Source organism: Rhea pennata, chromosome 10, assembly GCF_028389875.1.
Source record: "Rhea pennata isolate bPtePen1 chromosome 10, bPtePen1.pri, whole genome shotgun sequence".
NCBI classification, from domain to species: domain Eukaryota; kingdom Metazoa; phylum Chordata; class Aves; order Rheiformes; family Rheidae; genus Rhea; species Rhea pennata.
Genome location: NC_084672.1, coordinates 15,300,871 through 15,401,830, shown reverse-complemented (window position 1 = coordinate 15,401,830; position 100,960 = coordinate 15,300,871). Strand labels below are relative to the sequence as shown.

At 41.8% G+C, this 100,960-nt stretch overlaps 1 protein-coding gene across 1 annotated transcript; it reads left to right on the top strand.

Moving 5' to 3' along the window:
• Window positions 1-8,339: 8,339 nt before the first annotated feature.
• On the top strand, window positions 8,340-87,592 carry PRTG (protogenin). The gene is made up of 20 exons (XM_062584034.1): window positions 8,340-8,394; window positions 8,856-9,158; window positions 41,469-41,613; window positions 42,631-42,764; window positions 43,056-43,193; window positions 44,359-44,517; window positions 45,153-45,312; window positions 46,036-46,283; window positions 50,281-50,445; window positions 51,535-51,840; window positions 53,022-53,210; window positions 75,197-75,292; window positions 75,834-76,020; window positions 77,717-77,844; window positions 78,685-78,855; window positions 82,435-82,617; window positions 83,808-83,928; window positions 84,839-85,004; window positions 86,030-86,134; window positions 87,203-87,592. The coding sequence occupies exons 1-20, from the start codon at window positions 8,340-8,342 to the stop codon at window positions 87,590-87,592; spliced, it is 3,549 nt and encodes a 1,182-aa protein (XP_062440018.1).
• Window positions 87,593-100,960: the final 13,368 nt, after the last annotated feature.

Sequence of the window (100,960 nt, the reverse complement as noted above, 5' to 3'; positions counted from 1 at the left end):
TTGTTGTTGTGAAATGGGACCCATTTAACAGAGTAGGAGCTGCTTTACCATAGACTTACAACCCGGTGAGGAGGACTTTAAATTAGGTTTGTTGAGGGGTGGTGCTAAGGACTGGCAGCTAAGTGAGGAAACAAGTCAGCCATGCAAGTACTGGGGCAAGATGATGGGAGTGAGACAGCCCTTGTGAAGGATGCCACAGGCTGGAGGGGGCCTACCTCAAATGCCAAAACTAGGGAAAAAAGCATAGCTGGCTTGGGAGAAAAAAAGTAACGAGAGCTCTAACTGCAGGCACAAAGAGTAGCTGAGGTGTGGTGGGAGAGCTTGTGTGGCAGGAGCCCGTGGCAGGTCTCTCTGGGTGACTCAGGGAAGAAGAGGAAGAGTCACACCTGATGTGAGGCAGCCACTTGAATGTGCCCAGTTGTGATGAGCAAGTGGACAAAGTTGTCTTTAAGCATCTCAAAGAAGTCTCCAGATGGCAGATTCTGATTCTTGTGGGAGACTAACCTGTGACATCTGCCAGACGGACAACACGAGTGGATGCAAGAGACCAAAGAGGTTTCTGGAGGGTGTCAGAAACAACTTCTAACAAGCATTGGATTGACCAGCGAGAGGTGATGCTCTTCTGGATCTGCTACTCGCAAGCAGGGGAGAACTGGTCAGGTAATGGCACTTTCAGCTACGGTGACTATGAAACAGTTAAACTCACAATTCCAAAGTTTTATGGAATAAACCAAAAGCTGATAACCTTTGTTCCTTTGTGCTGGTATTTTCTGTACATCACACCTCCATGTCCCTTGAAATGCATGTCTTCAGATTTGGGCAGGAGGGGGGCACCTCCAGAGATAACACAGTCACCAATCTTTTCACCAGAAACACGGTTAATAGTGTGGTTTTAACTGTCAGCTGCAGACCATTTACCATGATCTTACAGATTGAAGAAATCCTTCCATAAGGGTTAACTACCATCTCTTAGCTATGCTATAACTTCATTACTCTTAATACCCATTTTTAACACGCAAAATGAAAGGTAAGACAGAAAAATTTGCCAGGTGGATAAGAGCTAAATATACCAATCTATTGATAAAAGAGTTCGTTATTTAGTAAATGATTTTGTGCAAGTTCGGTTAAAGAGGTTAGCTATGTTAAAAAATTATCTTTTAAGGAAAATGCCCAAGAAAAATGTAGGTCCAGCAGCGGCTGGACCACAAAGCAAGAGCCTGACTGCAATAGGAGTAACTTGGCTTTCTCAGTTTTAAATACTGTGCTGAAAATTAGCAGGTGCTTTCTGGTATTTGTTTTCTGGGCTGCTCCAAGCCTGATAGCTATGAGCAAAAGAGTTTACTGCAACTGATTATTTCTTCTGATAATAAGTACTTGATTCAACTGGACTTCAACGGAGCGTGAAACATGTAAGTAAAGATTCTGGCCTGTATTTTATCTGTTTCGTTTTGTTTTTTCTTTTAGAGTGGTAGCACGAGTGACGGTCTGTGCCTCGTGCAGCAGGCACGATCTCAGCAGTCTGGCTGTTTTCTTAGCAACACGAAGAGCTCGGGGGTTGCTGGGCTGATCCAGGGCTCGTAGCTTCTGCTCCGTCAGCGAGTGCTGAAGCTGCCGTGTTGAACGGGAAAGCGGTGTGTGCTGCGTACCGACACCCGCCGGGTGGCACCAGACCCTACGGCTTGGTAGGCGTAAAGCCTGCAGGAGCGCTGAGGCTGGGAGGGTACGTAGTATACAGTATTTTTAATAATGTCCAGTTTATTACAAGATTTTTAGCCTGGCTTTGACTCCTGTTGGGATCAGTAGCAAAGCAAAACCTAATTCTTATCTGAAAGGGAACAGAAGCGAAGTAATTCCTATAACAACCTTCCTCCAACATGTGGTTAGATGCTCCAAGCACAATGTGCAACCTCTTAGGAAGTTTTCAAGGGCATAACTTTTCTCGTGAAGTTAAACTGTTTCATTATTTAATAAGGATGAATGCTCACTTTTCTTGTGCTATTTGAAAGAAATGACCTAAAAGAAAAATATTTTTAGTTGTTCTTAATATGTCACATCTGTAATATACTTAACAATTATTTACAAGAGAGTGTTGAGTACTTCACATATCAAACCTAGGCAAAATATATGAGTATATGCTAATCGTTTTTCTACTTGATTCTCATTTTCCATCTCCTATCCTTAATTGTTTCATATCTGAACTTGCTTTGGAAGCTCCCCTGTGCCTTGGCATTTGATTGGTTCTCTCAATCCATAACTCAGTTTTGGTGCTGTTTCACTAGTTACTTTTTTCTTTACAGAAATCTATGCATCTCTCACTGATACCTACAGAGGCCTCCAGCACACCTTCAGCATGAAATATAACCTGTTTCAGCCCTGATTGCCTTTTTTTCTTTTGTACTTTTTTTCAGTGTAACTTAAATGTTAGTGTTAATTTAGCAAGTGCATCATTTCCACTCTGGAGTCTTTTCAAATCCCCAGAGTAGAAATTACATAATTAAAATGAGAACATGCTAAAATACATATGAAGTAGTTAGTACTGGAGATAAGTATTTTTAAATAGCTTTTTATTCAGTTCTTGTAATCAAAAATAATGTAGCTTGTTGGAAGACTAATCTCTTTTGTCTGTCATTCTTCATGCCGTTTCTTTACTTGTGTTTTCCCTTCTGCTTCTCATTAATCAGCTTGTTGTGGTATGGGATTCTTCACACAGGGTTTTATCAAACGATTTTTTGGGGGATTCTGCTTTCTTAGGGCAGTTTGTTTATTTTAATACCTCCTCTTTCTAATGATCCATTTCTTTTAAGGAATAAATGTACAGTTCTTCTGATGTGAACTGAAAGACACTCATTTACCTGCAGTCAGACCGCCACCTGCAACAAAAGTCCATGCTGCTGGTCCCAAACACGCACCGACCATATTGCAACGTCTGTGTGTTTGAAACGTGTTCAACGCCTCCCTTCCTCCAGTGTCAGGAACGAGAACGAAGCATTTAAAAGCTGCCCTGTTGCTCTATCTTGGTCCCCAACCAGTGTAAGATACAAGTGCTTTCTTGGTACTCCTGTACTAAATTATTTAAAGACTTAATTGCTTTCTCTGTGTGGAACATATACCATTAGCACTCTAATCAGAGTACAAACAACTAGCAAAGGGGATAATTAGGTAGAATGTCCGTGTAATGCTTGGTTTACATTCACATGACTCTGTAGAAAAATGTTTTGTTTTGCTGAGCTGTCCTGAGTTTCTTGCTTAATGAGACTTCAGACAAATTGTGCATTGAAGGTTTCAGGTTTTCATCCCAGAGAGAGGCTTGGGATTAAAAAGAAAATAACAAAGCAGCTTGGAAAACCTGAACAAACATTAAGTCAGCATAGCTGTTAAGGAAAGGTGGATAAAACAGCCTTCCTAAATGTGACAGCATGTAAAAGTTTCTGTTCAAATGCATCACAGCCTAAATGCGTCATAATCGTCGTTTATACCCTCTTGAGCTAATTTTTAATTTAATAGAAAATACTTTAATACTTGTCTGACAGTTTTTCTAATATTTTCTACAGGTCAAAATATTTCTAACTGAGATTTTGTTTTGAGGACCACAAAGTATGGCCTTTGGGAGGCTGTGAATGCACAAGTCCGACTATGCAGTGCTGCTTGGGAGTACGCAAAATGCTGAAGGTTTAAATCAAATTGCCCCGAGGACTGATTACTGACCTTTTGCATGCAAAGCTGTCAAAACCTTAACTAGCCCTCAGCTAGAAGAGAACACTTAGGGCAGCTCAATGTGAGCAGAAAACAATGTGGTTCTGACTTTTGGTAGCTCCTGGTGCCCAGACCGCAGCGACTACGCTGCGAGAGCTCCCGCAGACGAACCCCCGCGGCTAGGAGCCGCTGCGAGGCGCCCACAGTGCTGTGTTGTTCGGGGAGAAGTTTTTATAATCCTGCTTAAGAAATTAAAAGTTTCCATTAATTGCCAGATCCTGATACAGTTATCTGAGCAGGATGCCTCATTGACTTCAAAGGGATTTTTTGTCTGCTTAAGGAATGCAGGGTCAGGCCCTGAACCGGCGATAACTTTCTTCGTTGGGCTGTCAGGTATGACAAACTATGCCGCTTCCGCGGCAGCTGCCCTCGCCGCGCTGTGCCGTCCTTCGTCCCGAGACCAGGCGGCTGCTTTCTTCCTTTGCTCAGGTAATCGCCTTTCCGGGGGCCTGCTGTGGAGAAGTGCTGGGAAGAGACTCTTCACCTGGAGCTGCAGCGTTTTTGCAGATACGATGTATTTTCTTTACTTTGAATAGCTCTAGTGCGTTATTTTCTAGTAATAATGCATTATATGATAAATTCAGATGGGCAGGCGTTTGAAGGAGTTCGGAGTCTCCCTGTCCCGTGAACTGCTGCCCAGGCACTAGCCCGCCCTTGGTGCTGTGATTCCTAGTTATTCACGCGCTGTTGCTTGCTTCAATATCGAGTCCTAGATAAACGCCCTCCTGTCTGTCTAGGCTTGCAGAAACAGGGCCAGAGAGAAAAGGGGCTCAGGAAACTTCCTTCATGCGTTGCGTCCCAGCCCGACAATTTCGGGCGGCCTGTGCAAACGTATTAAGCACCCTCCATATCCTGTGCGGAGGACTTGCGGATTAATTACTTCATAGGTCAGTAAAAATAACTGTCCCTGCTTTCTCAGAAAGTTATAACTGCTCTTCTGTTACTGTAGTTAAAAGTTAGCTACGAGGGGATTGGAGGTGCTGCCTCGTCCAAGGCAAAAATAGTACCGTTGAGCTCTATTAACACGTGGCTGAAAATTATGTCATTTATCAAAATAATTCCTCTTCACTGCCATCCCTCGTTGAGAATTCTGTCATGATTGTAAACCACTCTAAAATCTGATTTTCCCTTACAGAAGCATTTACATTTTTTTGAAGAAAGAAAAAAAGATGAAGTTGAATTTTTTCCTCATGCATAAGTAAATCTGAATTAGGAAAACAACGTGTCACTCATGTAAATGTATTTTTGAATTGGAAAAAATCTCGATTAATTAATCGCTAAGGTGCAGACAGGTCGGCTCCGTTGCTGCCTCGCTGGAAAAGCACACTTATTCTGGTGATCCCATCTGCCGTGAAGCCGGAGCGGCGAGATCGCGGGCCGCACCGGGGGAGCGGGACGGGACGGGACGGGATGGACGGGGCGAGGGAGCAGGACCTGCCGGGCTCACCTCAACCCCATTTTTAAAAATCCCTCATTCTGCGGGCACGCGCGAGCTGCGGCGGCCGGGCTAAGGCGGCGGGCGAAGCGGAGCGGGGTGGCCGGGGGGCAGCGGCCGGGCTGCACGCCGCCGCTGCGGCCAGCACCGCTCCAGGGGAGCGCTTGCTGCTTACGGGGCGTCTGAGGCATCCGCAGGGTGGCAGCTGAGGTGTCGCAAATCATTATTTCTTTGGAAGATACGTAAAACTCATTTACAGACCCAGGAATCCGAGGAAGAAAAAGCATAGAAAAGGAGTCATGTGGATTCAAAAAGAACTGGAGCACCAGGGCCACTTGCAAAGCTTCCCACATGGGCCAAAAGCACAGATCGAGGCAAGTGAAAAAGCCTGTGTGGGTGACGGAAGAAAAAATTGCTGCCCTTGAGTAAAACAGGCTCGATGTGCTTGTTGGCTGGCAAATCTCGTCCTCGTCCTCGTCCTGGCCTGCCCTTCCGTCTTTCTCGAGGCGACGCTGCTCTGAGGCTGTCCGCCGAGCAGGTAACTGCGTTTGGTATCTACTCGCACGGCGGATGGGACGGAGCAGTGGCTGTCGGTGCCTCCGGGCTGTGGCTCAGCGCGTTTATCGGCTTGCAGCCAACTGTGAATTTAGATCCAGTATCACAAGTCTGCACCATCCCCGATTCAATTAATTACTGGAAAGCGTGTTAAAACGGTGACGTCTGACAAGCTGGAGAGCCAGACATTGCGCTGATCTAGTTGGGGCACGGCTTAATTCTAACATGGGGTTTAGCACTTGCTTCGCTCAACAGGAACGAGAAAATGGGGATGTGCGTGTTGCTCGCAGCTGCCCAGCCCCAGGCACGAGGAGCGCGGTGGCGGGAAGCCCTGCCCTGCGTGCGGAGCCCGTGCAGCACAGGGAGCCTGTGCAGCGCGCAGCACGCGCGGAGCCCGTGCAGCACAGGGGGCCCGCGCAGCGCGAGGCCGCCGTCGGCACAGGCAGCCCCGCTGAGGGAGGGGGCTCAGCCCTTGCCGCCGCCCCGGCCCGCGGTGCGTGCAGCGCCGTGCAGCCGCGGGAGCCCCCGCCGGCTCTGCAGCCGCCCAGCCCCGAGCTCCCAACGGCACCGCTCCCGCGAGGAGGGGACGGAGCTGGGAGGCGCTGAACTGCAGCTTGTAATTTTCTCCTAATGAAAATGCTGTGTGACGGTGTATTGAATCACGACAGGTCAGAGCTGTTTCTCGAACTATATCTAGTCATGAGAAATCCATGCAAGAGAGCAAGCCAACCAATAAGGTTTATTTGATGATTATTTATTAAAGATGACTGCACTTCTTAATCACGGCATAAACGTCTGGTACTCTTAGACTTATTTAATTGGTAACAGCCACAGTAACATGCCTGAAGAAGATGCACGTTTCTCTAGTTAGTTAGATTTGCCTTGGTAAGGTGCTGCCGTGAAGCATTTTGCATCTTTCCAAAGAGATTTAGCAAGAGGATGCAGCTCATCCAGACCTTGAGATGTATTTTAAATTGTCATTTTGTATATGGTATTGCTTGAAAGACTCATAAACGTTTTTATATCTTTATTTTTATGCAACCTTAAATGCCTCAAATATAGCATATTCTCAATACTAATTTTTCAGATTAAGAAATGAGAATTGCAGAAATATTAAGTGACACTTGCACGTGCTATTAACATGATTTGGGAGTGTTCTGCCTGACAGCCGCATGGCTTTACACTGTTTCTTATACTTGCACTCTGTGAGGTCCAGTGCATTCCTGGAGTATCATGCTGCATTGAAAAGTCATTAACTTCTGAGGGGGAAAAAAAAACAACAAACCTTTAGATGGAACCCCCAGATAATCTATCTTAAAGATAACACCTATTTTAAGGACCCCTGTTAGTAGGGAAAATTACAGATAAAAACGTATTGAATTATTATTTGTGTTTAACCTAGAGCCCAGTTCTTGGTTTGCCCGGGACACGAGCGGCCCGTTTCACCACGCCAAGCTGGCGGCCGAGAGCGGGACGCGGGGCTGGTGCAGACTGCGGGGCCAAGCGGAGGATCCTCGTACCAGAGATGGTACCGGGTCTCGTCTGGAGACGCTGGAGGAGCGATGCTCCCTGGTGCACCACCTTCCTAGACACGTCGAGGCCTCCTGGGCAATCTCCGACGTGGGTTGCACTGATTAGCCAGGCTGTAACAGGAGAGAGTGCGGGGATGAGCTGCAGAGGCAACTGGTGAGTTTGCTACAAGCAAAAACACGCATTTAATCATAGGCAATTTTGCTTATATTATTTTTGAGTAAGTGATACTTTTTCATAGTTAACAGTTTGTCTTTTGTGACTGAAAAAAACAAGGCATTGAGGAAACTTCACAAATATTGGGCCAAATTGATCCTATTGCTACGTTTGCTCTTACCCGGGCAATGAAGCGGTGGATGTGCAGCTAGCTCTGCAAAGTGAAACCGCCAGGACTGCCCACTTGGTCACAGCGATTTGCACGTAAAGCAAATTACCTTTCCTGAAAAGCCACGCTCCGATCGGAGCAAGCTGAATCTTCTGCTCGTTTATTTGTGGCACATAAGGCAGGTGATTGAGGCCAAACTACGGCTTATGCCACATGCATACAGCCCGCTGCCCTCCCGAAGGCCGCGAACCCCTGCTTCGCGTTTTGCGGGGCCGCTGGGCTCCCTCACGCGCCGCGGCGCCCGGCCGGGGAGCCCCGCGCTGCTGCCGGCGAAGCGGCGCCTGCGGCTCGGCCGCGCCGTCTCGGGGCCGCTCGCGAGCGCCGGGGGGCCGGGACGGAGCGGAACCGCCGTCGGGGGCAGCGGGAGGGCGGGGGCCGCCGCCGCCCCCCGGCCCGGCCCGGCCCGGCCCGGCCCGGCGGGGCATTGTCCGCCGCCCCCCGCCCCGCGGCCCGCCCCGTCCAGCCGCGGCCCTGCCCCCGCCGGCCCTGCCCCTCGCCCCTCGCCTCCCCAAAGGCCAATGGAGGCGAGATGCGGCGAGCGGGGCCGGGACGGGACGGGCGCGCCGCGGCCGCTCCGTCCGCCCCCTGTCCCTCCCCGCCCCTCCGCTCGCCCGCTGACCGCCTCGGCTCGCCCCGCGCCGCGTCCCCGCCGCGGCCGAGCATGCCCGGCGCCTCCCGCTGATGGCGCCGCTTCCCCGCCGGGCGCCGCTCTGGGCGCTGCTCCTCCCCCTGCCAGGTGAGTCCCGCCGGGCCGGGCCGGGCCGGGCCGGGCCAGGCGCCCCGTCCCTGCCCCGCCGTCGCACGTGGTTTCAGCGCGGGGCGCCCGGCTCGGCCCGGCCCGGCCCGGCCCGGCCCCGCGCGGCGCTTTGTTCGCGCGGCGGCCCCGGGGGGAGGGGGCGCGCGGCAGTTAGCCGCCCCCGAGGTGGCGCGGAGCCGCGGGCCGGGCCGGGCCGGGCCGGGCGAGGCGAGGCGGCGTTGCCGCGGGCTCCCCGCGCCTGTTGGCCCTTCCTGGCTCGCCCCGCTCCAGCGCTCTTGACAGGATCGTCAACCCTGCGGGCGGCTCGGGCGCCGCGGCGCCCCCGACGGCGCGGCCCCGGCCCCGGCCCCGGCCCGCGGGCGGGCAGCGGCGGGCTGGGGCCGTGCCGGGGCGAGCCGTGCCTGCTGCGGGGCCGCTCACCCGACCCCTCTCTCCCCCAGGAGTGTGGTGCTTTAGCGAGCTGCTGTTCGTGCGGGAGCCCCGGGACGTGACCGTCTCACGGAAGGAGTCGGTGGTGTTAGACTGCCAGGCCCGCGGCGAAGCTCCGGTAACTGTGACCTGGCTGAAAAACGGGGGCAGAGTCTCTGAAAACGAGCGGATCTACACGTTATCCAACGGCTCTTTGTACATCAGCGAGGTGGGAGGAAAGAAAGGCGAGCCGTCTGACGAAGGATTTTACCAGTGCTTGGCCCTGAACAAGTACGGGGCCATCCTCAGTCAGAAAGGTCACCTTACGCTAGCAAGTAAGTCCCAGCCCCCGAATCCGCGGCAGCGATCTCTGGCCGCCACGCAGCGATCTGCTGGTTTGGCTGCGTGTCCGAACAGACGAATCGCAAAAGCAAAGAGAAAGTCAGCTCTGCTGACGGCAGCGTGTTCGGGCCGCGAGCGGGACCGACGTCGGGGCCGGGTCCCCTGGGTGCAGGGCGGCCGCACGTGGCCGAGCCGGTGCGGCAGATGCCATGTGGGACGTCTCCCACCTTCCCAAGTGCTGTTCTTGCAGCCTTACAAGGGCTATCCCCAAATCTGATCTAAAAAGGGGTCCCCTCACCCTTTTTCAGTAGCTTAGTGTTGCGCTGATTGGGGCTGTCGTTAGCCAGAGCAGTACGATGGTGGAGATGGCTGCCTTTGGGGCAGGGGAAGGAGCGGCTGGTCAGCTGCCAAGTCCCCGATCTTCTGCCTCAGGCACGTGGAAACGGGTGCTGATCCTTTGGGAACCGTTCTGCAGTCCTCTGCACCCGACCTTAGCGGTCTGTTTCTAGGTGCCTCCAGGAAGCGAGAACCAGATTTGTAAGGCAGTGTAGGCAGCTACGGCTGGAGGAACGGTGAGTGAAATAGCTGCTTCGAAGTGCCTTTGAGGCTGTGATGGCCCGACCCCGAGCGCGCCTCGCCGCAGTCCTCCCGGCGTCCTTTAACGCGGGGACGAGGGTGCGCGCAGGAGCCGAGCCGCCTGCCCCGGCTTCGCCCCGGGCCGCTTGCGCGGCGCCGTTCCTTTTTACCTCCAAAAGCCATTGAGTCGTGTCAAAGGAGGAGCGTGACGCAGAACGTGCGCGACTTCTGTGGACCTCTGGTGTTCCCTCTCTAGGGGGACTTAACTCTATCTCACGGGAAAAGGGTTCCTTTGACCTCTTCACCTTGTGGCGAGCTGCACTATGCTGTGGACTTCTGTGGAAACTGGACATGAGCTGCAAACGGCAGGTTTTGCCAAACTCGGTCTGAAACTAGTTAACACGGTTGGCACGTTCACTCTCGTTGAAAACGTCTGAGTGCTAGTACTTTATGTGTGTGTCTGAACAGATTATAGTAACTGTCCTTGAGGTATCACAGGAAGGTGTGAAATAGCTTATTCAGTGAGCCAGAGCTTTGGGCAATCAAAAACCAATCTGAAAGCAGATGGCTCTGAATAAGGGATGAGTTTTCACATGCTGCAGGAAGTGGATTTCTGAATTCTCCTTTTCCAAGCACTGGCTATTTCTTACTTCATACTATGGCATCTTATTCCCGTACAGGATGAACAGACCAGGCAGTTCTTGGGTGTTTCTGATTAAATGCTAAGAAATGGTGTATTAATAATGCTGACACTTAAGTTGTTGTCATTAGGTTTCGGAGTGTCAGCACCATTAATAAACAGACTGAAGAAAGACTTTCTTAAGAGGATTGGAATCTGGGTTTTTAAAAACATAAAGCAAAGCAGTGGAGGATGGATTCTGTGTGTAAAACTCTTTGAGCAGAGGGATATGCTGTATTTGAGGCGCTGTAGGACAAGTTCTGTGTTCTAGTTGTTGGAGAACTTCTGGAACAGCATAGAACGCCAGAGTGGTATAGCACAGTAATAAACTGGTACCATCTGCTTTTATTCAGACACTACTGAACTTTTCTAACGGTTTCTCACATAAACATTATTTCAGTAGAAAGCTGGTGTTGTTCTGCTTTGGGAATTGTTTTCTTTTTTGGGGGGAGGGAAGGGGAAATAAATGCTAATGAAAGATTTTCACAAAAGGAGAGCTGTGACCAGTGGATTGCATGTTGTGGAATGACATTTCTGTTTTGCAGCCTCTGTGGGCTTTTTTTCCCCTACAAGACTTTGACAAAAGGTGTCTTTTTTTTTTTCTTTTTTTTCCTTTGAATACTTAAAAGGTTTCCTATTTCTGTTGGAGAAAACTAGAAGAGATAGTGGATCTATCATGATCACAGTAGGTGTTGCTGACTTAGAGATTAAGTGGTTAAATAGTGACCAAACGTGAAGTTAGCCTGTGCGGCAGCCTCTTCCTTTTGGTCATACTCCAGTCTAATCAGGCTCCATGTCCTGTCTTTTCTGCAAAACTGTGAAATAAGGCAGTGATTGGTACAGTTACGTTTTGAAACCCACAAAACAGAGATGCTGAATCAGTTCTGTATCCTATTTTCTAGAGTTGTTCTCCTTCGTATCATGATGTGTTTGAACTTTGCAGATATCTTAAATGAACGAAATTAAAGTCTTGTGGGGATTTTTTAGGCTTATGATTTTGTTCAGAAGCCGTTTGCTGTTGCTGCAGATGCAAATTACCTTGTGGCCCAGGTACAGAAGGAACTATACGTATTAAACAGGTGGAGAATAGGCATTAAATGGGCATTCTTTCTTTGGAGGGGGAAAAAAAAAAGCAAATGCTCTCTTCAGTCTGTGGTAGCAGCAGGGTGCGAGGATGTGCTTTTACTTTGCCTAGTCAGAGCTTTTGCCAGTAAGCTTATCTTTTGCTTCAGAATTGTGATGTTTAGTGTTGCATTTGGAAACCAAAAACTTTAATCTATCTAAGAGTTTAAGATTTGAGCACACAAGGAGATCAGGTCTTGGTTTCTAAAGTTAGGAACTGGAAGCTGAAGGTTGCACTCTTGGCAAGAATTCCATTATTCATGTGCAAATTAAGAATTCACAGGGTTAAAAGGTTAGAAACTGGCCAGGATGAGGTTTACCCTTGTGATAAAGAGCAGATGACCCTCATTCATTGGCCAAAGCTTTTATGTAGCTCCTCTGCAAAGTTAGTGATTGCCATGAATTGTTCTTGAGGAATGCAGAAATTCAAATGTGAGCAGGCCTTTCCTTAAGTGTCACTATGGAGCCTTATCTCATGAGCACATCAGAGTAGGTCTGCAGGGACAGGGTTCCTCCCCAGAGGCCCCAAGGCTTTGCTTTCCTGTTGTTCATCCATGCACAAAAGAATTTGACTAATTTAGGGCTTTTTCCCCCCTGTAAGATCCCCCTACTTTTTTAAAGGAAACTGTGGAGCTGAGATATTACTTAGGTAAAAATAAATATTAGTTTCAGTACGCGCTTGTAGTTGCTTCCCAAGCTGGCTAATTGACCCGGGGGGGAGGAGGAGGTTCCTGTGCCATTCTTTGTAAGGCACCATGTGGGGCTAAAACGCTGCTAGTAAAGAGAAAATGACTTATTCAAAATCCAACTTATTGCTGCTGCTGCTGCTAAAAGAGGTCTCTCTTACCAGAATATAAAAGGAATGTGGAATATGGAGAAAGTCTGAGCTTTTTTGGTACAACTTTGAGTCAGTCAAAAATGAATGCTCTGAGATACTCTCTTGTACTTCTGCATTTTTGAATTGGGAATGAAAGTTTAGACATAGAGGACTAACTCTGTCTAAAAATAAAGCTGAACTTCCAGCAAACTAGTAGGAAAAAAGGGGAAAGAGGGATGATGTTCTGCAGTGAGTAACACTGGCTTTGGGTAGTGCTTGGGCAGGATGCTCACTGTTTATTTCCTTTTTATGAAAAGTGGAAATTGAAGCCTTGAGATGGATAGATGGGATATATACAGCTGGTAGGAACATTCCTGGATAACCCTTTCTCCTCTCCTGGCTTGGCTGAATTGATCTTAATGTTTGGTTTTCAAAGTACAGGAAACGCAAGCCTGATGTCTCACACGCTGCTCTCTGTGTTGCATGGGAATGAAAGGTTATGCAAGCAGAAGGTTTCTTGGGAAAAGGAGTTGTTAACGTGTTCCTGGGAGAGAAGCTGTTCGCACACTGTATTGCAGTCCCTGAAATGCGGGGATTTTTGCACATAACCGAGTGAAGGGATTGTGCTTTTACTCACCTGCTGCAGCGGTGATGTGATGATACCTTCCTCTGGGTCCCATTACAGTGTCAACGATTGGTAACATTTATATTTTGATACCGTAATAACGTCTTTTGCTCAGGTTTGAAATATTTGATTGCTTAAGAGTGCATCCAGCTGAGCCTTATGCTGTAACGTGACAGCCACTTTTTTTAGCACCAGACCGTGCTTGCTCCAGCTGTTTGCTCACACTTCTGCGCCGTCCCCTTGCTTGGGTGGGCGCAGCTGCATGTGTGGCTAACTGAACAGGGAACTGATCCGGGTTAAAATAATAGAATTAAAACAAAAGGTGGTGTTAACCCAAATGAGTTCCCTGATGCGGCATTGACTGTGGCGGCGTGGCTGAGAGCAGCGCTGGGGGGGGCGGGAAGGCTCGCCGCGGTTTAACCCACTGTAGTTTTCATTTTGCATGAAATCCATCACTTCGGGTATCCTCCAGATGTTTGTAGGGCTCCGTAATCTGTTCCCGTTAAAAAGTAACGGGGTCGTCCTGAGCTGGAAGGGGGCGGGAGGCAGGAGCGTTTCCTCGCGGAGGTGGAAGTGAAGTGGCAAATGGCCGTCAGAGCCGGCGGTCGTGCGTTGGGGCGACGCGCCGCCAGCGAAGCTCTCGTGCCAGGCTTTCGCCGGCGCTGCCTTGCTGCCGCGGCTCCGCGTCCCGGGAGGAGAACCCCTGCCCCGTCGGCGGGCCGGTCCTCCGCGCGCTTGACTCCGGTGTTTGGGGCAGGAGGGCGAGATCAGCTGTCCCAGCTGGCAGTGCTGGTTGATAACGGTAAAGGAGAGCAGTGCCGTTTTTATTATTTCACTGAGGTGCACCGAAGAAATAAGAAAACGGAGATGTTTGCCTTCTTTCCCCCTCTTTTTTATTTTTCTCCTAGAATTTCCTTCTAGAGCCGCCTCGGACGTCCTTTGCCCTGAACCCCTGCATCACATTTGCAGAAGAAATTTTCAGCATCCTGTTCAGATGTAATCGCTTTTTGCACTAGAACGTTCCCCGTTCCTTCAGCAGTGGCTGGTCTGCACTTGTAACGGGTCTTTCACGGGCTGAGGGCTGGGGCTTTTTATCCTTGCCTGGACAAAAAATGTATGAAACTCTACTTAGCGCGCACAAACAGTGTTTTTTTCTACTGCCTACCCACCAGGGAAGTGAGCTTTTTATGAGTTTCCTCAACGCTTCAGTTTCAAATTTGTGTTAACCGTAATGCCAAGCTGAGGTGTTTTATGCCTTTGCTTTTCTCCTTAGCTAGTAAGGCCAAAGCTGTTACCTTTTTTTTTCTTTTTTTTTTATTGCTTTTTATCACCTTGAGTTTATAATGTATAAAGTTTTACCAGCTTCTTTTTTTTTTCTTTTTAAAAGGATTGCTCCATCCTATTGGCAGCATGATCTGTAGCCAATAAAGCTTTCACCTCTCGGAGAAATGTTGAAGGAAAGCGTGGTGCCATGCTGGAAGCTGGGACTAGAGCGACTTTTGTTGCCTTCAGTACGTGTGATTGTTGCACTGAAATCCGAGTGGTTTTTTTTTCTTTTTTTTTTTTCCCTACTTGCAAAGCAATGTACTGCAGCAAAGGATGCTGCTCTGGTTTTGCAATGTGGTGCTCTCGCCTGCCTGTCTCCCCCTCCCTCTCTCCCTGCAGGTCTTAGTGTAGAAATTGTTGAAAGGGCATTCAGTAAGGCCCCCTTTTGTCAGCCAGCTCTGATTATCCTAAAGAAAAGGATCTCACTCTGAGCAGTTGTTTGCCTAGAGACTTGTTGTCACGTCTTCACAATTTAACAGCTGTGGCTATTGATGGTGTGCAGAACAATTTAAGACAATGACAAAAGAGAATCTTGGAGGAAGAATTTAAAAAGTTACTAAGCATTTTCCTACAGAGACATGGTCATTTCCGTTGTTGGACATTTTTATGTGTAGTTTTTGTGTGTTTTCCTCAGCATTTCTTATTTTTCCATATCTTATCTCTAAAATTCGGGATATAATCTTTTGTTTAGTTTTGCATTGTTTTCTTTTTCTTTCTTTTTTCTTTTTTTTCTGTTCCATCAATAGGCCCAGCTGTTAAATTGGGATTGATTACTTCCAGTCTTTATAACTGGTAATCACCACCTAAGTGAAAAAGTAATCAACAATGCCAAATCTCCACATTTTGTTGAGCAAGTGTGGGTTGTATGGTCAACATTAGTTGCTAGGGTCAACCTCTAGGTAGCTTTTAAGCAGCAGAATATCTACATTTTTAAGTTGATTGTCCTAACAAGTGAGTTAAGGAGAAAAAAAAATCAAACAAGATAATCTGTGTTGGGCAGTTTGGGCAGTCTTAAAAATCCTGCATCTGCCCTTTTCTCCCTTGCGTGGTAACATTGTTACTTTTCTATATAGCGAGATAAACAGGGGACACAGGAAGGAGATGGATATGAACCTACCACAGTATGGGAGGGTTTAGCTATGATTTAATTAATGAAATTATCATAGCATCCTTTTAGATTTTGTTTTTTCTATATATAAAAGATTCAGAAGGAGGTGGCCTTCCATGTGTGTTGGAGGAAAACGTAAATAAGCAGTGCTGGACAAAGGGGTTTTCTTTACTGCTTTTGTTATTTCAATGTTTCCTAACTCAAAAGCTAATTCTGGCTGTTTTCGTCAATGAAATAGAATTTGATCTCCTCAGGGGAGAAGTGCCTTTTTCTTTGTGAGGTTTTACCCCTTTTCTTTTTAACAATGCGAACATTCACGAAGGCAAAATAAACGAGGTGACATGTGGATAATACGGCGGCCGCCGCGGTGAGGCCCTGTCCCGAAGTGCCCGTTCCTCGTTCCTCGGCTGCCTGTCTCCGCTGGGCTGCGGTGCCCGACGGGAGCGGGAGCATCCGCGGCGCGAGGGCGGAAAATAAACATGTTACAAAAGACGAGGGAATGGTGAAAATGAGCCTTATATGCAATGCCAAATGTTGCCAGAATTTTATCATGACTTTGAAGCAAAAGTTGTAAAGTACCAGGATGGTACATGACGCTTTTGGGAAGGGTTGTTGGGGATGTGTGACTCAGTACTGGGGAGGGGGAAAACCAGCAAGGAGTGTAGTTATTTAATCTCTTGTAACCTTGGTCCTCAGGTTTGCAGCTGTATAAGCTGATTTCCTCTTCTGACTGCAGCAGTGACAACACTTGCTGCCCTAAGTTACACAAAAGCGTTCTTACGTGCTTGTTTCTGCAAGTAAGCAATGTCTTGAGGAAAGAAATGATTTCTGAAAGAAATTTGGAATAAATGGAAACGAGTGATGTGCTGATTGCAAAGTTTCAGCAGAACTGAGAGCAGACGAGAGCTTTCATTACAGAACTATAAAGGGGTAAAACGTCAGTACGTGGAGTTTGCTGCAGTCATGGATGTGGAGACTCGTGAGGGTCAGGGGCGTGTGGTGCACTTGCTGCCCTGATCCTGCAGTGGTAAATGCAGGAAAGAGCATGAGGGAGCGAGGGGGGCGTCCATGTCCTACGTCTCCGTGGTGGTAGGGAATCTGTCTGTCTCAGGTGATCCTGAGAAATGGAAGTAGAAAACAAATGCAACTGTGATGTTTCTATCTGGGAAGATAGTCCTTCCTGACACTAAATGTAGGGATTGGCTTAAACCAGTGAACATGCGTAGGAAACAGCCAGGTCATCGGATCTGACCTTGTGTAACGTAGACTAAAGAATCCTTTTCTCTACCAAAAAACAAAAACAAAACAAAATCCACCACCAACAAATTAACTTGGAAAACTGAAAAGCCAAAGAGCAGGTGGTAGAGCTAAGACCTCTGTTTTACAAAAGTGCATAAATGGTTTATAATGTGCAAGCGTGGAAGTTATGCCTTTGGACAGTTCAGTAGATGCTAAGCAACTTTCTTGCTGGCCGTTTTTGAAGGGACATTGCTGCGTGTGAAACTACAGCTAAGCTATCTGCTCATTAAGTCAGTAAAAAAAAAAAAAAAGAAAAACCTCAACAAACCCTTCTGTAGATCAGCACTTTTCTTCTCAAGACTTTACAGTTATGTTTGACCTCTATTGTACTATTTTTTTTTGTAATGGTGGAAGAATATTGAACAAATTAGCTGTGCAGCCTTTGAAAAGAGCTGTATTTGAACATGGTGACTCCTATGAGAGCCCTGGTAAGACTCTTATGTACAGCAAAGAATAGGAATTTTTTGCTTCTGAATTATGACAGAAATCTGTTGTGGAAAGCACAAATCTGGCTACAGAGAGGGTCTTTGACATGCTTTTCCCCTCTATACTATAGAGTCTTATGAGAAAAACTTTCTACTTACTGACCAGTATGATGGGACTGGTGGGATGGGTCTGGTCTCAAAACATTGCATTTTACTAACTTATTCAGATGGGGAGTATCTTTGCCAAGCGCGGACTTTCGTAGGTGTTGGAAGGGGGCAGTAGATTCCATTCTGCACAACTTTAAAGTTGTGTCCGAAATGGTCGTGTGTGTCGGAATCACAACTTCAGAAGGTATGAATGGCATACTTCAGAAAGGAGGGAAGGGTTTATCTCTAATTACAGGCTACACTAAGTGGTATATTGCTGCAAAAGCTGCAATTCTTACCTAGTCCACAGACATTTAATACTTGCTTGTTCTAGAACGCGCTGCAATTCTACTTTTGATCTCCATGATAGCAGTGCTTTTGTTATGCAAGAAGCACATGTAATGGGAATTTGCTCTTTAGATCTTAGGTGTGGTAGTCTGAAGTAATTTGGGTATGAGAGAGAGCTTTGAAAAAAGTAATCAGCCTGACTGACCAAGGTAAAGGGTACGCAAAAGTTATTACAAGCATTGAATGTGTCATCTGGTGTTCTTGCGATACATAGCTAGGGGGCAGTTAAACTAAGTCTTTCCAGGCTGTGGTGTATACCTTGTGGGTGAGATGCATGCATGGTGGAAACCCGAAGGGGTGAACAGAAGCAACTCGAACTTCAGATGAGATTCCTGGGCACACTGATTGATGGCATCATTTGTTCTCATTTCATTCGAGCCAAAGTTCTCGCGTGCAAAACCCCTTAATGGTCTTAATGGCATCACTGGTAAATGGGTAGAATTACGAAAGGAGAGGCTCTTAACTGGTCAGTAGGATGTTACTGCATTGTAGTATCTAATCTGCTTTAGACGTCCTGATAGATTCACATGGCTCACTTTCTAAGTCTTGTGTTGCACCAAAGATCTTTCTGAATCTTCCAGTCGGGAGGGTTTGGGATTTTGATTTTTGCCTCTCCTTTAAGTCTTGTCAGATTAAAGACAACACAGGAAAAAATTGGATGAGAAAAATAATTTTCTCTTCGTCATCTCGTCAGCCTTTGCAGCACGAGTTCCTCATGTGAAGTAGCGATGGTGAGCTTTCTTTTCCCCCCTCCCAAACTCTTTAAGGCTGTCGTTGGTCTGTTAGAGTGAGCTTGGCAGTTCTTTTAAGCGGTATCTTGAGATGCTCGCTTCCTGTGCACCGTAAAATAGCTTGCAGAGAAGAGAGTACCAAATGGAAAAACTTGTCATTTATTTGCTGATCAGCCTTGATATTTAAAATCCCTCTTCGTTTGTGTCCTTTCCAGTGTTGCCATGTGCTCCTAGTTCTCATGTCAGGTGCACGTTGTTTTTGCTGCGCTTAGTCAGTTTTTTTCTTTTTCTCTTTACAAATTAAATGTCATATATGGTATATTCTTGCTCTGGATTTTCAAAACTATTCCTGGTAGTCCCCCCTTTCTTACTCGTTCACTATGTTTAGTGACTGGAAGAAGGTCCTGTTTACCAGTGGAGCTTATTTTCACAGCTGTGGCTGAGGAGGGAAGTGTCATAGGATATTTTGAGGTCACTTTTGACTCCAAATTTAGATTAGGTAAAAATGATTGGACAGCAGTGTAACATCTTGCTCAAGTGATCTGGCTGTCATTTCAGAGTCAGATAATAATTTAGGAAAAGCTGGTCTGATAGCCCACGTATTATACGTTCAAAAGGGCCCAGTTACCCCGTATTGTGTTTTTTTTTATTTTACAACTTGCTACAACTGGAAGTTATCAAGCCATCTTCTTTTCAAAGAAGTTTTAAAATCAAACTTGAGGTCTTTGAACATTGAAGAGAGTTGTAAATGTTTACTTTTGCTCTTATGATCTTCAATATATTAGTAATTATTAGGTAATTTATCAGTAGATTAACTAGTGTAAATTGTTAAATTACTATTTCACTGTCCACATCAAGGTTTCTGGTAAACCTCTAATAACTATAGCATGTGCCTCAGGCAGAGCTGTGCATTATGTATGCTCTTTGTAACTAGAATTCGTGGAGTTTATGAAGCCATTGACAGACATTTATCATTTTGTTCATTAAACTTGTCTGTGACATCCGGCAAATTGATGTTAACTGGAAATAGTCCCTGGGAGTTCTGGCACGACGCCATCATTTTGCCTGAGGAGAGAGAAACTTTGTACGTAGCGTGTCCCAAATTACAAGGGTGAAACTTCCTTCCCACTTTGCCCGGCTCCCCAAAGCATCAATGAGCATAGGATCAGATCTTTTTTCTTCTGCCTTTTAATGCTCGGCATTTTTGCAAACAGCTCTGTGGCCCGCAGTTTGCAAGCAGATTTATCACTGATCTTCAGTAGAGGTTGAAAGAGGATACTGCTCTTATTGGTTCGGCCAGTCTGTGCTGGGAAAGGGGCTCAGCTGTATCGTGCAGTCGCACTGTTGTGAAGTGGGTGTAATAACCGATCCATAGCGCGGTGTGCGCCGTGGCCAGGGCAGCCCGTGTGTTTGAGTTTGTATGCTGCTGCGTTACCCTGTGTTCTCAAACTTAATGTTTTGTTTGCTTAAGAAAAGGAGACGTATTTGTTTGTTTAAGAAAAGGAGGAATTTGGGTATGTGGATTTTTTGGTTTGGTTTTGTTTCTCATTGATAGAAAATTTTTGTTTAATCCAGTTAGTAACTACTTTTTCTTAGGGTGTGAACCTTATTTCTAGCAGTAATTTTGTTTTTTAATGTTTGGAATTCATGGATGCACTGAACACCAGAGGAGGCAAGTACTGATACAGTGACCAAGAAACTGTCTGTGGATTTTTTGCTAATATTCATGGAAGTTTTGTGATATTCCCAGCACATGGCTTTGCATCCTTGTTGTTAATGGTCATCACCTTTACCTGATAGTGCTTTTTGCTGCTTGACATAAAATTATACAGTAGGTGACCAAATGCTTTGCTGAAAGGCTCTGCAGTATTTGTTGTAGGGCAGTGATTCATTTGGTCTTTCAAAATTAGTATATTAGGAATGATGGACAGTATCTCATTAATTCTGCTGTTGAGCACCCATGGAAATACATGCACGTGTAACACCTGCCTGTGTTTGATTCTTGCGGGTAGCTATCTCTAATGATGGTGGAGGCTTAATAGGATATCTGTCCACCTGCTAATATTCCTGTTGTGCTACCTGAATCCAGCGTTATTGAGGATCTTTCAGATTGGGCGTAAAAATACTGGTAATTTGTAGCATAAACAAATAATTGTTAATGGGCCAAAGATAATGTTCAGATTTTAAAAGTTACCAAAACTGGACTATCCAAAAATCCGTTAGGTATAATGTTCTTCTTTTGTAAGAAAGAACAGTTGGCTCTCTAAAATATATTGTGTCCCACTACATAATAGTTCACTGGATTAAATGAATTTATTGATTTCTGCTTTTTTACTGACACACATTTATGAGCAGTTTCTTTGGCACCATAGCCACATGTCAGAGGTCATAACTTTTCTTCATTGTGGAAGAATAAAAGCTTTCCGATGGTGAATCCCTGAAATCCACACAGAGCTTTATTTTATTTTTTTTCTTCCTCCCATGTATGGACTTACTGGGATTGTATGACTTAAAAAGAAAAAGCAAACAAACAAAAAACAAACCCAAAGCCTGTCTACATTTAAAAAAATGCTTAGCTAGCATAAATTAGCTGTAGGGAACTATATTTCAGCATAAAGGAGGAGTATGTAATCTGCTGATAGCCATCATTGAGAGATACAAGATAGTGAATTAGGTGCTTGCATGGTCATAGATTTTGTTGAAAATAGTCTGTCTTAAGAATATAATAAACATTTGTAATGAAAAATTTCATTTCACTTCAGTTTAGAGACAGAAGTTCTTTTTTGTCCTTTTTTCTTTTTGAGCCACATAAAGAAATATTACACATTCTGCACCAGAAGTAATACTGGAAGGAGATCCTTCTGAGAGAATGAAACACATTCAAAACTCGTGCCTTGCATTTAGGTGAGCCTTTAAAAGGTTGACATTTATTTTAATGCTTTCTATTAGTGGTAAGCTATGAGATTTTGGATATGGGCTAGATATGAAAATCTACTGGTGACGTAAGCATGAAGCTATTAAAAAAAGAAACTGCAATGGAATATAAAAAAAAGTTTAATCAGGCCAAGTGCTTGCACAAACAGTGTAATAAGTTATACTTTAACCTTGATGTGGCAGACACTACTTTTGTACTTCCGAAAGTGAAGAATAGGATGAGTAAATGCCACATCCCCTGTGCAGTCAGTGGGGCTCATCTGCGTGCTAACCCTGGCAGAAACGATGCCTTTTTTGGCTACCTGGCTAACCTGGGTAGCTGCAGTGAGCTGAACTGGCTCCCTCTAGGATCAGAGCAGAGAGGGCTGGAGGTAAGCAGCAGAGGCAGGGACTTGAGGCGATCTGGGAGAGCTTGTCTTCGGTTTTTGGAACTGCTGACAGTTAAATGAGCTGTGACCATCTCAAGAAACAGAAATGTGAAGGTCTGACATGCTGGTTGTGTCTTGTAACTTCGCTGAGGTATTATTTTAATTTTAGAAATCATGAAAACGTCTGTGCCACATAAAGTGAAATAGTTTTGAATTGCTAGCAGGGCCTGGCCCTGGAACTTTTTAAAAATCATTTTCACTCCTTGCCCCCAAAACTTTATTTTTACATAGTAGTGATGAAGCATGTTGCTGCTTTCAGTTACGCAAAAAATCTTGCAAAATCTTGCAAAAAATACTAGTGGTCACTTTTTCTGGTCTGTTGTATTCCACAAGTGATGATCTTATTCTAGGGGAGGCTGGTGACACTGTCTGCTGTTAAATTTACCGAATATTTATATCACGAGACTGTTGTTGCTAATGAACCTTCTGGTTCATTAACTACTTGGAAAAATATCTTTCATGGCAGTATCTGTCCCTCTTGATATATTTCCAAATTTGTTCTATGAATTTTGAGTTAAAAGCTTCATTTTTGCACACATTCAGCGTAGACTTACTCAGCTTGAATTGCTGGAGTGAGAGAAGATGCCATTTGTGCTGAGTGTGTTGTCTCTGAAGGCTGAGCTGGGCTTCTCCACTAAGCAGTCCCAGGCCACTGTGACCTTACCTTTTTTTCCTGTTCTGAATTAATGAGGAGCTAAAGTGTGATTTAACACTGCCTGGAGAAACCAGCTGGGATAGAAAGCTGAAGTAAGTGAAACCAGTGATCTAATTACCTGGAGAGGAAGTTTGGGATGGGAAGCCCATGAGGTCGAGGTGTGAGGGGTCTAATGTGTCTAGAGGTCAGGAAAGGGAAGAGAAACACGTTGGTGGGAAGAGACTAGGACAAAGGAAAAACCTGTGGAGTGATGCCTAGGGCTGGCGACGTTTGGGAATTGCCACGAGTACAAGGAGATGGGGATGGGGTAGGACCAAGGGACTGGGGTGCGCTCATTGGAGCAGCCCATCTCCCAGACATCAAAATCCATCAGTGTTTTGGGCCATCATCCCACTGTTTGTGCATTCCCAACAGTACCGTTCGAAAAAAAGGTAATAGCTCCTCATCTCCTTGAGGTGCCATGAGAGTAAACGTGTTAACATCTGTGAAGAACTGCAGCGCGGGGCCGGCAGAAGAGGCCAGAGGGAAGTTAATAACCCTGCCTTCAGGGCAGTGCTCAACAGAGTGCAGTAAATAAGGAAAGAGGCCACGTGCTCGGCGAGGAGGGGAAAACAGAATATCAAATGGATGCTCGTTGCATGAGCACCGTTCGTTTGGCACTGTGAATAGCGGGGAGTCATGCAGTTGGATTGCTTCCTAGGGCACCTGTCTACCCAGGACAAATAAAGTTACAGAACTTTATTTCTCTAGTTTCTGAAATTCTGAGCATTCAAATTTACCACTTTGTGTGTGTGCATATGGGAGGCGAATATGTTGTATGCTACCTTAGTGGGGAAGTCCTTGGGCTACCTTCTTTTATCCAAAGTGTGTGTAATGCAACACAAAATGAAATAATTTCATTTGAGAGATGCTTGAAAGTATCAGGGTTAAGAACATTCATTTTTATTAAACTAACATTAACTTTAAAATATACAGAATATAAATATTAATGCTCCTGATGCCTCCAATATCTGCAGTGATAAGCAATCCAGAGAAGCCTGGAGTGACTAAAAGGAGGTCAGTGTGTTACCTCTATTTACCATGGAGAAAACTGAGCAGAGAATAAATTCTGCAGAATCAGTCTGATAAATTAGTTTGCTGCAGATGACACGGGCAGCAGCAAAGCCAAGGACAGAACCTAGGATCTTCCTCCATCCAGTCCCCATTTGCATCTGATAAATTACAGGATTTTTTTATATAAATCCAGCATTTTCCAAATGCACAGAAGTGCCATCTGTTGATTTTTTTAATGCTGTTATAGGATCCCTTTCCCCCCCCCCTTTTTTTTGAGAGAGAGAGAGAGAGGTGTTGCTATACGAGACTTATATCACATTTGTAATTTTGTAACTAATGCACCCCAAAAACTCCTCTCCATCTTCTCTTCAGCTGGGCCAGCTTCCCTCCATGCTGAGACCCTTTTGCTGATCCTTTTCATAAGGAACCAAGGGGAGAAAACCTCGTTGCTTGGCTCCTTCCACTGGAAATAACAGGCATTAAAGAGCACATCCCGCCAGTTAACCTTCTGCCTCTGTTTGAATGAACATGATGAGCTCCAGCAGATGAAATATGACCTTCAGGTTTCTTTACCCCACTCATATAAACTATGTACTGTTTTGATTTGGCTTATTGAACGCATTATGAGGGATTTCTGACTGGCTGCAGGCCAAGGTGTTACACTTCTGCTTGAAGTACAAGTGCGTAATTTAGAAGAAAATGCCGACTGACTTGGCCTTTCTCTCTCGCTTTTTGAGGAGAAAAGGGGAGGATTTTGTATTTGTTAAGATAAACGAGTGGCTTAACTATCTTTACAGCACAAGGGAGGAGGGAACTCTGAGCTAATCTAACCTCGCTCAACTCTTCTCCGTGATGATGCACTTCTGCCTGTGTGTCAGAAATCTGGGATAAGGACAACGTCTGTCGGATCGGCTCCCGTCTCTCTTGCATGTACTCTTTCGTGGAGGCTGGGTGATCTTATGTTCATGTCTGACGCTGGATTTCTCAGATATTTCTTGTCTGCAGGTTATCAGTCCCCCTTATCGGAGTGTGTTCGTTTCAGGCCGGAGATACCGGCATCTCTGTGCCGGTGTCCAGCTCCGGGCAGCGACCTGGGGAACTTTCTGGTAGCTTCAGTTCAGGGCCTTGAGCTGGAGATAAATAGCAAGGCCTTAAAAATCAAGGAAAAGGAAAATGGTGTAAATCTTTCATTCGACATGATCAGACTTGACCATAGGGGATTTAATTGCTGCAGATTTTTCCTTGCAATAAAACTGTAGAATAGAAGTGACTGTTTGGTTTTTCATTGTGTATTAGAGCATATGATCTAATGACCCAGATGCATTACCTACATAGCAGAACATGACTACTGGCACTGTGACTGGGCAAACTGGAAATCCCTGTGTTTTCCTCCTTCAGCTGTCGTTAGCCGTAGTTAGCAGCCCCAAATAATGGGTTTTGCTTGAAAATGAGGCTTTTTCTTTTTTTTGGAAGATTGATTTTTTTCTCCTATTTTCTTTTGGTATGGGGACTTTTATGGTGCATTTAGAATAAATTTGCAAGTTGTTTTCCACGGTGTGAGAAAGATACTTAGGAAAAAATACAGGGATTTCCATAACATTGAAGGAAAGGTGATTTTTTCCTCTGTAAGCCACATTGCTGATTCATTTTATATAAAAATTGCAAGAATTGTAAATTCCTCTTCCCCCCACCCCTAGAAATTTTGCAGGTAAACATTTAATTAAAGGGTTTTAAGTTGTTTTCAATACATAAGCAATACTGAAAAATACTTCTGTGGCTTGTTTTTTCATGTGAAGCTTATTTGTGTTTTCCCCTTGCTGCTGCCAAACTTTTGGATGCTCAGAATTTTGCTGTTAGCTGCTACGTGGTGTAGAAAGAGCATTGCTGGGGGCGGTGGAATATGGTAGGGGGCATTTGGCAGCAGGGAAATGACTTAAAGGCATTTGGCCCTTGAGTGTGGAGGCATCTCTTCTTTCCGTTCCCCAAGGGAAAGCAGCAGTGTTGACATTTGGAGAGAGGGGGCGGAAGGGCTTGAATTCCCAGCGTCTCTCCCTTGCATTTTGCAGTGAAATCGTGTGTTTCATCCCAGAACACCGATTCTGGAACGCTGTAAGGATTGGACAGTGCTCGTATCTCTCAGGGATAGTGTTTCTGCCTTTCCAAAGACTTAAAACGCCATGGTATCAGCTTACACTCATTCATACGCGGATGGTGTCGGTTTGCCACTGTAGGGAAGGAAGCCGCTTCCTCCGCCTCCCCCCAGACGTGAGGGCCTGCACAGCACGGCGGCGCAGGAATGCGTGGGGCCCCTCCGTCCAGGGGTGCTCTCTGCCGCGCTCTCCCTGATTGATGAGCTAGGCAGGGTGATGTGAAAAGCGGGCACTGAGCTCTGCTTAGGAGAGCCTTGGGGGGGGGGTTGTTTTTGTTTTTTGGTCAGAGATAGCATTTTATTTATTTTTAAAGGTACATAACTGATAACTAGAGGTCTTGCCCTTCTGCTGGCATCTAAATGAAATTCGTTGATCAGAATGGGGTGGCTTCCGAGCTTGCAGCCCTGGAGGTCCTTGTTGCCTGGTCCTGAAATTGCCTTTTTGTTTCACCCAGTGATTCTCCCTTAGGTTTCCTTGTTCATTTTTGGGTCCTTCTTTCAGGGAACCTTTAAGTCATAAAAGTCAATTTTTAATTTTCAACTACTGTTTTTCTTCGAGGATTTTTTTTTTTTTGATGCCAAATTAGGATAGTTGTGAAAGGACATGTCTTTTGTTGCACAGCTATGCTTGTGTTCTGATCCTTCTCTTCATGTTGCAAAGCGCAAAACTGTGCTGGATGTTCTCCATGCAACAGTTGGGCTATTAAGCAGAACTAATTCTTCACAGAATGGCAGCAACTCCAAAGAAAGAAATCTGCAGGATTACGCGTAGGCACTAGAAGGCAATCGCTTGGCAAACTGCTGAAGGAAAAGCAGCCCTTGCAAGGGAAAAAGTGGTGTGTTCTTTCTCCTGAATGCAAGCAGCCACACAAGTTGAACAGCTTTGAAGCTGGTTAATGTGGTTTACTGTGTGCCTTTTCTGTACTATTTCCTGCATTTCTTGTCTGCAGAGGAGCAGAGGGGAATTCATTGATAAGTGCACGAGCATTTATTGTGCACTTCTGTGACCACACATTGTTGCCTGGATGATAGATAAGCTGGAAGGGAAGACCCAGCTGGGATGCCTTCAAAAGTGAGAAGATCAAATCTCTTGTGCTCATTTGCATGATTCAGTAGGGTATATCAGTTATACAACCAATAAACTGTTGAATATACAGAATCACATATTTCCAAGCATCCAGCTCTTCCTTCCTTGAAAGCAACATAAGAGATAACTCCTGAGGTTTTTTATATATATGTTAGAGTTGCGGTAACTCAGGATTCTAGTTCATGAGTAGCTTGCACAGAGTTGCAGGAGCTGAAAAGCGATGTTGTTGCAGTTATCAGTAGCTGCTTTGACCAGAGTGAAATAGGAGGACTGGTGTGCCTGTACTCTATTTCTTCACAGACTGGGAGTGCTGATGCATCTCCCACTGTTGCGATCCTCCTGGATCATCGCCTCAGTGTGGCTCTGAAATCACCGGACGGGCAGGAGAACAAACAGGAGAATAAGGCTCTTTCCCAAGTTTGTAGTGTATCAGGATCCTGTAATTTTCTCTAGCGCATTGGTGCTGCCTAGGATCCCATTTATTGTCACAGTTACGTTAACATATCACGAATAACAAACTGTCTCTGTCTGTTCCAGTGGTGTGAAGAGGTGAGGAGGGAATAGTGCAGTCTAACAGCAGCTTTGCCCAATAGTGCTTTTCTGTTGTTGCATGCCCATCTCTGCATTTAAGAGCTCTTTCCAAAGCGCAGTTAGCATCTTCTGAGGAGTGGAGTTTCTTTAAATGTTTTGATATTTTTCTTAGCATATCACAGACAGGTTAATTACAAATTCTTTCTGTTGCTGAAGTTAATGCTTTCCAAACTCTATGGTGAATATATGCACCTATTTAGAAGACAGAAAGAATGTCTTTCATAAAATCACAAATGTCCTGTGATCCAGCAATTGCTTTTATCATTGAAAAATAGATATCTTAGAGATTCCTGGTCCATTATGATGCTTATTACAATAATTTTGAATTCATGGTGTTATTCAAAAAGGAAAGCTTAAACAGCCAACCTCATATTTAGGAGTTGAGAGCTTGATGTGCCGACTGATTTGTCTTATGCCCAGAAGAAAAAGAGGACTGAGCGCTTGTGAGGCATCGGACAAACGGCAGCGGCAGAGCTTGCTTCTGCGTTCAGGGACACCCGTGTGTGCGGGAAGGGGCTGCACGTTCAGAGCTGCCTCACGGGTGGGAGGCTCTTCCCCAGCCCCGGGCCTCGTTTGTTTTGCTGCTGGTTTAGCGCTGGAGCGGCTGAAGATGGTTCTTTCTTCGAGACCTTGTCTCCAGCTCTTGCACTTCTCAAAAGCTCTTGCAGAGGGGAAGAAAGTTTTAAAAAGAAGACAAAACAAAAACCTTAGGAGAAGTCACATAATAGAAGAAAAAGGCCATTTCAGTGCATTCTGGGAGGGGAGGAAGAGATTTCCTTTCTTTATCTCACCTCAACAAGTCTCTTCTCCTTTCCTGTGAACTCTTTGGCATGCCTCTGTTTGAATCTCTCCTCTTGACTTTCTGCCCTGGGTTATGTCAGGAAACTTCCTCTCAACACAGAGTTTCCAGTCTGGATGTGGAAAAGACAGTATACTTTCAGACTCTCTAGGATTCTGAAAAAAACAGAGCAGGAAAGAAAGAACAAATTATATACATATTTCCCTAGATACCTAGTCCAGAATAGTCCATTTGACTTCAGAGTTTTCAGAAATAGAAGATACTGCATGTGAAAATGCAGATTGGTTTAGTTTTGAGAATCTGATGGTGTAAAGTGTGTGTGTGTACACGCACGCGCGTGTGCACAGAAACAGTTCTACAAAATCTAGCCCCAGTGCTAATTGTGGAGAGCTTAGTGATCTTCAGTGGACATACTCAGACTTGGTTATTTCTGTACAAAGATTTTTAAAGTGATCATTTGTCAGCCACTGAATTAGAAGCTTTAAAGAAAGGAGCGGGGGGACCTGAAAATGTTAGAGGAAACAAATGAGATTGCAGCTGACATCTCCAAGGGAACTTTTGTTCAAGGGTGCTCAGGCTGTTGACCTCTTTGCTTCTCCATTTCATTGCCTTTAGATTATAACATTCTTCAGTACCAGAAAACTAGTGGCTAGTTTGGAATAGAACAAGTACTATCAAAAAAAAAAAATCTTGTGAGCGGACGTTTTAATGCATAAAGTAACTGTTTTGCAAAACCATATTCAATATGAAGTTAATGATTTCTTTCCTCCCCGCTGCCTATAAGAGAATGGAGATTAACTTCTAGTGTCTGCATATTTGTTCTGAAATCACTATATAAAATTATACTTCTGAAATATTGGTTAGCAAGTTGCTCAGAATAGGGGAGAGGAGAAACTAAAATATGATTGGCTTAGTACAAGGTAAAAATATTAGCCAGGATTAAAAAATAAATTAAGAAGTATACACACAGAGCTTGGAAGTATTGATCCTGTGGAGTGGTATGCGAAGAGACTTCAGTGTTTAAGAAGAGACTATCTTTCCTTGTTTTTCTACCAGTTGTTTGAAAGTCAGAGGCAAATATCATTTTCGTGGCTTTAGTTTGCCTTTTCGTTATACATTCGTTTACTGAATATGTGTACCTGCATTTAGACTGGCATTAACTGATAGAAAATAACACATTCTTGGGGCATGGGATTCTGGTATTTTGTTCATCACCCTTTAGTTTAATACATTATTTTGCTAGTGTTTGTTTCATGAGTTTTTCCTTTTTTACTATAGCTGCTGCAAAGGCACAAGATTATTTCTGGAGGTGTTGTTAATAGATAATGCCATTTATTTATTACAGCTTGTTCATTACAAAAAAAATACTTTTATTGGATGTTCTGATATTTTTGTGCTATTTAAGTTTCTTGGTGCTGTTCAATCATGCAAACAGGGATGTCAATTGGTTAAAATATAAGAAGCAAATATGAAATGTATTGGTAACCTTGGTTTAGGTTGTTTCTTTCTTCTCCCATTCCATTCTCTATTGCATGTCCATCTTCTTGTTTAGTTTCAATATGTGGCTGAACTAAGTTTACGTGGGCTAGATGTAAATGCTTTTGCAACAAGGTGACCGTAAGCTTTGGCAGAGCAGACTGTTTCCCAGATGTAACTGACTGCGATTTGTTGGAGGCAAAGCTGCAGTAAGCTCTGCAAAGGAGCTCACCCTTTGGCTTAGCGATTGGGGCCCCAGCAAAGGTTTGGCTGGGGCAGAGGTGATGAATTGAGGACAGCAGAAAGGGCAGATGGCCCAAATCCTCACTCATTATCTCATCTGGAGTCCCCTCGGTATTTATCGGTGAAAGCTGTCTCTAATTACGCCTATATACAGAGCAGATTTTGGTACTTCCAAAACTCAAAATGCGGTTTTTGAAAGGGCGTCTGGAAGATTTGCTGCTTGCTTACGAGCTGCCAGTGCTGCTGGATTCTGCCCGAGTACTGAGTAGCTCCTGGGTGGTGATATCAGTACAAACACTGTGTTCCTCGAAATGCAGTATGTGAGGAGCACATTGTGTGAAGGATCAGTTTTTTCTATAGGGAATGTCAAACCTCACTGTCAGCCCTGGCTCATTAGGTATGCTTACATGATTCTCATGCTGTAGAAATGAGGCTTCTAGTCTTGCTACTTATTTTCAATACTTAGAGCTTTTCAAAAATTTTCTGTTTTAGGCTTGTGTTCTCAGTTGAAGAATTCGCAAAATTCACACTCAAAAAAAAAATCTTTGTAACAGTTATGAAACAAAAGAAAATAACCACTTTCCCTTTGCAGTCTTCCTTCTTCCTTCCTTCTGATTCCAATGAAGCAATATATGCCGGAGTTCTGGCATCATGTGCGTGTCATCCACAGAGCAGATTGGTAGTACGATATTTCCTCAATAACGGGTCTGTTACTTTTAAGATAAGGCCTTGACTCGAAGCCTGTTGAAATCAAAGTAGGATTCCCTATGGGTGTCAACAAACTAGGAAGAAAAATCTATTTTTCTTAAATGCCTGGCTGTTATTCTGCCTTGATCTGTGAACATAACTTTCATGGACACTAATAAGCTACTTCAGTAGCTACCAGATTTGTCACCAGGTTTTGATGAAATCTATCCTATACCTTAGGAAAAGTGTGGTCGGAGGAGGAGCCAAAGTTGTAATGCTAAGCTAACGGCTCCAGAAATGCAGCTCTGGCTTTTCCCATTCTACAGGCTTTTCCAGAGCATCAGAATGATGATGATCAATGTCAAATATGATTGGATTCTGTACAAGCTCTAATTCTGATTTCCTCTTCTTTAAAATATTAATACAATACCTGCTAGGAGGTTGAAAAGGTAAATGGCTAAAAAAATCCTTGGGATAAACAGAATTTGAAAGTGCCCCATATAAGTTATTAATAGAGCCAAATCAATGCAGCAGCCTTAGTCTCAATTAACCTCCCTATTAGTTAATTGTAATACACTAAGGTAATTACTTGAGCCTGGACTTCCTTTCCAATGTGATCGTGAATTGTTTCCTTCAAAGCTGCTGCTAAGGTGTTCATAGTATCACAATCCAAGAATTTCTTGATATTAGTAGACATTTCTTAATCTTTTATTCTCATTTTAGGAAAATTGTTTTGTTAGCTTTATCCTGGAAATATGTTTACCTTGGGAGATATCTGTGAAAACACACACTGTAATCTCTTTCACAAATAGAGTGTAGTAGGCTAAATGTTATTCTGCTTGCTGATATTCCCAGTTTACATAGCAGGCTGCAGAGTTTTTCTTTGGTGTGTTGCTGAACACTGTAGAGAGAACGTCGCTGCAGAGGAGGGAATGCTCTCTGGACGTTCATGACTGCTTTTTTGTTTTGGTGAATTCCACTTTTGTCTCAATCTAGTCTTTTTCCCGAAAAAGTGGTGATGAATTTAAACTTGCTTAGTGACCAAGAGAAAGATTTTTCCTCCTCAGACTTAGTTCAATAAGTCAAAGTATAAGAATTTCTTAAAAAAAAAAAAAAAAAGAAAAAAAGAAAGAAAGAAAAAGAAAGTCACTTCACTACCTGAAGTGATTATAGAGGCATTTTTTCAAAGCTATTCTTGAGGAAAACATCCTGAGGTACTGGCAGTAAAGATTTAGGGCTAAATGCACAGTTAGTTCGTTGTTGTTGTTGTTGTTGTTTGTCCCCCACCCCAGCCCCCAATAATTTTCTTCCTCACAGCATGGTAGTTCTTACTTCTACAGTGTATTTAAAACAAGCACACTCTTTGTCCCTTCAGTGAGGGCTATGATTATTAACCTGTATGTTCAGAAGTTTCTGGAGAGAGGTATTAATGGAGAATCTGAAAAGTAGTGAAATATAGAAATACTAATTTAGGTGCAAACTAAGCCTTATTTTGTGGCAATAAAAGTAACAAAAAACCCCATACACCTGGTTATAAGGACTTTTGAACTGACAGGATACTGGTTTGAGGAATTCTTTTATTTATGCAACAATACTGTTTGATTCATTTTCTCACGCACATGCACTCTCTCCTTTCTCTCATTTCTCCCTGTTTTTTTTATTCTTTAAAATAATCACTTTCTTTTCTTTCTTTTGTGTGATATCTAAATCAAGTCCTTCTGCCTCCCCTGCCCTCATTTTTGATGCGCAACCTCTAGATTTTCCAGGTAAAGTTATTTTGTTTTTCTTACTAGGAAATTAAATGCTATATCCACTAATGGCAAACTAGCATGTTTCTGTCACCTGGCGTTAGCTCTGTATCCTGTCTTCCTCAGAACTAAGGTCTTAACTACCTTGATAGGATAAAGGAGAGGCAGAAATGAAAGCGAAAATGCGAAGCTGGAAAACTAAGCAGAAAGGCAAAAGGAACCAAAGGGGGACCAAGCATCGCTATGTTTCCCAGCTATTCAGGGCGAAGAATACTGATTTAAAGTCGCGTCTAGCAGTGCAGTGTTAGTGCCTCATTAAAAAACAAGGATTAATAGCAGCAATCTCATTGCACATTAAAAGGATTTGGTTTAATTTGGGATTAGAGGGTATAAGGTGCTATTCCAGCAAAGCTATTGCCAAAGTATCAATGAAGTTAACTGGGATGGTCTAAAGGCTGTGGCTTCTCTGACTGTCCCAGTTATATCTCTGTATGGATTTTAAAAATGTTATAAACTGGTTCAGTAATCCTTTGTGACATGCATTATCTTTGGGAGGGAAATGATCTGGAAAAGTCTGGTTGGAGTAAGAGGTCCATGCTGCCTTTCTGGGATTGGAAGTGTGGTTGGGTTCTAGCTGGTCATAGGATATACATATATATATATATATAGGTATTATAACATGTGCGGTGGGTGCCAGGAGGTGCGACAGGGCTCTGCATTCTTATTTCCTCCTTTCATTCTCCAGAAGTGTTTCTAAGGGTGCAAGTGAGAAGAACAAACTTCTTGGAAGTCCTAAATGGGCTTGCCCCATATGTTACATATTTATGAATATGTTTCTGTTTTTTAATTGACAGGAGGAGAGACACTGGATGAGTTTATGGACCCTGTAGTCCTCTCCATGCTGTTAGGTTTAGGGAAGAAGGAGAGGAGGATTGGTTGGCTGTTTTATTGCTATCAGCTGCTTTCTGAAGTAGCATTAGGTTAACTCAGGTCATTAATATATCAATATATGAAAGTATCTATGGCCAGGGATTAATAGAAAGAAAAAATTATAGTAGAGGGAAAAAAATGTAGTTGGTTTTAAATTTCTACTGTAAAAAGTTACGTGTTGTTATCCAAAATTTTCACCATGAGTTCTTTACATCTTGGATGTTGAGATCTGCCATCACGTCAGCAGCCTGTGTGATTTAAGCTCCTTCTGTCTTCTCACCAAGATACCAACCTCACTACCAGACTTGGGCTGTTGTAGTCAGAAAAACGCTTGTGGTCTGCGTTTGACCACTTCAGTTATGACATAAGTTGATGCATAGTCGGTTATAGTGCCTCAGTTTGGGAAGGGCAACTAAATTCATGGAGCAGTAAATTCTGACTGCTTTCATGAGCTTTCTTCCAGCTGCAATCTCCGGAACATCACTGACAGTTAATGGCTTTTTGTTTGTTTGTTTAAAATATATGTTTTGTTAATGCTTGCTTTTTATTCTGTGACTTTTTCTTTCCTTTTTATTCAATTGACTTTAAAAAATAGTTTGTGTTAAACTAACTTTTTTCCTTTTTTAAAGAATTTTCAGCTGGTCAGCATTGCATACGTTTTTGATTATTAATAGAAACTGAGTATATTTAACTACAGGAGCTTTAAGCAATACTAATACAAAACTATGTACTTTCAGAATATTTCATCAAAATTGCAAGGATATAGAAAAAGGGTATTTTGGTTAAGCTTACATTTCAGACTATTCTGGTAGAAGTTAAAAATAATTACTGACTTCAGGGGAAAAAGCCATACTTGCAGTTTATCAAAGTAGTTAAATCTCTGGCAATTTACGAGAAGAATGTCATTACCAGTATGCTGTTGGAATTAAAATCTTTTTCTGTTTACTGTTTTTAGCAGTCAGAACAAACTGGCACATTTCCTCTGTGCCTACAAGATAGAGCTAAATGTGTTCTGGATGATATCACCTCCTTTTATAGAAGGAATTTGCCATCTCTCAGTTGTGCATCTTAAGTAATAGCCATTAAGAGAAGGAAAGTATCTGTCTCTACAGACAATGAATGAGAGTGAAGGAGGAGAAAGTCTTTGCAGATGTTTGCTTTCCAGAGCTGAGCTGCCAAAGGTCCATAGTTCAAAAAGAAAGCTTTCTGATGCCTCTTGTGGTCAAGAGGACTTGAGGGTTGAAATATTTTGGTCCCAAATTAAGATATCCCTATCCTGACATGTTTCAGAAAGAAGCAAGATACAGCGGAGTCTAACCACTGGAGTTAGAGAAGGATAAATAAAAGCAAGAAAGTGAATTCAGCTTCCTTGTTAATGGATTTCAGACTGTGGCAAATTGAGATAAGGCCCCAGGTTAACACAGATGAGAGCACATATTGTGAATTAAAGAACTTGTAATTGAGCAAGTGCAGGAACAAAAAAAAAAGCAGTCCCTGTACCAAGAAATTCACAATTTAAGTACAAAGAAATAAAGAGATTCAAACAGGAGGAGGTTATGAGGAAATGATGCTCGTCAGCATGTTTGGTCTTGGTCCAGCAGCCTAACAGTAACTGAGTTTTTTGAGGCATCATGGCAAAGGGAATTGGTAAGGACAAATTAGGTCAAGAACCCTGAAGTAGTCCCTGCTGGAACTTGGGTATGTCTCGTGTTCGTACTTTCTATGAGCATGAACATCAACTATTTTGTATTAGTTTTAGTGGCAACTGAAGATGTCCAGAATATCTTGAGAAATTTTTTGTACTTTGGAGTCTGTATAAGGAGGGGTCTGTATGTCTCATGTCCAGAATGTAAGTTATAACTAAAATCAGGCCTGTAGCCATGTGTCTTACTGTGCTGGGAGTAGTAAGTCCCCAGCCCTGAGCAAAGTACAGCTCCTCTTAGGAGTGCATAGACTGTGAACGTTGTCCGAGTCAGCTGATGTATAAGCTACTTCCATAGCTGCTTACTAAAAACATGGCATTTCAAATGCTTCAAGATCTGTCTTTTACCAGCATCCTGGAAAGCTGCTGGTGATTTAGTGTGTGACTCTGATATTTGTATGCAAATGTTGAATTTGGGTTTTTTTTGTTTTTGTTTCTTAATAAGACCATTAATTTTATATTGCAACATGACATATTATAACCTGCTTTGTAATTTAAAAGGAGCAAATAGTATTTTACTTTGAAAGGTTTGGGAGTTTTCCTCCTCCTCTTGCACTCAGTATTGTTCTCTTTGCACAGATGTCTCTCTGCAAAGCAGCACTCTTTTGTAGACTGCTGGCCATACTGATTAAAGTTTTTTTTTTTTTTTTTGACTGAATGATGTAAGTTTGTATTGCTGTAAAACATACAAATTCAGCTCTTCTTCAGATCTTGAATACAGCTACATTTTAAGTAAGTAGGTTGATATTTTGTATTTAATAAGTAGGTTGATATTTTGTATTTATGTATCAGCAAAGATACCTTCCTCTTTCCAATGTAATTGAGCAGACGTTGATGCATCAGAGAGGCTCCCTTCCAGGGCTGTTGATCATCTTGTCACTTTTTTCTCTTCAATAACTTTATTGATTCACTTGGGTTGAAGAGAGCATAGATGTGAAAGGACACTGCTAACACTACTCAAATGCATGAGCTGTTGCATAACAAGAGCAAACGAACAGCTGTCCAACAGCAGCAGTTCTAGGTTATTCTGAGAGCATGACACACCTTAATTGTCTTTTATGCCTTAGGATATCATTTCCTGACGCTTTTGTCCCAGAGAAGGAGGCTTCTAGTACTGTCTCTTTCTTAGATATCCTTTTGTTTATGTGCTAACTCCATTATCTTATCTCTGCAGATTTTAGGGCCTACTGATGTAAAAGGCAATATGCTGATAAAACTCTGAAGAGCAAAGAGTGAAAGAGAAGGGATGTGGGGGAGCGAGGGCTGGAAATGGAAAATCATTTATTCAAGGCTCTTCATTCAAATTGTCTTTTTTCTTGGGGAAAAAAGTCCCGAAGGATTCTGGAGGTTTCTGAAAGACAGAACGATTCCCCTTGGGAAAGTGTCTCTACAGTGGCATTTGCTGCAAGCTCGTGGCAGGGCTGGTGTTACTGCTTGGGGTAGGTAGATGACACCCCCAGCCCCCCTTTTCCTAGCAAGTCTGTTGCCTCCTTGCTTGCCTGTTCCTCAGCATGACATTGCTGCTGGCTGGTAGTCCCCTTCCAGCAGCCTCACTGACCGTCACCAGCTACAGCTAAAGCCCATTGCTGCTTTTCTGTTCTCACTGATTAATGAGACTCTTTCCTCCTTGTCATCTCTAATGTCTCTTTTGTATATTTGTAAGGCAGTCATTTCTCTCTCCAGTTTTCCTTCTCTAAGCTGATCAGGTCCCAACACCACTTCTAATCTGTCCTTGTGGGTCAGGTTCTGTTTTCTCTGGAAATCTCTGATTTTTTTTATGCTTCACATTTGAATTGGTCTTTATCTGTCTCTTTTAAAATAGTAATTGTAGCTCCCAACACTTAATTGCATTTCATTTAGGGGTGGAGGAAAGCAATCGCCTTGCCTATGCGTAGCGCATACAGAGCCCCTCCATGACCATCCCTTTTCACCTGTGGTTATGAGTAACCTAATCCACGTTGCACCATTTGTGTGAAATTCACCTCTGAACTGTAAGTACTTAGCAGAACCTGAGCTCCTAGATAACTCTGTTTATTTAATTTTCATCAGCATCTCCTGGGTAATTCAATAAAGATCCTCCTGTTGGATGGTTTGGCACTAGCTCCAGCTCAGCACACCCTGGCTGCTGGCACGGAAGCGGGAAGAGTGGCCGGACGCGTGCAGTCGGGAGCTGGCAGTGCTTCTGTGAGGGTCGCTCTAGGTCTGGATCCAGCCGAGAGCGTGCCGGTCGAGCAGCACATTTGGAAATTTGCTTCCATGCAGCCAGCAGGCATGTCCTCTCATTAAGCCTCAATGCTGTAAAAACACGTGTCCTCCTACAGCTGCTGGGCATCTCACTGAACTCAAAGTCCCTATGAGTTGGCGTCAGTGCTAAACAGTCTAAGGAATTTGTTGTATATTTAAATGCTGTTTGAGAGCTACTGTCATGAAAACTAGATCAAAAAGAGAAAATGTGACATTAAATTTATCACATTCTGTACTGAAATTCATTGCATAGAAATGGCCGTAGCTTTTCATTGATGTACGAGCTTATTTTCTCAAGTGAAACCTCTTCACCTGAGAAATAAAAAAAAGCCTTGGTTTCATTTGAAGGGTTGGGGTTGTTGTGTAATTCTTACAGCATTAATACAGGAGTTCTCCAAATGGCATTATGCACTTCTATTCTTTCCACCTGAGTAGTTCCTCTCTCTGAGTAGCCATTATCTCTTGAGAAATACTTAAGTGGTCGGTCCCCTGTGGTGGAGAGTTTCACAATACTTGCTAGTCTGCTTAGATGAAAACTAATTCTGTGCTGCTATTTCAGGTCAGGGAATAATTCCAGTTCAGTGATTTTATCTTCTGTTCTTCTGATTTCTTTATTATGTAATTGTGGACCAAGCTTGCCTGGTGTCAGCTGGCCTGCATGATAAAACTAGCAGGATTTAATGGTAATAAATATGTAGGCCGTTGAATTTCTTTTGCCCTGTAAGGAAGAGCTCATTCAACAAACCACAGAATGACACAGAGTGCACAGGACGGACACGACCCACCCTGTGGTTTTGGTGTGCGAGGAGGAAGTGCAGCAGGTAAGGTAGTAGCCCCGGTCACCTGGACTTGGGTTTGGAAGAGCTTCAGGACTTCATTTCAAGAGGGAAGGAAACTGAGGGGATGGGAAAGAGTAAAGAACTGCTGTATTTAAACAAACAAACAAGCTTGAGGGATGAACTCCTTCAGTGTTTCTAGTTATTTAATCTGAAATTTATGCGAACCTGTATAGATGCACCAAATTTTCTTGCATTTGTGCAGCATAATTTTCAATCAGTGTATGTTGTGGTAGTTTCTCTAATATTTAATCAGTGTGTGACAACAAGTGATCGTCTATTTTCTGAGCCTGAGGACATCTGCCGCAATGGTGAGTGACAGAGCTCCTGCCACCGCTGACTCTTGGCGTACAGATCACACGGCAGCATCGATGTGCGCATGTCTTGTGCCTTCACAGATATTCATACTCAGAAGTAACTAAACAGGCGTGTGATCTTATCTCGTGAATTATAGGAATTTGTAAAAGTGAATACAGTTCATAACTGTGATTTCATAGCAACGTTCTGTATTTTACAAGTTAAAAATGGTGGGAGCATCAACATTTTGGAGTAACATTAATTGTTTTCTTTTGGCTGTAAATCTGAGAACAAAATGATTAAATAGACTAAAGAAGAGGGGGAAAGCTCAAATAAAAAGGCACTTACATTTATTGCATTTTGCAGGGTTGTTTTCGGGAACAACGCACATCTCTTGGGACTTTGTTTCTTATCCATTTTATAGAGCTCTGGCCTCTTAACAGCACTGCTTTAATGACTTGTTTTGGGGGTTCTGAGTTGGTATCGGTGCTTGCCATGAAAACAAGCCTGTTACAAAGAGGTCAGGTTTCACAAGGCAGCAATAGACTTGTAAAAACAGATTTTACTGGCACAAATAAAGTCAGAATTAAGAAGAAACCAGAGATTCGCGTAAAGAAACAAGCTACAGAAGGAACAAATATTCAGCTAAACTGATTAACGGTATATAAATTGAGATGGATTGGGAGATAAACAAGTTTTTTTTTTTTTTTCCAATTTCTAAAACCACACTTAGTGGCATTAATGATTTTGTGCAGTTCTCTGTAATTCTGACTTCTGCTCTCTTGAAGATTAAATTTCTGAGGAAATATCTTGTTCCTGCTCAGGCATACAAATGTTTTTTTAAAAATTAGTTTCAATTAGTAACTTTCATTTGATTTTCTAAATAGTGTACCTGAATCTGCTCTAGTTTACACTCATGTTGACATATTGTTTTCTGTTAATTACTAATCTTCTTGAGTTTCTTTTGTGGTTCTTGAGAGTCTCACCTCTGTCTTTTAGTCTTCAGTCTAATGTATGGGATGCATGGGAATATTTATTTATATTTTCCTGAATACTGAATATTAGGTTTCTTGCGTTCCATGTCACACTCCTGAGACATCCCGGGACTCCTGCCCTGTCTGCCCTGTGCTCGGTTTGTGCAGATGCAGACAAGAACTATGCAGTATCTCTGCCTTCTGATGATCATTTTAGAAGCCAAAAGAAAACCTGCGTTTTGGGGGAGAAAACTTGAACTGTGTTCCTGTATTTCCCCCTGCAACGGGCTTGAAATGCAAGACCCCTGTTGCTACATTTTTATGTTGGTGTGGTGTAGCGTGGTGTGGTGGTGGTGCTTTGTCTTTTTATTTATGTGTTTGGTTTGTTTATTTTCCGAAGATATGCTTAATTTGGATGTAGCAACGAGGTACGTGAGACTGGCACTGCACACGCTGTGAATGAAATACCGAGAAGTAGGACTGAGGCTGCTGGGTGAAATTTTGCCCGGAGGGTATCTAGCCCTGCGTTGCAGGGGGCCGCAAGGTGCGCCAGGGCCGCGGAGCCGCGTGCCGAGCGTGGCCTTTGGCAGCCGCGGTGGCTCCTTTGGGATCCCGGGAGTCACCTGCTGCCGCCCGAGCTGCCAGACCTGGTGTGCAGGGGCCACCGTATTCGCACTGGGCGGCATCCGGTGACTTGGCTGGACAGGGCAGGTCTCCCAAAGACAGTGGTTAACAAGGTGACCGTCTACGCGTGAAGCTGCAGCACAGTAACTCTGCTGGGATGGTTGGGAACGTGTGTTTTTGTAGAGCTCATGCAACTCAATTGATGCAATGCAATGCAATACAGTGAAAAAAAAAAAAATCTGACCTGGGAAGTGGAATAGCTGTACTACTAATAGGAATCTTTATACTTGCATACTTAGGTTCATGTTAGGACTTACATTAGTATATAGAGAGGAAAGCAACCAGGAGATCTACTTTTTGCTCCAGAATTAATTTATTGATGCTATGCAGGGGTATTAAAGTGAGGGGAAGAGCACAGTGTACGATGGTACTCTATGTATGCCTTACATAGAAGGACATTATTGGGAGCATCTTGCAGTAGACAGCATGCCAAACCATTTGGATTGAGAAACAGGTAAAATAGAGGAATTCTTTCAACATGAAGTTTGCATGTTGAGAGACAGGTGACTTACTAACATTGATCTGTGACATTGTGTTTTTGCATAATTTTATGAAAGTGAAAATTTGTTTGAAATCTGCTTTTGAGCACAAATCGGACAGTAAAATGAGACAAAAATCAGATGTACATCAGATTGTTCCCTGTCCAGTTGCAGCCAGGAGAGGGAGGGGGGAATGTGTGGACATACTCATGTCACAGGTCACCCAGAATGGGTTGTTTCTGAAGAGTTGCTCTTCGGCTAATTTTGTTATGAGTAGGAGTAACTAAAGTAATTAATTAGAGACTTCTCTATTCCTTTCCCTTTGGCTTTTATTTCCCGAGCAAAAAAATCCAACTGCTGATCCATTTCTTAAGTGTTGGTTGGTTGGGAAGTATTTATTGATCTGCTGCTTCAGTTGGTTCAGTTGTGTTAATTCCTGAAGCTGTAAATGTGTGAAATCATTTTGGGAAGCTCTGTGTGTCAGGCATCTCTGCTGCAGCTGTTTGGGGAAAATGTTCTTACGTGTTTAAAATAAATATTTTGGGGTCTTTTGGTTTTATGGTTTGGGTTTTTTCTTTTCTTCTTCTTCTTCCATCAAAGATAAAGTTGTACAACTCCGTAAATACTTTTCCTGAACTGAGCATTATTAAAAGACTAATATGACTGTCAGGAACCAAATGTCGTTTTGCAAATTTTCCATTTCGGTCCAGTTTATCGAGAGTAGCGGGACCCAGCCCCAAAACAGATGTATTGACATGAATTTGAGTGGGTAATAATTGGTATGCTTTCTAGCTACCCGCTAGTCAATTTGTATTCTTAATTCTATTTGAGCAAGTCATTTTAATTTTGCTTGAAACATTTTAAACCAAATTAAGCTAAAGCAAAATTATTTTAAATTCACCTTTACTTCAACCAATGGAATTATGCTCTAGACAAAGTCTACAAGGTAATTAGACAAATACTTAATTCTCTCTTCTACATTTAAAGAAATGTGTGGGATATTTCTAGGTGATTTTACAAGTTGGTCTATAATCTAAAGTTTGATTTAACCAGGAAGTTTTTCTTCACGTTAGTCCTTTGAAATCTCTATTCTCTCATTTTTAGCCATTTCTGCATTTGAAGTCCAGCCACTTTCAGCTGAGGTCCAAGAAGGTGGAGTAGCTCGATTTGCCTGTAAAATAACAGCAAACCCTCCTGCTATCATCACATGGGAAGTAAATCGAACAGCTTTACCTTTAGTCGTGGACAGGTATGTAGACCTGGGCATTTTAGAGTGCCATTTATTTTCTGTAATCGTTTTAAACCTGCTATGAGAAAATAATCTCTATACTTGCAATGCCATCATTTAAAAGTGGAAGTACATGTATAGTTTGTCAACTCTTAATGCTGCAAATAGCTAATAATAGTTGTCATTAATGAATTTTGTATAATTTTAATTAGATGTTGTGAGTGCAGACCAGAATCCGACACAGTTGTATGTGCAATTAGTAGATTGACCTATGAATTGTTAATGGACAATTTTACATGCAGATCATTCTCAGGGAGGTGGGAGTGCTATGAGATACAGGATATGTATAGATATAGGACTTTGGCTGTGGGGACAGTTTGAACTAGTGGCATGCTTTCACAAGGGCAATGTAGAAGAATTGATGCTGAATGCCTTTTTATTTAGAGGGCTGTTAATTCTATGTACAGAAAATGGCATTGAAACATTTAATACTAAGGACATTCACTGAGAGAGACTTCTGTCTTGAATCAATTAACTGGAAGTGTACAGCCTGCTCCCTGCTAGGTTCTCTCCCTGTCCAGACTGTATTAATTGAACCTACTCCTTTCCTTCTCAACGCACAACCTTTTTTGAGTATGTCCAAGATACCTAGCATGCAACAGAAGGTAAAAAGAAAAGCATAAAATGGAAAGCAAATTTTTGGGTGTGAATCATATACCGGTTTTGCCAGTATATCAGAAATCACAGCCAAAAAATGAGCCAGCTTGAATAATGTGACTATGTTCACTGGCTAGAGAAGGTTGGGATGGTTCCTTCTGAGGATAAAAAAAGATCTACTGGTTAAAAGTAAATTCTTGTGCTCTCGTGGAGGGGGGAAATGTAGGGAGGTGAGTCATGTGTGGAGAATGCTTTTGAGAGATTGCAGCCTGCTGTTCCAGGTCAGTGTAGCAATGGCTGTTTGTAAATCAAGTGTTCCTTTCCATGATTTTATTCACTGGTTGAATATTCATCTACAATTCTTTTCTGTCTCTGTGGCAGGGTAACTGCTCTACCTACAGGAGTTCTCCAAATCTATGGTGTTGAACAGAGGGATGCTGGGAATTATCGATGTGTTGCTACAACGATAGCCAACAGACGTAAAAGTACTGAGGCAGTGCTAAGTGTTATTCCAGGTACCCAGCGAATGAGATATTTCCGTGGCATCGTAGTTGTCGTTGTAATACAGTAAAAACGTTTACATGCCGTGAAAAGCTCTAACTCTTCTGTGAGCTTTCCATCCACTTTGGAAATAGTAATTTTGCTTCCTCAGATCTTGTTGTTAAGATATTGCTCAGTATAAGTTTTTAGAATTAAAGAAATAAGATTTTGTTGTAAGTTTAATTTTAAGCGTTCTTTAAAAACTTGTCTCATTTTATTTCAAGTTTAATTAATTCTTTTGTTTGTTTCTTGACTTTTTTTCAAAGCATCTGACTTGAAGCCTTTTCACAAGCCAGCTATAATAGCTGGTCCTCAAAACACTACAGTGTCTCTTCATCAAACTGTCATACTAGAGTGTGTTGCCACAGGGAATCCAAAGCCGATCATCTCATGGAGCCGGTTAGGTAGGTCTTAAAATTGTAGCATACAGCCTTCAGCCTGCAGAAAGGGAAGTAAAAATGGAAAGAAAGGATTTCAGCAATTAGATTACTGTTCTGAGACTTCATGTAATAGGTAGTGGTTAGTAGGTTAGTGCAGGATAAGTGAAACCCTTTTAGTAGCACCCTGCCATGCTGATGTTCAGCAGCCCTGAGGTTTCTGGCACTTAGCATTCGCGTGTGTCCTGTTGTCAGTGCTGTGCTGCCCCCAGCATGGTGTCCACATGATGCGATGGGATGGCGACTTGAGGTAGACTCCATGGTCAACTAAGGCAGGCTGGAGTGGTTACATCCTACAAAATGATCCTGTAAATGTTTCTTCCTCTGTTCTTAGCAGCACATGAATGGGATTTAGACCCTATATTAATGGACCATTTGGTCTTTTGATAGGCATAGTCAGACCCCTACCAGTCTGAGAGGAAGGGGAAAGAAGAGAGAAATGCAGTAAGAATGATAACATTGATCAGCACATCACATTCTTCTGTGAAAATTACCTCAATTTTTATTCTCCTGACATATACCTAAATGTGGAAGTCAAGTCTGTACCTGTAGAAGCAAACCATCAAATGTTTTCCTCCATTTTATTCTGAAAGTAGGAAAATACATGTGTATTTCTTGGTTGATTCTATGACTCTTCTAGACGAAGAAGCAAGAAGAAGGTATCATAACAGTCCGCCTAAGGACCCTTCCATAGAGCATTTGCTGTGAAGTTAGAAGAAAGTGTATAGTAATCAAATGCATTAATTTTATCCCAGTATAATCTAGAAGGAGATGAATTATCCCTGTTCGTAAGGATGATATGGACATAGGTAGTGATGAAGTGAGTCTAAATTGAAGTCTTAGTCTTAAGTAACGGGGAAAATGGCTCTGGCTTTTAGCTATCATGGGGAATTTCAGATATCAACTACTTATCAAGTGATAAGGCCTATCTGTTTGAATGGTCAGATAAGTAGAGTGAAAGCAAAGCAAATGCAAAATGTAAACATCTGAAAACTCGTCTATAATTTCCCTTTGTACCTTTGACTTTTAAACTCTGATCCATGCCATTGCCATTTAGGCAACCATATTTAGAGAGGCTATTTAGATACAACTTGCAACCGCGTAACCACACTTCTCCTACTTTTTCAAATAGATCACAAATCCATTGATGTCTTCAATACCCGTGTCCTTGGAAATGGAAACCTTATGATCTCAGACGTGAAGGTGCAGCATGCAGGAGTATACGTCTGTCGAGCCACTATTCCAGGCACACGAAACTTCACGGTTGCAATGGCAACTCTCACTGTGCTAGGTGAACGTGCTTTGAATTCCACAGGGTGCTCAAACACCTTGTTTCTCTCTCAAGCTGTGTTCTGTGCCAGGTTGATATTGTAATTTCTTTTTAATTTTGTTCGTCTGTTTATTAAAATCTCAAGCCTAATACACCAAAGGCTGTAGAGAGGTTGAGGAGATGAAATGAAGCACAGAAATGTGGCTGCTTTCTGTCTGTTGACTTAGATGATAAGTGTCAAATACTCAATGTTTGGGAGCTATAAACTAGCAGTTTGTTTGCATTCAGAGATAGCCAGGTGCAATATTTGCTCTGGGAAGACAGATTTTTCAACAAGCAAAGGGATCCTATGGCGAAGTATCTAAATATGTAATATACACATGTGCTTTGTGAGCAGTGTGTCGTAGGCTGGAATTTATGATCATTTGTATGCATTCATAACTGCATGAACAAAAATGTATAGAAATGTTACTTTCTGCGCAGATAATGCATATTTTTAAAAGCCACTCTGTCCACATGGAAGCATATACGCTTTTTGCACGGATATAACTCTGTGGCCTGAGGAGAGAGGCTTGTGTGTGGAGAACTCTTTATTTAGTAGTCTGACTGTCCTTATATTTGCACGGACTTGATTTTTGCTTGTTACTTACCCGTAGCTCCCCCTTCGTTTGTGGAATGGCCAGAAAGTTTAACAAGGCCTCGAGCTGGTACTGCTCGTTTCGCCTGTCAGGCAGAAGGAATTCCTGCCCCCAAAATTTCATGGTTGAAAAATGGAAGGAGAATACACTCCAATGGTAGAATAAAAATGTACAACAGGTAAGGTTATCAGCACTGTATGAGAGCTGTGCCTGAGCAGTATGCAGTAGTTAAGAGATTTTACTCAAGAATGAGATTCCAGTAAATAAATGAAGCCAGATGAGACGTAATTCAAGCAATCATAAGTAAAGTTGGGCATTAAATGTAGCATTATAGACCTCCCCAAGACTGAAGGAATGCAGATTAGTCAATACCTAAAATCCTTAGAGAACCTTTTGTGATCTTTGCCCTACCTGTGGGGAAGCTGAAGTGATTTCGACACTTTCTGAGAAATTACAGTTAGAGATTTACAGTAGTGTAGCCTGAATCTAACCAGTTGTTTGAGGCTCCACTTCACTACTTTTTGTAGAGTGAGGAGCTCATAACAGTTAGAAAGAAAACGGAAAGTAGAAAGAAAGACAGTAAAAAATGACAACACTAAGGTTATGCTTTTTGCAAGCGGGAAGTAGATTTATAGGTTTGTTTTCACTCTGCCTGGCTTTGCAAGCGTAAACATGATTGCTAACGTGGCAGGTTCTGAAGAACATTTCAGGTTGCTAAATTTCACAACCACACATCCGTTTCTAATTGAACAGATACATAAGTAGAGCATGCGTCATTTAGAATAAACTCGTGAAGCAGAGACAAAAATGTAATTGTGGCTGTGTTATGTTGGGCTGAGTTAATCCAAGATTTGACCTTTTCTTTTTTTTTTCCTCCCCTCTTTCTTCCTTTTGGATTCAGTAAATTGGTGATTAACCAGATCATTCCTGAAGATGATGCCATTTATCAGTGTATGGCTGAGAATAGCCAGGGGTCTATTCTGTCCAGGGCCAGGCTTACCGTAGTTATGTCAGAAGACAGACCCAGTGCACCCTATAACGTCCATGCTGAAACGATGTCAAGTTCAGCGATCCTGCTGGCGTGGGAGAGGCCGCTGTATAATTCAGACAAAGTGATTGCATACTCTGTACATTACATGAAAGCAGAAGGTAAGCAGTGCTTGATTTAAAGTGTGTCTGTATACTTTTTCCTTATAAGTGATAAGAACTTTTATGCCCTTGCAAAGTCCACCAAATCTGAACTTCCAGAGCTGCATCAGGCCATACCTACCTAGAAATCCGTGTGGTATCCAGTAAACCCACCAGGAAACATACTTTTGCCAAGTCATCTCGTCTGTGGAGCTGAGTGTTCCTCCACCGCACCCTTGTGTGATCTCTCCAGTGAGCAGATTTTGGTGTGGGGAATGGGCTCTAAAACCTGGGACCTCCGTGTTCCTGCCTGGATTTCCCTCCCTGTCCTCAGCAGGAGCATCTGCCTGCTCTCTTCCGTGTGCGTGCTTGGCAGGGGAGGACAGACTGCACAGCAGAGTCCTGACAGTTCAGAGTTGAACTTTTCATCGGATTCAGCTTTTTTGTCCAGATTCCTCAATTTTTGTGACTTTTCATATATTTAAAAGTAGAACAATTGATACCCCACTGATTTAACCCTCATCTCTTAGTCTGTTAGTTAAATGAGAGAATTCTGCTCTGCTTTTACCACTTTCTATATTTCTATATTTCTGTAATCAAAAGAATATACTTAGATTTTAAAATATGCTGAAATAGCCATGAGCACTTTGTCTTAGTCTCTGAAATGCTATATACTTTTCTATATAAAAGGAAATAGTTAACTAGGATAAAAATGAGTAATTACAATTTTTGAATCACTTCTAGTATTATGTCATATCTTTAAGTTAAGGAAATCTATAAGGTGATAGAAAGCTGGCACATTTCATAAGCAAAGGAAGCGACTGAAATGACTTTGAAATTTGTTAGGTGCGTGGTTTAAAGAGAGGAGACGCATCTCTGAGCCACAGCTCTGTTTTCTAGGAGAAGTGATTGCTTTTTTTCCATCTCTATTCAGTAGCTAGTTTATTCAAGGACAGGGCTGCAGATGCTCAGCTCTCAGTGTGGAATACCAGTCTGCCATCTGCTAAGCAGAGGACAGGAAGGACAGCTTAATTACTCTAATACTGATGCAGGAATAGCTGCCTTTGCTTTTGCAAGTGGGATTTTTCAGGACACAAGAGAATTTTGTTTGAGGGAAGGAAGGAAAGAGTTTTAAAAGATAATGAGGACAAGAGGTGCGGGAAATTACCCCCTACACTTTCAGTCACTGAGGCATTGTGCTCACAGCCCCCACTCAAAGCTAATATGAATAAAGTCACACTAGATAAGCTATCTGGGTAATTGTATGTCTGGTGCTAGCGTAGTGAGCAGAGCCAGGGTGACTTCAAAGGAAACTGGGCAACTGTTCTGAGGGAGGGAAATACTCCTGCACAGTAGGGAAAAGAAAGTATCTTCCGAAAATTTGTATTCTGCAAAATTATTATTCAGCTCCTGCTTCACTTCCTTGTTTATCCACAGGCTTTATGTTACGCAGTGAAATTGTAGCTTGTCTTGTAACAACCCAAACCCCCGAGTTATTTGAGCTTGCTATCTCAAATACCCATTTTTTCATCTTCCCAGACAGTCTTGCAATATTTACTTTTATGTAAGGCAGCTGTGCATCCTTTCACGTCAATAAAGAATTCCACACTGGAGGAGTGAGGAGGGCTAATGTTATGTGGAGTAATTCCAGTGCTGGAAATCAAAATGTAACATTTTTGTGCATTTTTACTTTGATAACATGATTGGGTAGCTCCAGCAAGTCTGCATCAGGACACAAAAACACTTCTGTCTTGTTCTGTATTATTGCGAAAATGTCAGGGTTCGAAGGCTAGTGGACTAGATCTCCTGCAAAAATAACTGTTTTCTAATTGATAGTCTGTGAACATTTTTGAGGGTGTTAGCCACATGTAAGAGGCATTACTGAAAAGCTAGAAAGCATGCTTTTGTTCAGCAGTATCATATGAGTCAGTTTTGTAACGTTAAATACAGAACTAGTTATGTTTAAAGAAATGCAAATTAAATATTGAATCAAAAGATTTTCCTTTATAAGATGATATTTGCATCATTGCCTGGTGCTAGCATAGACTGCTGACATTGTCAACACCTTACTTTGCAAGAATTCTGGATAATTATGTATTCATGTAAATAGTCTACAGGAATGTGTTGCTGTCATTATTCCCTTCAGCCTACCTTTCCCTCGTCTACCCTCACAATTTGTTTCAGTCTCTAATGAATTTTAATTTATATCTTCGTGTCACAAAGGATCTCAGATGTATCTGACTGAACTATATTTTACTTGCTTAAAGTTTGTAGTACGTGTAACCTTTTTCATTATACTTTTTATATTGATATATTGCTCTCATTTTATTTAGAAACCTCATTTGTCAGTATAAATGAGTAAGCAACTTTTATTGTAAAAGAAAAGCTAAACCAGTGCTTGCTAAATCTCCTGAATTATACTAATGCCTGTGAGTCCATAATCTTTAAACAGAAACCAGTGCTTGCTAAATCTCCTGAATTATACTAATGCCTGTGAGTCCATAATCTTTAAACAGAAAGGAAATTTGGATAACTCATTGATCGTATGTGGTTCCAGAGATTTTTCTCTGAAACTCACATGTGGTAGGTGCTCTGAATACAAAAGGTACTGTCTGTCATTTAATTTCACAACTCGAGTATTCAGATGGCTTCACTGTAAAAACAGGCTCAGGCCCTCATCTCTATAAAAAAAAGTTAGTGTTTTATTAAAGTTGGTTGAAGAAACTAACAGGTGGTTGTTTTGTTTTTTGCTTTTTTTTTCTTTAAGCAGAATATTTTACATTCGAATAAGGGTCATGGTAGCAAGAAGAATAAGGGTCTGATGAGCGTGCATGTTGGAGTGTGTTAATTCCTTGTTAGTGATTTAGGGGAGGCACAAAGGGGACACTGATTGTGGTGGAAGGGCAGCCTTGTTCTCTATTATGGCTGTTTCATTAGGGCCTCTGCATGAGGCCTGGCAATCCTTTCAATGAGAGAACAAGTCCTTTTAATTTGAGCTCAAGGATCTTGTTGAGCAGGTCAGAAATCGTGCCTTGCAATTCCTAATTAACAAGCCATTAACTAGTCTGTTGTGAGATGCTCGTAATCTTGTCTAATTAAAATGCTATCAAGTTAATTCATAAATGTGGGAAAACTTAATGGTGGAATTTGCCTTTGGTTTTGTTTATAAATTCAGTTGTGAAGAGGAGGAGCTGGCTCTTACAGAGTTTTGATTAAGTTGACATGCATTTGGTGTGAATTGTTCGTGAACACAGCAGCTTTCACCACACTTATTCCACTTTATAGCCTTACTCTATAGGGATAAAGTCCAACAAAGGCAAGGACTGCTGCATGCATTGCTATGCATATCTTAATGTGAATTGCTGAGATTTCTTTTCTTTCTTTTTTTTCTTCCTTTTTTTTTTTTTTTTTTAACAACTCATTAAGGAGCAAAACATTTTTGAAGCTCATTCTGGGCTGTTCCTATTGCCTTCTCTCTGAATTAAAGAAAAAAACCATGTCAATCAAACGTAATAGAATTTGCAGGGCTAAAATGAGATCCTTTTGCTGAACAGCTTCTTTCTGTTTGTTTTGTTTGTTTTTTGTTTTTGATAGAGTGGAGCCCTTGCATTCCTCCCAGTCTGCTATAGGAAGGCTCTGTAAATAGGTTTTGAAAAAAGTCCCCGACTCTAAACAAATAGATTTAAAGGTTTGCTATGAATGATAAGGCTATTAGAGCTTGTCTGTTGTGTTACTGTACATTGGGCACAGTTTGTTGTGACTAACTCTAAAAAGGGTTTTAGAATTGCATTCAGCATCCCTTATTCAGGAAAATCCTGAAACACCATAATCTACACCACAGCAAGACACAGTTACTCCTGTGCATGAAAGAGCTTCTACTTTGTAGGGCTGAAAAAATAGTGAGGAGTAAGTTGGGGAAAAACATGAAATAACATTATAAGATCTCAAAGAGAGGATACTCTGTTTAGAGATTGTCAGCAATTTTTCGTTTGTTTGTTTAACCCTTGTTTTATGCCAGGTTTAAACAATGAAGAGTACCAAGTAGTCATTGGAAATGATACAACCCATTACATTATTGACGACTTGGAACCCGCCAGCAACTATACCTTTTATATCGTAGCTTACATGCCTCTGGGAGCCAGTCAGATGTCGGATCATGTGACTCAGCACACCCTTGAAGATGGTAAGACAAATGAAACGAGCATTTTTACTTGCACAGAGGTGTACAATCTGGTGCTAACAACTTCTGAGGACCCCAAGCTCCACTGACATTGGTGAGGCTTCTGCCTACACATGAGGGAAACTGAGCCAGCTAGTGAAAGGAATGAGAATAAAATGGCATTATGACCAGATAACGTTGTGTGTTACATACAGTGTCTTTTATCAGTTGAACAACTGTTTCATTAAATCACTTAAATAACTGCTCTAGGCAGTTATTCAAGAATTTGGTCATAGTCTCAGATTTTGCCTCTATGAATTTTTAATAGGAGGTAAATTAAAACTTTTCTCACTCTGCCCGCAGAAAGCTTCATTGCTTGTGTGTGTGGTGTTCTTGGGCGTCTGAAATGTAAGTCAAACTACATGCCCACTGCATTTCCTTCAACTTTTGAAGGAAAATTTGGCATAAAAATTTGAAATACCAGAAAGTCAAGGTATTTTCTTTTTTGGTCTGTATGCAGTTATTACTGAAGCCAGAATTTCAGAAGGACCATATCAACCTATTTCCATGCAGTGATTTGGCTGACCTGAACACAGTGACAACAACAAACTGTTTGGTACAGTTTGTTAGAACTGATTAGCGAGTTGTATCAGGGCTAAGTTTTGGCAGGGTGAAACGTTTCCAGTTCCAGTTGCCTGCCTCTCTCTTTGCCAGGAGTTACTGCTCTTGTAACACGGTTGGCAGAAGGAAGCATGCAGTGACTCTTCAATGCTACGGGTGGTTGTGCTGCCTCCCAATTTAACTGTGGCATCTTAACCTTGACAGTCAGTTTGTTGGAAGAGCAGGGTGTTGACTGACATCAATTACTGCTGGCAGCAGCTAGAAAGGATGGTGTTGAGGGTCTCACAAGAAGGAGTTTGCTAAATCTGCATTGTATGCAGAAGGTGAGAAGTATGAGCTGTGTCACATTATCCCCAAAATAAACAATACCCCGCAAACCTTCTTGGGCAATACTCACGTATTACTGGTACCTCAGCACAGGTAAGGTGTTGGATGAAAATTTTACATCCCTCTTTTTCCTAAGGTCCAAAACTTTGTCCTTTCTCTTTCTAGTTCCATTGAGGGCTCCTGAAATTAGTTTGACAAGCCGGAGTCCTACGGATATTCTCATCTCTTGGCTGCCAATCCCAGCAAAATACAGGCGAGGCCAAGTGGTCTTGTACCGTCTGTCTTTCCGTCTCAGCACTGAGAGCAAAATCCAAGTCTTGGAGCTTCCTGGAACTTCAGATGAGTATCTCCTCGAAGGCCTAAGGCCTGACAGTGTCTACTTGGTTCGTATCACTGCCGCAACAAGGATTGGCTGGGGGGAGGCGTCTCTGTGGACTTCCCACCGGACTCCCAAAGCTACAAGCGTGAAAGGTAATTCTTGCGTTGCTGACAGCGTGGGGATGGGGTCAGTTGCAGCTTTATCAGTAGGCTACATTTTTTTCTGACAAGTAGTGCAAGAATTTGAAATAGATTTCTGTTACACGCATTTGCTTTGGTAATCTAGAAAATTGTGTTCTAACCATCATTCAGTATATAATCTGCACAAACTTGTAGTTGCAGTAATAAATTACATATAGTTAATACATAGTTTCAGGATCACAAATTGAAGAGGACCTAATCTGTCTTGTAGAAGACCTTATATGTAACAGTAGAAGCAAAAGCGGATGTGTTATTTTGTATTATCTTTGTTTTTTCGCATTGTTAATGTTCACATATTTCACACAATAGTAGGAAGCTTTTTGTCTGTAAGCTGCTCGAATATTGTTTGTAAAGTTTTATCATCGTTTCCAATGATAATGTAGTCTTTTCTTATGTTCTGCATGATTTTAACTTAAAAATGCGTTGTTGTGCAATGCAAAACCAATTTCTGTAAATTAGGACATTAAACATGGCTGTGTGTGCATTTACTTAAAGGAACTGAGCTGATGCATGTATTTGTGTATTACAAGCAAAATGCACGTATTTTTTGACTTGATATTTGAAATCTGCTTAGTCATTATAGTTGATTTGAAGTCATTATATAATATATATATAATGAAGTCATTATAATTGATTTGGCTTATATGATTATTATTATTTAGTAATGTTAAACAGGAGAGCATTCAACTTCAGAGGAATGCCTTAAAGGTGTAGGTTTGAGCTTATAACTTTGCTTCTTAGTGTTGGTCCATATCCACTGAATCTGGATTTCATTGAGCTTTGACTTATGTAGTGAATTATTAGCACTTAAGGATGTAGGATGTTATTACTAATCATATTTGATAATAATCTTTTGGATTGCTTTCATTTTTCTTATTGTTCTCTCTCTTAAAAAAAGAAGAGAGAGAGAAAAGGATGCTGAATTCCAAGAGGATTCTTCACTTACTTATATTAAGTGTTTGGATTAGCTATATAAGTAAGGCCAGCCTATATCATAAAGAAATAATAATGTGAGTACACAGATGAGCTGGAATCAAACCCTTGAGTAAACTTTGGAGTGATGGAAATGCAGATGGATTGTGGAAGTTATTTGTTTCTCGAATATTAAAATACTGTGTATATCCTCTAAACAGCACCTAAATCTCCTGAGCTGCGTTTAGAGCCGATGAACTGTACAACCATAACAGTACAGTGGCAGCAGGACTCCGAGGACACTGCAACTATTCAAGGGTACAAGTTATATTACAAGGAAGAAGGTCAGCAGGAGAATGGACCAATTCTGTTGGATGCCGGTGATCTTGAATATACTGTCAGTGGCTTAGGTGAGTGCACAAAGAAAAATTTTAACTGTTCTGGAAGAAAATGAAGTCAAAGGATAACTTAAATCTTACTTGAGACCAATAAGGCAAAAATGTTAGACTTGTCTATTTTACCAGCAGTAAACCATGCAAGTGTGAGCTGTGTTGTTGATGGAATAATTCTACCCTTAGAGATGTTGCACAATACTTAGGTGGTGAGATCCTGCAAATTTGTTATAAATTGGAAGAAGGATCTTCAATTAGGTCTAGGTCTATCACAAGACCTAGAACTAGTAGGTAGTAAATACTGCTAGTAAAGGACCCAAGTCTTTCTCTTTTTTAGTACTCAATTTAATTCTCAGTGTTTTTAGCTTTTGTGTTTTTGTGCTTGATCTAATAACAGTGAAAAAAGTTGCAAAATGTCAAAGGATTTTCTCTGTTACATCTAGCTATGCCTTTTGTCACAGCTACAGTACACACTGAGCACTATCAGCTTGCTCACCATTATATGGCTATAGGACACATTACTACAAATTCCTTAAAATATTACTGGGATACTAAGGTAAAAATAAACTACAAATACCTTAAAATATTAATGTGATGTAACATGCAAGGGGTAGTAGCTAGTAGCCCCTGTACATGTTGTTATGCCATTAATATTTTGAGGAGTACTGGTAAATATTTGCAGAGTTGAATATGAAGATTAGGGCACAGAGCTTGCTGAATCCATTGATCATCAGACTCTGATTCTTCCTGTGGCTCTTGCAATCCATGGTGGTTCAGATTTGTTGGTATCATCCCCAGGTAGAACATATTTCTGTTTGCATATGTAACTGAGATTTTTTTCATAAAAATGTGATTTGTAATTTAATCAGCAAAAATATTATAGGACTTGACACTGTGTTTGAAATGCATCAAAACAATTTACTTAGGGGCAGTGTGGAGATCTAATCTTGCCTAAATTATCAAAACTGATCTGCAATCTTAACTGGGTCAAATGGCCTCTTGACCATGCTCAGATATTCTCATCTGCTGCAGATAGTTCAGATACTATTTTAGGGGAGATTTGAGGGTAGCGTTCAGCTCTGTTAACTGGACAACTGACCATCTGTGACCGTTCCTAGCCAGAGCATCTGGCAGCAGCTGACTGTTTAACAGAGCTCTGAGACAAAAGAGCAGTGGGCTGGGAGGATGTGGTGTCTCTATTCTACAATGTATATATATTTTTTGTGTGTTTTCTCCTTATGCAGTTACAAAACAATAATTTCAGACACATGCAAACTTCTCAACTGTGTGACCCCCAACATATAGATTTTCTCAGTACATAAGATTTTGATCTAAGGGGGGATTTATTTGACAGAAATATGTTAAAATATGTATTTTATCCATGTGTTTTGCTGTTTTTCTTACTGGTAAAGCATGTAGGCAGAGAAGAAAACAAAAACAAAGGAAGTTTGGGGAATTAAAACTGTCATATAGTCACATTTGTTTTCCAGATTTGAAGACATGTGAGTGTGAAAAAGCTCATATGCTTAGTTATCCATGCAGCCATGTTGCATGCGGTGTTTTGAGTATTCCTCATCATAATTCTGAGTGCAAAACAGGGTATGTCTCATAAAATCTGATTGCTATCATTTATCTTTTTCTGACAGTCTGTAATTTATGATGCCGTAGGATAGGCCCACTGAAGAGCATTTTTTTTCAAGTAACTTCATTAGAAGTCAGCTGGGATTTGGCGGGGGGAGGGTTTTTTTGTTTTCTTTTTATGCGTTGATGAGCTATTAGAATGTTGATATCAAATAAGGGGAGTTTTCCTATAAAAGTGTCTTCGCAAGTATCTTGTTTTTTCTTGCTTCATAGCATTTAAGTAAAAAGACATTCATTGCTAAACCTACAGAAGGATCTTGTTTGGCACAGGAAATTTTACTAGGTCATGATTTTCCACTGTTAAGATAGCTACACATGTTGAAGCCTGGGAAGTTCTCACAGACTTTTGATAGTGACAGTACCTGCTTGACTACTTTATTTGCCCATGGAGAAGCTGTCTGTCTGAAATGCTTGCTCATGCTAATTTTTTTTCCTTGAAAACAGTACCTGACCAAGCTTTCCCTGCCCATAGCAGGTGCACATGTGGAGAATAGAGCGGATAAAATTACATGTAACATACAGCTGCAGAAAATGTAGCAAGATCTACACAGTAGTAGTTAGGGACCAATTAGCTCTTTTTATTTCTCATGAGTAACTTAAATCATCTTGGACAAGGCTATTTCACTTAAGTGAAAGCAAAATATTACTTAGTAGAAACTGGCTCTACCTGGCAGAATTTGAGACAAAACAAGGCCATCTCTAGACTTAGTGAACTAGGCAGAGGCTTTGAGGACTTACATTCTGTCATGCATTTGCCTCTCCTGAGGACATTATTTTAAAGAGACTATCAATAAATTAGTAGCTAAAAGGACCTTTAATATCTTCATGATGAACTACAGGCGTTAGTAGAATACTGGAAGTGAGAGATCTGAAGGAGAAGGGTTTATTAAGGATTTTCAGTTTCATACGTGTTGGATAATACAGTCAAAAAAGCACCAAAAAAATTCCTAATATGGAAGAATATGCTAATAGTATTAGGTAATTCCCAGTAGCAGAAGTGGAGTAATTTTTCGTGTGTTGTCTGTTGCCACTGCAGTTACTTGGCTTCCAAACTCTGCTGAAAACACTGTTGAACAGCAGAAGACTTGCAAATAGCTACAGGTCTTTTGATGCAAGGTCAAGGCTGAGAGACAAAGCAGAAGCAACAGGGCCAGTGTAAGAGGGGTTACCATGAATGGACATTAAATATAGCAATTTGAATATTATGCTGTGTGTTTTAATCTCCTATTGGTTCCTACCCTGTCTTTTTCAAACCCAGCCTCTCTCACTCCACTGTAAGTGTACCCAATTACTTCTGTGTATTTTTAACTGGATTATTTAGCGTGATAGTCACCACGTAAGCAGAGTTAAATGCTCTGATCAGATTCAGGGCTGCAGTTCTCAAAATAAATACTCACGGTTTCACATAGACGTTTGTTTGTGTTAAAGGTCTTGGCATTTATTTTTCAACAGCAGGCCACTTCCTAGTCCAGTGTAAAATTCCATTAACGTTATCACTTGAATTTGCCACGGGAGCAGACCCTTGGGTGCATACCATGCATTTTTGCCTCTATTTTTAATTCCGCCTTTGCTTCCTCTTGCTCTAGAAAGTTCTGGCTCTCACTGCCAAATGCCCGTGTGGCGAGCCTTCACGGACTGGCTGGTACAGCTTCTGCCTCTGTGGTGTTTCAGGATGTGTGTTGAGAAGTCAAGCAAGTTTGGTTGGTGGAAGAGTTTGTTTGGGAACCTTCCCTGGCTGCAGCTTGAGTGGGATTGGCAAAGCTTGAGAGTTAAAACAAAAGGAATGTCAGAGAAGCTCATTTTTGCCTTTTTATTTGTCTTTGAGTTAGTTCTTCAAAGAGCATTTTAGACGGGTGTACGTATCTCTACTGCTTGCCCATCCCAGCTCGCTGGGTTTGCACCTCTGTGGCCGAGAGGAGGCTCTAGAAGAAGGGCAGTGACTCAGGAGAGCCTCTTTTAACCTTACCTGGTCTACTGGAGTCAGGAACTTCCTTACAGGGACTGCTGATGGAAGTCTCATCCTGCGACCTGCGTCTAGAAAGGGTAAAATCGAATTCAGCTCGTCGATTACGAACTCAAGATGATCTGCCACGATGCTGGCTGGCGCAAGGACGCTGTCCTTCGGGCTGCCTGGAGTAGGCATGCTCCCTCTCTTGGGTCTCTTCTCAGTTCTTACGTGCGTAGTTCCACGCTGGGCGCCTTTACCAAAAGGCATGCTAGGAGCAGCAATATTTTTGCAGCTGGAAGCAGTGAAGCCCGTGCTGTCGGTGGTGGGGAAACCAGAGTGGGCTCGTGCCGCCAGCACGCTCTGCGCGCAGGCGTGGAGGCAGGCGCGCTGCTGCCGCCCGGGAGCTCGGCCGCCCACGGCCGCTGCGGCGAGGGTCTCCCAGAGTCGCACCTCGGAGACGTGGCTGATGCTCGCGCTTGCTGAGCGCACACGAAACCCCGGGGCCAAACGGCTTGTGGCGAAGGTGTGCACAACCTGGGTGCCCTTTTGTTCCTGTTGCATACGGGACGATAGCATCCTGCATGACCGATAGCATCCTGCGTGACCGTTTTCAGCCAGACCCCGAGGGGAATGGAAAAACTGGTCTGTTAGCTTTGATGAAAACGCTTCGGGCACCCGAGACCACATACCATAACCTTTCCCTGACGTGGGACCCCCCCGGGAGAGCCGCCGGAAATTCCTGTCCTGCCGACCGCACGGCCACGCGGGACGGCGGCTCGCGCCGGCGGGCTCCCCGCGGGCTGCGGCGGGCCACGACGGCGACTCCTCCGAGGCGCGAGCCTCTGCGAAGCAAAGCTGCTGTCCCCGGGCGGCACCGCTCTCCCATCTTGCTGCTGCTGCCGTGCTGCCAGAAACCACAGGTCTGACTGAAAATGTTTTGTCTGGCGACTTTCAAGTGGAGGTGGTTTCCCTTCCGCTCGCTGCCCCCTTTCCCATTCTTCTGGGAAAACACGTACATTCTGTCCAATGCATTTTTAATTATGTTTGTGCAGATTACTGCATGTTCTCAAGGAGTTTTGTCTGAATGAGAAGAACCTCTGTGCTTGGAAACTCCTTCCCATCCCACCCTTTCTGTTAAGGAGTGGCAGGAGTGCGGGAAAGTGCCTTTTCCTCCTCTGAGGCCAAAGAAACCAAAGAAACTTCCACGACACAACGACATGTCCTGGGACTGTGGCACTCGCTTCCGAAAAGGGAGCTTCTGCCAAGCAATTAGCCAGCTACCGGCTACAATTAGCATTCCCCCAGCTCCGGCTCTTTAATTTCCCCTGGATCTACTGATACCTCTTTATAATCACATATATCTTTTATTCCATGTTTATCAATATGTCAGTGTAGCAATTTCTGATAATTAGGGCTATAATTTCAGCTTGATGCCAGGTTTCGTGGATGTCAGTGTAGTCTCGTGTCTGGGATATCCCAAACTGTGTGTATGGAGATTGATATTGCTGTATCATTACAAGTTACTATGAAATTTCAGCTTGGGATTCCTATACAGTTTCAAGGAACCAACCATTTGTACAGCTTCATGAGATAACCTGTCAGGTTAGCAAATCGACTTCCATTTCAGCTGAAAATAGAACCATAAAGAAAGCATTTCTAATAAGCACAGTACTGAAATCCAGGAGCATCACTTCCATATCCTTTTACCTTCCAAAAATTGTGTCCCATGTATTTCCAATGAGTTAAAAAAAAAAAAGCGCCGAAACACAAAGCGCAAAAACAGACCTTCTCCCTCAACATTCAGTTTTTTTCGCAGTTAATTGTTCCCAAAAGTCACTCAGTAAAATAGAATCTAGTAACTACAGATCTCCTTTTTCTCTGCTTGGGTTGGACACAGTCAGTGAAAATGTTGATTTGAATAAACTACAGCTGTGCAAAAAAAAAAAAATAATTGGGGAGATGACTTGAGTTGCTAGTGAACAGCCATACCAAGGCTTTTCTGCTCACGTTTATCAGCCCGTATGGCAGCATCGTGCGCTGTCCACGCTGCGGGCGCTGGGAGGCATTATATTGCGTTGTTACCTGGTGAAAAGCGTGTCTCATAGCTCGGGAGGTGACCAGGACAAATATTATCACTTATTACTGCTGTTTACGGCTGGGTCAGCGTAGTGTTTACTCACGCTGATTACATCCTTAAACTCAACCTCTTATCTGTCCGTCCTGCCGATGGTGCGCGGCAGGCGTGCTACCGCTGCTCGTCGGCGACGGCGCGCGGGCTCTGCGGAGCCGGGCGGCCGACCCGGTCTCGCTGCAGGGCGGTAAACCCCGACGCCCTCGAAGCAGACCGGGCGGGTGTAAAAGCAGCCTCGGCCGCAGCTAGCTTGTCCGCAGGCGCGCGCGAGCGTGCTGAACGAGCCCGAGCTGCGGGGCTCGCCGGCGCGATGGTGCGCTCGCCCGCGCCGCAGCCCCGCGAGACGCCCGTGCCGTGCTGCGCGGTCGTGCGAGGGACCTGCCACCGCTTCGGTGAGCCTGTCCCCGAGGGCAGGCGTGGCGTGTCTGCACACCACTTCCTCTTAAAAAAAGATATATTCCCCCCCCCCCCCGCCAGGGTTTAAAAGAAAAAAAGACCCTAGAGATTAAAGGGGGCTGGCAAGCGGAGGGGGAGGTTTATCACGCTGGGGGGTTTATTTGGTTTTGTCGTGTGTGTGTGTTTTAACCTGCAAAATGTCAGAGCAAATGGTGGTTTGATAAGCTTTTGCCCTTTTCGTATGAGGAGACAGCTGACGTTCCACAGGTCCAAGTGTGAACGGAGATGAGGGTTTCTGTCCGAGCTGGGCCGGAACTGGCAGGCTGCTGCGGTACGCTGCCTTGCACGCGTCTCTCGGCGGTGGTGGTTTTTTTGTGGCGGGGCTCTCCTCTCAGATCCGGACGTGCGGTTCGCGGCGGGGCGGCCGCGCAGCGCCGGCGGGACGAGCCCGGGCGAGCCGACCTGCAGACCGTCCCGCGTCGATTGTGCCTCCCCCGGTAAACGGGAGGGGAATATTAAAGTGCTCTGTTTAGGTGAGAAGTGGATTCACTCGGGTTGCAAACTGAAATCTTACGGAGCAGAAGCAAGCTGACGCTCGAGTTCAGCCCCGTGCGGCTCTGTGGGCGCGCTGGCACGGCACCCGATGTACCAACCGCCTCGGCTTCGGCTTCGGCCGAGCGCGCTCGGGCGCCCGGAGGGGGAATCCCGGAGAGGAACCAGCTTGTTCAGGAGAGGGCAGTTAACTCCCAGCTGCTAGCGCTGCATGCGTGTTACGCAGCTCAAGTGCCACATCTGTAAAAGCCTAGTGCCTTCCTTCCTGAGTAGCTCTGCAATTACATTTTCCGTTTTTTTTTTTTTTCCCCCCCCACACTGAGGACTGTCCTGGATTTGTCTCCAAATTACACATTTTCACCTCAACTTTCGTTGTAGGTGTTAGGAAAAAAACCCCATTGTTTACTTTGGACATCACATATTCTTTCTGACACTATTTGTATGCTTCTGTCCAGTAAGTTTCAGATTTGTTAATTTTTTGTGTTTTTAAATGGCATTACAAGGACATCTGCCCATGTTTTTGTTTTTGAAAGTAAATATCATTGTAACGTAGTCCAATTGTAATGGAAAGCTTTAGTTAAAGTTCAGTGTATTTGTCAATTTGAAATTACAACATCAAGCCTCTCGGTAATTTACTGATTTAGCCAGTGATCAACTTTAATAGCCTTTGAAATACTGAGATCTGTACATCTGCATGAGCAACATATCTGTTTTGATATTGGTTAAAGTGTGACATGTGACAAAACGTGACAATTTGTTACAATAAGAGTAAGTTCTAGGTTTCTTTGGATTAAATGCAGAGATGTGAAATGGCTTTAAACCTGATGAAAAATTACTGAACTGTTTACGTGTGCAGCACTAATCTTGGGTCAGAAAGTTGTGTGCCTGCTCCCTCAGATAGAGGGTAAAGATCTTTCAGGAACAGGCAGATTGTGTATTGGAAAAATTGCCTAATTTTTTCTTTTATAAAAAGCCTTCCTGAGTATGCTGTCTGAGCTTGTCCAGTCTGAATCCATTGATCTGGGAAAAAATAGCTCCAGCAGCCTCATTTAAACACGCCTTGACTTCTGTGGTAATTCCTTTTGACTTCCCAGGCTGGCTGCCCTGAAAAGGGGAAGGACAAGGCGAGGAAAGGCGCCCAAGCCCAGGTAGGACCGCAGGTGCTGCAGTTCAAAGAGCAAAGCAGAGCGCTGGGAGCAGCTGGGCCTGGCTCTCCAAAGAGGTAGTGGGAGTGTCTGGAGGAAGGAAGCTCTGTTATTTCATGGGACAATGTTTTGTCACTGTTTTAAGGATAAAAATGTAAAGATACAGGCTTTGCTAAGGGAACGGGAATGGCTCTCTTCCGTGGGGCTGTTCCAGCAGCACGAAGGGCTGTTGCCTGTTTTGGGGTAGACTCTTTGCCTCTTTGTCAGCTTGCCCCATCGCTGACGTTGGACCCAGTTGTTTCTTCAGGGACATGGGACTAATTGCGTAGCAACTGCTCTGGAATCGACCTGGAATCGAGGGTGGTGGAGGGAGAGGCTATTTGCTTGTGTCAAGATAGTTTGCCAGTCTCTAGCAAAGCAAACTGTGTCATCTTGGAAGTATTTAGAGCTGAAACTTTCAGCAGTGGAAAAGCGATTAGAATCTGGCAGGAAATGCTCTTTGCGTTCTTGGGGCCAGAAGTGGCCCGTTTAAAACTCAACCTGTATGGGAATGCGGATGGGAAATTGTGTCACGTTGATTGAGTAACAGTTAGGACAGATAGGGTGTATGCAAACAGTGTTTCACTGGGCATTTGCTGGAACTGAGAGTCAAATTTGCTTCATGAAAAGGACGTACTGATCGTCACTTCAAAACATTTATGTTTTTTTTTTTTAATTAACCCCAAAGGTGTTTTCAGAAATGTTTCTAAGCATTACAATGATTATTTTAATAGATTTTTTGTAAAAATGACCAATAAATTTTAATTTCTTATGGTATGCCTTTAACTTAGTTTCTACTCCCCTTTCAAAGAAAAAGAAGCAGCAGTTGAAATGGCAGGATTGACCAGATAATTACTCATATTTCTTACGGGGAAAAAAACTCTACGTACATATATGTTGTACAGCCTTTTTAGCTCCAACTAGAGCTTTAAATACAGTGGGTCTTTTTCCTAAAAGAGGAGACTGTGCCTCTGGGAGGCAGCATTATTTAATTTGCTATTTACAGGACTTCATTAGTAAAATACTTAAGTCCTGGATTGCAAAGAAACTGCTCCTTGGAGAAGGCTTAGAGAAAACTCCTGTTATAGGAAATTAAATCAACATTGTCCATTAATCATACTGCATGTCAACCCCCAGACCTCGCTTGATTGTTCTTGGTGAATGTGAGGAACCATTAGATGTGTGAGGTCCTTAAAGGTCTGCCTAAGTCAAAGGGGAAGAGTTTAAAAAAATGCCACCATTAGCACATGAAAGAGACTTCAGAGTGGACAGAAGAAAACATTTGCTGTACAGGGCTAGTTACATTTCTTATTTTTTTTTCCCTTGTGTTTTTTTTATTTTCTTCATTTGTTTAACAAAAAGCCAGATGTTGTGATCAAAATGTTAACTGAAGTGATTAATTTTGCCTGAGTTTTTGTTACCCTTTTGAGTCATGTGACTGCTTGTGATAAAGTTATATGGGAAAGTTAATAGCAGGGGCTTTTTGCAGGTTCTGTACTAGCAATATGTAAATGCACTTCCAAAGCTGAGCTAATACACTTCCAGGTAGCTTTTCCGTGTTGAGTAATACCTTGCTTGGGGTGTATTTGTCATGAGGGCATTATTGCTACCTGAAACATTTTAACTCTCTCTCTCTCTTTTTTTTTTTTTTTTTTGGAAAAGATGCAATTGTGGAAAGAAAAGCCAGCGTTTTTTTCAGGCTGCCTGGAGTTGCATTTTTGTGGCAAATGAAGGGGAGGGTGTGTGAGAAGTGGGGGAAAGCAGTCTTGCTTGCTGCAAAAAGAAAATTCTTGCCATGAAATATTTCTTCCCAAACTTTGTTTTTTTTAAAATCTGAAAAAAGGCCTAGTAATAAGTTTTGCACAAAAAGTGGTATTTCAGCATTTATAGCAACCTCTACAGTTTTGTTGCCGTTCTCATGGCAGAGTGTTACGCCCTGCCTCAAACTGGTTAGAGCGTTACAAAAGAGACGCACGTGGTGGCCGTGCATCGAGGGCGCCCTGCGGACGTGAGCCCCGGGGAAGGTCCTGGCGCTGCCCGGCAGCCCTCGGCCGGCCCCGGGCTCCTTTAGCCCGGTGAAGCTGCGCTCGAGACAGCGAGCCCTTTTAACCGTGCGAAGGCAGATCGCTAGCGCACAGTTAAGTAGCTGCATGTTTATTTTACTTAAGCAATCAATCAGTCAGACTGCTTTCCATTTTCTAAGTGTTGTATAAACTTCATATGCAGAGAAATTGCATCAGGATTTTTCTCCCCTCCCTTCTTCAATCAAGATACTAATGTAGCTTGGATTTAAATCTAGAATGCATTAGGAAAGATAACAAAAATAACTCTGATTTCAATTAGCCTCCTAATCTATCGTCTCTAACTTTCAGCTTGTTAATACGATGTTTGACATGTATTCAACACTAGTTCTTCACAAAATTAACTCATTAAAAAAATACAGCAGGTATGGTGAAAGCTTTAAATTACAGCTGGTCCGTGATCAAACATTCTGACAACAGCCATGTTGCTTCCTATTAAAAGAGCAATTTGTATTAAAAAAAAAAAAAGAAAGGGAAAGAAAAGAAAAAAACGTTTTGAAGGAAAAATTTCAGGTAGGTCAAATTCCAGTGTATATAATTATGGAAAATACTTTAAACAAACACATAAAAACATACCTGGAAAAGGGGTACAGTCTGGGGAAGTCTATTCTAGTCTTTTCCAGATAAAATTGCAAAGTTGTAATTTACTTTTCCATGTTACTGCTTTTCTGTGCTATACTCTGAGCATCCTTTAAAGTACAGTGTTATTTACCTGCTGTAAGTAGTATTTACATTAAAACATGCTGTAATCCATTTCCAAAGGGGGAAAAATACATATTTGTCATTTTAAAACTCCACAAAGATTAAGGAAATGATAGTACTGTGTTGTCGGCGAGAACAAAAAGATTTTCAGAAGTTTCGGGTAGTCTTTCAGGCTACTACTCGGGTGCTGATGCTTTCCCGTATGAGGAGTAAGCGGCGCTTCGCAGACGGGTGTCAGCGCCGTGGGCGCAGTTCGGGAGCGGAGCCCGCTGCCGAGCGAAGGCTTTGCGCTCCGGGGAGCATCAGGGCCGACCTGCGGGCGCGGGCGGCAGTGCGGTGCTGCCGGCGAGGCCGTTCACGAGGTTTGGCCGCTGACATCAGCTGCTTGACTAAAAGCGACACCGGCGTTACGTGGCCCGGGTGCTGGCGGGGGCGCAGCGGCGGGGCGGCCAGGGGCGAGCGCGGCCCGTACGGGCAAGGCGCAAAATCTCCTGGCCGTTGGGGTGAACGCGCAGGGGAGGCCGGGAGAGCCTCTGGGATACCCAGCTTCACTGCCTGGCCACAAGCTGTCCCGTACGTTCTTTTAACAAACTTTTCTGCAAATTCTACCACAGCCGCTGCGACCGGCACGTGCCGGCGTGCCACTGCGTGTAGCACTAGCGCGTATTAGAGAGAGGACATTGTAGGGTCCCGGGTACTTTTCCGATGATTACAGATGGAAATTTTCTTCAGGGCATATTTTAGAAGTTCAGGACGTTGCTGTATGAAAATGTAAAAGCTAAAAATAACTCCGCTGTGCCAAACCACCTGGGGGGTTGTTCAGCATAATCTAAGTGTAATTAAATTGAATACCCTTGTTAAATGTCAAAGATATGTCTCATTTCTGTAGAAAATGAAGCAGCTAAGGGGATGGTAAGTAACAGCCGTGCTTAGGTATGGAGGGGGATACTGGGATGGATTCCACGGTTGCAGAAGTTGAGGCCGGCGTCCTCCTGCCACCACAGCTAAGGGGAAATTACCTGCTGAACCAAGGCATGCGCGTTGAGCCCTTAACAAGTGATACTCGCTGGCTTCCTTGCTTCTTGGTTTATTAACCTGGGTAATTGGAAAATGTTTTGCATTATATGCTGAAGTTTCGGTGAGAATTTTGCATTGCACATAGTGTACAAAGACAAATTGATGCCAGCCTTTTCTTTTAAGGCATTTTTAATGCTTCTGGGTTTAACTTGAGCAAATGAAGTATGAGAGCTGCCATCCCAAAGGCAGTAAATGTGTGTCAGGCTAACTGTTAGTCTATGGCGAATGCATTGGTCTAGCAAATTCAGTATAAAACTTGTCTGACTTCTAGATTAACCTCCCCCTCTGCACTGTATTCAGCAAATGAGTGCCAAATTTTGAGTTTCATGAAGCAGTAGCTTTATTTATGTCTGGAAAAGTCTGTATGAGTGTGTGGTGCTGCCACAGGGGTGCATGCTGGCATGCCCCTGTACACGCAGTGTAGACGTGTGTCTATCTGGTGGGTGCCTCGCTGCAAGCTGGCGTGTGGCGGGTACAAGGGAGCGGTGTGAGCAGGGACCTGGGACACCTGCAAAAACAGAACTCCCCGCTGAAGTTTGGGCCCTAATTGTGTATGCGGCTGGGTATGGACTATGTAACTAATATTTGGCTTAATAAAAATAGAGTAGTGGTTTCAACTTACACATATTTTGTGTTTAAGTAACTGCTAGTTTTCCTGTCGTGACTGACTTGTTCTACATCTGGCAGTTCGGAGGTGTGTTAGTACAGTTCCCCTCTGCAGTCTCAAGGAGGAGAGAGCCAGACTGATTTTCAGTTGATCTACCTGAAACCTCTGCATCTTGTAGTCATGCTTGCAGCAGCACAACTCCCAAAGCTTGAGATCTGAGATGAGTCACCAAACCACAGATGTTTTTGTAATGAAACTGTGCACCTCCTAGAAAGTCACTGTGCTGCAAGTAATGATAGATAGTGTTTTCATTTTGCTGCACAAAAGGGTCAAAATGGCATGAGGAGTCCATGACAGACCAGCAGAAAATGTTAGTCCTGAAAGAAAATTTATTTCATAGCTTCAGGGGAAAGTTTGGGTGCTGTGAATAGATTGTCTTTGTCAGCGTATAAAAATGTGTCATTTGTAAGGTGATGCTGGATGTCAGGCAGTCAGTGTGCATGTATGTTAGTGCTTCGTACCTAAACAAATGTTAAACCAAACTTTGCAGAGTGCTTACTGTGTTGTGATGAAGTGTGTTTCTAGGAAGCATACCTCTTCGTGCAAAGGTCAGACAAATTATCCAGATCTCTTTCCTGTCTGTAACCTGGGCAGGTTAGTCTTCACTGGGGAGGTGATCTTCTCAATCTCTCCCATCTTAAATAAAAGGAACTTTGTATTGCCCCAGTTCTGCGGAGTGCTTGAAACGGCTCGCGCTGTTAGGTGACCGTCTGCAGCAGCGCCGGGTTCGCCGGCCGTGCCGCCACTCGTGCACGGGTAGCTGCCGCCTGCAAGGTGCCTGTTGCAGGGCGGCGCTCCCGGCCCGCGCGCGGCACGCATTTGCAGAGGACACGTCCGTGGTCGTGGCTGGGGGCAACTGCGGCTCCGCTGGCTCGCTGGGACGCGGCTCCCCTCGGCCTCTCCTCTGGCGGAGGTGGCCTCTCCACGTAATTCCATTAAAGAGACTGCGCGCCGCGGGGTGGGCTGCGGGCAGCGCGCTCGGCTTTCAAAGCAGGACCAATGAGCTGTGCGCTTTCCGCTAGGCAGCAACAAAAGAAAAGGTCTCTCAGAAGACAAGACAAGCACAAAAGATCAAAATTAGGTGTTTGTCCAGGCCCCTGGTATTGCTCTCAAGTTAGCTTTTGAGGGCTCACTTTGAAAACTGTGAGCCAAGCTAGTTAACATAAGGGTGTCTGCTAATTTTAGAGTGTGCTGTTAGAATAATATTGGAAGAGAGCTCTCTGCTCATGCAATTTAACCGTTCTCCAAAGCACAAGAGCAACACGGGGACTAGAGGGAAACGTTGCAAGCGTGGCAGTAATGTCACACAGCTCCTAAGAAAACAGAGCCAAAGCAAATTGAAAATCCTCGAGACTTGCTTAAGTTCTTTTGGCCAGATTAGAGCCGTTTAAGTAGCTCTGCTGTTGCCGTGGCCGCTGCGAGCCCCCAGCGCAGCGTGCGGGACGGAGCGGCGGCGGCGGCGGCGATCTCGCCCTGCGACAGGCGAGGAGCTGTTTGCCCTGGGGCCTGCGCGGGGATGCGCGAGGCTGCGGCGGCGGCATGCTGGGCCTTTTCACGTCTAGACAAATAAGCCAAAGCCATCCAAAGCCACGGAAAGCCGGAGCGTTTCGCTGAATCGATTCACGTGTGTTATATGTTCTAGTTTCTACCAAAATAAACTGACACGATGTTGTACAAAGAACAAATCGCTTAGGTTCTACTTCCAGTTATTTGGTTTGCAAAGGAAAACATGAGTATCACAGACAGGCTTTGTTCCTTCTAACTGTTTAAAGTTACCTTTAAGTTGAAAAACAAACCACATGAGATGTAAAGTGTTGGTAATTTGTAACCTCTCAGGAACTATTTTAATCTGATATCGAGGAGTCATTATTTAAACTGTGTGACCTAATGGAATGCCAACTCCTTTAAAAAAAGAAAGAAAAAAAAACGAAAGCCCGATTAATATTATAGTATGAAATTATTAATAATGCTTAGAAATCATTTATCCAGAGCCTAGAGAAGATTTTTAAAAAGCATAATACAACTAGTTTACTAAATTTGCCTTAGTTCCTTACTCATAGGTACCTGAGCAATGTATAGGGGCATTTTTTAGGAAATAGAAATAAAATCCAGTGCTGCAGCTTCTTTTGAGGCAGAGACCTGGGTTTGGGTTGTCCTTCTACTTTCCAACTTTGTTATATTATTGTTTGGCTTGATGTACTTCTCTCCATCCCTTTTTGTCGAGTATATTTGAAATGTATTTGCTTATTTTCCTAATAAGTTTCTGCTGTATTTACATTGCTTTGCTTCAAAAGTACATTTTTAAGGATAGTATTTCTCCGCGCTCTTCCTTTCCCACCCTTCCCCCTTAATAATTCCCCTGGACCTCTGTTGCTTGGAGCAGACTTTGGCTAGCCCAGATCCGATGTCATAGGCCGTGACCCGATGTCAGAGCGGCCCAGGCTGCCGGCCTCTGCTTTGAATAATTATCTGGAGGTTATTGTGCGGAGGGGACGGGCTGGGGGGCCGCGCTGCCGCCCGCCAAGGCGGCCCCGTGAGCCGGCCAGCCGGACCGCTGCCCAACAAGGGGCCTCGGCCGGACACACTACGTCCCACGCACAAAAGGTTAAATTAAAAATGGACATTTGGCCGCATAGGTTTTGTCCTTAGTGCAACCATTTTTCCAACCGTTTGAGTACAATACTATTTTGATCATTTTAATTGAAAGCAAGAAGTATTATTTAACATATTGTAGGCAGGTGAGAATAAAACTGAAATGATTTTCTCACCCCCTTCCCCAGCTATTAGAACCACCACATGGATGTCACTTATGAAGTTGTTTCGATTCACTAAGCTGGACTTAGAGCATCAAGCTACGTTGTTGTCGTTGTTAAGAAATTCTCTGAAGTTCTAATTCCTTAGGAACAAGAACAAAGCCCCAGATATTTTTCTTTTGGTCAATATTTTGCTTTGAAAATGTTGAGAACGGAGTTGTTCAAAACAGGTATGCAAGTATGCTCAGTATCCAAACTTAAGGAGTCAACAGTAGATGGTAGTAAAATGTCCATTTTCTTTGGGCTCCCTTATCTTTTTCTCTCCCCAAAGAGGACTTAAAAAGCTTGAAATCCAGATTGTGGAGTGCTGTCTCTCTGCCCTTATCAGGACTGAATGAAAGGCTGCTGGAGGTGGGCTCACTCTTCTGGAGGGGTGAAGGGAGGGGGAGTTCTTTCATGGTCTGACCTCAGATTCTTTCTTAATTTTATCTAGCCCTGACCTGTTGGCTCTGCTCTGGCTCCTTTCAAGGCCTTCGGAGCTTCACAAACATGCGGCAGCTGAAGGAAACAATGGCAGGGTTTTAGGGGTTGCAATATTACACTCTCTTGTAACCTTGGCTAAATAGACTGTAAACAGATGCTTTCTATGATGCATTTTCCAGAAAGACAAAATTTTGGCTGTGTTTACATCAGCAAACACAGCTCTGTAATACTTTTGGCTTAGGAATTCTTCATTCTCTTTTTAATATTAGCTTTGGCTGACTGAAGAGTTGCCCCAGAGTGTGTCTGCTTTAGAAACAGTCATGGAACCTGCTGCTACATACTTTTTACCTATCCTTACTGCCATAGATTTATTTGGAACAGAAGAATCATATGAAGATAAATTATCAAAATCTGAATGCAACAAACAATTTGGTCTTTTGCAGAAAATTCATTCAAAGACAGTGTTAAAATGTAATCAGGAAAAATACATTTCTGTGCTTTTGAGAAGAGATGATGGATTTATATGTGGATTAGGATTTTTGGTTATGTTCTTAGTGGCCTGCTGCTTTAAGCTGAGAGGGTTTCAGGTATATAATAAAATGTCTTGAGAATGGAATTTCTTTATTTCACTGTAAATATGGAACTGACTTTATTGTTAGTAACTTTTTTCCTAAAAGTTAAATTTGTGCAATCTGGATAACTTAATAATGAAATAGTTGCATTAAAAATTACTTCACCAGCTCTTTAGTGACCAGAAGCATTTTTTTCTTTTAATTGTTTGACTGCTAATATTGGCATTTTCATCTTTGTTTAACTACTAATACAGACATTTCATCTTTGATGCCTCTCCTTCCAGCTGTGCTCACTGGAAGTACACGAGGACACCATCTGGCAGTAGCGAGGTACAGCTCTGCCAGATGGAAATAAGCCGTCTTGGTTGGAAAGATGTTCCTTCCGCTCTCCATGTCAGCTTTATCACTAGGGAAATGTCTTCAAAAGAGAGGACCTTTTTTTTCCTTCCTTTGAATAATGGTAGTTGCTACAGCAAAACACCCCAGCTAAGCTAGGATTTCAGTGGATATATTTGAGGCCTGTAGAGGTCAACAGCAGCACTATTTATTCTTTTGTGGAGCAATGCCAGATTATGTTACGTGCTTTTCGGTATTTGTCTTGGTGTTTTAGAAACCAAAGAGCTATGTTTGAGAGACAGTAACTCTATGAAATTCCATGGCATTAATATGCCAATATACACTAAAACTAGTTCTGGCATGATAACGTATCAATTTCATTACTTGTAATTGCTTTTGCCTACTATTGTATGTATTTAGTAAATCATTTGTATGCTTTGAACGCTGACCTCTGCACATCTAGACCATTTTTAACTGATCAGTGTATATAACTTGAACACTTTTCAATATCAAGCTTTGGAAAAGAGAAAAGCAGAACATAGTACTTACGGATAGCTGTTGCTTTGCAGTAGCAAATTCTGCCCTTACTAAAAAAGTGGAAGCTTTCCATAGAAGCAAGGCTGCTGACAGCAGGAAAGGGCTGGTTCAGGCAGATGAAGACGTTCCAGTGTGCCGCAGAGCAACGGAGGGGCCAGTAAATCAGGTCTCAGTTCTTGATGATGTTGTTGAGATTACTCTGTTGCTCACATCCGAGCGATAAGCAGCTGTGGTTCTCTCTCCATGCTGGGAAATGCAAAGACTTGCCACAAACAGGATTGGGACATCTGAGTACACTATAATATTTTTCTTGAGGAGTCTATTTTTACAGCATTAACAGTGCTATCTGTTGTGAGATTCCTGTCTCCTTTCTGAGAAACTGAGCATTATCTCTAAGATTACATCTCTGGCATTTAGTAAGATAATAAAATACTGAAGTAAAGCATCATCATCAGAACATTTACCAAATTTCAGCTACTTTAATGTTTTCTTCCAAGTTACAATCCATGTGTTAAATGATAGCTCAACTTAAAGTTTTCTATCGTACTTGTGGTATTTAGCCTTGCCATACTTCTATCGTAGGAGTAGAACCTACTCATAGGTTTCCCAAGGCCAGAGGGGGCTCCCCCGAGGGCCTCGCTGCTGAACGCCCTCGCAGCCCTTGGTGGCTCCCTGCAGACTTCCGTGGGGGTTCCAGGAGGGCATCACCAGAGACGCTGCCCAACCTGCCAGCATTGCCAGAGGGCAGTGGCCCTGGTGACATGTACTAAAAAAAAATACATACATATATATATAGCTTGGGACAGTATCTATTTTGAGCATTTTAAATTAATCAGAATAAGGCGTATCTAGCTTTTTCCAGTTCTTGGTTTATAGGAGTGTTACTACCAGAGGTGAAACGTGCTTCTAGCTGAGCTATTATTCATTTGTTTTAAATACTGACAGGTTTAGGTTATATAAAATGGGTGAGGCAGATCCCTTGTACTCTGTAAAGTTATGCCAGCTTATCACACCTAGCATCAACATCAGGGCTGCCCTCTTGATTTGTACAACAGTGTAGTTTTTGTGTCATTTCCACCAGCTGATCTAATTATATTTAAGTAATAGCAATAAAAAGGCCCATTAAAAAGCTGTAGGTGCTGTGACACTTACTTAACTTTACAGTGTCATAATTTAGCCAGCAGCATTAATAAAAAACATTCAACAGGAACAAATCAACTTAAAAAAAAAAATCAGCCTGTTGGTAAATAAGCTACAAGATCAGTCCTGTCTACCTCATGTCTGGGGGGGGTAAGCCTTTAACCACTACCCAAATGCCAGCAATTGCAGTCGTGATTGAATTAATGGAAACGGTGCGTGGTGTTATCAGGCTGTTTGGAGAGGTGAAATCTGGGTTTAAGCTTTCTCCTTGAACTGGATTTTGTGTTGAGCAGCTGGGTGAGTCGCTGGGCCTCATCCCTCGCTGAGGAGCGATGCTCTTCGGTGGAGCGTGGAGGGAGCCCTGGCCCGCCGCGCGCCTGGGCCACGGCTCCGCGCTCGCTTCCCGGCTTGCGGAGCCTCGGCAGCCTCCTGGCCCTGGGTAGTGCGCCGGGCTGGCATATGCTAAATCTGCGACCCTCAGCCCCCCAGGTGGCCGTGCCATGCCCAAGCATTTCTCAGTGATTTATGGGGAAGCTATTCAGGATGCCCGTGCTGGTGTAAGATAAGGACGCTCCCCCGGTTTGTTTTCTCTGGGGGGAGATGTCTGGCGTTGAATGTTTGATCCAGCTGGGGAACTGCTAGATGAAAGTGTACACGCCAAGTGTGTGCTGGGGTTCCCATTTGGGAATGAATCACATCAGAGACCAGTAAACTAAGCTAACAAATAATTGTTAATAATATTCAAAACAGAGGCTACTTTGGACAGAAGGTATTTTCCTCCACTTCGTAAGGCAAATGGTGTGCGAGTATTTGGTGTAATTGGCGGCACTAGAGATTTTGTTTTGCATGTGGTAAAGTTGTTCCCGATGTGGGACAGCATCTGGGCAGCTATTTTGAATTGTTCTTCGCTGATGTTACACATCTTAAGATAAATGGTATTCAGTATTGAGCTTTGTCTAACCGTGTTGCATTAATAAATACATTTGAAAACTACAGTTCAAAAAGAGCATTTGGTGGGAGGGGGAGAGGGGTAGGAGTTAAGCTTTCCCGGCATTCTGCCACATCCCATTATTCTTCCTCTCCTCCCCAATCAAGTGTTAATGAGGAATTCAGGTTAAAAAAAAAGAAAAAGAAAAAGAAAAAAAAAAGCAGTGAGGATAAACAGACCTCACAGGCTTCTCATTGAGCTCAGCAGGGCACTAGACCTTAGCTATTCTTCATTTCACAGTGAAGATGATCAGTTCTGGGTGACCACTTTCAAAGGGCAGGGAGGTTTTGAAGGTGCTCGGCAGGATGATGAATTGTCGTGTCTGCCATCCTGTGTCTTGCGGAAATGCAGCAGGGGTCTCTTCTGCAGGAACTTGCAAGGGAAAAAAAGATAGACTGTGACACTTGGTTGGTTGAATGCCGCTTGTTTATGTGGAATCTCTTTAAGGTCTGCTAAATAGTACTAGAAATCAAGATTTCTCTAGCAGTGGATGGGAGAATCATTTACTATAATCAGCTCCAAAGCATACTTCTAACTAGATCTTGAAAGGTATCCTAGTGGTCTCCCGTTTTAGCTTTGGCTTTGTTTTCTAAGATTTGTGTGCTAAATACATGTATTCCCAATATAGGTTAAGTAGGAACACGTGAAAAGTATATATTCCCACTTCTCTGGAACATACTCTGTAATTCATGTCAGTAAGTTGCTGTAGTTTGATTTTGATGTATTCAGATCACTTGGTACTTTTGAGGTTTGCTTGTCTTTCTGGCCAGGCTTAGTGCTTTTAGAGTGCCACTCAGCCCCCTTCCTTTCAGATGTCTCTTATGTTTTCTACAGATTTTTAAAAGATTGCAATGATTTAGAGATAATATCTTACTATCTAAATTTTCCATACTAAAATTTCATATTTTCTCTTATTTTGCTCTTAAAAATTTTCAATATATTTGTGTTCATCTCCCTATTTTCTCTAATTGTGATTGACAGGAAGCAACAGACTTCATAAGTTGTTAAGGTCATATTGTTAAGTGGAAAAAAATAAAAACAATCATATAAAGTGATAATTTTATCACAGTATAAGAAAAAAACTTTTTTTTAAATCTCAATTTGCTATATATATATTGTTTACTTGTAGCATTAAAGAATACTGGAAAAAGTACTGGAAAAGGACTAGCCTTCTCTTGCCTATTCTACCATTAATGTTAAACACATCAAAGAAATACTTAAATCCAAACTTAACAGGTCCTTCTGGATACCTGTATTTAATTTGATGAAATAGTTTTTTAAAAATAAAATCTAAATGTAAATTTTACCTACCATTGATTTTTCATTAAAGCATATTTGGGTAACTACAGCACGCACAGATTTTTCAAAATAAACACAAAAACATATTGCAGAACGTGCATTAAGAAGTTACTATGCCATCTTTAGGGAAGCATCAGCGATCTGTTCAGGGTGGTGCTGCTGATGCTGGGACTGCAGAGGGAGCTAATGCTCTGATGTGAGCAGGAGTCCTATTTGCGTTAACAAATGTCAGGGAATTGTGTTCATGTTTTTTCCAGGAGAGAGGCTGTGTCAAATCCCAGATAAAATGTGGAAGAAGATAGCTTATTTTGAGAGGCATAAGATTATAAGGCATAAGATTACAGTATTTTAGGGCAAGGAAGAAAATAAACAAGATCAACACTATTTTATAATATCTGTGTGGACAGTCTTAAAATCTTAATGGAAGGAAATAGATTCAGTCGCCATGACAGTGGAAGAGACAGTGTCCTAAAATCTGCGTCCGTAGTGGTGTAAAGTTCAGCTGGAACCGGAGGAGGTTACCTGTGCTCGTAGCAGCCCTACTTGGCAGACTGGCGTTGTACGGAAGGGATTTGTTGCAAACAGCATCGCAGGGCACAGGCTGCAGACAGGCGGCCTCTGGCAGCGCGGCCAGCCTGGTAGTCTGTACTCCTGGCCACTTGCTGGTGCCTCTGCCAGCTCCTCACTTGTGGAAAGCTCAAAGTCACTTTCTAACTCGTCTCCCTGCATTAATTTTTCACTGAGATCAAGGCCTCAGAGCTGCACCCTGCACTGATTTTTATGTTTTTTAACAAAGCCAAGGGCAGCAGCAAGCTGCAATGTCGGGACCCAAACCATGGCCAGAGAAGGAGGAACAGGGAGACCTCTGAAGCTAGGGCTGGTAACCCGCTAAGCATGTCAGAATCGAATTTCAAGAAAATGTCGGGAGGTGGAAGCTGCATGTCAGAGGCCCTATGAATAAGCACTGTTGTTTCACAGTATATTCTCTGGGAAACTGGAACTGAAACATTTCCCATTTATTCTCTGGGTCCTGTCTTTATGCCTTAGCCTTGCCCTGCTTCATTACAGCCTATTTCTCCAGAAATAAATGTTGGTTTCTCTGGAACATATCTTCTGCTATTTGTTTCCAGAGACCTTCACTGCAGACTCACAGAAAGCACTTTCAATGGAGTGAATAATATTACTAAAAAATCTATAGCTGTGAAGGTGTGAATTTGTTATGGATAGAAACATGACATTAATCCTGCTCCCACTGAGATCTGTTCCAAAATTCTGATTCAGGCTACTGGAAGCAAGACTGGGAGATGTAACTAATTCCAGTGCAGTCTGTGAAGAAAGATTCAGGAGACCTCACAGGGCTAGGAAAAAGACAGGTTTTCAGGCACACAGCCTATTCATCAGTCCACTCATTGTACAGACAAGTTTTGAATCCAACTTGCAGTGGAATCAAGTTATTTGACTATCTTCGGAAGTCGGAAAAGCCACGTTTTGACTTGAGTCCTTTTCTATCTTTGCAGATCCCAGAAGAAAGTATCACGTAAGGCTGCTGGCATATAACAGTATGGAAGAAGGCTATCAGGCAGACCAAACAGTCAGTACCCCAGGATGTGTCTGTAAGTGTTGTAGCGGCATAGAAAATTTATTAAGACCTGAGCTATTTCAGATCCTAGCAGCTGTTTTTGTGTGTTTCTAACCTATAAATAATCAATTATTTCAGTTGAAAGTAGAGAATAAGAAAGATCATATTTGTGACAAATACCATCCTAGTTATCCTGCATCTCAGAGACAGTCTCCTGTCTTCACAAACTGCAGCTGAGGAAACAAGATAGCTACCGAGCAGCATTTTCCGCGCTTGTTAGGTTGTCTGCATCATCTCATCAGTAGTGTATTATATGTCCGCCCCTTGTTCCTGTTTGTAGTCCTGATTTTCTTTTAACTAAACAATAGGGACTACTGCAGAAGTAATACAAGCCTGTATTAGATGTTAGTAGGGATCTTTAATAGCTTGAACTAAATTCCTGGATCTGAATATCAGGCAATACTGAGTTAGAGCAGATTTGGAGCTAAATCTGTGGGTTCAGACCTATCCCTTAATCCTGTGAGCATCCATATATGGTTCATTAAATAATTCATGCTTCTTATTGTTTTAAACAGCTGTCCGTGATCGGATGGTGCCACCGCCACCACCCCCTCACCACCTTTATGCCAAAGCTAACACTTCATCTTCTATCTACCTTCACTGGGGAAAGCCTGCCTTCACGTCTGCACAAGTCATTAACTACACCATCCGCTGCAACCCAGTGGGGCTGCAGAATGCTTCTCTGGTTCTCTACCTTCAAACGTAAGTGCAGTGCTACAGCTGAGTCTTGTTTTCCCATTTCCACATACCTCCTCCTCCATTTCCAGTTTCCCTGATGTCTTTTAATTGCCTTTTATTGTAACAACATGTATCTGCCTTTCAGGACTATGTGTTTCACCCTATGACTGCCAGTTCTGTTTCCGGGGTTATTTTAAGACATGTTCTTAGAACCCCTTAGTTCTCTACTGTGATCCTTGGACTGGATCGCTGACAAGCTCTTGAACTTTAACAGCTTCTTAGCAGTCTAAGTTGAATTTAATTTTAAGCTCTTCTTTGATCAAACAAAAGCAATTGCCAGAACAAGCTACCTATAAAATAGACAAAGACAGGGCTTAGTCCAGTGTCTGATCATAGGACTGGCAGCAAGAATTCTGAGTTTTGAGGGTTGATTGTGTTGCTGTGGGAATGACGCATTCCTGAGTGTGTGGTGGCCTGCCAGGAGGAGGCTGAGGAGAAACTATAGCTTGCTCTTCAGAGAAGCGATGCACGAGCCACAGAACAGCAGGAGAGGCAGTTCTGCCCAGGTTCAGCATTCAACTCTGTACCCTGATTATCCAGAAACATAAGACTTTCCTGTGTTGTGACTGCCAGTGGGTGGGGGCAATGGTGCTGCAGGGGGAATCCATATGTATGTAGCTCCCTCAATACTCAGATTTACTCTAGCCTTATAAGGAAGAAAAATGCTGCAATAAAAAATAGCCTACATCCCAATACTGATGTTTTTCTCCTCAAAGAACACATCCCCTACTGTATACCTGACGACTTAATGATTAGACGCAGTACAACTGCCATGTTAAGTTCTTGGTATGAAATATATAGCATAGTAATGAATACTGTTTGCGATAGGATGAAATTATTGCAAATATTGGTGACTGACTTTGCAGTACAGAAGAAGAAAATACTAAATGAAATTTAATAAAGCAAGTTCTGTCTTCAGTAACACCACTATAAATTTAGATTTAATCTCAGGTTGGCTGCTGTTGCCCTAAATTCACCCTGGTATATCTGAAACCAACACTTTGCCCCAGAGTTAAAATAGAACATCTACAATTGATTTTATGAGCAAATATTAAATTGCAGTATTTAGATTAACTTACTCAATTTTACAATTCATAAATTACCAAATGTGAAAGTCTACAAGAGGAGTAGGGAGCTTTTATGTTCTACAGAGAGCCCTAAACATGGTGTGATAGAGGCTGTAAGGAAGAATTGCCCACTTAGCCTTTGTCTGTACTGTGAACTGAAAAGCAGATCCAAGCACAGTCAATGGAGCAAACAGCACATGCCTTTTCAACTGTGGGCCACGTTGTAGCTCAAATGTTACTCCAGCTTAAAACACACTGTTCTACTTACGAATGGAAAGAGCTGAGTTTGGGAGACCTTAGCTGTCTAGACCATAATGTTCTTGGACTTGCTTGTGCTTCAGCTTTCCAAAAACCTGAGCTTAAGTTAACATAGCAAGCATAGTGTCCTCCAGAGAGCTCCAGAGTTAGCAGAGGTATGAATAAATGTTTTCAGGTAGACGATGCAGATGAACCATGGCCTGAACTTGAACTGGTTTGTCTTGTGATGAACTGACAGTGGGAATCACTCTCCATGACTAAAGGACCGCATGCGAGTTTGAGATCATCAAGTCAACTCCTGCTGTTAAATTTCTTTTATTCCTTCTTCTGTACAGGTCAGAGACTCACATGTTAGTTCAAGGTCTTGAGCCAAAAACCATGTATGAATTTGCAGTTCGGCTGCATGTGGACCAGCTCTCTAGTCCCTGGAGTCCAGTGGTCTACCATACTACTCTTCCAGAAGGTATGGGCATAGCTGCTTCTAAAAGAGAAGTCCTATAAGCCAATGGTATAAAAAACTGTTGCTTTACTAATTTTAAGCTGTCTGTTGGAGAGAAAAATACTTTAAATTGAGATAGATATCACTGTTCTCAATATAAGATAAAAAATGCTCTCGGGAGAATCCACGTTTTCTGGAACAGTGAAATTTATAAAATCTGCCTGAAATCAGCAACTGTTTTTATGTAAAATGTGATATCCTTACACCATTAGCAACAACTGAATGGAAATAACTTCAGTAAGAAGTTTAAAATATGTATGAAAGAGGCACAGTTGATTCATAAGCATATACTATGAACATATATTTTAAAAACAGAAGTCTTAGAAACTGTAATACTATTACTCGTGCATTTTCCTTTCTAATACCCTAGCTGCTGATTTGCTCTTCTGTCAGCCTGGTCAATGAAAATCAAAACTTCAGTTTCATCTTCTCAGCATTGCAGTATTTGGGGGTATACCATTTAATGGGAAAATGATGGAGATTCTTTTTTGTCAGTAACTGTTTTCCTCAGTAGTTTAAGGGAAAATACAAAAACTATAAACATTTTAACATTTACAAATGAAAATGATTGAAATCATCATTTATGAAAATACGAACATTTACAAAGTCTAAGCTATTGACCAGACCAGAGTTAACAGGAGAGTGTATCTTGAGAGACACTCAGTATCTGTTTGTTTGTTTATTTGTATTTGTTTATCTGGGATGTAGCAGTAGCCATTGGGTCTGCACATCAGTTTCTTTCTGAGCAATCTAATTGCACATAAATTAGTTTAACCTAATAGTATTGTGTTACTGTTTTCACAGCACCATCTGGCCCTCCAGTGGGAGTGAAGGTGACTTTGATAGAGGATGATACTGCTTTGGTTTCCTGGAAGCCACCTGACGGTCCTGAAACAGTTGTTACACGATATACTATCCTCTATGCATCCAGGAAGTCTTGGATTGCTGGGGAATGGCAAGTGTTGCACAGAGAAGGTAAATTAAAATCATAAATGTATGAGCTGGACTTATAAGATGTTACTTTCAGCTCCCTTGGACTACAATAAAAAAGAAAATCATATAAATGATCACATAAAAGTTACAATTAGTTTTGAATTATTCCCAGGGTTGTCATGAAAATGTATTAAAAAGCAACTAATACTCAGAAGGTGAGGTCAGAGGAGCTGTCTGTATTGCTTTGGAGCTCAGTGGTGCATGTGAACTAAAATGTCTCATAAATCCAATTATATCCATGTTAGTTCTGTTGTAACACTGATTGTGGTAGTTTCATTTTGTAAATGCACTCCTTCAGATCTGAAATCTCTGAGATGCCTTGCTCTCCAAAAATAAATTTATAAACATGGCTGTGTGGGTTTATATGTTTCTTTCAATCATGGCCAATCTAGTTAGCTCCATTTGCTTAATGAACTCTCCCCTAGTCGCAGTACAGAGCTCTGCAAATTCAGTTTAGTTCTCTGGCTCTGCTCTGCAGCTGAACACTAGCTAGCTAATCTAACAGTACTCAGGTATGTTGATGTGAACTGCAGTAACAACTTTTTGATAAGATATAGACACAGTCCAAATTTTTATAGGCACTTTCTAGAATAGAGCTGCATCAAGAACAGATTTCTCCTATAGCCAGAAAAAAAAAAGAAAAAAGAAAGAAAAAGGCATTTACTCTTAGGTTGGTATTCAAAGTACACAGAAGCAGTACAGAATAAATAATACTCTATTAATGTGTTAAACCAGAGAGGGGAACTCAGTGTTACAGAGTAAAATCATGCACTGAGTAGCTTCTTAAGAGGATTGCCTAGAAAGAATTACAATTTTGTTGTTTTGTGGCTGTTTTATGGCTGAAAGCTCACTTGTCAGCAGAGTGATGCCTTAATTTTTTTTAAAATAGAAAATACATAAAACTTAATGATTTTCAAAATGCACTCACAGAGGAGAATTCTCCTTGCTATCAGTGACAGTAAACTGTTTTAGTTCAAAGGTGGTGATTGTTCCTTACGCTGCTCTTAAAGAGAACATGGAAGACACACAGCCATTTGGAAAGGTGGCAGTTCCTTGTCTTGGCTGGAGTAGAACATTGTTTGTCCAGCTCTGCTCAAGTAGTAATTGTCAGCTGTAAAGAATAACACCAAAATGACTAAATGCTTCAGCAAAATTTATGAAAATTAACTAGTCTCTGAAAAATCAGTGAGCTCTAACTATAAAGAGAAGATTGAACTCATGGTATTGCCCTATTAAAACTATTCAAGTAAAAAGTGACCTAATGTCAAGTTGTCATATTAAAGGACCTATTTAATACTAACTTTCATGCATGACAAACACAGCAGATTTAATTTTAAATTAACGGAGAGCTTGTATTTAAAGAATAAGTATTGTCATTTTAGCAAAGATATACTGTATTTGTCACATGCAGCACAGTGGTTGAATTATTGTTTCGGGTATATTCATCTTAGCCATGACTGTGAAACTCTGAACTGCATCTCAAATAATATTTTACCAGAGGTATTTCAATTAAGGGGATTGCAATAACTATAAACATTTTCATGTGTTCCCTTACTGAAAGTGTTGGAGGGAATGGGCAAATGAGAGCTGTAAATCTCAGTGTATTATTAAGTCTATCAACTGTAGCGTCACTAATTTTGTATTTTGACAGATACATTAGGGACTAAGGCATGGCATGGAATTCAGTCATCTTGACACATTAGAACAATCAGAGGGGCTTTTAGTTAAAGTAAAGGTAAAATGCTTGTGAAAGAAAATGAGTGTGTAGAGGGAGGATTGGGCAAATACTGTAATACACCTATGACAGTCCTTTCATAAGTAATTGGAGACAGGAGTAGGATTGTTTTTTTTTTCTGTTTTAGTACATTTACTCTGACAAGATCAATTAGCCCTGTTTTGTCTTGGCACTAAAGTTATCCTGCAGGGTATTTCTGAAATCTTAACTCCATTCCTCCCCTGTATTTATAAAGACCCCCCCCCCAAAACCAACAACAACAACAAAAAAAAACAAACAAACAAACAAAAAAAAACACCTATAATAATCCTATCTTAGGCTTTCAATTATATATTGAGATTTCTACCAACTTAAAAAACAAACCCCTCTAATTTGACAGAGCTTGTGCTAGCCATGGTGGAATTTAAAATGTAACTGCAATTTGCTGCTGATTTGTGATGTGAGTTATCTTCCACCTCCCCCTTTTTGCTAGCTCCCTTCAAGTGGATCAGAAGTTACAGCCTTTACACACTTGGTGTGCAGTAAATCAGTACAAAGTGCTTACTTGCTGTAGCAATGCAGCAGATTTGAAAGGAGCTGGTGGGGAAGAGCCTCTAATATTGAAACATGACCTTTCGCCCTTGCTGGTGCTAAATATTGCAGCTCCTTTGGTTACAGATACCTCACATTTTACTTCAAATGCTTTCAGCTAATGGATGTTTTTTATGGAAGAGCTGAAATAGCTTTTGAAGTGTCTTCCCTTTTGCCACATGTATAATCTTTTCTGTCAACAAAACAACCTTGTATTTTACATGCTCCCATGATGCTATGAAGTCTGGCTTCTGAAAATGATATGAAAGCCTGAAATTTAGGCTTATATCTGAGAAAGTGAATAGAATGTGTGAAAGAGAATATAGGATAGATTTGGTCATATAACTGCCGCTATTTTGGAAGAAGATACATATGTTTCTGTAGCAGGAAGAAACACAAGCATTTTAGAAAGCAATTGGAATTTTAAGCAGCAATCTGCAATCCCTGGATAGGCAAAACTCTCATTGGCTTTTATAGGACTTTTGCCTGTGTAAGGACAGTGTGAGTGAATCCTATTTATGTTCTTAATCTGTTTCTCTTGCCTTCAGGGACTTAAGGAAATGAATCCTTAGCATGTGAGAAAGACATTTTCCATAATATTTTTAGTAGCACTGCTTAGATGCACAGTAATCAAGCAAGCCTACACAAGTCTAAATAGAGTTTAATTTTATTTTGAATGTGCAGTATAATGTACTTTTCCAAATCTGTCCTGTTCATTTTACCAAACAGAACTGAAATTTGATAAACTAAACTTTAATTATTTTGTTATGACATTTTTTTATTCACATTCATGGTAGAGTATGATTGCAGAAGAGGTTTTAGGAGGCACATAGGTTAATACATGAGTGATCTAAAATTCTGCTTTCTGTGCCTGGAAGTCTGTTAACACCTGGGGCGCATCCTTATACATATGATCACAGCATTAACACTGTCACACTGAAATGCAGCTAGAGCTAGATTTAGGGTTAGGTTGCTGTGTACTGTAGCAAATACCTGACTCTTAGGTTTGCACCGTATCAGTATCTCTTTACACTGTGCTGTGTTCTAGCAGTGCGGAGAGGGAAGGCCTCTGAAAGGAAGAGGAGCAATTCTTGGCTAACCCTGGAGAGGCAGGTTAGAACATGTAAAAGTTACCATAGTCTTCAAACAAGATTTGGAGGTGGTACTGTAAAGGAAATGTAGGTCTCAGTATCTGAATGTCAGTCTGTTCCCACAGGATTTGTCTAACTAGGACTGCTTATTAAATCTTTTCACAGGAGCAATGACTATGGCTTTGCTGGAAAACCTTGTAGCAGGAAATGTCTACCTGGTCAAAATAGCAGCCTCCAATGAAGTGGGAGAAGGACCCTTCTCAAATGCGGTAGAACTTGCTGTCTTGCCAAAGGAGACATCAGAGTCTAATCAGAGGCCTAAACGCCTGGATTCAGGAGATCCCACAAGTCAGTAGTGATGTTTTGCTTACTGTTGTCACAAGTAACAGGAAAAAAAGGTCCCTGTTGGTTTTATGTTGTAACTGTTTCCTGGACAAACCATTCTGTTTTGTTTGAGGCAATCCTAACAGTGTAGTGCTTTTTCCTAAATGAAGCCATTTTGGAATTTTATGTCTCAGGACAACTCAACACTGGTTTAATGCTTTTGCTCAGAATTTTGAAATTTGCATTTGTAATGAGAAAATTGGCTATTTTGAATCTTGCATCAATGCCAACTTTGCAGTCACTCTGCTAAAATACTTGCTATAGTAGGTCCCCTATTTGACTTGAGATAGTAGTATCATTTGGTCAGTTAGAACCAGACAGCCCAGTAGAGATAAGATGGCATCTCAGATCGGATTGCTGAAATTTGCTGGTTTCTGAAGCAGCCCAAGCTGACCTGTCCATCAGTGATATACCAGCATGTTTTCACTGAAGAAATCAGCCCATCTGCAGCTCTCTAGAGAAAACTGTTTGTTACTCCGTGGTTTCTCCATGTAAGAATGGAATAACAAATTGCCTTTGTCTGTCACAGAATGGGATTTATCTGAGTTACTTCTTACTGATTTTAAAGGTGTTTAGGGACAGAAGAGTTAGTAATCATTCAGGTATATTATCCTTACAGTCTTGTCTTGTTGGTGTACACTGAATTGTGAGTAAAACACAGGTTTTACTTCTTGCTCAGGTTCTCTTTGTTCCTGAAATTCAGTGGTATTTTAGGCCTGGATAAGCAAACAAAGTAAGGCCCTCAGGAGTAGATCAATAGACATACGAAGTCAAAGCATAAAAACAGCTGATCCCTCCTTGGGGACAGTGCCTCGAATTCTCCAAGTCTTTTCCCTTTTTTCTCTAGTAGCACTCCCTGAGGATGGATCTGGAGAGAGCTCTGCTGATGCATGCTGTAGTGACCTACAAAGAGTCCGTGGTATGGGGCAGTCCCTTCTTCCCCTCCCACACCATGGCTGCATACATTCCTCTGTCTGTGCTACAAGTTTTATTTTCAAAATTGTCAAAATGTGTAACAGAGAAGGTCTGGAAATCTCATTAAACTGAAGCATTTGTCTGTGTGGTTGTGACTGTAACCTCATTCATTTCCTGATAGGGAGCAGGGGGTAACTATTCTTATTTACTGAGCCTTTCCATATTCTTTTTTGCTATAGCTTATTCTGACTATTACCATCTGGACCAGAAATCAATGACTGGCATTGTTGTTGGAGTGTGCATAGCCTTGACCTGCATCCTTATCTGCATCCTGATCTTAATTTATCGCAGTAAAGCCAGGTATGTTTTTGTTCTTGAAAAGTGACCTCTTTCTCATAGTTCTGCCTCTGTATGTGCACAAGTCGCTTGGGACATGCCTTCTCCTCCAAAAGTGCGAAGTTCTCTGAAGCACTCTGTTTCTTCACCTATTCTTATCAGAAATGGTAACAAAGCTCCAGGCTTTTTTGGTTCTTCCTACTCCATCTTAGCCCCCTCTACAATGAAAAGAAGGAAGAAGCAACAGAGGGAGTCAGTGGTGCTTTGACAGCTAAATATGAGGCATGCTTCTAAACAAAAACCCTTTCAAGTCAGATAAATATGCTGCTTTACATCATCTGCTTTTTCCTGCATAACCCTCCTGTTCATAGCCTGGCTTGCAAGGTGTTAACCCTTTGGCCAAGGAAAGCGGGGAACTCTGACATGAAGCAGTTCCATGAAACAATTCCTTTGCACTGATGCAATCCACTCTCTCTCTCTCTCTCTCTCCCTTGTCATTACTTGCTATGAAGATCAGAACAAATATGTGATACTTGGCGGGGGGGAAGCCTGTCTGAAAGTATATTCTAATAACAAGGGCTTTGTAGCACACATGTAGGAGAAAGTGTAGACTGGGAGATGGTCTCTGTATAGCGTAGTAGAAAGGCCCTAATGTCATTAATGGCTACTTCGTCCAAGTAATTTTAATAATCATGAGAATTCCTGTCTGCACATAAGCTTGTAACCTAGTCTGCATGATTAACTGAAAGCAGATGTTATTTTTTTCACCAGTAATAACATTTAAATTCCAAGCGAGTTAGCATTATCATGTAGTAAAATGTAAATGTCAAGAATATACCAATATTGCTAGATTAATAATAGCCTTGAAGTTTTAGCTTTGATTTTATGCAATTTTTCTTATGGGTCAATTTTATTCCTGCTTAACACTGTGTAGGAAAACATCTGCTCCTAAACCTGTGCAGCAAAGCACTGACCAGCTGTCACATACCAGCATCTCATTAGCCAATGCTAATGAGGTGGGGAAGAGTATTGAAGGAATTGCAGAGAATGAAGAGTCCGTATTGCCAATGATAGTGGGGAACAGCTTCATCGATGCTAAGGTACTGTGAATTTTATTGATTCCCAAAACAGAGATATTTCTTTAGAAATCATTGCTCTTACAGCTGAGTCCTTACCAGAATTAAAATATGTAAATTACAAATTAACAGCAGCTTTATTAATGGGAGAGGCACAAGTGTCGCAACCCAAATGTCAGATTTTCAAGACTCATTTTAAAGTTCAACTAGAGATCTGCTTTAATACATTTGTCTTGCACTGTACTCTGCAGATTGCCAAGTTTGCCTCTAGCACAATGCCACTTGGGCTTGCTAAGAGGTCTCTGCTGGTCTAAAGATTTTCTGTTCTAAGACCAGAAAATAGATGAGAGAGTTCTTTTCAGGACCTAGTCTGGTTAGTGCCCATTCAGTCTACTCAGGTATGACACTAAACAGGCATGAAAAAAAATACTATCTTTTCTATATTTTTATTTGTAAGATAATGTTTTATTTTATAAACTCATATTTGGTCAAATTGTAATATAATGTAGACGGCAGGCTGTATCAGTGGATCTGTAGTCCCTTCCTGTAGAATCTTACAGTTCAAGTGTCCAGTCTGATAAATACACAAGTCTGCCATGCTTTCTCATGCAGACCTGATTTGAGGCATGTTCTGTATGCACTGCAGACTTGAAGGGAGCTGTTCCCTAGCGACATTTGCAAGAGCTGGAAAACTGTGGAAAAGAACCCCAGTGCAGACACAAACAGTGTGTCTGTGAATGGTCACATTCAAAATAGTAGTGTGGGAGCAGTGCTGGAGGAAATATTTTGCTGTGTGTTTGCAGTACTATACCTGCTGTGTCTGGCCTTTGGGTTTGGCAAATTAAATGCATCTGGACTTTTAATTGTCTTGAGCAGTAGATGGATACTAGATCTGTTTGAATACTACAGCACAAAAACTGATTGAGCACTAAGAGTTCACTTGTCTCCCTTTTTGGTTCGGAGCTGATGAGTAGGAATAAAAAAATATTTTCATATATCTTAGAAATTTAGTTTGATAAAAAAAACTGCTCTGTCTTCCTCTGTTGTAGGGAGGATCTGATCTGATTATCAACAGCTATGGGCCTGTCGCAAAAGCCAAATGCAAGAAAAGGTGGCTGTTCTTCCAAGATACTAAGAAGGTGAAAACAGAGGAGGTAATTGGTCTAACAGGCAGAGTTTACTCTAGCATCCTGTGTTTGCAAAGAAGAATACTTAGATTTCTATTTATTGAAAAGCCTAATTAGTCACCTAAACTTTAATGAGATGGTTTCAGTTGCATTAAGGTTGATTATGTTCTATCTTCTAGCAAAATCACGTAGAGAAATTTTTGATTTTCTGCCTGAAGTTGTCAGCAAGTTGTAGCTTTTTGCAGTTAGCTGATCGCCTGTGCTCTACAGTGAGCAAAAGGATTCCTGCATACAACTGCAGGGACTTAATATACATATGGGTTAAACATGTGTTTCTAAATACAAATTAAACAGAAACACATGAAGACTCCCCCACTACTCTGACAACTATAACCTTAAGTTTGCTGAAGAGAAACCAAAGAGGGAAATTAAATAATTTACCCAAACTACTGAAGGATTTTGGAATCTGAGTGAGAACTGGCTGGCTTTTGAAACTGTTACTCTGGCTGCACCTGCTATTTGTGTGAAAAATACAGCAGTTTAAAGATGAAGCGTTAAACCAAATTCTGAACATTGTCATGCAAATTCACACCCACCAGGCGTCCAACTTATGTTTATTGAATTGTAACTTGTATTGTGCTCTTGTATATTTAAGGAGTAGGAAGTCTTGATATCCATGTAGTGAATTCATATTTCAAAATATTTGCAGGAGCAGCTGCATACTTCCAGTGCTTCTCTGAACAAAATATTTGCTACCATCCAAGGAGTAATGCTTAAAGAATATGCATGAGGAGATGGGAGAGAGCTCTACCAAATGTTTTTAAAATACCAGACAGGTCTCTCCAGTGAAATCATTCTTCGTTAGCTATGCTTGGCTGGAAGAGATTATTTCGTCTAGTATGAAAGGGAAAAGTATGAGCAAGACTTTAGATTGATTCTTTTTATCCTCCGGTAGGAAAGCCCAGATTGCTGTTCTGAGCCAATGCTGTTGCAGGCACTCTGGCAGAAAATAGGATAGGAAGTGCAGTAAAAACCCAAATGATGGCTCAGCTTTACAGAGATTGAACAGCCTCTTTCTCTCTACTTTTTACGCAGCCTCAGAGAAGATTTGTCCAGGCAGTGTGTCTGTATCAGCCAGGTACTACTGTGCTGATCAGTGAGGATGACTCCCCCAGCTCCCCTGGCCAGCAGTCGAATTTCCAGGTGCCATTCAGTGTTATTGCTGATACAGAGCATTCAGCCAACAGTGAAGGAAGCCACGAGACTGGAGACTCTGGGAGATTCTCTCATGAATCCAACGATGAGATACACCTCTCTGCTGTGACAAGTGACACTCCTCCCACCATCAGTCCTCTTGTAGGCAGTGACTTGGGTACAAATGTGATGAACCTTGCCTTAAGTAACTGCAAAGAGTGTCCTCTGCCATTCACTACTGACCAGACTCCTACCTCATCTCTTCAGATACAATCTGCAGGGCACAACTGACATCCTTAGGGCCATGCCACACATCCTCGCAGTGTATGTCTGTTCGAAGGACAATGAACAGGAAGCCAAAGTTTTTTGTGGAAAGCCTGACTAACTTAGCAGGTGATCCCATATTTTTGTTGAATGTTTTTTTTTCTTGTTGTTTCTAAAACTCACTTTTTTTGAATGTTCAGTAGTCAACAAATGTGAAAGGACAGTGAAGATTTCTGACTAGAGTTAAAAATGTATCACTGGAGCAAAGGGAAGGCTGTTGGCCTTTTTGCTGACTATCTACCTCAGTTTGCCGAGAGGTGAACTCTGAATGACAACTGCTTTACCTCATTTGTGTTCTAGTTGTTCTCAGCTACGGAACTGATGATACTTCCTAGTAGTGTTATTTTGTGTTTCTTTTTTTTTTTTTTTTTGGTTGAGTGTAGAATGTGTGTGTGTGTGTGTGTGTGCGCGCGCGCGCGCACATTTGTGCGCACTCAGTGATCAGGGAGTTGTATGGGTAGATGAACAAGATTGTTTAGCTGAAGCTCTGTCTTTAAAAAGAAGGAAACCTCAGAGTATAAAATGTAATAATTCAGTGTGGCTGACTCAAAGTTAAAAACTGGGAAAACTGGAGTTGGTGCTTTCATGTTTACAGCCACATCAAATCATTTGTACCTCTTGGTTTCTTGTAGCCCCAGTAAGCCTAGGACAGTGCCTTTCCCCCTAAAACTTGTGCCAGCAACTGCTGATAGGGTATATGCTAAATCCTTCAGGCTCTGGGATGTGTTGGGTTCCCCCAAATGACAAAACACTACCTCTCTTGACAGTCAGTGCTAAAAAAACGTGGCAAACAAAGAAGTATTTAGCATTTCCAGACAGTTTGTCTCTACCTGAGTCAAGAAATAGATAATAATGCTGAGTATTCTAGTATCTCAGTACTTCTTAGCAACGGTGCCTTGTGTTATAGATCATGAAATTACTGATTTGCCTTATACCTTTTTAGTATTCATAAAGTTGCTTTGGAGTACAGAAAGATGCCTTAATTACTTCTTAGATGTTATCAAGTGATCTTGTGTCATAAGTCCATGGTTTGTTTTCACCCAGCCTTGAGTGCAGGTACTGCTAGCACTGTAGTATGTCTCAGAGCTGTTAGGATGCAGTGCTGCTCCTTGCCTTTGCCTTGTATGCTCTTAGCCAGGAATTTTAGCACAGGGAGTGACTTTACCCACATGGCAATCTAAAACTCTGATTAGTCCATGAGAAATAAAAAGCCAGAGCTTTAGTTGAAGAGTCTGTTGAAGGAGGTGAGTATTGCTACTGCCTTGAACCCATACAATTCCTGTTTTATACTACCTCCTTTAAAAGTTATTCTAGTGTTTTTTTTTTTTTTTTTTTTTTTTTTTTTTCCTGTACTCAGGGAACAGCGTGTTACTTTTGAGCTGCCTCACGAAAATGTGGAGCAAATTGACAGGGTATCTTGTTTTGTTTTTTTAATAGGAGAGAGAAAGGAGGTTGGATTCATCCCATGTTAAAAACTTGCCCATATTCATATACAGTCCTGTTCTCGCCTCCTCCTCTTTCCGCATTTTACTTAAAAAAAAGGGAAAAAAAGGAGAAAAAAAAAAGAAAAATCAGACATTTGGTTTTACTTAAAAAAGAAAAAAAAGTTTAAAATGTGATGTTGTGACAAAGCAACCATAGGAACTCCTGGCTCTATTTAAGTCTGTCAGAACTCCTACTGACTTAACTGGGGCCAAGATGTCACCCTTAAGTTAGGCAGGCTGACTCTCTTCTATTGTTCCTCATGTATCAAAAGACGGTCAGAAGTCATCAATAAGCCCTACTGTTTAGTCTGTTTTATTTTGATGAATCGGCCTGTAGTTACTATAGATCTTCTTCCGTTTGCTAGTTTTAAACCAGACAGTCCATGTCCACTTTTTCATACTAGGGTTGATTCAGAGGCTTTAAACATAATCTTGTACCAAAGAATTTTCTGTAGAAGAGAAGAAAACTGCATATTTTCCAAAAATGATTGAACTAGTTAAAAACTATAGGTTTGAAGAGCTGAATATGTTTTATTGTATAAGTAAGTAGTGACTAACCAAAAACAATAGGGCTTCTATTGATTGTAGTAGTTGATTGCATAGATGAGTTGTATCCTTCTACAATTTTTAACTACCTTGTTGTTGCAAGAGCCTTTAAAGAAAGTTATAATATTACCAGCAGATATCTCCAAAGACTTCCAAGTGTAATTTTTTTCTTCAGCATGTAGTTGATCAACAATACAGTATTAAATAAAATATTTTTGAACAATTTTTATCTACTTGCTGAAGGAAAAGAAAACCTTTTCACCAAAGATTTATTTTTTGGTCTCATCAGGCAAAATATTTAGTGTACAGCAGAGTACTGTTTCTAGTTAGGTAAAGTGTGAATTAATTGAAATTAGATTAAGAATGTGTAACTGTAGCATGAAGTTTCACACTTCATCTTTCAGATTAGCCTCTTTTATTAGTTTCATTCAGAAAGAGCTGATATGCAGATGGTAACTATTTGCTTCTCCAAAGACTTGTTTGCTGTAAGTACTGATAAAATGATTTATTGATTGATTAAATTGATTGGTAATTTTTTGCCCTTCACTACAGGTAAATATTCTAAATCCTAAGCTTTTCCATGCCAAAGACACACTTTGTAGTCTAACCTGTGAATAATTTGAGAGGAACAGACTTAACATTTATCAGTCTAACAGATGCTCTACCTTCAGTAGTCAAAGAGATCAAAATATTCAATTTATTAAAGAACAGTACATCCAGAATTCTATTTGTTAATGTTTTTTCTTAAAGTACTTTTTATCAGCAAATAAAGAAAACCAAAGATATTTAAGGTTACCTCAGCATATAGGCAAGCTTAGTTAGACATTAATTATTTTGTTTCTTTTCCTTTATTTTTATGTTAACCAAATATAATATGTTTCTTCAGAACCCTGTTCACATTCATATGCTTCCCATTACTTTGTCATACAGTTAATTCTAGATTTATTTACATTTATCTTCCAGAACAAAAAATGTGATCTAATCAAAGATTTGTGACCTACTATTAATTTTTCACAATATTTTGCAAGAAACTGTCTTATCATTGAAAAGACCATCAATGTGAGCAAAGAAATCTCCAGAAAAACTGTATATAATTTGATATTGTCTCTACTGAACTCAATGACTGAAACACTGCAAAATCAGGCTTAAAGTTTAAATGCTTCATATCATTGAGACCAAAACATCTAATTACTGGTATGATATTAATGCATGAAGTTTCTTAAAATCATACCTGTTGCAGACTTAGGAAATCACAGGTTTTCATATGTAAACTTAATTCATTCCATTTGCCTAGAAAGAGCTGGCAGAGCACAGCAGGCAAAATGGTCATAGGTTTTCCAGTAATTTTTCTTGGTTATGTCTGTGGTAACTGGGTCCTGGAGAAAACATTATCATTTTCTAATTATGAATTTTACTAAATATGTTCTGGAAGATGAACATAAATGTGGAATTTAGTGTTACACTATGATGTGAATTGTTTTTGTTTAATTGTATTAAGAATTATAAGAGCCATGGCTGGTGTAATTAGCGTATATGCAACCCCTGTACTTTAAAAACAAAACAAAAATATTACTGTTGGTGCAACTTGTAAAGCATCAAAACTTACAGAGGACTCTGATGGCCCTTCCATTAAAACAGTAATGCCTACTCTGCAGGATCTGGATCCAAACTGAAATGCTCAGCCTGCCTAGAGGTACACTTCTTATTTTCTTCAAATTTTACAAGAAAATAACATTCTCATCTTTCAGGAATTATCTAGGAAAATTGGGAATGCGTATGATATGCAGAACTGGGCTATATCAGTATTTTTTTTTTATATATATAACTCTGTTTTTGTAAAAGAAACTTTAACATCTACATATCACTTAATAATTTTCCATATTAATTATCCATTTTTCTGCCTAATTTATTGGATTTTAACAGAAAAGAGTATTGAGAGATTCCTGTACCTGTTTTTATTATATTTAATACTTCCTTCCCTCTCTGTTTTTATCCCTTGCTTTAGACTATAAGCTGAATCTTGTTTGCCTTGTTCAAATTGGGGTCCTCATCCTTTTTCTTTTTAAGTCAGTGGGAAAATTCACTTTCATTTAAGTGATGAGATACACATAGGAGTCTGCTGATTTCAGTTCGCATGATCTGGACAAACAAAATCATTTTTTTTTAATGACGTTCTCAGTGTTACTACATTTAAAAGACAGAATTTTTAATTGTTAGAACTCCTAATAGCAAACAGGTTTTTGCAGAATAACAAGTTACCATGCACCAGAAGTCTGCTGTAGTTCCGTATGAGTGCAGCCTTAGCCTATAGCAAATATTGAGTATTTCAAGACAGTTTTAAATCTTTTTCAGTGCAAGCTAACTCAACTTGAACTACTCAACATTTGCTGCAGCTTGAACATGCATAAGAATAATTATGATGGACTGTCTGGGTCTCAGTGATATGTTAATCTGAGGCCATTTGTAAGACCCAAGCAAGAGCAGGGGCTCTTGCTCTTTGCATTTGTGGCAGAGTGAAGTTCTGCCAGAAAAAGTCTCTTTCCTAACAAGGGGAATGATTTTCAGTTCTGTAGAGCACTACATGTTCAGTCCAAAACCTCATTCAGACCAACAGAAAAGGTAGCTGCCCAGATGCAACTCTGGTGGTATTTCACAGAAGACAATCTACTGGATTTATTCTGTTAAAAATGAAAGTAGAATTTCACCCAGTAAGTACTAAAGAGGTACTTCATAGTTTGAATAACTGTAATGCAGTTCATCTTTAGTTCTTACTTGTAGGAACTGCAGCACTGCCAATACAGAGTAGTTCCTAATGGAGAGGTAATTGACTGTCTCCAAGAAATACTGAGCACCATTCTATAATAACGTAATTACAAATATACTTTTCATGAAAGTGCATACTTTGGAGGCTGTGCTAAAAACTGTTCTTCTTCAATGTGAGTCTAAAATCCAAATCAATTTTTGTTAAAATAATCACTTTCTGTTAGTATAAGTCCGTCTTAAAAGACCACAAATTCAATTTAGGTAAAATTCTGCTCTCAGTTCTGATATAAATGAATATTAACTTTATTTCTGTGGAATTTCTCTAGATCTAAACTAAGACTGGTCCTAATTTACTCCAGGGGGACATAAGCTCATGTTTTGCTGTATTGGGCCCTCTAGTTCATTGTGAGTTGAGCTCATTATGGGATTTTTCAGACTTTCCACTGTTACATATACCTACGTTGCATCTGCCTGGTGTGTTTTCAGTAAAGACTGACTGTGTATGAAAAATTTACTTATACAAAATGTTGCTTTTTGCTTGTTTGGCTTTTGGGTTTTTTTGTTTGTGTTTGTTTGTTTGTTTTAAGTTGTGAATGAATTGCCAGTGTAGGAGCCAGGTATGTATCTCATATTGTGGTGTTCTGGATCCTTTCACTCCGTGTGCCATTTTCTCCTTAAGGGCAGCAATGGCTGACTGGCTAATGGAGGATGGAGCTGAATTGTATTAATTTTGTATTTGTCTCAGGGGATCGGCTCTGTGAGTTCCATTGCATGAGGGAGGCTAATGTTTGCCCTGATTTGAATGTAACTTTTTAATGTCTCTTTAAATATTTTTTTAATAATGTGGATTTGTTTTTCTCTTTATAGCATTTTAGTGAATGTTATCTAGTGTGTTGGTTCTTTTTTCCCCTCCAGGGTTGTTTATCTGCTACCCCAAGATCATGCCAAAAATTAATAGAAGTTTAAATGCCAAATGTTTATGAAACTGCTGTCTGAATACTGATTGATTGCACAGTTTAAATAAAAGTTTTCCTTAGTAAATGTGCTACTTTATAAGTATTTTATTTTTAGTGTCTCTGACTAATTGCTCAAAACAAGGAAGCCGTAATAAATATAGTCCCCATTTTAGGTTGAGCAGTTATGGAAACTGTGGCACATCAGTCAGAAAACTAGGCAGACAGTAAACTGCATCACTGCCTTATCATTACAAATTCTTATAAGTTGCCCAACCATGGATATTTTTGCCATTGATGTAACTAGAATCATTTCCCACCTGAAAAAAAAATCATCTATTCTACAACTGTCAAGCAGCCACCCAAGATCTCTGTTTTGGCTTATTTTCACAGGGTATGAAAGATGTGGTTCTAAACACAACTGTTCTTGTAGAAGTTTGGAAAGCTGCTAACAAAGCTGCACCAATGATTTTACTCCCAGCATTTTTACACCTGTTAGCTATTGAACCTGGTATATTGACATTTGACAAGACTCTGAAAATGCAATTGCTCTTGGTCAGAAGGCGAATTACTATTTTCACGGATGACTACGTTCTAGATGAACATAAACTAGCTTAAATGAGCAAGGAAACTGTATTCTATAGCGATTTAATTGATTGATTATTGATTGCCACTTGAATGCAACGGAAACAGCACCCAAGCTGTTCAGTGAGTTAGGTGGACAGAGTTGGAGTTAGGGTACATGCAAATCGATACTACAGGTAATGAAACCACAGTAATTACTGCTATTATTTACAGAGTCTCTAGAGAGGATGAAAACAAAACAGCAATGGAAACTGGACTCTTGCAGTGTTTCTGTAGGTCTGACTTTGGCTTTTAATCTATATTATTCTCTAGACAGAATAAAAGATTGGCACTTTGCACTGGCCCTGGCACTCTTAAAGGGAAAGAAAAGACATTTCACAGATATTTCAAAGCTTTGAAATCACAGTATTGCAATGAGAATTGAAGAGCATTTTAAAATAAAAGTTCATTCTTCCCTGTATGCCCAGGAAATGGCCACTTTTGAATACATTTACTTCTTATTTTGACTGTATTTTGGGTTGGGTAAGCAAATGGTTATGTAGACTAATGGAAAAATATTGGTTTTAAAAAATATCTAAAATATTTTACATCAACAAGGAACAGAGCATGTAATCTCTCCCTATTATGCTGTTCTTTTGTCCTTTCTGCCCAGCAGGATGTGGAATTTTCTCATCTGCAAGAAATGCTACTTTCTGTCCTTCTGTGACTATCAGCGCAGTGTTCACATTACTTTGGAGCATATCCTGAGACCTAGCTCTCCCTGCCACCAGGAGTGGGAGCACAGGGGAGAGGAGTACTGGTGATGCTCCCTTCTTTCTTCTCCATTGCCTTTATTGGAGCACTTCTTTGGAGTGAGATTCCTTATTTCCAGTCTATGTCCCATTTATAGCTGTAATTTCACAGTCTCTTTGTTTACTTTCTGCAGTTCTTTCACAAACCAAGTGAACCTATAGTTTTTGAGGGGAGGGCATATTTCCAGTTCTTTCAACATCTGTCAATCTTTCCTCTCCTGCAGACAGGAAGTGCCCTCTCTGTTGAACCTAAAAGTGTTACAGGAACAGTTCCTGCGCACTGCAAAGAGAGTTTTATGTGCTTTCCAATATCAAAAAGTGGAGGATGTTTTATCATGCATTTAAGAAACCTAAAAATCTTTAATTACATGTTGAGGGATGGTGATACTGGAAAATGTTACCTTAGCCATAAGGGAACTAATGCATTTTTCTCACCGACTTGCATATTTTCATTTGTGCATCACACAGAAAACATCTACCTTTCACAGTGAGGACTGTTCCAGTACAAGATCTGTGTTTGTAGTACTGATAATTTTTGCCATGATGCTCTCAGAAAGAGAAACAGATCTCAGAAGAGAGTATCTTTTCATCCCTTACCTGGATAACTAACTCCCAAGAGGTTTTCAGATAGAACAGTTCTTTCGGTTTGTTCCTGTACTTCTGTGTTTTGAAAAACTAGGTCCTCAGGTACATCTCCAGAAGTTTTATTGCATCTCATCCCATCCATTGGACAAATTAGTTAAGGCCTTCATACTCTAGGAAGCTTTCAGACCTGTAGGGCTTGAATCTTTGTCTAGATGTTTTGTTTACTCACCATAATGAGGTAGTTTACCTTCTAGACAACATATTTGAGGATTACACTCTGCCTTTAGATAATATAATTTCAAGCAGACAATTCCTACTGCTACAAATGGCAATCTTCTTGCCATGAGATGATCTTTTGGGGACAGAGTTGCCTAATGTCTACAGAGGAGTCCTCCAATTCATTCCTCCATGCAGATCTGTTACTGTGGGTGCTTTGTGTTGCTTCAACATCTGCAAGGAAAGCACCCCCACAGACAGACAACACTATCAACATCAATAAGCAAAATGTAGCAAAGTCCTCTCAGTTTTGTGGGAGGAAGAAGCTGAGTTGTGGAACTGGAGCATCATCAAATTCATGTGACATTCATCTATCTATGGCATACTGAATATGCTAAGTTAATTCAAGTTCTCAGCACTGGGTAGTAAACACAAGCCAACATCCTGGACGTCATTTGTGAGGAGCACAGTCATTCCAGGGTACAACTGTCTCTATATTGGTTACCAACAGTAAGTGTTCCTGGTCCTTGTTGGCTACATTCTGATCTCATGGGCAAAGTAAATGGGTATATACTTCTTCTAGCTCCTTTGTTCCCTAGAATGCTGGTAAAATGATGTGAGAGCAGATACAGCTAGTTACTGCAGTCAGCTAGCAATAGCCACGGGTATGTATAGTTTCAGCCTCTAGTTTGTTCATTTTGGAGGAGCTTTGATGAGTCTGCCTCTTCACCTAGGCCTGCTTACAAAGAACTCTGAAATAATGTGTCATTTCAGTCTGACTGCCTAATGCTGTGACCTAGGTGCTGCATGGTTCTCATCACTAGTGTATCTTCCCATAAAAAAACACTAGTGTATTCTTTCCCTAAAAAAGTTTTGTTTGTTTGTTTGTTTGTCTGTTTTTTTAAGTAGGAAAAGCCCCATTAGCATTACCTACCAGATCTACCTGGTTCTTGGTCCAACATTAAACAGGTCAATCTTTTCTTTCCAGTCCTTTGTGCTAGACTCCAACTGAAGTGAAAGGAATCTGGACTTAGTGCTATCAATGTTTAATTAGCACCAATTCCTCTCTACAGTACAACAGTGGAACCTTTATGTTCTCTAGCACCATGGTAATGAAGGTCCTAAGGGATCACTTCAGCTTTTTTGAAGCTGTCAGTTCTCCGTGGGACCTGACAACTTGTTAAGATTTGTTATTTAAGCCTTTTAGAGGACCTTTTTTTTTTTTTTCTCCAAGCAACATGCCCTCTCAGGTACTACTCCAGGGAGGAATTGCTTCTGTTAAGAAAGAGGGAGGAATACACATCCACGTGGCTAATTTTCACCCAACCAGCTTTCTTACCCCTGTCTTCCTTGGGACAGAATGTCTCTGCAAAGACCCTCTTCCTAATTTTCTTCTCTAGATAGTTTCTGAATTTCACCACAATTATTGTATCTATTTTCTTTTGAAACTTTGTATTTCTAGTTCCAAGGCTGTACTTCATACTTACAACATGAATAGTAGTCTTATCTTTATTTCCATAGGCACTCCCCAAGGCTGTTCATGTTGATAGCTGACAGATCCAACCAGAGGTTTTTTGATAAACCTGTTTAATAAAATAGTGTTGTCAAAACGGATAGCAGACTGCATTAACACTTCCAAAGAAATTACTAAGGTGGAACTCCAAGTCTCCTCAGACTGTATTCCATCATTCCTCAAGCTCATTCTCTACATCCCTAGTATCTGTCAAGCACCTTACTGGAACTTCACTTGTATTTTTGTTAATATTACATATTGTGTAAGTATGTCTGGAGCTGATGCAGTACTTTGTAGCATGGTTCAACAACTGTGTCGAAGGATTCTGACATCTAGTCAAGAGGGTTGTTACTGTGCATGGTTACTGCTTGGAATCACCCAGGCTGTGAATGGATGTGTGGACTGTCACCTGAATAGAAAAAGCTGGGGTTTTTTTGTTTTTGTTTTTTCCGGTAATCAAAGTTCTGCAAACATGTTATCATGTATGTATTTATCTCTATTCTCCAACTCCTTCTAGCATCTGGCTATGTTGTGTTTCTGCAGCTGAGAGGGAACTGAGATAGCAAATCTGGCCTTATGAGGACATGGATGCACCTTCTATGCCTATGTCAAGATGGCCTTTAGTAAAAGAAAGGCACGGGGCAGATATGCACATGGACTTCCTATTTCAGGGAAGACTCTTCTTACTGGTAATCAAACTTCTCCTCCTTTCCAAGGAGAAAGTATCTGGCTTGCAGTGCCAGTCTTTGAGAAAGTGCAGTTTTGCTATGTTCATTGTCAACTTCCTTCTGAAACCCCATATCTTTCTTGGCAAGTCATGCCTGAAGTTCACTATCCCCGTCCAACACGCAGGTAAAACTGCATTATATCTTTTTGAATGTGAGGATTAATTTGCAGATGCACAAGGTCACTCTGTGGTTAGTCCCAGTAACCTCTTTCCCTTAGCCAGGGCCAGGGCCAGTCCAGTAACTTTCCCCTTGACCCTTTTCTTCAGATCTCTGTAGCCACCCCTTTGGCAAAAAGGCCATATAATTGAGCTGTTGCCTGGGCATTTAGTCTCTTTACAGCTACCAAATTGGCTCTCTTGAGTGCTTGATGAGATGATCCTACCTTTCAAAATGCACTCTGAACCCAGAAACTCCCAGGAATATGCAGAACATTAATCAGAAATAATATCGACAACTATTTCCCATCTAGTCACACTTAGGCCTGCTAATTAACATCCACAGTGTAAAACACAAATGTAACATGTATGAAAAATAAGATGAAGATTAATGATCTTATTAAAGCTGCAGATACAGATATGATGCTGATCCAGCGTTAAATCAGATGAGCCCCTCTTCTCTTTCCTGTTCTTAGTCCTATTCATCAGGATATCTCCAGCATTACCCTGTCACCCTTACGATTCTTGCTTGTCTGGTGCTGGAGGCTCCAGGCAGGCAGCCACATAGCAGAGAAGTTCCAGCCCTTGAACTGGCTAAGTCAGTGTCCCACTATCGTTGTGGACTTGACTTTAACGTTACTTTCTCCAACCTTCTTCACCTCCTCTGCCACCACTTCAGAAAGCAGCAGTGGACTGTGGCCAGCTGGTAGAAGAGGCCCCCCAAAGCTGTAGAAAAAAGTCTTGTGCTAATACTTTCCACCACAGTGGCACATTCCAAATCTCTCTCTACCAAGGAAGAAATAAAGATGGGAATTGCCTGGGTCAGATGTGTAGTCAGTGCAGGCTTGTGGCCACAGAGTTAAGAGGGCCTCCAAGGTTTATTCTACTTATAAACACCATAACCATTGCTGCTGTAAGTGGGACTTGTGTCAACCTGGAGGGGTCCAGCAGAGCTTGTTATGGTAAGGCAGTGTCAACATCCCAAGAAACATTTCTCTGGGGAACTGATGCCTCTTGGGAGTGCCAGTGAGCAGATGCTTCCTGTAGAGTAGCATAGCTCCAGAGATAAGAAATGTATTTCCCGTATGGGGCAACTGCTAAGAGCTGCCTGCAGCCCAGGAACGAGCCTTTCCACTCAGGCAGCATCTTCTGCTGATGAATTGGGCTCCCTGGATTCTACACTAAAAACATGACGTCTTTCTTTCCTTTTAAACTCTTAGATGACAAGGGAAATCTAAAAAGCCTCATACTGCTTCTTTTTGAACCATGGCTGTTCTTATCTGCAGAGCCTGCTTATAAAACAATTCTACATAGTGGGGTAGCTCATATGACAGTTATCCCTGGGAGTATTACAGCACCAGCTGCAGTGTCTATTTGTAAGCAAACTCTAAACCAAAATTTAGTCCTCTGTATGTGTGAAGAAAGGCACACTGAAATATAGTTATTCAGAGCTAACTGAGAAAATGTGGTCCATACTGAAAAAATAAATTAACAGTGCATTTATAAATAATTGTTAAGTATAACAAATGAATTAAATTTTTAAAAAGCGTAATAAAGCATCTCTAACAGCTGGAGAGCAATTAGCCTTTGACTGCCCACTGATATGAAATGTCTACTAATGTAGTCCACCAGAGATGCCTTTCTTTTTCTAAGGAAGAATGGCAACCACCTGCAGTTCCTGATTATGTTACTGCTGATTAGTATAGGTACATTTTTACATCCCAGAATCTTCATTCTCATTAGCGATAAATAAATAATAAACCCTCATCGTTCAAGGAGTCATCATTGCAAAGAAAAGCTTCAAAGTGAAGCCTTGGTCTGTGACCTAATGCTGTGCCACCTGTCTGCGGTCTGCTGCTAGCCTGAGCATCTGAGCTTCAGACAGGAGAGCACTCCCATTCAGTTCTGTGGGCCACTTGCATTGAATGTCTATGTTAATTAGAAGGACAATGTCGTTATTTCTTTGTTAAGTTTATCAGAGACATCAAGCTACTACTGTTTCTGCTTAGTTGTTTTTTTTTTTTTTTTTTTTTTTTTTTTTTTTTTTTTTTTTTTGAGAGAGAGAGAGAGAGAGAGAGAGAGAGAGAGAGAAGGACTGATACTTTAGAATACAAAGGCTAACTTTCTAACTTTCTGCTGTACTTTGAAGGTTATTCAGCCCCCAGCAGGCAGGAAAACAAGGATCAGAGAGGGAAAGGATTCTCTCCACCTGTGGCTGTAGCAATATATCAGGATTGCAGTGTATCAGGATTGCAGCATGTGAAATATCCCTTGTGCTACGCCAGGTGAGCAGTAGTTGTTCATGGATGAACTCCTCCCCTTTCTCTCTCTGTCCTTATCCTTTCATTCAGCAGGTAATAGCAATATCTCTATTAAGAAGCAGAGTCCCTGGGACCAGCTGCTTCTGCTGCACAGAGCCCATGTCTTGATGGTGCTGCATGTCCCAAGGCCTAAACCAAACACATGTATGACTAAAACTAGGCTGATTATCCTCCAAATCTGGTGCTCTGGCAACTGCACGTGTGGAATCTCCTTTGAACCTAAAGCCAGGCTTTTTGTTACATCTATTTTCTGTACCTTTATTCCTCAAACAAGTTATTTTTCTGAAAAATTACAAGTAAATCTAATTGGATTTTCTGTTTGGGAATGCATAAACACTTGTTATCAGTAGGATTAACCTATGCATATATTTTAATTCTAATACATGTTGGCACTGTGCAGCCCAGTCCCCTTCTTCCTTCATCTGTGCACATGGTTTTGGGAACAGTGCTGCATAGCACTGAATATATCCTCTGCCAGTAAGAGGGAAAGTGTAGATTATAATGCTGTTGCTGTCCATGTTGTAGTGTCCTATTTTTTCTGTAATTAATGTATTAGGAATTAGCTTCACCTTCCCCAGCTCAACACACACAGCAGTAAAGAGGATGGGATTTGACCACTCCTCTGCACACCTGCATGCTAGCAGGTAAACAAAGCTAAGGTTTGACAAAGAGATACTACACTGTTTGCTCCCAAA

Excerpts from the sequence above, each read along its gene's own strand:
- PRTG (XM_062584034.1), top strand. The coding sequence starts at position 8,340 with ATGGCGCCGCTTCCCCGCCGGGCGCCGCTCTGGGCGCTGCTCCTCCCC. Across the intron at positions 75,293-75,833 it reads CAGTACCCCAGGATGTGTCT|CTGTCCGTGATCGGATGGTG; the intron begins GTAAGTGTTGTA and ends TGTTTTAAACAG. Across the intron at positions 82,618-83,807 it reads GGATTCAGGAGATCCCACAA|CTTATTCTGACTATTACCAT; the intron begins GTCAGTAGTGAT and ends TTTTTGCTATAG.